Here is a 144,179-nt window from a genome sequence, read left to right as displayed (position 1 = left end):
CTATGACAGCAAGTCCCAAGGCACTGGTAAACAGGGATGCTTCCTACTGGAGCCCATTGCAAGACCACCCATACATCATATATATGTGAATTTATATAAATGCTTAAAAAATTATATATATATATATATATATATATATATATATATATATACACATACGTATGTATGTATATACACACACACAAAGGTACACTGTCCCTCCCACCAAGAACCCAAGATTGATTTTCACTGATTTGACCCCACTGGGATGTGGCTATCACCAGGATTTAATCTGCCCCCAGCCAAACAAGAAGCCACAGAGGGGTGTTGGAGCAGTTTTACTCAGAATAGCAACATACTTGACGAGGCCAGCACTCTGTCCCTGCGAGACAGCCGAGTCATACTCATTTTGAGCAGCAGCTTTCTCCTTTATTATCCCTGGGTATACTTCACCATCAATGGACCTGTTTGGTTTCCATGAAAATTAATTTATATTAGAAGGAATACACTGGGAAAAGAAAATCAACAGAAGTTTTTTTGTGGCTCTCTGGGCATGAGCAAGGGAGACTGGCTCCAAATCCCTTCCCACCCAGGAGAATGCCAGGAGCCACCAGCACAATGCAACCCTTGTCCTTACAGACACAACCCTTGTCCTTACAGAGTCTTGAGGAGGCTGGAGCAGGAGAAGCACCACCACTGAGCACATCACCCACCCTGTGCAGCAGGTAGCCTGGCCCTGGGCACCTCTTTTCTATTTGGCTGCTTACTACTTAGCCCCAGAGAACATTTTTGCAGAGCTTTGTGCTCTTTCTTTGAGCAGAAAGGTGAACCCCCCCGAGCTGCCTCCTTTACACTACAGGTGAGGACTGGTCCTACATGGAGAAGTTGGTGATGAAGGCTGTCTTGGGTAACTCCACTTCAAAGGTGGCCTCTCGGGACTCATTGGCTCGGTTGACAATTCTGCTAGTGATGACAGTGTGAGCAAATCGTGATGTGACCTTGCAGTCCACGTGGAGGCTGTATATTTCAACAGCATGCTGGGAAAAAAACAAACAAACTGAGACAGGCTGACGCAGGTTTTGCTCTCAGACCATCCTTACCTGGATGATGCTGTTGGAAAAGTCTGATGAAGAAATCAACTGTTAGAAAGCCTGGCTGGAACTGGGGAGGGGATTGTTCTGGACCAGTCTGCTTATTCCCTTCTCTGCAGCCACAGCCACTGTCCCATGCAAAACCTGCAGCTGCAGCTGCATTTTGCTGCTCCACAGAAGCTTCTGTTGAACCTTTTTCTCTCCTTGGGGGTACAGTGAAGCTGCTGCTGCATCACCCCAGTGCATTGCCCAAGATTTTCCTCAGGAAGATCAGAAGCCTCTTTAAGCCTGACCCAGGGAAGGACCCTGGTTTTTGTGTGACTGTTTATTTGCTCTCCCAGCTGTTGGCTTTGCTTCCTGTTTTCCAGCTTGGTATCTTGTGTCCCACAGGATGTTTAGCAGGCTTGAAACCTCACATGGGCCTCCCAAGCACTGGTTACCCCTCACTGTTTACAGGAGCAGAGATATCCTTTGAGCACTCACGTTTCTCCTGGTCTGGTTCTTCCAGGGCCCCTGATGCCCAAAGGAGGAGGGCACCATTCTAGAGCTGCCTGGAGCACCCCAGAGGGTGGCTGAATTGAGAGCTGACTGGAGCACCTGCCTACATGGACACCTCCTTTTGCATTTGGAATGTCTCTCTGAAGGTCTTACCCATGTTCCAGCAGTGACACTAAAAAAGGCTGATCTGGACATTACCAGCCTCTCAAGAGTCCAATAGCTGATTAAAATAAAAAAGCTCAGCAACCAAGCATATCATTGCACTTCTATTTTTATTTTTCCATCCTCCAAGTCTTTTGAATGGCTAATTGTCTTCAGCTATTTTGATAATTAATCTCCTGTACTTTGCTTGCCAATTAAAAGCATCCCTTCTTCTCCATTAGGATACTGGCTGAAATTCAAAACTTGGCTGCCCTACCCTACTCACACCTGCCCATGGCACATTCAGAGCGTGGTTTTGCCAAAAGGAGCACCAAGCCCCAAGCTGTGGCTCACTGGGGAAGTGCAGGCATGTGGTGGCCATTGCTGCCCACTGAGGATCCTTCTAACACAGGAGGAGTTTGTCCTGTGCAAAACTTGCCCAGTGCAGAATCTCCTCTGCTGCCACGTGCCCAAGGGATGCTGCAGGGAGGAGGATCTGCATCTCCTGCACTCGCCCAGCCCAGCAGCATTTTAGGCTGTGGCCAGCACAGACCAGGGCTCAGTGGGATGCAGCATGGGGAGGAGCTTTGCTGTACCCCTGGTGAGAGAAGCAGAGGACCAGCCCCAGGCATGTGCCCAAAGGCAAAGACACTGTTGGCCCATACCCCCCCATCCATGGCTTCCTGCAGTGCTCTTGGCTGCCCCTGAAGCAGCCACAAAGCCTGGCCCTGCCCCCCTACACCTGCCCGCATTTCAGTTCCACTTCACCCTTTTTTTAATAGGCATAATGGACAGAGAAATCTGACTTAAAGCATCCTCTTCCTAATTTTGATGTATTTACAATGCCACCAGTCACCACTGTGATGGTGCAAAACAGTTTGCTCCTCCAGGCAGTGTAAATAACTTTCTACTTCACTCTTTTCCATTCCGTATTTATTATTAAACACTCATCAGAACCCTCCTGGTACTGCATAGACCTTGTCTGGTCCTGTGTCAAGATCCAAACCTCATTCCATAGCCAAAGCAGAGTTACTGATCTCTCAAATTTTATATCCTACATTCTGAAGAAAGAGAATCATCAAACACATCTACAAGTGTCTCCTGTTACATTTGTACAGTAACAGCCCAAACAAGCAACCAAAATGACCTTAAAGGGAGCCAAAGCTCTAAAATCTCAACACAGTCCACCCAAGTCTCCCTGGGAGTGGTTACATAGGAATTACCTGCAATACCTGGCCAGTGACCACGATACCACCACATCAGCAAATGAGATATTGATAATAAAAATAGAGCAAATACCTTCTGATCATTAGTTTCTGCTAGTACTATGAGTGAGGAAAAGACCATCAATGCAAGAAGTGCTCTCTGCTCCATTTTGGAAAAAGCAAATTTTCAAATGAAATCTCTATTTATCTTAATCAGTTAATGAATAACAAGTACTTGGGGATATCATGTAGACTTTGAAGAGACACAGAAATGTAATATTTACCCATTAAACATAGGTAAAACTTGGACTTCGTTAATGCTTATTTTTCCAACAGATCTTTGCTCTTAAACAGTAGAATTTTAGTGTTTCATAACACATAAATTTAAGAAATTTCTACATATTTTTTTAAAAAAATTAGATTTAACTGTGTCACATGAAATCCCTTGGGCAGATGACTTGGTCTGTGCAACAAGCTGCAGGAATCTCTACCATATTCCACAGTAATAATTTGAAAGGGCACATCCTTAACATTATCACAACCACTTCAGAGATTTGGAGATTGCCAGGACAGGCAACATTCACACAAGATATTACAGCTGATGGCTTTCTCAACCTTTGTGCCTCCCTGCCCAGCTGGCCATGATCTTTGGTAGGTAATGCCACTCATTAAAATAATTCATAAATTAACACAAAGATCCTGTGGAAATATAAGCATCCGTGTTTTCTTCATGCCTGTTTTACAAAGTGTCCATGTGGAGAGCAAGTTTCTAGTGGCCTTGGAGTTGCAAGGAGACACTAAAGCAGAGCTCAATAATTTATTACTTACCAGACTACAAGTTCACAACAAAGAATGTGCTAAGCACAGCCTGGTCTTACAAGCCCTATGCTTTAAGTAACTCTTTAAAAAATAAATTTTATTCCTCTCAGGCAGACTGTTTATGCTACTTGCAAATACCATATTCTTTATAGCAGGATATGTAAATATATATATTTTAAAAGACAAAAAATTAAACTGCAATGCATTTGATTAACTTGTACAACTCATGAAATGCTTTAATCCCTTAAAATACACAGGATTAGACACTTAGTGACCTAAGAGCTGCAAGAGCCAAAGCTTTAATTAAGTGGATCTGTCATCAGTTTTCTAATGCCCATGTGTAAAATCACATGGATGTTAAAGAGCTGCTTTTGCTCCACAGATTTAGGCTGCAGTGTCAGCTCTGCCCCTCACATTTTTTAGATGAGGTCCACATTAAAAGACAAGAAGACAAAAAAGATGACCAGTCCTTATTGTGACACTTGGAAGCAGCACAAATAAATGAACATGACAACATCCTGGAAATAGAGGCGTTTGCCAAATCCCACTTTTCTGGCAGATACCTTGCTTGGCTTCCCTGTAGAATCTGTGGGACACAGAGGTTTCTGTGCTTTGTTAAACCAGCACCACCACAGCCAAAACAGGGTCTGAAATGCAGCATCCCCCTGTCCTGCTACCCCACCTGCAAACCTGCAGGTCAGGCCCTTGTAGCAACAACATTTTGTCCCATTTGTCCCTCACCATCATTTCTATAACTATTGAACAATCTCCTTCCAGCTTCCCAACACAGGTAATTAATGAGGGTTTGTTAAACCCAATGCAGAGGCTGTTCCAGTATTATCAGGGCAGGATTTTTTTCCACCATGACTTTTTTCATGCTCTGGAAGTATATGTCTTGGGAAAAGACTTTGACAATGTATCTGTGAGGAACCTGTGCTCCGTGGAGAAATTGTGCCTGCTAAAGCGAGGAGGTGGGGTCTGGCCTGCAAATAATAATCTTTTTAAGTGAAAAAAGCAGGGCAAGGCAATGGGCCAGCAATATCATTAAAGAAGCTTTCCCCTTAAAGCCAAAGGGTTTGCTGCTGCCTCAAGTGAGCTCTCCACAGCCTCTCTGTGATCTGTGTGGGCATTGTCACATTTTATCTGTCACGTGTTTGGGACACAAAATTCAAATGTGATACATTTCATGGTGCACAGAGAACTTTGGCATCACTTTTACCTCTTAATAGTATCTAGTCTGTGTAAAATAGAAGTAACTTCTTTAACAAAGGTGGCATCTGCCTTACCATCCCCAGACGTCCCGCAGGGTGAGTGGGAAGCATGGCAGGTGCCCACAGAGGCTCCTCTCTGTTTATATCCAGCTGAGGGGAAACATTCTGGGGTTTGGGAGAAAACAGGTTTGATGTTTAAGGCAGCAAATTAAGAAGCAAATTGCACTGAAAAAAAAAAAACCAGCTTCCCCTCAGAGTGTGCTGGTGTTGTACAGAGACGCTCGTTGGGTTCTCACCTCCATGGTAAGGCAGGACATGGCAGCTGGGTCTGGCACCCCACTTCCCATTTGATCCAGTGGGACAGGAGGAAAAATCTGAAAAATCCACTGGGGAATGAGTTGAAATCCCCTCCCTCGGTGCTGGGGCACCTGGAGAGCAGGGCCTCTGCCCTGAAAGGGTGTGAAGGGAGAGATGTGGGGGAGAGCTGTGAGGGGAAAGCCATGAGTGGGAAACCATGAGGGGAAGCTGTGAGGGGAGAGCCATAAGCAGGAACTGCAAGGGGACAGCCATGAGGGGAGAGCCATAAGCAGGAACTGCAAGGGGACAGCCATGAGGGGAGAGCCATAAGCAGGAACTGCAAGGGGAGAGCCATGATGGGGAGCCATGAGCGGGAACTGCAAGTGGACAGCCGTGAGGGAAGAGCCACCACCCTGTGCCATGCCGGCACCCTGAGGGCCCTCGCCAAGGGGCTGCTGTAGGCAGCACAGATCTGGGTGAAATCTCCAGGTTTCTGTGCTGTCCCTTCGATCAGCTCCTCCTCGGCTCCCTCTTGGTGAGGGCATGGTGTGAAGAAATTACACTGACAGTGTCATCAGAGTGTTTTTTCCTTGCATTTGACAGACAAAATCATCGCCTGTAGTGCCAAAGTGCCAACAGAATTAATCCGAGCCCAAAGTGAAATGAGTCACCACAGTGTGCCAAGCTGAGTCCAACAACCTTTTTTTATTAAACAATTATAGCAAACACTGTCCAATACATAGAAAGAAAGCATGTAATAAAAATGAACATGGAAATTTTATTCTTTGACATGAGTATATTCCCTACTTAAGGACTTACGGTGGAAATTAGCTACAGTGACTTTAGTGCAAGGAACAGACATTTTGAAAAATGTTACAACAATCATTTTGGTGAGTCATGTCCAGCCCCACTGTCAGCCAAAGACGCTCTTGGCTGGCTCATCCTTCGGTTTCTCAAAGACTGTTTCACCCCCTGTCCGAGCCCGGCTGAATACGGAAGGTGCTGCGGAGCCCATTTGTTCTTAGAAAAGAAAACCAGGAGAGACAATCAGTGAAATACCACCCAAATTCAGGGAGTAAAACTAGTGCTGCTGAAATACATATATACACATTTGATAAATATTTCACTTGTTCATCAGATGAACAGCAGGCTGATGTTCAGAGGTGACCCTTTCACTTGAAAAGGGCAATTAAGTTAATGTTTTACTCTGCTTAATTGCTTCTAATCAAGAAGACTTACCACACTGCCTCATCACTTGGTAGGTTTTGGATTTAATTTCCTGGTTTTTGGCAAGGTTTCCTCTGGCTCCTTTGAGGTCTTCTTCCTTCACTGGAGGACGCTTCTTTTTCACAGGGGCTGGCTAAGAAACAGACCCACACATCAGTATTTTGTGTTCAAAGCACAGGGAACAAAGCTGCCTCCACCCAAAGGCTACAACATACAGAGTTGCTAACACAGTATTTCATCGATTTCAGTTCTGAAATTACATACTCAGCTACTTCAGATCTTCCCATAATCACAATGTCACTGCTCTTCCCAAAATCTGCTACCATTCTTACTGCTCTGAAATTGTCTTTTTATTGTACAGCCTTTGAAAGAGCAATGTACTGCTTAATTAATAAGAAATTCTTAGATTTTCTCTGTCCAGCCCTGCCTGCTTATTCTGCAAGTACTGATTGGTAATTGAAGAACCTGTTCAATATTTGGAAAGGAAAAATCACTTTATTACTAAATTTGGCTTGTCTGTCAATCTACTTACTACTTCTTTGAGAAGCTGGTCAGAGAGATTCCAAATCTGGACTTAAGTTTGAAAAAACACTTGACCCACAGTTAATAAATTTAAGGAACAAAAGTATTTGGGCACTCAACAAGGCTCTCTACTGAGCACATATGAAGCACTGGACTTGGACCCCAAAGAAGGAGTAGGAAACATAATACAGAAACAAATGCAGTGCTGGTGCACTGCAATAGCCAAGTACTAATCTGTTCACAGTTTATTCCACTACAAGGAAATAGGGATAACATTGCTTCATCAGCCTACCCCAACATTTAAATTAGGACTCCACAGTCAGGCACAACCTCACTCTGCAGCAGTCAACACCATAAGCATTTCCTCATAAGTTTATTATCTCATGGACAGATTTTCAATGTCCCACCAGGCAGCCCTTGTGGCAAGATTCAGGGGCACAGGGATATGATTAAGAGGAACAGAAGACCCCCACACTCCAACTCTAAATACACTGAAAGATCAACAAGAAACTTCTCTGACCATCACTACATAACACAGAGCTTCTGATATTTGGGTTCTGGCAGTGGTGGAGCCCACTCAGGCACTTCCAGGCACTGCCTGTGAGGCTAAAAGCAGCTGTGGAGGGAAACAAATCCCTCAAGGGCTACAGATGGCTGGAGCAGCGAGTCCCAGGGAGCTTGCAGAGACAGCGCCTGCATGGCTGGCTCTTGGATGGGTGGGCTGGCTCCACTGGAGCCTTCAGCACATTTTCTGCCTGCTGCAAATTCCTGGGAACGCTCAGAATAGCTCACTGCCAATCCCACTTGCATGTGTTGTGGGAAACAAAACATTTACGAGATCCCTGGGGAAAATTCTCATGAGTAGCTAAAGCCAGTGAGGGGAAAGGGTGTCAGCAAACCCTTCAAAATTCACAACAGCTCCTGCATGGTTGTTCAGCTGGTGAACCAAACATCTCCACAGACATGGAGTCATCTGTCCTTCTGGAATGGCAACTGGCATGTGATGGGAACAGGCCCTCATGCCCATGGCACACTCCACAGGCAGTCAACTTGGAAGGGAAAAAGCCCCTTGCTTTATTAAGAGCAATGTGAAATCTGCAAAAGTCCTTCACCCATTTTTGGTAACAGTTACTGTGAGACTTCTTCCCATCGGGATAAGGGAATTCCTGGGGACAGGGTGAGGAAAAGTGGCTCTTGACATGCACAAAGATACAGCCTGGCTGAGCAGAGCTTTTGAATGTCACCCAGTTATTTTAAAATAAACCATCTCATGCTTTGATTGCAGAGGATTTTCCTGCAGGACAGTTGCTGCGGATTAGTCAGCCCCAGCTGAAGAGCAAAGCTGGTGAGCAGAGAGGTTACGGTGAGCCCTGGCCAGCAGCTGCCACTGTCACAGCCCCACCACTGCTATTGCTGCCAGAATTTCTGAGCAGGGTTTGCCAGGAGCCATTCCTGGCACAGGCAAGCAGCCTGTGCTTTATCTACTACTGTCACAAGCCAGAAAGTGCTACTTTACAAGACATACAATTGGGTTTTAAGTCCTATTTTCTTTGGAGCAAAGAAAATCAGCTGAACTGAGTTACTCTCTACGGCTGAAGAACTGTGCTCTCCTACTTTCTCTGTGCTCCTACTCTCCATCCCACCAATCCTGTAAAACTCTTATGCTGATGAAAGCTCTGCCAGCACATGGAACTTGTGACACAAATATAACATTTACCTGAAACGTCACCATTTCTGAGCTCATTTCAAGAGCACTTTGAAACACTGATTGTTGGGCTATGCATTAAAGACAAACCATTAGTTAAAAAATGAATATAAAAGTGTTCACTTTATACAAAATTTCAGTCTCAAATACCTTATCCTAACAGCTAGAATTTTCAGTCATACTCTTTTCTCCTGCATGTTAATACAATAAGCTTTACACAGTGACATTTCAGCACAGCCACATTTTTGCAAAACAGAATTTCAGAATCACAGTCTGAGAAAGTGTGTTAAAAAGGCAGATTCCTCCATCTGTGAAACATCTCAACACAGAGCAGGGGAAAGGATTTTTCCCTTTCTACACAAATAAAAATATTTAAGGTAAATAGAACATTTTAAATCCAAATTAATTAACCATGTAGAGAGCAGCTGCTTTCCTCCTTCAGAATGAAAGAATCCTAAGAATATACTTGTTGAAGTATTTTAATCACACAAGTCGCAGAGCAGAAAAGCTGAATTCAGTGGTTAACGAGAGGAACTCGCTAATAAGCATTTCCAAGCACAGCATCCACACCAGCAGCAGGTTTGCCAGGAGCTGCTGCGAGGGCTGGCAGCGCACAGATGTCCCCGTACCTGTGACATAACTGCGGCGCTCCCTCGCTGAAATCCCTCCCAGGTCGTTCCCGGCTTTGATTAAATCCAGCCCGTGAGCTCTGCGAGCGCCTGTTGTTTTCCTGGACTTTTATAGAGCATCGGAGTGAAGTCACGGGCCGGGTGGTGTTCCCGAAGCGGCGGCGGGATGATTCAGGCTGTTGCTGTCCGAGGTTTATTCCTGGCGATGACTCGGGCGGGCAGCACGCACCGGGCCGGGCTGACGGGGGCAGGCAGCTGCGGCAGCGGGGAAGCCGGGTCCCTGCGAAAACGCTTCCCGGGCAGTCCGCTGGGCTCTGTTTAGAGCTTTAAAAGGCAAAATGTTGTTATGGACACAAAACTCACTCTGAACCCTCTTGGGGAGGGAGGGAGGGGAAAAAAGAGTGGGCATTGCTTTCCCAGCGTAACAAGATATGTGTTCTCTAAAGATGATACAAACCTGAAGTCCAAAGCATAACTGTGCCTTGAATCACTTCAGCACAGGGATCTTTAACAGGGGAGTGGTTTTGTGTCTTTTGGAGAGCTAATAAAGTAGGGTATGGTTTTACCCTTACAGCTCTCTGACCATGTTCCAGAGGTGGCTCTTACACAACTGAGAGAGTAAAATCACTTTCTACTTCCAGCACAATCAGCAAGTTTAATCATTTCACCCACATCTGTACTGGAACAGCTTACTCAGACATGGATAAACTTGGTGTTCCCCACTGTACTTGCTGACAGCAGTAAAACCTTTCTCAGAACTTTTAATATTTGTTCTCTAAACAATTTTTTAATTAAGTAAAACCCTGCCATCTCTGAGCATGAATTCTATTTTTCATTACGGGGAGAGGTTCAAGTGGAAGATTGTTTCCCTTTTGGTTTTTTATATTAAAACTTTACATCATGCAAAAAAAAATCAGCTTCTCTGACTGCACTCAATACCTACAAAGAACCAAGACTCCAAGCCAGGTGGGTTAATGTGAGAAGGGCGGGCATGGCAGACCTCCAAACACCTTCCACTGTTGTAGTGGTAGAAATCTGCCCTAGCCTTTCCTCAGGCTCTGCCAGTGTTTTTAGGGTAGAGGGAAGCACAAAAGGTCACAAAACATTTGTTTTCACTATGAAAACATGACTGTGGGATCTGTTGGCTATGAACTACTCCCCAGGACTCCCAATGCCCAAACTGCCTTTAAGCTGAACTCTTTCCAGGCCTGAGATCTTCTCCTTTATTGGGGGAATTATTGTAGGCTAAGACACAGTTTGGATGTTACTATTACTTAGGTTGATCTTCTATTTTAAACTCATGTCTTAGTAACCAGAAGAAGCATTTCTGCACAGCAGCAGTGCCCTTAGTAGGCCAACAAAACAGAAGAATAAAGCATTGACCTTAGAAAAAACAGATTTTTTTTTTCTATTGTACAAAGTAACAGTGCTCTACTAAGATGTTTCTCTACAGACCCACAAGCGTCACTATTCTGACTATCTATTATGACAGGAAAATAACATTCGGTGTGTTTAAAGCAAATATTTAGAATTCAAGACACTGAACTATTATTTTCCCTTCAGCTTTCAAAATTGCTTCAGTTAATTGGTACTGCATATTCCTCGCTCAAAAGCAACAGAGTTGTGCTTTCATAGCAATTTAATCTACACAAACAAAATCAAACCACTCATACCTTGCTTGCCATTTGGGGCAGGTGAAGTGCTTAGAGAGGCAGGCAGCACATCCTGGGGTTTCTAGAACATCCACAAAGCTTGGAGAGTTCTGTCCTCTTCAGTTCTATTTCCTAAACCAGCACTCGACAAGGGGCACAACCATTTTCTTGCACAGCTTATGGGCTATTTTTGCTCACAAAGAACCCTACCTAAATCTACAGTTACTTAAACTTTATAGTAAAAATCCTGTTCACCTGGTTGAATCCTGTTCACCTGGTCCTTGAGAGTGTTAAATGGGACATGAATGACAATGGAACAGGATGGCTCATTTATCCAACAGTGGCTATTAAAAATACAAGTTTTAATCTTCCACTGCAATAGGAGTTAGGAAAATTCCTTTGCTGAAGGAATAGTTCCAACTAAAATATGGCAATGACCATAGAGAATTAAGTGAATGTACACACAGCTACCACTGTGCTCTCCAAATCTCACAGAAGATTTGACTTCTCCAGGAAAGTGCTACGAACCTCTCAGGGGACTGACACTTTAGGAAGAGTAAAGATTATACTCTGAATTCCCTGTACAGGTGCAGTGGGTATGAGGCTGCTTGGATGTGGTAGGTAGAAAATATGAAAATAATAGGGAAATGTTATGGAGGAGTTACAGAGACAGGACTGGGTCCCTCCTGTTCAGCTCCAGCCTTAAAAAAACCTTCCTCAGGAAATGGATCTGAGAGGAGCCTGCAAGGATTCTTAAACTTGTAAACAAAATTTGCAGCTTCAGAACAATGGCTCTTCCCGATCAAATGGGACTTGCCATTAAGGTAAATAAATATACTGAAATTAAAATCAACATAACAGGGTGCATAATTAGAGAACAAATAGCAGAATTTGCTTCTCACAAGAGCACGGCATAAATCTTGAAACACAGGCACTTCGAAACAGAGCAAGTATAAAACAAGTGTACAAATCTGTAATAAGTCAGACTTTATTGTAAACCATTATAATGTAATTACATCAGATACCCTTAAAAGTTTAAGGTAACACCACTGATTAAACAATATGGTCCAAACAGAGGGCAGCAGAATACAGCTGTTGGTTTTGTTCACATTAGCTATACTCTGGATGTACTTAGAAACAAACCCCACATTCAGTTTGAGACGGATACCCACACAAGACAAAAACACCTACAAAAGAGTCCCTTTTTTAAAGATACTGCAGTTTTACTTTGTAAAACCATAGTAGTCATTTTCAGTAATTGAACTGGAAACTTCACCTAAAGAAGTTTGCATGCCTATGCTGTAGATGTACTCTGACTTGGTGTGGCTGAATTTATTAGCTTTCACTACTGGTTTCTCCTGTAAAAAGCACAGCAAAGTTGCAAACACGGGTTAGTCAAGCACAGTGGCAGAGATTCCTTGTGATGCTCAGCTCTGAGCAGAGCAGGAGAGCCCAGGCCCCCCTCCCCAGGCTCGGCAGGGATCAGAGCAGACACCTGCCCGAGGGGATCACTTTGCATTGCTCTAATTTGCAACTCAGTTTCTGAGTTTTCCCTGAAGAAAAGCTATAGAACATTTTAGTTAGCAACACTAACAGACAGCATTCACCTACTTAAAGTAAGACAAGGGAACCTGAACATATTGAAGCCAGAACTTGGAAACCACATACTAGACAACACCAGTGTTTTAAGTTTATGCAGATGTGTCACAGGTCAGATACTAGGAACAGTTAATGCATTTAGGTTGACCATTCTTGGTAAATTCCATCTCCACCAATATTTGTGATTCTTCTCTAAGTTATAATATCTTACTTTGGCATTCACTACATAGCTCATTTTCATTAAACTGAATCCTATTTTCTAAACACAGCCTGAATTAAACCTTTGCTACGAGTTGTCCTGAAGTACATTTGCCAGGCAGAAATCTGAGTGACAATCAGAGGATAACACAAACGTCATGTTGCTGTATCACTACTGGATCAACTCTTCATGAAAAGTCCATTTCAGACTGTACTGCCAATGCATTTTAACAAGTGGTAAGACATAGTGAAGCACTAAGCACACACTCCCTGCTCACACATGCAAGCCTGTCAGACAAAAGGACTTGTCCTACTTATAATTACTGCAAGAATTCAAATTTTTACCTTACAGAGAGAAAAACTGCCAATTTTACATTTTCCATCTCTTTCAAAATGATAATAAAGAATGTATAGAAAAAACAGCCAGATTTTGTTATTTAGCTAAAATTCTGAATAAAATTATTGTCTTAGTATAGAAAGTAATTTTTTCTCCTCTGAAGGTTGCTCCTCCTGTTACTACTGTGGTATTTAAAATACTTCTGTGTCTTTGGATCATAGTGCTTTACTACATCACCTTGCTAAGCATATCTAGATCTCACATCAAGTGACATTTAAGCACTTAAGACATGAAAAATCAGGCATTCAGAACCTTTGCTATAACCACCTTCAAAAAACTGCTCCATAGAGCTTCATACTGTTTTGTACTTGGTCAATAAGCTTGAGGTCTGCTCAAAACAAATATTTTTATATGATTAAGGCCATAAGTTTTTACTGACACTTTACACACTAAACATGAGACTAGAATAATTTTGATAATTGAAGTAACTGGAGGAGGGAAAAGGAAGATAAGATGCAAGCTTGCACAGTTCAATTTGTGTGCGCTGCTCAGTTATCTCAGCTGGCGAGGACAGCCATGGCTCTGCACTGGGACACAGCACATGTTCAGTAGCTTTAGTTCACTATCTGAAATAGAACAAATCCTATGCTGAAAAAATAAATGCTGACAATTGTGACAAGAGCCATTCCTAGCTCTTAAATCCCTTTGGAAAAGTGAGCTGTAGGAGACTATTCTGTTGATGAATTCCTTGAAGTACTGTGCTTTTGGAGATCTACGCCCACCCAGTGATCAATAGTAAAGAGAAGATGGAAGTCATACAATCAATAAAAAACCCCAAACCCCCCAAACCAGAGGCAACACTGATTAGGGACATTTCCCCATCCCCACCCCCCATGTCAGAAGAACTCAGGCAAGCTTCTATTGCCATTAGTTTCTAGATTTAATCTAAAGGAAACACCAGTACTGTAACTTATTGCAGTTCTTACGTTTCAGTGCACAGTAACAAAGGTCAGTGGCTCAACTAAAACCTTGGGTTTGGTAAATGTCCCTCTGAGCTGGCTGGACACCCTGAGGTGTCAGAGCATCGCGTCTCCTTGGCAGCCACTGGGAAAAGGGATGCTGGAATAGCCAAAGTAAGCACGGGAGCACACAGTTCAGTATTTACTAAGGCCCAGTTAAGTGGTCTGGATAATAATCACATTAAGACCTAGTAAATCTATAAAAAAATGTAAAAAATCTTAAAAAGTTCTGAGCAGTTTTCCAATGAAACTGGTTTAAGGCTTGGAATTTTTCTGGTGTCCAGATACTACAATAGATTTCCATTCAAGGTCTGTTGTCACCTCTTTGACACATCGCCTTGTCGTGCACAAGGTTTAGCTAAGCAAGGAAAGCTGTCAGAAACAATCATTTAGGAAATATGCAAAGCAAAAGGATATCACTGAAAACATATCTGCTAGGTTTCAGATCAACACGTGCTCTCAGTTATCAGAAGAGACACCGAAAATCCCAGAAATGCTGTGGTAGCAACTGCACTGTACCCCTTGGGGTTGTTTTACTACTGAAGGATAATGAGACTTTATGGAAATTAAATAGGAGAAATTTTGTTGTTGCTGCTAAGCACATTAAGTAGAAGATTGCTTTTCCAACAAAAAACTAGGGACAGAATTTTGTTTGCAATGTTGTAGCACAACTGCTTCAATCAGATCACAGTCCTGTACCACAGCCCCTGTAATAGGAAAAGTATCAGCAATGTTCCATCTCTTTTGGGTCATTTGAGAGGTATGCACAAGAGACTTGCAGAAACAGAAATAATTAGAGTCATCCATAGATACTCATTTCACAAATAACTTATTAGAATGGATTTTTGTTATACACTAAAGTGCACCTTTGTCAAATATGCAAACACCACCTTCTACTGTAAAAGGTATTTTCAAATTAAGTGGTCAAGAGCACACATAGGACTGCATTTTTTAGTGATATTTGGTGACTTCAGCAGTGACAGAGAGCTTTTCCCTTTGCAATCCCTTTGTCTTAAATCAGGAGACAAGGATAAATAAGATTTTCACTACAAATCTTTTGACCTGTTCTGCACAAAAACGGGAACTGTACCCATTTCTCTGATAAAGAGAATCTTTAAATACAACTGTATGAAAATATAACTTAAATATAAAATAGTCAGATAGATTTGAGAAGACTTGGAAAAAAATCTTTGTTCCACCTATTAGTTCCATAGGTACCCGGTAGCAAGTAAACATTTGTACTTAAAAAAATAATGTTAAGTTACAGCTTGTAACCATAAACTATTCTGCTCTAGGAATTATGCTGCAAAAGCCAGTTTTAGTAATAAAACACACTCCTTTAACTTAGGCAACTCTGATGTCTTTTTGAGAACTCCATACACTGTCCCATCAGTAACTGAAAGTGAAAGATTCTGTATCTGTTCTCTCTGATCTTCTCTGACACCTCCCACAGGAATCCTTAGTGACTCCTTCATTTTCCACACATGATGAGGAGACATTCTTGCATAATTGGTCAGTGTGTTTGTAGTGCAACTGAACTGGAAGTCTTCCAACTGCTTTGCCTTCTGTTGGTAGACCTTGCTTCTAAGTCAGTTTGTATGAAAAGGGAGATGCAATTGCAACATTAAACCCCACTGACAGAAGTTTTTGCCATGAAACCTGCAAGTCCACAGGCCAAGGAACGTGTCATACGGGCAGCCCAAAGCGATGCTTCTTCTTCTTGATGGGCTTTAAGTTGGTCAGTCTGCGCAGGTCCTCCTCAGTGTCCGACTCCTCCATCTCATCATCTGCTGAAATAAGGATCTAAAAACAAATTACAGCTTCTGAGCACATGAGCAGTCACACTCCTTCCTTCTGCTTTTAAATTTTGCTTTTTTAAGCTTGCAAAGCACCTCATTAGTTGCTCAGGAAAGAGCTTACAGAACACAGTTAGGATTTATTGCCACACTATCAAACATCATTGCAAATCCTATTGGAAACCTCCAGTAAATTTTGCAGAAGGATAGATGCATATTAATCTCACTACAGACACTAACTCTGAACCCAAAGAGTGATGCCAGAAGAGTGGAGGCAGTTTGAGAGAATATTTAAGAACTTGATCCACACTGGTAACAAGGCAGTCACATTACCTGGCAAACCCCATATAAATAGCACTGTTTTTCACACAGAAAACTTACATCAACTTACTGAAGCTAAACCAACTCGCCTTCAAAGAAACCACCCATCTTTCAGCTGAAGTACAAACTGCTCTCTTAATGTAATTTAGAATAACCTTATGCTAAGGCAGCTATGTAAATAATTCTCGAAAATCAGGTCAGTTGCCTCCACCAGCTCCCTCTCACTTTAAGCTATTAACTTCTCTTTGAATTAGAACTGTCTATTAGTTTTGTATTCCCTGTGAGGTTTTTTTAAGAAACATTTGCAGCAGAGTTCACCTGTGGTATTTACATATATTATTATGTCTTCCTGCCTATCTGCATGGAAATTAACTGCCAGAGTGGTATAACAATGACTTCTTCCTTCACTGGTTTTCAATTGCCAATGCCAGGAGCTACTGCTAGAGGTACACGCTCAGCAAATCAAACCTAAGTTGACAGTGCTACAATGAAATCAGTATCAGGAGCAATGAACTCAATTGCTATTGCATTAATTGCAGTAATTAACTCTACATACTTCTGACTCTGACTCCTCATGTGATGCTGCTCTCCTGTATCGGACTTTACTTCCATTTCTTGAATCTTGTCCTGCTTCCTTTTCTTCAAGTTTAGCTTTTGTCTTCCCTTTCTTCATAAGGAAATTATCTACTACCCAGAACATCAACGCCTGTTGAAAAGAAGGGGAAAGCAACAGTTCAGCTTTCTTCAGAGTAGAAGAAAGGTTCAAATACTGACCAAATCAACCTGACAACAATTCTGAATTGGCCAAAAGTTAAATCTTGTGTAGATACAGTGTCACATATCTTACTACACCTTTCAGGAATACTCTAGAACCCAGCTACTTTATCTCTTTGTGGAAGAGAAGAAAATCAGAAAAGTAGTGACAATTCACAGTGATTGTATATTAACTCTTCACGTAGCAATGCTTTACCAGCAGCTATTACATGCAAGGACACCCACTGTCTCTGGCTCTAATCCCTAAATCCCTGATTGCTGCAAGAGTGTACTTTGGGAAGGATGACTGCACACTTGCCCTTTTCCTCTGCTCCACCACAGGCCAGCTGCAATTAGCTATGGTCAGACACAGGATACTTTGCAGGACGTCTGTCCTGAGACCAACTGCTTCCTGAAGCAATTTCACTGTAATTTTATAATCTCTATGTCAGTCAATCTACTGAAGTCATCAAGCCAAAGGGGTCTATGAGGCATTTCTGCCCCTCTCCTGAACCTGGGTCTTTAGCTCCATATGGATTTCAGCTTTGTAAAATTTACATATCCAGACAATTTACCCATTCTTTAGCAGCCCTTAAATTAACTTAAGCACCAAGGTACAGAGTGTTTTAAGGACTAATGTTAATTAACAAACACATGGCAGAAGGAAATCCAAGTAAACATCTCATGAAGTGAGTTGTACTAACGTTAACAAAGAAGGGAACTATCAGCATGACAATTGCCAGCTCCAGCTGGGGGTTCTCTATGGGATTCAATAAAGCCACCTGTGAAAAGAAAAGGATTGAGTTCAGCTCACAGCAGTACATGCACACAACTGGCTTAGGCAGGGCAACGTCCCTGTACAAGCTAATGTGACAGAAATAACGCAGGTGGACCAAAAAAGGGCAGCTTTGAGCAAAGCAAAGTATTTAGGACAGCTCATAAATTACCACAGATAAGTAAGTGGGGCTGAGAAGAAACTTATCTCTGTCATTTTTGTTTACAGAAGTCTGAGGAGCTGCCTTAGAATGATCTTGAACATTTTAGAGCTGCTCCCACGGAAAATGTTGTAGATCTATCTTTATGACATTTAAACAGAGCAGAGTTTTACAAAATACACAGTAAGGAGAAGAGAGTTCCGAAAGTAGTCCAGGGCATACAATAGAACTAACTGGTTTTAATGGGCAGTAACAGCACCACTTTGAATATCTGGTTACACAGAGTGCATCAAAATAAAGATTAATCCAGTCAGCATCAATGGATTCACTAATCCACCACAAATTTCTAAAAGTCTATAGTTAAAATCTATCAACAAGGTCAGGCAAAGAAAATTCTTTAAAATATTACAAGAATACAAAATAGGTGTAGGCAAAAATTAGAGTTAAGAGAAGAAAGAACCACTTAGTAGTTTTAAGGGTACTTTAGACAAGGAGATAGAATTTAATTTTGGATATTTCAGTTTACAAAAAACCCTGAAAATACAGTATGATATTCCTGGCAATGGATAAAGGTCTCAATAGCAGCATCCCAATTAAATTAAAAGAACACAACACTACCACAGAGTTAATTGACAATGAGTGTAGACAATGATGCTTGAGCCAAACCAATAAACACTGCTGGAAGTCTTCACAGCTTCCACCTAAAGTTCACTTGTCTGTGAAGTGCTGTAAAAACACCAACCTCTTTCCACTGAGGTATAAGCAGCACTATGATGATGACGGTTTTCTCAAATGTCATAATCATTATGTACAGAATACACTGGCCCATCCAAGCACTGCACTGCAGGGGGTCACCTGCAAGAAAGAAGAAAGGTTCAATTATAGGCATAGGTTTGATTTACTTCATAGTAAACATCTTAAAACAGCAGTATTGGAAGAAGCAGCAGGGCAGATAAATCCTCCAGAAGTGCCTTCTCCAATTCCTTCAGTGCTGCTCCTTCCCCTCCCTCTGCCTCACCCCAAGCTTTCAAAAAGTATCAGAAACTGAATCTAACAGGACTTTGTCCCATCCAACAGTACCTGTGACATGCTCACACTGTTTCATAAATCTGATGAAAGCAAGACAGATAAACTTTCATTGTGTTTTTCCTCATATAGTTCATTTTGATCCTCTATCACGACATATTAAGTGTCCTAAAGGGGAAAATTTGAGGGAAACACGGCTGAAGAAAACACATTTCCCTTCAGTCTAGGTAGAACTTAGATTTCCACCATTGTCTCTAGGCTACCTTAAAGATATTTTTCATCTCTATGAAGTTAGTTACCATAAGTAACCAACTGAAGCAACAGGTGCAAGAGTTGCTACGAAAAATTCAACTGAATAAAAAATTAGGACCATATTTTAGTTCCAGTGTGAAAGGGTTTGAAATTCTGCTGCACCTCAAGGGCAGAGTGAGAACCTGAGTGCATGAAGTATCTGCCAGAACAGAAAGAAGACCACAAATATTTGAACAGGAAAGGTTATGCACACAATAAGACTCTTTGAAAGAGGGCAGAGAAAGAAAAAGAAGACAAGAAGGGGGAAAAAAGAGGATTGGTAAGCTTAACAAGCTTTACAGATGAGCTTGAAGCTGCACTTCACCAGAAAACAAAAACAAGCTCTGGAGAGGGGGTGACAGATCTTTAGTCTTTGCAGCAGCCTCTGCAATCTTGTCAAAGGCAGCTCCAAACTCTTAGCCTGGGGATGAATAAATGGGCAGTGGAAAATCAGATGCCTTTATGTGTTTGTAATGCATAATGGAGAGTTGCTGCTTCCTTTTCTGGAACACTCCTGAAAGGCTTTCAGTATTAATACTTCGTAATAGTTTGTGACTTAGGGTTTGCTGCTGAAATGCTACACAGAGAAACTAATAAATCAGACTAGAGTTCAAAACAACAAATACTTCCTAAGGAAGTTTTAGAGGATGAGTTAGTGATCAACAGTCTGAGAAGAAAGCAATTACAATGCTTGAGTTTTACAATTACATACTGCAGTTACAGCTTCTCTTATAAAAACCCAAAGAGTTAGAATTTGGAAAGGCAAAACATCAGTAAGTCAAAGCCAAGAAACTGTGATTCTTCTGAAGATACAGGGCCTGAATTAGGTTTGAGAATTAAATTTTAGCAATTTATTTCTATATGCCACATGTTTATTAGCATTCTCTAGTTTTTCTCACTAACTAGCAGATACTAAAAAATCATCTAGCTTTAGCTACAGTCTTCCTATTGAAATGAAGAGTTTATTCTAATCTCTTTCCAATCTTTATTTAATTCCTAAAAGCAAAGACTGTGAAAACAATTTTGCATCTTTTGCAACTCTCAGGAGATTTTGCACATGCAAAAACTGTGAAACTTCATACTAAAAGTGCTGTGCAGTCTCACCAATGAATGTTTTGTTCCACACTGTTTTTGTGGGGAGTGGTGCTGGTTTCTTTAGGGTTTTACTTTGGTACATGACTGAAATTAGAAGTTGTGTATATTAAATTCTACTTGTGGATTTTTGTGTGCCCTACTGCACCTACAAAATTATCTCACAGCTATAATTACAAGTGGGGACAACAGGGATGCTGCCTACTTTGAATTTAGCAAGGCTTTTGACAGCATCCCAGTAGTATCCTTGAAGAAAGGTGAGAAGATATAGACTGGGTGGGTGAAGATACAATTCTGATATGAAGGGAAAAAAGCTTTCACAGTGAGAGTGGTTAAATCTACTGGAGTAGGTTGTTTAGATAAAGGGGTTCTTAAATCCTAAACCATGGATAAACTAAAAACTGACTGGACCATGCCCTGAACAACCCACTTCAGCTTTGAAATTAATCCTGCTTTGAGCAAGAGGTTGGATTATATGGAGCTCCTTTCTAACCAATTTTGTTTTATGGTTTTATAAGCCATGAAATTCAAGTTAATAACATCACCCAGAAGGTGCTCCAAAGAGCACCTTCAGACATTTGTACATTCAGAGGTTCTGTACACAAACCCAAATTAGAACTTTAATGTTAATGTTGAAGCCATAAAGCTCTAATTTAATTTCTAAAGTCTCTTACAGTCATCTCTTGAATTCTAATATTATACTTGTCATGTATGGAATAATCCAGCAAAGTACTGGAAATCTTGCTAGTGCAAGAAAAGCAAATAAAGAACAAAACTGAAAAAATTTTGAATCCTCTGCAGTGATAACTGTAGTAGGATTTTTGGAAAATGCTGGGCAATGCCAAATTAGTCTATACTTGTATCTGCCACTGCCATCAGCTGCTTTGTAGAAGTATGTTTAGAAACAGTTCTTGTACCCAATATATGTTATTCCTCTACCCTAACTTCCTTCTGTTCTTCAGATCCTGAAAACATTTTCTTAAGAAAATACCAACTCACAGAACTACTCCAAAATAAATTTTAAGTAGTTTTGAAGGCAGTGCTACCTACCCCATATGGCTATAAGTAAGTTGCTCTGCAAGGGGCAAATGAAGAGCTGCAGGAAAATTATGCATCAAATACAATTTCTGAGCTCTACTATGGAGAGGCAAAGCCAAGAAAATAGGCCACAGCACAATTCAGTTGCCAGTGGAGTTTATAATCACCAGGAGGGATTTATCACCTGTTTTCTACTTGCAGCAGCTAAAGCAGCTCAGGACAAGAAGGGAAGGAGAATGCAGGAAACATTCTTTTCAGTACAGATCATGACTGCTTTTCTCCTCTTTACACACTCAAATATATTAACTGATCCTGCACTTCTATTAAAATCCAACTGCTGAAGTAATGAATCTGAAAATATAAAACCATAGATATGAAGACAAATCTAATAAAATTAAAAATTCTGATGTAAAAAGCCCTCGAAGGAGTGTCATGGCCCTTTGTCCATAAATCAGACTGCAGTGCTGTTTTGCTGTACTAACAGCCACCATTTATATGCTGATATTTTGGTATCCATTCCTTCCTTGGGGCATTTATACTTAAAAACTCCTCCAAATAAAGAAGACACTTTTAAAACCAGCAGGACACTGCTATTTTTGTGACAGCTTCAAGTAATGAATCACCAGGGATCAAGTAATAGAGCTAAGAAGGGAAATGAGCTCACAGTGAGAACTAACTTGAGACAAATTATTATTTAGGCTCTAGAAACACAAACATCACTCAGTCACAAGAAGAGACTCGTCTGAGGGTGGAAGGAGGGCTCCTTTTTGTTTTCCCACATTTACAAACAAACTGAAATCACACTGATCTCCAAGCTGAGGACTTGACTTTACTAGTCTAGATAAAATGCTCCAAGTCTCTGATACTTTTCAGTGAACCATGGGGTGGAGCAGAGAGGAGATGTGTGGAGAAGAGAAGGTTCCAGGTTATTGCAGCATTTCGGTACCTGAGGGGGCTCCACGAGAGCTGGAGAAGGACTGTGGAAAAGGTTGTGGAGCAAGAGAGGGAGGAATGGCTGCCCACTGCCAGAGGGCAGGGGTGGATAGGATATTGGGAAGGAATTGTTCCCTTGGGAGGGTGGTGAGCCTGGCACAGGGTGCCCAGAGAAGCTGTGGCTGCCCCTGGATCCCTGAAAGTGTCTAAGGCCAGGCTGCACAGGGCTTGGAGCAGCCTGGGGTAAGGGGAAGGTGTCCCTGCCCATGGCAGGGGGTGGAATGAGATGGGCTTTGAGTTCTCTTCCAAACAAAACACTCTGTGATTCTGTACTACACATCCATATTTAACTTGAAAATCTCAAGTTCTAAACACACTTGCAACCCCACAGAACTGCATTTTAGTCCCCTCTTCTACCCTACTTTGGGTCAAACTGAAAAAAAATAAATAAACTGGTGATAGGGGGGTTTTCACTTCAGGAGCACCAGGGACATGTAAAGAAGATGACAGCAAATTTGTCCTTTTAGATGCGATTTCTTACAGAGGGCCTAACCTTACTGCACCTATTTAGTTTTAGCCAAAACTAATAACTTTCCATCTGCTCTCCAATTCTCTTTAGACCAGAAGCCTCTCCCACATGATTAATGGAAATGCAGATTTGCAATATGCTTTAAAAGACTCCTGACAATAGCTTTATTAAAAACCTAACACACTAAGGGCAGGACAGCACATTAATAAAGATACAGAAAAGAAAGTTAGTGACTAATAAAATGATCTGATACTAGAGAGAACAACTAACAAAAGAAGGTTTATGTAATTTCATACATCACTTAAACACGCATACACAGGAGAATAACCAATAAACAGGTTCAGGTGTTTCAGATCTCCTAATTCAAAATGACAATACTGGAGCAGCCACAGACCACCTCCAAAGCACTACACAAGTTCATTTGTTGATTTTAAGAGCTTAATTACTGCAGTCAGAAATTCCTCATAACTAAAATAGACCTGGGTTCATTTTGAAAGTCAGTAAGAAATAGAGAAATATCAGGGGAGTGAATATACTCCCCACATTTCCCCATTCACAGGCTGCTTACTGTTGAAAAATCATGAGAATAGGTAAGGACAACAGATTACACACACACAAAAAAAATCAAAATGTTAATAGAAAGAAATAAAATCTAATATCTGATATGATTACAAATACCTACCTATAACTCTACTAGCTATATATTTTTTTTTCCTCTAAGAGAAAACTCAAGTTTTATATGGGCTGAAAGATGCTCAAACATCTTTAAAAGGCTTCAAGCCAAACCAACAGTCAGGAAATGGAGCTCTGGGTAAGAGCTCTCACCTCGTTCCTTGCCCCTTTGCCTTCCCTGGGCATTGGTGCTTGCCTAATCCCTTAGAGACTAGTCTGGGACTAATCTGGAGGAACCATTTACTTTTTTTACATCTAGTGAATTTTTGATGGCTTAGCTGTCTTGGTCAATTCCCTGAAGAGTCAGATATGCACCAGTCCAAGGAAAAGAGTGGAAATACTGAACTGTGGCATGTGGGATAAAAGCAGACATGCAGTGTTGTGGCAGTGCTGATTTAAACAGCTTAAGTGGCCATAAACTGTACCCTAGAAGATACACATTAAATCTCTATAAATCAAACATGCCCTAATGGTATAGGCAGTTATTTCTCCTAAGTTGCTTGTTATCATATCTAAACCTCTGACATTAAAGAGAATAGCAATTAATATTATTTGATTGCAAACTTCTCAAGCTTTTAAAGTGCTCCAATTTCACAAGGCCTGTAGTTATTTTTACTTCTGTTAGCTACTGAGGACAATTAAAGACAAAGAAATCTACAAAACCAAAATCCTCCCAGTAACAATTATAAAACTGCTGTGAAAGCTCCTATTTTTTTAGGCAAACATTTTTAACTTTCTTAAACTTTTCTCTCCCTAAACCACTGGGGTGGCTGTTTTTCTCTCTGATGAAGAGCCACAGCTCTCTTATGAGGAAACCTCTCCTCCCATTTCTGTCTCAAGGAGCTGCAAATGTGATTTCTAGCATGTAGAGAAAACTTTAATTTTCAGCAATCTGGGAATAACAGACCAAACAGAATTAAATGCTGATGTTAAGAATGTGTGATACTCAACTGTGGCTGCAAATCCACAACTTCTGCATATCAGAGGACTTTTGAGTAATGGAAAACAAGCTCTGCAACTTCACCTGGAAGTGATTTCAAAGTCTGTCCCTCATGCATGTTGCACCAGTGATACAGGCCCTCCATGCACAAACTCCAGAGCTCCAGTGATGATTACTTGAGGAGCAGCACAGACCATCTTGCCATTCCCTTCTCTGAAAGGATGTGGCTGCTTAGAGAGGGCTGGCAGAACTCTTAATCTGTATCTTCAGACAGTGGCATGTGGTTCAGTGAAAGCTTTAGTAGGAAATAGCCTTCCAGCAATAATTTTTTTAGAAGTGTTTCAGAGTAAATTTATTATGCTGGTATTTTTTCCATGAGATTAGCCAATATCATCATTTGTTGAATCACTCCTTAAAAAAATAAATATTCAAGCAGTTGTTCCAAACTCAGTAAATGCTCAGAGACTTGTTGGGCTTTCTAAAGCACAGGGTGAATACTTAGATACTGAACTTAAAAGAATCTTCATGACAAGTGAAATACTGAAATGACTGTACAATGATTTTAGGATGAGTTAACCACTTGCTGAAATACTCTGGGATTCTACCCTGAGAATCACCTCAGTGCCAGATCAGAACATTTACCATATTCCCCAAAGCGAAGGGACTCCCACTGCTGCCACTCCACGATGCTGCTGACAGCACGGATCCCGATGTAGATCAGCAGCATTCCTAAGGTGGCATCCAGCAAGAAGTTGATAAGGTACCTGAAAGGAAGAACAGAAAAGAATAAGTCAGGGTCCATTTTCTACAGGTTCAGGGTATTTTAACACCGTGATAGATAAAAGATCTGTAAGTATGTTGAGAAGCCAGAATATTGAGAACAATCATTTACCCACTTGTGTAATTACACTGAGCGCCTAAAATTTAAATAGTTCTAGCATTCTCAATATTTTTTTCTGTCCTTAAAAATCCCAAAACTTTCTAAAATTAGTTATTTTCTAATAATTGTTCACCAAACTGAGTTGCAACTAACGCTGCATTAGTCAGAAGCCGAGTGTCTGCAGAGGAACGTCAGCAATCCCGATTCTGCACGAGTCCTGCCGAGGCCACAAGAGGCTGCTGCAAGCCCGCAGCAGGAAAGCAGCAGCAGGAGCAGCAGGGAAAGCAGCAGCAGCAGGGAGGCAGCAGCAGGAACAGCAGGGAAAGCAGAGCTGCCAGCGCCTCTTCCACTGCCAGAGAGGGCTCCCTGCTCCCAGGGATGCCCGGGATTCCCCACAACACCCAGATTCCCAAGCACCCCGGCATGTGTCTTTAACCTGCCCACAGGAGCTGCTGTGCTGCTGTGCCAGGCAAGTCTGGACCCACTTTTAAACGTAGGGATATTTTCCCTAAGATAGATTTTGGTTAGTACTAGGTGATATTTTTTTTCTGCTATCGAGAACCTGCACCCTTGTCTGAGAATTTATCCAGCTCCACACTGTAATTTTGGTTATCCTCAGAGCACTGAATAATCTCACTCTCTTACTGGTTTTGTGTCACGTTACATTTAGATTAAAAGTGGGATTTGAAAATAAAAATATGTAGATGCAGGAGAGAATGCACATGTCTGTAAACCCTTTATTTTGCCTAGCTAAATGCTTTGTGTTATTTTTAGTAATCGAAGTTATTTTTAATCTAAAATACTGTAATACACTATTGTGCCCTAGCTTTAAATGCTGACAATTTCTGACATGCTTTTGTTACCTCACTTGAATATATACTTTGAGTAATAAAAATTGAATGAAAATAATTTGCACCTGCCGATTTTTAAACCTATCAGAAAATTCTTAAATCTATAAGCAAGGAAAATCCTACAATGATGCCTGGTGTTGTTGAAACTGTCATAATTATAACTCAAATTTTACAGTTAATGTGCTAAAATTAATGCATTTTGCCTAACAGAATGCTTTGTGGTGGGCAGAGAAAAGCAGTGTTCTTGCACATTTCTACTCTGTAGGAGCACAGAAGGAACCAAGGAGGAATAAGGAATATAAAACTGGCTTGTGCAGCAACACAAGCATGTTCATTGAGCTGTGTCTCTCCTTTGTTTACCCAAGAACAAGTGAGCAGATGCCATCGAAAGGAACTGGACTGGTTCTAAAAAGCAAATTACTGTGCTTTTAAAAGTCATTTCACAGCTTTCATTACTAGCAATGTGGAAGCCACTTTGAGCATGAGTCTTCTCAAGAACAAACCCAAACAATTATCATTTGCTTCAGGAGCTCCTGTAAAGAGCCTGTCGGGGTCTTAGTCATAAAATCTTCAGGTTTAATACACTACAGAGAAATGCTTATCTAGTTAGTCACACTGCTCCAAGCGTGACATTGCAGAATTAATTTCTGTACTAACTGCCTGGCTACCAAGCAAGATTTCCCATTTTTAACAAAATGAAAATAATACTGCAGCAGGCAATGTAGTTTAAGAAACAAATACAAACACAAATTATTTTTGCTAAATAACCCTGAAAGCAACCTCACTTTGCATTACAGCCTTGCTTTACTACAGTGAACACAACTGGATATTCATTTCCTTTGGTCCCAGCACCTTCAGTAAACAAACCTGAACTGCAATGTGCATCCCAAGTCCCCATTCATTCACTGAACAGGGACAAGTAGCAAGGCTTTGCCCTCTAGGTTTAAAATAGCTACACACAGTCCAGCCTCCTGCCAGACATGAACTTAGACAGAAGATTCCTGACCCTTGATTAACTAAGTTTAAACCATAGGCTTTTTAAAGTGACTGATTTTTACCATGAAATCTGTCTTCTCAGCTTTATCTTGCCTTACTATCCACATACACCAACTCAGCCACAGAACTTCCATAAAGGCATTTCCTTATTCCAAAATAAAACACTCACAGTGAACAGGGGTCTTCTTCTGTAAGGTCTGATAAATAGACATTTGCGAAGTGGATGAACAACATCCCTATGGCTTGCTTGGAAGTATCTAAAAACCTGTGTGAAGTAAAAACAATTTTTAAGACACACAAAACTGTTTGCAACACAACCAGACATTGCGAATTTATGCTAATTAAAACTCCATCTCCATTACTATGGAGAACATCAGAATGACAAAAGTATCATGGTATTTAGCTTTTATTTAACAATGTTCCATTTAAAATTCTGCCTCTATTTTTTCTAGCAATAACCCAAATCATACTATCTTGAAACCTACCACTGTAAATGTAAAGTCTACGGCTATCCTCTTGGTATCATATGCATTATCCAAGAGCTAATCCTGACTAACTCTAGCTAAGTCTTTAATAACCTCCTGGAAACAATGAGTATCCCAGCCCTGATAGGTATTTTGGACCTTTTCTTTTTCTGCATTTTTAGCAAGCTTATGGCACAGACAAAAATAAAATTCTCATCATGTGTTTGTGGGTGAACAACTTGATAGTGACTAATGAGCCCTGTATCTACAGTATCTCATTTAAAAGCCAGCATATTTTTCACCTGAAAGCATGAAGTGGTTTCACTGAATTTTATCTACAGTGCAGAGCTTAGAACACACTGCAAAAGAATTCCAACCTTGACAATATTATCTCCAAAGCAGATGATAAAGTCAGAGAGAAAAGAGTTTGTTACTCAAGGGGAAAATATAAACCCCCACTTAGACAGTGATTCAATAATGACTCCAGCCCTTACCATTCTTTTTTCATCATCCTTTGCACAAAACCAAAACTTTCAGTGGATGTTTCATTAAATGTAAAACATAAAAATCATAGTAAGTATTCTGCAGGCAAGACTGTGTTCTTTGTACTATACAGAAAAACAACCATTTTGCCTGTTGTTTGCATGTCTATAAAGATCTAAACACCCCAACAGATCCAAATGACATTTTATGCCTGAATTCATCTACCCTCCCTGATAAATGTCTTGAACTTCAATCTCTTCATTCACTGCATGACACAGAGCTGAGTGTTGGAGATGAGGCAGGAAGCCAGTGAGTTTCATATCTAATCAGTACACTATGCTATAAATAACAATACTTGAGTCCCAGAACAAGATTCTTTGCTTAAAAATTAAGGCCTATCAGTGCACTTGTCAGAATTTCAGGCTGAGGTAGACTGTAGTATACAAAGATTTAGTACTTCTTTTTTCAATAAAATAAAGACCAGTGTTAGTTTTGAGAAGCAGCATTGTATGAGAGGAATTTAAACCACTGAAGGCTTGAACAAGTGGAATAGCAGCCTAACATTTACACCAGTCTCAAAACTTGCTTCAAATTCAGTAACTTTTAAAATGTAGTAAACACAAATACACTTTTTATACCTTGTATTTTTTATGGTTGATGTATTTTTTATCATCCTCCATTTTATACATAGTAGGGTACCAACAAAACATAGTATTTATTTGAGCCCAGCTGAGATCTTCTAAGTTTATATAAGTCTCTGATGTTCAGATGCATCTTAGGGCTACTCTAAGTTTCTGTCTTTAGGAAGAAGCACAAATGGAAGCTTTATGCCTAAATACACATCTCTACAGATTCTTAGAATTGTTCAGTAAGAAATTACTACCCAGAAAACACACAGAAGGTAACCTGACTCGTGTATTTTGGTAACTTTTTTGGTTCCTCATTGACAGTTACCAATTTCTTGTCATCACTTTTCTTTATTTTAATCATCGTATACTAACATAATCCCTACAATTTCTACAACATGCAATCAGAAAAGAAGTTAAGAATAAAGTATGCAGAAACTTACCATATCCTCCAGGGACGTCTTTCATGCTTTGGTTCTCTGAAGCGTTTTACTAGGGAGAAAAAAAAAAATATAATTGAAGACAATCAGAAGCTTCCAAAGCAACAAAAATATAGAAAAGTGAAAGCAAATAGTCTTGCAGGAATGTGACATCTTTGATGAAATGGATTTTTCCCTACTGCACTTCACCATATCAAACTCCAAGGATACATTTTCAAAGGAACTCCCTTCTATCACCTCTAAGTTCCTAGAGCTCCATTCTCTGACTGCCAATATCCCTCACATGAAACAAGAATCCACATCTGACCACATTCCATTGGCCTGAGCTTTTATGACTGCCCATCCAGAAAATTTAATTTTCAACAATAAAGCAGGTATTAGAAAGAACTGTTTCTTTTCCTCACTGGAGACCCAAACCCAAATTGGAAAGTATTCTCATAACTTCGTCCATAACAGCAGAATAAAATCAAGTGAATCAGTAGTAGGACAACTACATTCTCTGACATCTCTACTTTGTTGGCAAACTGAATTACAGAATGAAAGGTCAGATTTTTTTTTTTAGTCTGATAATCCCTTCACAGAAAGGTAGACAATTGTTACTGTACTGGCAACAAACTAACAAACAAAACACTATTAAAATTAATGAAAATTATACACAAAGGCAAAAACGTAGGTAAGTTAGTCTATTGCAGTTTCATTGCAGTTTATTATACAACTGTTTGGGCATCTGTCAGAAAGCTCCTCTCATACCCTGCCCAGCTACTTCCAACCCATCCCAGGTCCATGTGGAAGGATCTAGATGACTCCTGAAGAACAAGTGTGGGAAAACAGAGGGACAAAGGCACAAAAGCAGTTCCTGATGTGCAAACAGTGACTGCTCCATATATTTGCTCTGTCTGGTCTGCAGTTTGTCCCATCTCCTTAGGAAATTCAATTTCTAACTCCTTCTAGGCAAGAAAACCTGTTTTCCTGCTGGGAGCACACACCTCAGCCCTGCCATGGGTCAGAGATGGGGCAGGGGCTGTGGCAGCCTCACCTCTGTCAGATCTGGCCTCATATCCTAACACAGATTTATTCTTTGTTACAGTTGCAAGATACTAAATTCTTACACATCCCAAAGAACACAAACACAACAAGGTAATGTAAAACCTTTCCACTAAGAATGGGGGTTACATAAAGGTTTTACTTTGTGCCCAAATTCCAGGACCACTCACCAGTTCCTTCAACATAAGTTCCTTCAACAAATTGTAGAGATTCCGATTCAAGAGACACAAACCATAGCAGGTATAGCCAGGCAAAATACATACAGGTGTTTTAATCTGCTTCTTCTGGTATTAGTTATGAATTTCAGTTTAACTTAGGATGCTCTGTGTACATCATGCTTGCCCAGCTTACCAGCCTTTAAATCACATTCTGGTTTCTGAACCAATCATAACTTTTCCACAGGTAAGGCAATTTTCCCCAAAGTCAACTGTCCTCATAAAACAATTAAATAAATCACCTGCAAGGTGGAGGGGCAGCACTTACAGGGAACACTGAGCTGCCAACCTGCCATCTCCCTGTCTATCACTGCTTCTGACAGCAGAGAGAAGCTGTTTCACCCCTATGAAAAACTAAAAAGTGACAAGACAAAAAGATTGTACATTCACACCAAAGATAAAGTTGTAATAGCAACATTTGCCAGCAGTTTTCCCTGTGAACAGCATGACATAAATATAAAACTTCTGTTAAAAATGAGCAACACTCAGCCAAGTTAACCAGTTTGTTATTTATGACAAGTCCTCCCCAGTCACACTATGGATTACTTTAATTAGTGGCACTTCTGTGTAACAACAGGAAGCCACAAACCATCACAAAACAAATGCAAAAAACAGAAAATTCAAATTACTGTGGAGTTGGTGCAAGGTGCTTTTCTGCAGACAAAATGGCAATAAACTGCTAGGGTGTGCATGTTTTGGGCAGGGGTGAATGCCAAGCTTCGGCTTTTGTCTGTTATGCTATGAAGTTGTATAATGCCCCTGGATTCATTAATTTCTTTTAAAAATTCACAAAAATTCATTTTGGAAGAGGATATTCAAAAGCAATTCCACTAACAGCATTTCAAATTTTATCTGTACTAAGAAACAGCCTTGATAAAGTCTGTTTTTCTCTGTCCAGTTCTAAAACCACTACATTTCATTTGAGTTAACATTATACAGGACAGCAAGCTTGGAAAGCTGTTTTTGAGAATGTACTGACTGGCTGAACACACCACAAAAACGCATGCCATTAAATGAGTAAAGTCTTTAGCAGGTTCAACCTGATGAATATGTACCTGTACACTTGAAAGCCTGGTAGGTCCATATGAAAGTGCTGTTTGCCCAGCCCAGCTCCTTGCAGCAGTGTCTGTGAGCATCAGGTGTTTTTGACAGATGCAGACACTGCCAACTATTTCTCAACATAGCCCTGATGCAGAATTTGAGCCTTCCCAGTAGCTAAACTGAGCAAAACCCCAACAGGCTGTAGACGACCACACTGGTAAGCTCAGGGTTCTCAGCATGCTCACTAGCAATACAATAATTTTGGAACCAAAAGTCAGCACACGCTTCTTACAGAATCTCTATTGGCACTTTCTAAGCACCTATCAAATTGGGGAGGGGAAAGTAATTTCTCCCGTTGTGCTCCCCCAGAAGCCGTCAGGATTGCTGCTCTCAGCCCCAGCCCCAGTTTCTCTTGGCAGTCTGAGCACAGGCTGGGGCTGGTGCAGTGTCAGCTGACAGATGGATCTCAATCTGCCGGCCCTGCCTGCGAGGACGCGGCGCTGCTCCATATGCTCCAGCTCGGAGTGCCGCGCTCGCACCGGCAGCCATCCACCACACTTAATATTAATTAACTAATAACGTGCAGAATCTCATGCTGAATTATAAATGGAGAAAGAAGCGCTACTTGTTTACATATTCAGTGCCAGAATTTTTCAGGAAAGGAAATAAAAGCACTTCTGCCAACAAGCATGTGAGCTGCCAGATGGACAGATAATAGATAAGCATATAAGACACAGTATTGCCAATGCAAAATTCAAGTTCATTGAATTGTCTTCCCACTTCATTGAAATTCTAGGGATAATTAATGCCACAGTACTGTGGAAGGGTTTCTAACACTTACTTTAATGTGGGAGTTTTGCAATCAGAATTTCAGAGGACTCATAGGGAAAAATAACGGCCAGAAGAGAGACAAGAAATGAAATAAAACCTCTCCAGGTTGTCAATATGCAAAGCAACACTTGAAATCCTGCCTTTCTCTCTCTCCTTCATCTCCTCAAGAAGTCCCACAGGAACTATTTTGCTGATGTGAAGTAACTTCAATATGGATTCAACAACTCCAAGTTTCTGGATGGTTGCTTTTGTAGCAGCACAAACCTGGCTCATCTTACACCTTTGAAATGTTTCTATGTATCATGCACTACTGCATTTCTTAGATGCAGCTTCTGGCAGTTCTCAGTAAGAATCTTTCTGATCAAACGTTTCTCTAGCTCATTAATTTGAAATTTAAAAAAAAGTAAAATCAACATGTCCAATGACCTCTGCAGCTGCACTATGACAACACTGCTCTTCTGAGGAGAGAGTTGGGGATTTCACCTGTGTTTCCAGCGCTTCTCAAAACTTTTTCAAAGATGGGTCATACACAAAGCATGTGACTGAATGTTTCATTTTATAAACCTCCTATATATTTCTGCCATCAGACCTCAGCAGAGCAACAGCTGAGCTGGCAAAAGAGAAAAGAAGGAAAGGTTGGTACACCACATTCACATTTCCTCACATCCATGGGCAGTTTCAGCTGGGGCAGAATTGGACTCTTCTTACAAGTGCACGGGAAACAGTCACAAGTTGGAGCCAGGAAAATTCCAGGGTTAAAGAAGTAAAAATTTCCAGTGAGGGCAATTAAATTCTGAAACAAGTTGCCCAACGAACATGCAGTAACTGCAGTCTGACAGACCTTGAGAATTACCCTGGACAATGCTCCAAGCAAGGGGACATGGGCTGGCCCTGCTCTGGGCAGGAGGTGGAAGCAGGAGTCCCTTCCAAAACATTGGTATGTGAGTCCAGAAGTCATTTTCCTGTGATCTGACACTTAAAAAGTTCCAAGATTTGAACCAATTGTCAAAGGACTAAAGTATGGCTAACTGAAAATCACACATAGATATGTGGAGGGACAGGATCTCACACTGAGAAATCTGCTGCAGTGTGAGCTTCCCAAATAACATGTTTGCAACCAGACAGATCCTCCAACATAGCCCTCACAGTGCAAAACTGCTGGGCTCTGCAGGCTACTTTGGTATTGATTCACACAATTTCCAGCATTCCTGACAAGTATTACAAGTTTCCTGTACAAGGCTGTTTGCTCACTGTGTGTGGAGTAACAGCTGAAGTTACACCAAGCAGTAGCACCCGAGCTTGGAATGCAGATTTTCAGATGACCACTCTCAAAGAATGGCACTATTTCCAGAACATTTGGTTATCAGACCATATGCCTCACAAATTTGAACCTACACTTTCTAACCTTGTAAAAAAACTTGTAAAGTCAACTACATACACAGGCCAGATTTTTATTTTTTAAAATTCTGTTTGGGAAGACTTTAAAAAAACACTGTTCTACTTGTTAGTATCAACACTTTTCCCACAACAGTGGGAACCATGTCTGTTCTGAACAAGCATATGCACACTAGTAAGTCCTGAAAATTTACATGACTATGGAATAACAACTACCAATGAATTTCATGTTATTTGTGATCTTTATTATTAATTTGCACTTACCTCCTTTTACTGTTAAAGCAAAGCCTTTAAGAGGCTTGTATTGCCATTTCACTTGATCCCTTTCCCATTATTTTCTTGGTAGCAGCACAGTGAGAATAAATAATCACATGAGATTACATAAAAGATTTCCCCAAAACAGAATTTTTCTTTTTAGAATTAATTGTGAAAGAAACAACATGTCCAATGAGAATAGGCTACAATGATGCCTTACAAAGGATACATAGGTCTGTAAACCATGTATCACTCAATTACCAAAAGCTTTTGTGACACTCTGAGCTGAGCATCTCCCGATACTTAGAGTTAAGAAAAAAAAAAAAAAAAAAAGGAATTCTGTCTGCATCTGTTTTAAAAAGAGGCAATAAATGTGATTACAAAAAAGCACTACAGAACCAGTGTTTTTGGTGTGCTGCTCATTTCTCCAGCCCCAAAATGCAATTCAATTTTTGCCCTATTGCAAATTCTTCCTTCTATTCCTATGCCCCATTAGCTACATGCTCAAATGCAGGACACTCTGAAAGCCTGCTGCTTATTTCCCTGCATAACAGCCCCACAATTCTACATAATATTTTTGCTTAAGGACACAGACTTCTCCACACTTGAGACACCCATGATACTAAAGCAGAAATTATATTGGACCAGAACTGAATTCCAGTGATATTGCTGCATTGGAGAAGCAGGAACCATGGCTACTTCATGATGAAAAAAGTTATGGAATAACTCACTCATGGGGAAAATTTTGTTCTAGTTAGTATTAGATTGACATACTACAAAGTGCATGAGGCCCCAGCTTTGCTGTCTGGCAAAAAGAATTTTAAAAACTTCTGTAAGAGAGAAAACAGCATTAGCATGCACGTACCCAATCCCTTTCTTAATTCCACTGTGCCCTTGGCCTTAATGATTCTGTAGTGTAATTAAGAACTGGTCCATTAAAGAAGGTCACCCAGGGAGAAACTTTCTAGAAAGCTGGACACAATAAAGTTTAATGAGCCAGGCAGTTGGTTATTCAGGGACACGTCACACTAAAGATGCAGGGCCTGGACAGCCACGAGGTACCTGCAAACCACAGATCTTATCCCAGACTCTGTTCCACTGGTAGCATGATAACCTTGTGGTTAAGGCAGCAAAACCTTTGTGGGCCTGACTGGAACTTTTGTCAGAGCAGAGAACAAGGGGCTCTGTTTTACTGCAAAGTTAGACATCAGTGCCAAGCATCCACCAAGCCCAGCTATCTCATGACCTGGACTCCTTTGTCTCAACACAGATGACATGAGATGACTGAAAACAGGTGCCAGCACTGGATTTCACATTGTTTATCAAATGGGCAGAAGTGCTTGCTAGATAAAAGCTGGTGAAATACAGTAATTGAAAATTACCTGTGTAAAAGCATTTACTTCCTACCTGCTTCCACAGCCAGCTAAAAACCTACCTGTAAGTTTTGTTCCTTCAAAGGTTTAGTGAGAGCTAAAACTTTACAGTCACTCTGCAAGGAATGGTTATCACAAAGTAAAGCTCCCCTTCATAGTGCAGGGGAGCAGAGGACAAATCATTATCAGGAAAAGAACCCCAAATACTGCTGTCTGGGCTTTGGAATAAATCAGATGATTCTGCAGCTTCAGGAAAGGCAGTTGAATGCATTATATGAAGCTAGTGAGTTTCTTATGCCTAACATGTATGCACTTCAGGCTCCAAATTTTTTTCCTAAATCCTTAGCTTGTATAGACTGGCTGTGGGAGACACAAATAAATCATATTACCTGAATACAACTCAGCCTAAGACAATTTCAGCAAGACTAATCCCATGCATCCTGGTAGCACATGACTGTGTGGCTCTGACAGATGCATTAACTTGGCTGTCAATAAAGGAAACAAATAACATCTTAGCAAAGCCAGCAGCCCAGACACACCACATCAATAGCCATTGTCATGGAGCTTTTTTCCTTTTTCTTAAAGGTAAAGCTTACTTTTAAAACAACTAAACTAACTTAGCAGAAGGAGAATTGCACACATCTTCTCACTTTTGATTACTAACCTATTTGTCTCCCCAGAGAGAGAAGCACTTTAGAAATCATAAAATGCATCTACAACACACTCTGTAAACAGAAGCATCCAGCCCTCAGCTCCCAAAAGCCATGGCAATACTAAAAATAAAGGGCTGCAAGTAACTGCTTTAAGAACTCTAAGGTAAACAGCACAAGTACTTTAGGAAATATTTATCCAAATAATAAAGTTAAAAGCCACAATTCAGTCTTAAGAGACAGGCATTTGTTATCTTTGCATTTAGCATACACAGCACTGCTGGGTCAAGGCGTGCTCTGTTTGAAAGTCCTAATAAATCACTTTCCCAGCACTTTCAGAGAGAGATGCATTTGCTATTCTGTTTCTTCAACAGATATGAGATGGTTAAAGCAAAGCAAATCTTAGCTTCCAGGGAAAATGCTTGTGAGATTGGTGTTGGGAAGTTGATACAGATCCCTCCTGCAAATACTCTTATATTGTGAACCAGGTATCATTAAACAACTACCAAATGAAAAAGCAAGGTTTCTAGAAAACCAGCTGTGCCATTCCTGTCATGCTATGCAAGCACCCAGTGAAGACTGAAGAATACAGTCTACTGTGTTCAAGTGGATTATTTTCTCTGCTAGAAATCAGAACCATTTGGGAAACATGAATTATTTAGTACGAGACAAATAGAATCAATCCATATTAATGTGCACTAAGCAGCAATTTACGATTCACAACACCATTTTCACGTACAGCATTCACAAGATCACTCAATAATACATGAAGCTTTCTGAACGTTATTAGTATGACAACAGGTATCAATGAACTTTAAGTCATTCAAGCTGCTTGTTTTAAATCAGCTCTTGGGAACAGGCAGAACTGCCAAAGCACAGCTCCAAACTCAATCAGCATTCATTAAAATATTGAGCAAGGCAGAAACTGTAACAGTTTTAAAAGCAGAAAGCAAACCTGAAATGTAAGTTCAGATACAAAAAAGATGCAAAAGGAAAACTGTAAAAACTTTGTAAAAAATGATAAAACAGCAAATGTGTTAAATCAAGAAGGCCAAAAGTAGATGTAAACTGTATGTTCAGAGACCATTTAAATTCTGAAGAGCTTTGCTTACCAGATTCAGTCTTTCTAGGCTGGAACTATCAGAGCATTGAATTGCAAGACAGACATTTCATACAACACCAACTGTTGTAAAAATAACAAAAGATACACAACCTACTTTCATATATTTTCTTTACACATGATCAAATATCATAAAAGGAGAGTCAGAGCCAATTATGTAGACTTCTTTGATATAATGTAACTAACAACTAGGTATACACTAAATAAATAAAATTTATGAAATTAGGATGAAATCATGTAACAATTTCCACCTGCAAAAGGCTTCGTACTCTTTTGCAACACCAAAACTTAATGCCAGCACTGAAAACATAGTGCCATAAGTAACTCAAGGTTTTAAGATTAGATGGAGGAGGGTGGGACTTCCTCCACCATAATTTTAAAGCTCCTTAGACTATTTCATCTTCTAACATTACAATTACCTTCCAAAGAAAGCATTTAAGTCCTATGTATATAAAATAACGTAGGCTGGTAGTCACACCACCTGCCTCAAAGCAAGGAAGATGTGCTGGAAAATACTGAATAGCAGCTTCTCCAGTATCAGGAAGGAAGTAAAGGCAATTATGCTAAAATGGAATTAAAATTTTAGAGTATAGTATCTCCAGAAATGATTAGAGACAGAGGATATATGCTGGTAGTTGTGAATAGTTGCTTGTAATTTAAAAGTCATTTTTGTTCCATGGAAAAATTCTGTATTTTTGAGAAACAGAAAAAAAATATCACAGTGAAAAAAGAAAAAGCAAGCAAAGGTTGTTTCTGTAAGTGAAGAACTCTCTCAAGGGGACTGCCTAGACTGTCCAAAATTGCTGTGGTGAACCTTATTTGTATTTACTTCCATTGCTTCATCCTTTTCACAGTGTCAGTGGAGCAATGGCGAAACCTCTCAAACAGAAGCAGCACCCAAAAAACTCCTTGTCACAAATCCTGAGCACCCTGCAGCTCCCAGACCAGCTGCTCCCGAGCTTGTTACTGTCCCAGCAGCAGAGAAAACAGGAACTGTGGCACAGCTCTCCTCTCCTCTCTGGCAAGCCAACATATATTGATCACCATGAGAGGAGGAACGCTTGGTCTTAGAACCTGGGGTAGCCAAAAATGTGACAGAAGACAAAATGACCCAAACCATACCAAAACATATTGAATTGCTTCGATGAAAAAACAATGTTTGCTTATTATTTAGGAAAAAAGTTGCAACATTTAGAGGAAAAAACATTATAAAACCCAGGAAAAAAACAAGTTTAGTAACTTCCTTGACACGGCTTTTCCCTGCTGTAGCTCTGCATGTCTGTAAAATAACTCCCACTTGGAACTATGAATCTGAACCTTGAACAGTGAGCTATGAGGAATCTGAACTGTACATCCATTTTAGCTCATTTTCATTCTCAACCTTCCTTACATATGACAACAAATGTATGAGGTTATGACAACAAATATATATAAAATGTGTGATTCAGGGTATGTGGCAGAAAAACAGGTCTTCTGTACCATGACCATCACTGTGAATAGGTTTAGTTATCCCTGACTAAACCCTAAAACCTCATGCTCACACCACACCACCTGCAAAAGCAGACCCATACAAGCTCTGAGCTTATACTCAGTCTGCCAGAGATTTAACAAACTGAGTTGCACAGGGAATAAATTTTGCTGAGATCAAGAAATCTTTGAGAATGTAAAACATTTCTTACCAGCAGGCATGAGAAAGCAGACCTGATTTTTCACTTCATCAACAAAATCCACACAGATAAGACCTTGTTAAATACCACTTTAAGAATGCAAACTTCATTAACCATGAAATTAATATCACCACAGAATGCATAACTGCACCCTGTGTGTCTGTACAAATCAGCTCCTTACAGATTTAATTATAAAACACCAGTCAGAAGACATTCAGTATGCACTTTAGAGTTAAACACCAGTCTAGCTAACAGTCCAGAAGTTCATCCTAATTAAACACAGCTTCAGAGTTCCTGGATAATTTATCATTTTAATAGTTTACAAATGTCAACATAACTTATCCTTTTTCCTAAACATTTCACAATGTGAATGACGTGTGTAATTATACTTAGAACAATCTTATTATGGGGCCTACAACTACATCCAGCCATCAGCTGAGTAATAAGAAAATACAACACTTTCTGAGCCAGCAAGACAAAGTAGTGCATCAGACCTAATGAAGAGAGACCGAGAGATTGCAGATAATTTGTCTATATTGCTGCCTTATTTTCCTTGTCTTAACTTTTACTGGCATAGTGTTTCAAGGATAGTCCGTGACACTAAAATATTAATCACCTGATATGATCAGGACATAAGGACCAATAAAGTGCTGTTACAATCTATGGCAACTAAGAATTGTACATCTTGAAAGCAGCTTTAATAAAAAAACGGGTTATTTCCTTCACTTAAAAAGGATCAGTTCCCAACCTTATTATTACATGCTTTTTTACAGCATGAAATTTGTCAGCAAGATGTGCCTTTTTCTGGACAGTTCACCATGGACAGAATTTATTCCACACAGATGCTCCATATGTTAAAGAGTAATACAATATTAGCATGGCAAAAGGAAGTCATTTACTTTGCTAATTCAGCTAGGGTTTTTTTCTGCTACAGTTCATACATAGTGCATCTCTCCTATTTGTCTCAAACTTTTCTGCTACAGCTCGTAGTGCATCTCTCCTATTTGTCTCAAACACAGCTCAGGATGTCACAGAGGCACTGAAGGGCTGATGATTTATTTAAAACAAACAAGCAGCAGCAATGTTACATGGCTGCAAGCGATACCTCACCATCTGGGGAGAAGGAAACACTGGATCATTGTAAGGCACAATTTACTTACCCCTGACCAAAGTGACCTCACAGGGCTTTTCCAAGTCCTGCAGCTACAAGCAGACACTTAACCTACACAACAACAGCTACCGCAGTGCGCTGTGATAGCGCTCGTCACTAATTGCCATGGAATGGGCCCGAAGGAGGACGAGAGCGACACACATTTCTGCTTCCATCAGCCCATCCCGTTTGCTGCCTGGCCCGCAGCCAGGCGGGAGGGAGCGGCCGCAGCCCCGGCTGCCCGGCCCGGCCGCTGACCCGGCCCCGGAGCTCTCCAGGGTCCTGCCCCCACCCCGCCGCCCAGGCCCGCTGCTCTCCCCGGGGAGCTTTTGGCGCTTCCCCCGTTTGCAAAACGCCCTCCCAAACCTCGCCTTGCAGCACAGCTCAAGAGCACATCTCACAAGTGTTCCTTTGCCTGCAGAGGGTTCAGCCCCGCCGCAGCGCTCCTCAAACATTGCAATGCCCGTTCTGCATTTACCGGCGAGCCGCCAGGAGCTCGCACCTGTGAGCTCGAGGAGAACGAACAAAGCGCGTTCTGCAGGGTGCCTGCGGTGTGCAAGCACAATGCTGGCCGTGTTTTCACACCCAGGAAAGCTCCCATTTGTGATCTGACACTTTTGTACGAGACAAGTCTTAATACAAAAAGGACCCTGCTGAGGGGTCCTCAGGAATTCATGAACTGAATCACTCAGAGCAAATACATTCGAGGATGCAGTAGTAGCAAGTTAGAATAATATAAAATCTTTTCAAGAAATGCTTTCATTAATAAAGCTAGCAGGGCACTGCCCTGCATCTCAGGAAATGCCATGCATAATAAACTAGTTGCTGTTACTCAGAGGTCTGTATTCCACTGCTATCAAATTTTTGTATTTTCTAAGCCTGCTCAAGCCGACAGAAAATTGCTATAGAAAAAAAGCCTAAATCATATGGTTCAGACCTTTTATATCTAATAGCTTATTTTGTGCCTTTTTTGTTAAAGGCAACTGGAATTACCTTTAATTCTTTCTCCCTAGAACATATTGCCATACAATTACTCCTTTACCTCCATGTAAATATGAAATAATTCCTCTGAAAAGCACATTTTTGCTAAGGCATTTCAAACTCTACTAAATTTCCTACTAAGGTAGCTTATTATGTGAAAAAGCATTCCTTCTCCTTGGACAGCTTTTTAAGTGGGAAAACTTTGCTGTAAAGATCACTGGCACTAAGGATGTAGTTTTAAAGGTATGTCCTTTAATGTAAGCAAAGAGAGCACCTTACAATACATACAGTATCTTTTATTGGAATGGTTTCTTTTTGTTTCATCTGTGACTCAACAGCACACCCACCTACTCAGTTATTCACTGCACCTGAACTCAATCATCCCACTTTTGTAAACCCTTCTCAGCCTGAGTACAGACACAAACTGTAACAAGCCATAAAAAGGGAATAGATTCCCACACTCCGGTCTCCTTTACAGTGTATTTGTATTTTCCTCACAGACAGACACAAACCTTCTACCTGCAGAGAACCAACTGACTCCTCTATTTCAATAATTCATCATACAATTCACATCTGATTTCTCAGCCATTCCTAAGCAGCCCAAAACAAACACTGCCACACCCTGATAAGGTACCAATCTTCTGGCAAACAAGCTTAGTAAATAAACTACTATAAACAGTTTGTTAGGCAGGGTAAGGGGATGGGCAGTGGGGTTTTGCCCATGTCTTTCCCAGGTCTGGGTAATAAAAATGGAGTTATTTACACCTACATCTAATGTCACACATGTATGAGAATATTGTGCTATCGTCCCTCTCTTATCATTCACTACCAATGAAAGCCCAGCCACTGAATGCTCAGAAGGTGCTTGTAATTACAGACAGAATACATGCTATTATACTAAAGTATTTAAAACCTGCTTTGTGGCATCAGGAAATAAACACAAATATTGCACCAAGGAACCTCAAACACCTAAGGAGCAAAGCTATCATTTAAAATTAAGATGCTGTGAAATAAGATACAAACATAATAGCAGCAAACTTTGAAAAAATATTATTTTTGGCTTAGTGACCTGTAGCATGCATTTCTTCCATCAAGGGAAACTCATTAAGACTTCCTGTTATGAAATGGCTTGGCTTAAATAAACCAGGGTGGAAAAACAAATCCATATGTAAGGCAGGAGGGACAAGAACAAAAGCAAGCAATACACTTAAAACCATCAGGCTTCCAGGTTTGAGAGTTAGTGGCCAGAGTCCAAGAGGCTGCCAGTCCACGCAGACTTGCCAAAATGAGGTGTTTTTTCATCAGTTAGTTCCCTTGGATAGGGAATGAGAGCCTGTGCTCAGGAGAGACCCAACAGAAGTTGTCACACCCAACTTCAGTTCAGCTTTTCCAGTACTGGAACCTCTGTAGCATCTGGGTGAAACTGTTTCACACATCTTCAGCCTCACAGCTGAGCAGTGAAATTAATTCACAGTAATTAAACACAATACAGGTCGGCTCTGATAGTATTAAGTAAATTCACTACTGGCTCAGACATCAGTAAAGGACCACCCTGCACATGCTTCACATCAAGAACAGCAGGGAACAATTTGGAATCAGGAGCAGATTAGTGCGGCCTTAACTGACAACAATAAAAACCACATGCAAACTTTGACTCTTTTAAAGGGACATAGATGACCACTAGAAGCACCTTCCACAAGAAAAAGGTTAGGAGTTGTGACCCTAAGTTATATTTGAATCTGGAAAAACCTAGAACAAAGTCATTAATTTAAACGGTAAGGTGGGGTGAGTGGGTAAAACTGATCATCATTCCCTGGGTGTCAGAACAGGGAGTCAAGAGCTACAGGGAAAAGGAAACCTAGGAATTAAAGTCAAATGAACATTTTGTCAGCTGAAAGTGAGAAATTCACTATTCCTGTCACTTCTTGGTTGTGCCCATTCAGTAGAGAGGGAAAACATAAGGTAGGCTGATAATGTGCCTGGAGTGAAAACCTTTCCTACCAGCATCAGAAGACAGACACAGCAGGGCAGCTCCCACACTCTCCCTGGCAGAGAGCCACATTTTCCACAAACTAAAAACCTGATACTTAACACATTTTAGCCCTTCAAATACGAAGTTTGAATGATGTCACTGGCAGGCCAGCTGACAGCACAGCTTTACAGCAACTGAACAGGGGCATGAACACAAAGGTGGCACATTGGAGTGTCAGATCTCATATAATTTTGCTTTCAGAACAGTCATTCAGTTCTTTGTAGATGAACATCCAGCAGTGAGGCACAGAAAAGGTCCTTCTCTTACAGCTTAGGTTTAAAATATTTTCTTTTTTCCACTGAATGCAAGCATGGTAAAATTTATCTAGAAAAGGACACATCTGGGTCAGCCTTTGATTTAGCCACTTACCAAAATTTCTTACTCTTTACATGTCAAATTGAATATTTTTCAAAGAAAGACAGTTTCTGTGCATAAAGAGCAATTGTGCCATGTATCTCTGGTGCCATTCCTTTAATTTCTTTTACTACAGAGGGTTCAGTACCATTAATCACAACTGAAGTATTAGAACATCTCCTTCTAGTGCTTCCTTACAAAAAAAGAAACAAAAGAAGACAAGTGACTTCCTCCTTATTAAATTTAAATACCAGACAGTCATGGGTAAGGCAAGAGCTGGAGAAATGATTCAGCTGCACACAGAGAATTACTGCTGTTCCAACGGGGCCTGACTGCAGTCACAAATCTCAAGCAGCCTCTGCCTACTTGTTTCTCCCTCTGTGCCAGAGCCTCTCTTGTGCCAGACAGCTATGGGACCAGACTACTCCAGGTTAATTGCAATCCAGTTCTGTGATGCAGCTCCAGCAGCTCTGACACCAGCTGTGCAGGTGCCCAGATGTTTGCTGAGGTCATGCTCTCCCTCCATTCTCAGCCACAAGTTCCTGCTTTTCTGTCACATCTTACCTGTCACAGAAAGTCCTATTTGCTGAGGAAACCTTAAAGGGCTTGGAACAACACACTAGGTGTTCTGCATATGACATAAAAAGGTGTCCCGAGGTGACTTTATGATGCTAGTGAATAGAAACATTCCAAAAAAGCTACCAGACAGAATTTTTGTACAAAACAGCCCCTAACAGAGAGAGAAAGCTGCTTTTGTAGCACTGTAACAGGCCCATGTGGTGTCACCAACTTCTCTTCCTGCTCAGGGAGAGGCACAAAATACTGTGGAAGAGAACATAGCTGGTAAAGCTGGGGCAAACAAACCTGTGCATATGTTTTTGAATATATGCACTTGTAAGAATGATACGCTGCTATGTTTTTGCTCTAGTCTGTTTTGGACACAGACTCCTTTCTCACTAGTACACTGGCTGCATTCCACTCCCTTCTGCCACAACTGCATCAACAGTCTCCTCCCAGTTCATGGTTTAACAGTACCTAACCCAAGTCAGAAAGTGCAGCCAACAACGTTTTCATTTTTCTACTCCCTACTTTTTATATTAGCTTTTTCTTGACATCACTTAGTGCAGTGATACCATAATATGCATAAAAACACTATTTCCAGAAATAAAAGTACCATCCTGACAACTAACATCTGTAGTTCTTCATCTTTTGATGTCCAATCCATAAAAATTACCTATTTGTATCCCTTAAATCTAACACCAACACTGTGCACTCATCACCTTCTTACACAGAGGTACTTCTGTTTGGAAACTGCTAAAACTTCTAATTATGAGGCTGCTGTCACTGACCAAATGCTACACTGCTGATTACTGCTGCCTTTCAGCCACAGGATGACAGCTACACACATAACTTTTAGGAGAGCAATGTAATTGTTAATAGCAACTAAGACACCAAGGCATGCAAATATAATTGTTAGCAAACGTCTGAGTTAATAATAGTATGACAGCAGCATGAAAAGGCATCAGCGCAATTCTAATGTAAACAGGATCTCAGTCTTTAGATCAAACTGTCAAACATGTCCCCGATGTTCTCTTTTTCCTCTCCCACCTTTTGCTACCAGCAAGGTCACAGTCAGCTGAGTAATGACACTGGGCTTCTTTTCCACTCCTCCACCCAAAGGATACTAACTAGACCACGGGATAGAGATAAACCCACCAGAATTGTTTCATGTTGTTGTGACTCCCTCACCACAGGGCTGGAGCCACCAAAGACCCTCCTTGCCTTTCCACCACAATCAAAGAGCAGCGGTGAGTGCTGCCCATCAGCTGAGCCCTGCCAGCGGCCACACTGCTCCAGCTCCCAGGAATGGCCCTCCAAGGAAGCGAGGCACGATCGAAACAAGTGTGACTTTGCTGCTGGTGACACGACAGGGTAGGTGCACCTGCAGTAAACCTGCTCAGCCAAACCCGTGACTTGTGTACATCCCAAACCCGAGCGGCTCCGCACACTCCACCTCCTCCTGCTGGCACAATTCCAGGCAGAACACACACCCACCCGATAAATTCCACCAGCACGGCTACGAGCGCTAGGAAGGCAAGTTTGTGAACGCCAAAGGACATGAGCCACCGCCTCTGAGGCCTCCCCGCACGGCCGCGCTCCAGCTCACCCGGCACCCACAAAGCGCCGCCGGCGGCTGCGCCCCCCGAGCCCGCCGCGGCCCTCCCGAGCCCGGCCCGGCCGGGAGCCGGCACAGCCCGGCCGGGAGCCGGCACAGCCCGGCCGGGAGCCGGCACAGCCCGGCCGGGAGCCCGGCACAGCCCGGCACAGCCCGGCCGGGAGCCGGCACAGCCCGGCCGGGAGCCCGGCACAGCCCGGCACAGCCCGGCCGGGAGCCCGGCACAGCCCGGCCGGGAGCCCGGCACAGCCCGGCCGGGAGCCCGGCACAGCCCGGCCCTTCCCGGGACGGCCTCGGGGCAGCGCGGCCGCGGTCCCGCTACCGAGCCCGACCCGCCCGCCCGCTCCCCGCCAGGCCGGAGGCCGCGGCCCCGCCACTCACGCATGAGGGTGCTGAAGGCCACGACGCCCAGGAGCCCCTGCAGGAAGATGCCGAATCTGTCCATGAGGGCGCCGTTCTCGCAGCCGCGGTCCCCGGGCCCCGGCGCCCCGTTGGGCCGCGGGGTGCCGGCGCTGAGGCCGAGGCTGCCGTTGGGCGGCGGCGCCCCCATGGCGAGGCCCGGCCGGCGCCCTCAGCGGCGCATGGCGGCCGTGCCCGCCCCGCTCCGCCCCGCTCCGCCCCGCTCCGCCCCGCTCCGCCCCGGCCCGCCCCGGCCCGCCCCGCTCCGCCCCGCTCCGCCCCGCTCCGCCCCGGCCCGCCCGCCGCGTCACCGCGCCGCCCCGCGGCCCGCCCGGCGCTCCGCCCGTGACACGGACCGCGGCTCCCCGGGCCCCGCGCTCGGGCAGAGCCGGCTGAGGAGCCCGCAGAGGACTGCCCGGTGCTGCGGGCAGCTGCCAAACGCCGTCTGGCTCCAGCAGCCCCACACCGGCTCCAGCAGCCCCACACCGGCTCCAGCAGCCTCACACCGGCTCCAGCAGCCCCACACCGGCTCCAGCATCCACACACCGACTCCAGCATCCACACACCGGCTCCAGCAGCCCCACACCGGCTCCAGCAGCCCCACACCGGCTCCAGCAGCCTCACACCGGCTCCAGCATCCACACACCGGCTCCAGCAGCCTCACACCGGCTCCAGCAGCCCCACACCGGCTCCAGCAGCCCCACACCGGCTCCAGCAGCCCCACACCGGCTCCAGCAGCCTCACACCGACTCCGGCAGCCCACCCTCCTTTTCGAGACCGCACCACAGCCCCGAGGAATCCCCGGCTAAGGACCACAGCACCGAAGGCTTTGCTCAGCCCAGACCGCACAGGGTCAGGCAAGGCTGCTATCATCCTCGCAAAAGGAAAGTATGACCTGGGTTCTTTAGCAAAAATGTTTCATCCTTTGTAAAAGGCAACCCCTAGCCCAATGGATTAAACAAAACATGTCGGTACTTTCATTTGGAAAACTGTGAAACTGGACCTGTTGGCCAGTGAGCCTCGACTGACCCCATTGTGCTGTACCCCTCTTCAATCCTCACAAACCAGAACTGCATTGAGTTTAGGCTCTTATTTTTAGTGTGGGATCAACCCACACTAAAAATAAGTCATTGTTCCATTGTATTACTTTCTTACACAATTTCTTTAATTTCTCTAAACAATTTAAAATCCCTCTCTAAATATGAATTCGCTTATAAATATGACCCAGAAAGCACATGTTTAAGTCTATCAGAAAGCAAAGGCAAGCACATGAATTAATAGTTCTTTAAATAACATTTGTTGTGTCTGCATTGCAAACCTATGTACGTGACTGTCCTTCCTAGCAGGCGATACCAAACAGTATTGGCACATGACAGTGATTTTTTTGATTTTTAGGCTGTGTCATAAATGTCTGGAAGTTGCAGGTAGAAAAAAATGCTCTCAGCTCTCTGAACTAGAAAGCACACAGCCAAAATGCTCTGTCCAGTGCCTCTGGCCCCAGGTCAAGACTCTTCTGTTCTGAGCTGCCAAAAGGAAGATCTCAGGAAAGCAAATAGTTACCTAACAGAAAAGACAAGGACCAAAGCAGGTTGCTTTTTCTCCCCCTTGCATACAAGCACAGCATTTGCAACCCAGGCTTGACCTATTTGCTTGTGGCCCAGGGTGGTTTTTTAGCTTTCACAGCTGCTGCTGAACATTAGACATCCCACACATGTACCTGACCTTAACCCCAATACTGGTTAAAGATTTACCTAATGCTATTTACACATAAAACCTGTGTTTCAGACATGAATCTGGAAACATAACTCAAAGGGTTTATGCCTCGTGTTACTTCCATGCTTTAAACCAGATCATTCCCCCAAAATGCCTCTTCAAGGGTTTAATCTCATCATGACTCCTATAAGCCCTTCTGAAACCTGTGGCAGACAAACCACTGCCTCCTGCTATGTACTATTCACAAGCCTTCAGATTTCTCTCAAGCAGACAGTGCTCTGTGAAGGCAAGTAGAAGATTTATGTTAAATCCTACATATTTATAGAGGTCTAAAGACAGTGTTAAGCAAATCAGTTTCATCCCACTCCTATGCATTTTCTGCACCCAATATAAAATCAGCTCAAGGTAACTGAAGTGCAGCCAAGAAACAAGTGCTGAATACAATCTGTTGGAATGCCAAGTAAGGAGACAAGAACTTTGCAAGGCAAAGTCTTCTGAAATATCTCATGTTATTCGGAGGAAGCAAAGCCTGTTTTAAAATTTCAGCTTGCTGGGGTAGCACTAACCTTTACGAAACCATCCAGGAGCTGCAGCACCTGCAAGGTTTGCAGTGGATTGTATCAAGCAGCTTTCAAGGTTCAAAGAAGCCTTGATAAAGAGGACTCCTGCAGCTGAGGGAACTGAATAAACCCAATCAAGCTCTTCAACATGAAGCTGCTCCAAGTGGTATTTACATGGCTTACATTTACCTTTTATGCAAGCAATGGAACATGCCAGATAATTTTCCACAGTTTTCCAAGATGGAAAATTCCTCATGGTCAGCAACAATATTTATGATATTAAAACTAAAGCCAACAGTAACAGTTTAAGTATCTTTTTTAATTTTCTTACAACCACTTAAAACTGTCATATAACACAAACTTTTGTACACTATTTACAGACAAAACAAGTAAAATATCCATCCAAAATATTTTTTTAAAAAATCGTCTGATTAAATTGTTACACCTGCTCAAACAATGGTGGGACTTCATAGGCATATTTTCTGTGCATGTTTCTCTTCCATGTAGTACTTCAGTCTCACTGCATATATATTTTTTCTTTTAAAAGATAAAGAAAGGTAAAACAAGCAGAAGGGACACAACACAATATGCATTTAAATCTTTGTTTAAGAACAAGCAGCTAATTAAAAAAGGCAAAATACAGGAAAAGTGCATCAGTTCCAATGAGTTAGTATAAGAAAGAGGCCCACAGGTGTGGAGCTGGCACCCTTTTGGGTAGAGATTCCTAGAAGACCTCTGATTGTCTATAGAGATTATTTTAAATTTATTTTAAACAGAAAATACAAAAAAAAATTAAAAAGGAGAGGAGAAACATGACACCTCCAGATGTTTTGTTTGTTTTGCCATGAGGTTTCTTGGAAACTGGTGCTCAACAACTTTCAGAGTGGGTGAGAATTCCTTTGTGCCCAGAGCTCAGTATTGACCCTGTGCCACAAGCTGTCCCCAAGCTCCAGGGCTGCTCCCCCTGGTCAGGGGTGCCATTGTTTGTGCTAAGTCACTCAGACCCACTGCCCTGGGACATTGTCAGCACAAGATCTGCTCACTTCCATGGCTTACAGCTGAGCCAAACACTGCTGGCTGGGCACCTGAACAGAGCAACTTTGTTTTCTCATCGAAAGTCCACTTGTCTGGTGCATTTCAGAAAAGATACCATGCTGAGGAAGCTACAAATGACCATGGAGACAAAGTGTCACTAACTTTAACTCATTTTCGTTGTGTTTCATACAGATAGGTGTTTTGGTTTTACAACAATAAAAGAGGCTTGTTGTCTCTGGTGTTCCCAAGTCCCATTGCAATCCTTCACCCAAAAGGCTGCCTTTGAAAACAAGGCTACATGCATGTTTGGGGAAGGGCAGCAGCACTCTGAAACAAGGGGTCAGCACACAATCCCTTGGGAGGGGAGCCTTCATCCTACATCTGAAGTCTCCTGACCGAGCCTATGTCTTTGTGCTTAGTTACTTTCAGGTAATCTGAGCTCACAGTAGGCAGTAACCAGGCTGACACTTTGTGACAGGACTGGTTAAGGAGTAGCTTTGTACAGGATCATATTTTTGGCTTTCTGGTAAGGCTACTTCATCTAGTAACAACAGATTTGGTCCAAAGGTATCCAGTCTCCAACTCAAGCTCATTAGTTTTGAAGCCTATTCCATTACATTCAAAAATCTCACAAGCCACTGGGCTTTCTGCTAAGGAAGTACCAAGGCTTGTACTTCATACAGAAGAATGGAGTGCTCAGTCCAATCGACTGCAAATATATTTACACTTCTGTGGACCTAGCAGCTAAATACTCCTTCCCTCCTTTAAAGCATCAATGGAATAAAGAACAAACACTAGCAAATCCTAAAACAACAACAAAATACTGCTAAAAGTTGTGACAGATTATTTAATCTTTAAAACTGCTCCCAAACTCCGTATGTACTGTTTCCATTAACCCCAGGAGAGACTGCAAACACTCCTAGAGTTCTATACAATACAGAAATTAATCTGTCTTTTATTTCATTCCTCAAAGAGGAACTTTCAGAAATGTTTAGAGATAGGAAAAAAGTAGTCTTCATTCACCAAGATCAGTGCTGTACCTCTCCTCTCCTGGAAGGACTGCTTTCAGTTTAGGATGGACTGCAAGCTGCTTGTGCTTTGGGAATAATTCTATCACATTAAGCCTCCATGGCATTTTTGGAGGTCAAATACTTCTCTGTTACAGAATCCTTGAGTTGGTGCAGAAAGCACACAACAGTGACCCAACAAAATCCTCCTGCCTAACAAGGCTAAGCTTAGCACAGTCAAAGTGGCACCATCAGGTTTCTAAAGCTACAATGTGCAAACCCAAGACTGCACAATGTGTATGAAAACAAGAGAAGCAAGAACACAAACCCTCAGTGGGTCAAGCCAATGGTAAACTCCTGTTACCAGCCACATTAACAGTACACAAGGCTCAGTGTTCATTTTCTTGTACTGGAGACCTTTGTGGGACATCAGTGCCTTTCTCCTGGACTCCAGCTTTGTTGTACTGTGGTGAATTATGTGCTAGAGGACAGCACAAACCCCTGAACCCTAAATTATTGCAGCCCCAGTGATTTCTGATGGTGGAACACTGCTGTCACCCAAATCCAAGATTCAGCCACCAGCTACACAAAATCCAGTTCTGAAGAAACAGAGTGACTAAAGCAGCATATGAGCTCATTTCAAGTCATAGTGGAGTAAGATGAACAAGTGCAGTTGTGTCATCTGCCACACATAGAGAAAGAGGAACTTGAAACAGAGTCAAGTAGAAACACCATCCATCAAGGTAAAGCCCCAATTATCCCTTTTATATCCAGCAATAAAACAGAGTGCATTTTTTTTCCAGGAAACAGAGTGTACAGTACCCGTGTGCAGCATAAAAACATTTAACAAATAATGAAAAGATCCCTTTTGAAAATCTCAACAAAAATAGATCCCATTGGGACCAGACTGTCAGTGCCTCCCAAAACAAGGCAGAATAATCCACCCTACAAAACATGCCAAAGGTGACCAGTAAGTATCCCACTAATGGCTGAAACTGCTGACTGCTTTATTTACTGAGAAAAGGAAGTATGACAATTGTATTAAAAACCCCAGGCACCTGTTAACAGGTCCACTAAATGGCACATTCAGCTCTGCTCTCTCCTGACAACTACTTAAAAAGACATCTATCTATAGGAAAAGGTGGAAACAACATCTCTTGGCTATGCAGGTCAATCCTGCCAGGCATCAGGACAACAGAACTCTGGCTATGCTACTGCACTGACCCAAAAAGCATCATCTTTCAGCCCAGAAGTTCTCCACTGGTCAAATTTCTCAAGACAAGATACTGGCAGCAAAGCAGCAATGTTTCTTTAGAAATTTTTTCAAGCCTAATGGCTTATTAGTTTGTCCTAAGGGACTGAGTACAAACAAATGATCTAAGCATAATATGAAGAGCCAAAACATCCATTTATTGGCCACATATCCAGTGTAAGGAGGAAAAAGGGACACTTTGATTTCAATTTAATTGTGTCTTTACACTCTGGTTACAATGTGGGAGAAAAATTGTCCTAGCTGCACACTGCCCTCCATCAGGAATATTCAGCTAATAAATAATCTGACATTTACATTTTGATTCTGACATGAAAAAAAAAGTCTGATTTTAATAATTGTGTAACTAGTACTGCCTTGACTAGACAGTTACCCTAAGGGGCAAAATCAACCACCCCCAGTCACTGAGCTCTGCTTAGTCCCAGCAGTTTTCACTGGAGGCAGCTCCCCTTCAACACCAAAGTGGCAGGTAAAGTCACAGGCTGTGCCAACTCAGCTCTCAGCCCACAGACCACATCTTTGCTAAACCCTGCAGCTCACAGCTTTGGAATGGCCAATCACACTGGGCCTTAAGGGACACTCCAGTCATTCCATTTGACCAGAGTAATCCCTGTTCATCAGAACCCAATAACTGCATCTTTCCTAAACTCATTCCTGCAGCAAGCACCTTCCTAACTCATACATTTGTAGTTCAGGGGCTTCCTGCAGAGGTGGATTTGAATAGGACATAAAGGAGCAGAGCTGCACACATCCAGCTCCTGCCTGTGCTCCTCCAAAGACTCTGAGAACAGGCAGAGTGAATGAATGCAAGCCGGCTGAAACTCAACACTTATTTGATGCAGATCTTGAGCCTGATGTGAGTTTCCCCACACCTTAATGGAAAGTAAAGTAAGCCCTGTTACTCCAAGTCTAAAGCACTGGCCTACAGCAAGTGGCTGATTGGGTTTTATTACCATGGAAAATTAAAATCAGCAGTTCATCCTACTGTGAGTCTACTGATGGAACTAAGATGTCCCACTGTCCCTTTTCCTTTTTTGTAATAAAAGCACATAAATCCCTTTGTGCCAACCCACCAAATTTTCATCAAGTCTGATCCTGAGCATCTGCAGATAGTTAAAAATACAAAGTCAAGCTTGTAGGAGTTTCCAGAATGCAAACACTGGCAGAGCTATGTTGCAGTCCTCTATTAATTGCAGTTTCCTCAGTGTATTCTCTAAATAGATGTTCAGGTAGCAAAGCAAAAGTCTGCTGACAGGCTCTAAGTACATGGTCCAATTGTTTGCTAGAAGAAAAAGGAAATAACTTCATACAATAAAAAAAAAAATCTGACAACTCAAATATAGAAAATGCAGAGGCACTTTCTCTTTCCTTCCTTATGTCCTACAGCCTGCCTGTAAGAGAAGTGCAAAATAATTCAGTTTTCTGACATATGAAACAAGGAAACATCCAGGTTATGCCTACAGAAGTTTCAGCTAAAGCTTTGGAACAGAAGCTGACATTGGTTTGCACTCTGGACATGCCCACAGAAGTCAGACTGCTGTGCAGCCACAGACCATGTGTCCAGAACGAGCAGTTCCCTCCCTTTTTAGTTAATCACTTCTACTGTTCAGGCTACAGAGGTAGTAAAAACAAAAGCAAAACTAACAACAGTGAAACAAACAAACAAAAAAAAAACAACAAAAAAAAAAAACACTTCAAAAGGAACCACACTCTTGCTATACTGTACATTCAGAACCCTGTGGCCACATTGTTGTCCTAACAATGAACAAACTCATTAAAAATCTCAACATTAACACACGAATGTGCAAAGAACACATTCCAAAGTCAGTGCTGTGGTAAAGCAAGTGTTCATCCACAGGGAGGGCAGGGGATTCTGTGAAACATCAGGAACAGAAAGGTTATTTCTGGCAGCCTACATGCGAACGTAAACAGGATCTGTTTCTCCTTTTAAAGTTCTGTGCCAACAGAACTATTGAAATGTCATTTCCCACAAGAGGAGACTTTTCTGTCATCATTAAAAAATACATTAAAAAAAGGGAACCATAGAGCAAGAGACTATTGTGTTCCCGAGCTGGCAGCTGGTAGAGTAGCCCCTGTGTTTGCATTGGCATTTTGCTCCAGATGTTGCCTTCCTTCTGTTGAAATAGAAAAAATTGAGGCTGACACACACTTTTAGGTCACCAGGGCCTCAGTTTAAGTTCATTTGGCTTTACTTGCTAGAGAGGAAGGAGCATGTTTTTGTAGTTGTGCTTAAAAGGTCCACTTCAACTTGGCTGCTCCTCAGTTTGCAAACTGCTGGTAGAAGGCAAGTTTGACCCTCTCAATGTGATGGCAGAGTTTAATAGCTGGTCCAAGCTTCAAGTCCATGCACTCCTGAACAGTGGGCAGGGTCAGCAGCAGCAGTGCCTGGCCATCGATTTCCTGTCAGAAGACAAAAATTCCATAGTGACTTTGTTGTTATTCTTCCTGCTCCTTCAGCTTTGACTTGCTGTAATTTCAGATTTGTGATTGTTTGCGAATTAGATGTTTCTTTCATGTTCTCCCAGGCAGCTTAAAAATCTCTCTCACATACAGCAAATTAACTCCTTTCTTAAAATGCCAGCTCAAATCCACTGAGGCACAGACTCATAAGAGATACTATTGTAAAAAATACAACCCAACAATAGAAACCAGGGAATGTTATGCAGAAAGTAATTTTAACCAACCACTGAATCTTTGTGTAGAAATAAAGGTTCCACAAGGTGAAGTCTATCTGGAACATCCCCCACCACACACCACTCTAACCATTAGTTCTAATAGTACAGTTTTAATAGACACTGGTTTTAGGCAAATTTTAACCAAGATGCAAATAAAATGTTGACTCTTGTCATGGTGCTTTGTTGTAAGCATTATTGTTAGTTTTAGGATTCAGATACTCTGCAGACCAAAATACCCTTCCCCCAGTAGTGAGAAATCTGAAAATTCTGGTCATTCCCTGAACTCTCCTCTCAAACTGCTGCAGGTTGCACAAGTATTTGTTTCCTCATAACATGATTTCCTGACTCCTTAGGGTACAAAAAGCCAAGTGATAGATTCAACATTCAACAGACAGAAAATGATACCTGATCAAGGAAAATCCTTGCCAGCGGAGCACAGTCAGTGGATTTGAGGAATCGTACCACATCAGCCACGCTCCATTCCAGAGGGTTGCTGTCCAGCTGCAGCTTTTCAGCAACTTCCATCTTTATGTCCTAGACAAGTCAAAAGAATTCCCAAAATATCACATATGCTTAGTCTTTATTACAGTCCTATGACTCAACCACAACAAACATCACAGATTTTAATTATTCTGTAGAGTTTTCAGAACACCCTTGACAAGGAAAGAGAGAACACACCTATTGTAGTTAATACCCCCAAGATTTTGGTGCTTGCTCAGCAGGGAGCAAGCCAGGGCAGAAAGTGACATCCCACGTTACCTTTGGCGAAGGAGGTTTATTTTCATCATCAGAAAAGGAGAAGGTCCTGAGCTTCCTCTTCCGCTTGTCTCGGTCCTGAGCCAGGGAATGCGACAGTTCACTCTGGGTGGGAGATGATGATAGGGATTTCTTCTCTGACACCTCTGATTCTTCAAGCAGCTCATCTTGGTGCTCCGAGGTGCTGTCCTCAGTCAGAGACTCCTCATCCACCTCATCCTGGTCATCCTCCTCTTCTGCCCCGCTGCCCTGAAGAGTTAGGAAAAAAGAAAAAAGGCAGCTGTAACCCCGAAGGTACAAGGACCTAACGTTTGCTGTTTCAAATGAAGCAGGCAAAGGTCACATCCCAGATCTGTGAGCACTGCTGGCAGTGTCCTACCTGGGGAGATCCAGCTGGAGTGTTATCCACAGACGTAGAAGAACGTTTTTTCTTATGAACAAAGAAATGTTTTCGTCTCTTCCGTCTTTTATTTGGTTTCTTCATGGCTACTTCCAGGTTGCTGTGGCCACCCGGGGGCCGACCTATCCGCTTGTTTTTCCGCTTTCCATAATAGTGTGCTACCAGGACAGAAGAAAGGAGCACAGTGCTGAAACACACCTTCAGTGTCACTAGTTATGCTTGCCCCTCATCAGGACTGGAAAATCAGTAGGACACTTCCCAATAGGAATCCCAGTTCTGCAAAACTTCAAAATCAGTATGTCTGTATTTTCCACTTCAATTTGGTTTAAGGGAAAATAGTTACTCATCAATTTTGTTCGCCCTATAAAGTTTCACTCCCTCCATTTCTGGGAAGCCCTCAAACGATCCTATTTTATACCAAAATTATCAAGAATTTGGTTCAATTTAATGGTGATTTTTATGATGATTTTTAGTTTTTAAACATGGCCTCAATGCACTGTTTGCTCTCACACTGTCAAATGGTTAAAGCCAGTCTACAAAAACCCTAAAAACTAAGTAAAGAGCTTGAAGGTGTTACATTTTTTTCCTCACCACAAATTGACAAAATCAATTATAATGCCAGTTAAATTACAACATTAGTCAGTTCTTGTCCCAGAAGTTGTTTTAAAAACAAAGTTTTGAGCACACAACAGAAGTTAAGCCATGGTTCTACCACTTAATTCAGAATTATTTTTTTCTCCCCTACACACTGGAACATGATTATTTTGTAGGCCTCTCTTATGTAGAGCTTGAGCTGCTCCTTCTGGAGTCAAAGCCAAAAGAAACTAAAAGATAACACTCCAAATTCCACCTTGGTGTGGATCAGGGAACTACTCACTGTATTTTGTCTTGGTCAGGACAGAGCAGTTCTCTGAACACTTATCCAGAACCATCTGAGGACCAAAGAGGTTTGGACAACATTCCAGCTTGATGCAGGTTTTCCTGCAGAAATCTGCCACCCGATCTGCCGTCCTCACAACCTCCACGGTCGCACGGTAGCTCTTGCCTTTGTATCTAGCATTGAAAATAAGACCATAATTAGGAATCTTCTAATTACCAGGATAAAAGGACTTCCTTGAAAGGTGCACAAAAATAGTGAGATCAAACTGAGAAAAAATATGAGCAATGATGAACTTTATGGACTGCCAAGTCCAGGAAACAAGGGGCTCCTGCCTCTTATGTCAGATCCCCAGATAAAGAAAATCCATCACAGAGGTGGCTGCAGTATCAAACACAGCAACACTGTGCTATCAGCAACTAGAAAACACCATCTGAGGGGACTGCCCCACAGTTCAGACATTTTGTTTTCTTTGTTCACAGATGGTTTGCTCTATCTTTGCTTTTATGGGACTGCAGAAATGCCCACTCGGACATGGACAGCTCAATTTGGTTCCTCAAATCAAGGCTGAGAGCACGCACTGAGCTCATTCAGGTAAGAGCAGACAGCTTTTGGTGAGACTTTCTGTGCTCATGCTATGGAGGCAAGGGGACCACTGCCACATTTCCAATCAGCTTTTGTCCAACTGCTGAACAATTCCCTGTGACAGTCATTTGCATAACTCCACATACTGCTCCTGTTTGATTTAAATGAAGAAATTACTCCTTTTTGTTCACCAACAGTGCCATTACACTGAAAGAGCTGCACTGTGCACTATCTGCCAGAACTGCTCAGCATTTCTGCTTTGTCCTCCCAGCACAGCTACGAGCATGTGCTGATAACTACCAGAGATGTTTCAGGCCTGCAAGTACCTAGTTAATACCTTGTAAAAACCAGCTGTATCATCATAGTCCAGATACCCCTGCTGTCACTACTGTGGCAAAATAAAGTAAACAGGAACTTCAACAAGACTAAACAAATATTTTTTTCTGTATTCCTCAGCTACACCTTCTATTTACACTAACCTTTGTCATCTTCCTATTGCCCAGTTCAGACCAGTCCTCCAATATATGGAAAGATGTCTTTTTATACATGAAACTGATGCAACAAAAGAATTACTGACACATTCAAAATTATGTAGGGAAGTGTGCAGTGGCACATTGGGAAAAATCTAATCTCTAATATGCAAACACAGTGACCTAATTAACAAAACCATCCCTAGACTATAAAGGAATATCTGGACCTATCAAATATATGCAAATATGTTCAGTGCTCTTTTCCTAGCTGCAAAAGTAATCTTGCAAAGAAGCTTCAACCCAAAAAGCTCAGCAGGAAAACTGGGAATACTTTAGGGTAGACTGCTGTAGAATTACATCTATGTCAGGCCATTTCAAAGCTTCTAACTTTATTTCTGAAGAATCTTCTTCCACTAAAAGATTTGTGTGGAAATGCCTGAGAAGCTTCCCAAGTAGTACATGTTTTTGCTTTAAAACACTGACAATTATCTTCAGAAGAATGAAATAATCTTAAACCTCACCCACCGGTCTGTCAGTACAATGTTGTACCAGTGCCACACCAGTCTCTAGCTGCTCACATACCTGTAGCAGAGTATACTGCCTAATTATGGAGCATTAAAATCACATGCACTCCACCAGAACTCATAAAGAAATTTATAAAGAATTCAACACTTAATGGCTGTTGGCATCTTGATATGTTCTAAGTGATTTTTCCTTCCCTGAAACGTAAGCTAAAGCACAGCCTGCAGAGAACAGCTACTGGGACTGATGAGCCAGGGAACAGGGGAAGAATTTACTTGGCTTTTAGGGTCTCTCCATGGCCATGCCAGGCAGCCTCTTCATCCAGCTGCAGCTCTCGCAGGACACGGCTGGGTTTGTAGGCGGCGTTGATCAATAAAGTGAGAACCTACAGTGCGGGAGGGAAGAGCAGAAAACATGTGTAAGTTATTTGTACAATAAATCTGTTTTAAAGTGTCAGGGCAGAATAGGAAATTACTCCTATTCACTCCTAACTAGCATCAAAGCACTCATTCACAGCAGGATTACAGACACCTCCTGACAGTGCCAAAACGAACACTGAGACCAGCCGACACTTTGGGCCTTCCCAGCCCTCAGAATTTGTCTGCAGAGTCACGAGTGTATCCAGCAATTTCCAAGTCATTGCCCTTGAATTACACATCACTAAACTAATGCCTGGGGCTAAGAACTCCCAAACTTGCATAACCTTGGCTAAATCCGAGCGATTATCTTAAAGATTGTACATCATGTGAAGATGTGCCAAAAAGCACTGCAGGATTTTGCTGCCTGCTAACCTACTGCTAACAACAAAACCATAGTGCAGAATCCTAAACTCTCATCTGTTTTGCTTCCAAGAACCAAGATAAGGTCTGTATTTTAATAAAATGATAATTTTTTGAGTACTGTAAAGTAACTTGGAAGTTGTGAATAACCTGAAGCTAGTGGGGGATAGTACGAAGTGTGCACTGTAATTGTACTTTTAATTCTATGTGCTTATTCCAAATCATTCCCAACTGGGTGCATAACAACCTTGACATTACAAATTTGCAGTTTTATTGCTACTAATGCAACAGTCCAGAAATCAAAGGAAAGTATGAAATATAATGCAAGCACCAAACTCTCTCTAGGATTCCTACAGTAAGACTCACAACTGAAATGAATACAACTGAGCATACTGGCTGAACTTTCAGCACCACTCAGCACCTGCACATCAGCAGGATTTGTGCACACTTTCTGCTTTCAGGCAATGAAGTAGAATAAACCTTCAAGATTAAATGAAGCTGCCACAGAATCTCACATTTGCTCTTTTGCCGTTCTTACAATAAAGTACTCAAACAGGCAGGAGGGAGAGGGTACTTTTCTGCATGCCAAAATGGACTTTCTTCAATAGTCTGCTTGATTCTTGACAACCAGACTCTTGTTTTGCAGCATATCTGCAGAAAGTCTTTCTTAAGGTCTCTCCCAGTTAAGATACTTGGAGGGAAAGTAAAAATGCCAGGTATGTTGAGCCAATTCTTAAATATAAAGTGATCATTTAATGACAGCTCAAGTGTGCATATCCAGTTAGTTATGTCTTGGGAAATTTCCAGCCTCTCAGGTCAGATAATAACCACCTCATGATCTTTTTTGAAATTTAAGAAAAATAATTATTACATTAAAGTATCTGTAAATTTGCTGTGAAACACACCTTCTGGAGAAGAAGCTCTCTGGCATTAAAGAATGGCCTCCTCCTCCCCCAGTTACATAAAGAAGCCAAACTATAATTTCACCTGATCTATGCAAATTATATCTAACTTAAAAAGCAGACATAACTATTTTCATTTCCCAATTACTGAATGTAGTTTGCCATTTTGACTAAGCAAATCTGTATTTCGTCTGTTTTACCATCAACAGTGCAAACCATAAAGGAATTTTGGGATTATCTCCAGCTAAATTCTGTTAATTAAAATGGAAACATTTATTACAGCTATAAAAAGATATTAACTCATTTGATTGTGGTAATTACAGGTTATACTGCTTTAACAGAAAATAAAATTTAGCAGTAGAAGGCTGAGTGTTATTTAGATAAATGAGAGGCTTTTACTCTTATCAGCCATTCATAAAACCATTCATGATTTATACTTTATTATATGCAAAAAGACACACTTTTACTTATCATCAGCTTAAATTTCTGAATTACCATCTGTAACTTGAGAGATACTCTGGTGTTTAAGATACACTGCTTTTTGCAGTGTGTCCATCCAGCTCACCTCCTTCAGCACCAGAACACAGTTCCCAGGTCCCACGGACTGGGGGAGCTCTGCAATCCTGCCTTTGTTCAGGTAAGGCCCTGAGAAGCACCGGTGGTTGAAGTAGATCTTTGGGCAGCAGTACTTGCCATTAATTACCACTGAGAAGTGAGAAATGGGAAAACAAACAATTAAATCACAGGCTGCAAATGCCCCAGGAAAGAATCTCGCAGTACGAAACAGTTTATCTGCTGGAAAAAAAAGGAGGGGAAAAAGGCTTGAGTGACAGGGATTTGAGGTAGTTTCTGTGTCACGTTTGCAATGGCAACATTAGTTATTCCACGTTGTCAAAACACTTTTCATACTTCACACCCGTGCTTGCAAATTGTCAAGCTGCAGTAAATAAAGATGGTCATGTATCAGAAAAGAAACATTCCCTCCTGGCTAGTCTGCTGCCTCATGGTATCATTCCAGTAAAAACAACAAAGACAAAGACAATCCCAGCTTTTTGGTAGCAGAAGCAGCTCCTACACAGCAATTACAGATATATTTTCCAGTAAATTTTCTCTCCCCCAAGCTTCTGCTACCAGAGAATCTGGCAGTTATTCTCCACTGTTTAGCTCAAACTGAAGAATCACATTCTTTTGCATTTTTAGTTTCATTTCCTTTGATTAACAAACAAAAAATGCAGCAACTGATAAACTGACCTTTGATGAAGTGATATCAAGCTCTCTGAATCTATTTAATGGTTCAGCATTGCTCAACATTCAAGTATTAATATATATTGCAATACATTTATGTACAAAACCAATATTGTTTTACCCAGCAGCATTGTAGTTTTTCTTGACTGAGCAACACTACCACTTAAAGACCTTAAATTCAGCAGTTGAAAACTGGCAGATAAATAAATGAAGTCAAATTTACATTATGACTCTATTAAAAGCCAATTAAAATTATAAACAAGGACACATAATTTTTGTCTTGCTTTCAGTGAAGCTTCAGATGTGCACTTCACTGTACAGAAAACAGCAGAGGAGGAGGCACTGTGTTGCCAAATGGATGGATCTGTATGACTTCCACCAGCAGATGTACTTATTCATCACATTCCTTCTTGCAACAGTTGAGAAAATTATTAGATTTTGCCATCTGGCACACAAAGCAGTTTGCTGTTTGAATTGGTTCTGTCACCATGATGAAGTTAACAAAAAAACCAGAGAGATCTGCTTCCCAAAGCAAGAATCCAACAATTCTGAGCACAGATACAGCACACCTGCTTCTCCCACATTATCAAACTGAACAGGTGACAATAGAAGGTGACCTGCATGGTCACAGTACATATTCAGTTTCACACATCCTCTGCTGGAGGTGTAATGTTCTGGCATAAGAATCTGATTTCCAGGCTTAATGCATGTATGAAATGCAGAACACAAGTAACTGCAAGTTTTTGTTTGTTTCATTAATTTTTGAAGTTCAACAAATCATCAAGGGATGAAAATCTCCAAACCCTTTCCTCCTCTTCCCTCCCCTAACAGGACTGAGCAGGTGAACTCTCACAGGATATTGCCTTTGTTAGTCTGGCCTCTGTGATCAATACCTGAGTCAGAAGAGTTCAGTTCCTGGTTCTTTAGTCCATCATGAACTGTCCTTGAAGATAAAATTCTGAAATTGAAAGAAGGAGGTTGGGGAAACAGATAGTCATGACAGTCACCTCTCTGTTACTAAAACACCTTAACACGTATTTTCCTCAGCTCCAGCCTTATTAACCTGCTTTTTATACCTCCCCTGTTTCACAATAACATGCAGAAACTACCAAATTCCATTTGGAAAGGACTTCTGTCCTGCTACAGCGAGCAGCAATCCTTCCTTGCTTGAAGTCCATGGGCCACCACGGTGACAGACACCTCCCAAAGCTACCACAGGAGTTTATGTCCCCTGGCTCTTTTAACTTCACATTTCCCAGCACAAGGCAGTGTAGCCTCACCTTTATGCATTCTGAAAAAGCTAGGTTTTAAACAAAATGCAACCAAAATTACTCCAGTACCCTGGTAAGGATCCCAACTGCAAAACATGGGGGAACAGTCTGCTCAGTATTTTAGGAGCAATGCAAACACTGGCAGGGCTACTGACAGCTCTGGTGTTTGTAAAGCTGTAAGAGTCAATAAAGCCAACTGTGAGCATTCCATGGAGCATTTCTGAGCAGGCTCACAAGACTGAGTTCCACATGCATGACACAGAGTTTCTAGACTAATTGTAGATATTAGAAGAACTCTTCTTTTTGCCTGCTTTGGGCTAAATTTCATCTGGGAAGGAACAATTACAAAAAACCAAATTCCAGGCTTTCTATCTCCTCCTACTGTAGTGCAAGTGTTCTTTTTGAACATCGGCACAATCTATCAGCATAAACACAAATGGACTGTGGAATCTCTCAACCCTCAGTACAGCACTTTTGAAAATCTACATCTTCCCTAACAGCATATTTTACAATTGAAAAATAAAGAGAAAAAACTCAACAAAAAATAAGAGCAAATAACCTGTTACTTACTGTTTCTCTGGTTGAACTACTGCAATTTTTTTCTGCTTGTTTACTGAAAGAAAAAAAGAGCAAAATATGAAAGACAAATAAATGAAGCATCTAGAACAAACTGGATTCATTTCTTGAAGTTATACAGCAAAAGGAATCTATGTTCCCATCACTGCAGTGTCAGACAACTGACCCAGCTGCATGAGAGGTACACTGGCCCAAGTAATTTGAAGAGAATCAGAAGGTTTATTCCAACTTGTCTTAAAAATTCTTTAAATCAAGCATGCATATGCCCAGTTTTCTGTGAACTCTAACCTTCTGTGCCTCTTTATTTGCATCAGAGCCCCATAACCACCTGTACTCCCAGTCAAAAAAGGAATGACATGCTTTCTTTTGCAGCACCCAAAGGTAATATGCTCTTCAGCCCAATGTGCCACTTTACTGGCACGGTAACTTCAGCACTTTAACTCTGAAGTGGGATGAAATCAGCTGGTTAGGAACACCAGTGACTTAAGCCAATTGCTATGCAGGAAAACACTATTCTAATCAAGTCAGTCATTTAGGTGATGGGTCCACTTGCTTATTCTGGCTTTCACAACCAGGCAGTAAAATAAAACAAGGTAATGCAACATTATGCCTCTTCAGCAATTTCAGGCTTTGACCCCAACAAAGTTCTGAATTTTTTTTTTTTTCAAATAATCTTTTACCTAATTAGGATCCCCCCTTCTTCCTCATCTCTCCTTGGCAGTGCAAGCAGATTAATTTCTCTTGTTTTGACTTGCAGAAAATGACAGCTCATTTCAATCTAAAAATTTTCTTATCTTACTTAATGAACACTGAAGAAATTCTTCAGTTTCTCCAACCCCGATTAAACTTTAACAAACATGTCTCACTAACCAGTTGAGAGAAAACACCGCCTTACTCTACCTACTAATGTAGTTAAAAAAGTAGGGTTTACTCTTCAGCACTTTATCATTAAGGATCATCACCACCTGACCCGCTGAGAAAATCAATCCCCTTTATTTTGACTCCAAATATGCACACAATCCACCCTATTTTGTTGTGGAATTAACTTTGCACAAGTGCATATTTAAAATCAGTATCAGGGTCAGACACGTGGCAAGAACAGCTCAGACAGAAGTAAATGCAGAGCAAGGGGGATGCTCACACACAGGCAGGACTTCTTTGTTATGGTCAATGGATTGTCCCCACAGCGTGCAGGGGCCTCAAGCCAACACTGAGGGGTTTGAAGTTGTACGGCTTCCAACCGGCCCCAACAGCCAGGGGAACAGTTGTGCAACACACAGATCCTCTGTGCATGATGAATGTCTCCAAACTCAGCGATGCCAGCAGTAATTCTGCAGTAATTTGCTGTGGCAGGTCTCACCAGCTCTAAGCCAACATTGCAAACAGAAGAGAACTGGTACCTATTGCTTTGCGAGGAGGCCTGAGCTGATATCCATTCGTCTCACACCAACCCACTGGAAATATATTCATGGATTCCACACTCACTATACACTCAGGGACGGGTTTCTTGGAGCCTGTTCAGTTTCGAAAAGGAAAAATTGAAACAAGTCATAAACCCCCTAATTTGGTTAACATTTACTGCACGTTTGTTAGTGAAGCTGCTTTGATTTATGGTGTATCTGGAACACAATAACAATCATTTATTTATCCCCTTTTACTGACCAGATTCTTTCCTGACCTCATTTACTTCCTCCTAAAGGCTGGAGATGGGAATTTTCTTTCCGCAGTTTAGCAGAGATGCACAGTGCATAGTAAGTGCATGCTGATGTACTTCCAATCAAGAAATGGGATTATAATGGAGAACAGCTGACACAGGCTTATTCTATCTTAATGAAGAAACTTTCCTTCCCAGGTCTGGCCAAGGCTTGCTCAGAATGCAAGTCACTCATCTGTGAAACTGTCACAAGGCCCCTGCTTTCCACAAGGCCCCGCTCAGCACTTTGCACAGCGCATGAGCCCAGCACTGACACTGCAATGCACAAATGCCATCTTTGGCTCAAATAAGCAGTTCCAGCCAAGGCAAACTCGAAACAGACAATGCAAGTGGGTTTTGACTATGATTTCATTGAGGAAACAGCGCAGCTGCCATATTCCACACATAGTGAGTTTTCTTCTCAAGTCTGGGGGATGGCTCTACAAGCAAGTGTAGTGATGGGCAAGCACTCCTCTCTTCCCCCAAAAGAGCTTACCCTCCAGCTGAAGCCAGAGGTATGAATCTCTTAACTTGGTGACCGTAGCAATGCAAACTTCTTCAGGATCAACTGGGTTCACAGCCTCCAGTTTCATGTTCTCTTTGAATCCATGGTCAGAAGTCAACTAGGAAAAAGCCAGAACACATCAGTAAGACACCAGCTGTGTATCCAGGATAGGATATGAATATCCATGAACAGCAGCAACACAAAACCCTCAGTGCCTGCATAACACAGAAAGATACTCAACACTGGCAGAGGAGATTTCAGATATTAGCACACTGTAAACAAGTAAGATATATCAGGAACTACAACAAATTTAAGTTAAAGAAGGCTCTACAGACAGACCTAGCAAAGAATGTATCTGTCCTCAAAAAATAAGGATGCTCAGGCTCACTGAAAAGATTGAGTGTATTCTCAGCAATCAGAAATTCTCTGCTGCTTGCCACCTGAGTGATAAGTCTGACAAATAGTCTGACCAGGTTCTCTATTCTATCATGTTAACTTGAAAATCCACTTTACGTATGCAAATAACATTCCTGCCTCATCTGAGTTCTGGCAGGCAGAATAGGAAGCTTTCTTTTAATTTTACGTTTTTTGGCTAAGAAGGGTCATACTTGATTCACCAGTATGGTTTGCATTTATATAAAAAAAAATCCCTAAAACATAAGAATAGGTATTTATCTGTCTCTGGAGCTCTTGAATTAAAGATAAGAAGTACCAGCCAGCCAGAGGACTCTTCTTCCCAGAGCCACTCTGCAATGTAATTACAGGATCAATACATCATGAATTCTGGAACTAGCCTACAGTGATCAACTCTTCTCAGAAAAGGGATAATAAATTCAGTGACCTGTTCTAAGATGCCACTGTTTACAAGAGAGAACAAGGGCAACAAGAATTCATAGCCAGCAACACTCTCTTCAAAAGCTGGTAATTATTCATTCTAATTTCTCCCCCTAAGCACTGCAATAGCCCAAGTATGGTAAATGGAACTGGAAGGCAGGTGTTAATAATATCCTTTCCTGCTTTGACAAGGTATTGTGCTTTGGGGGACAGCAATACTATCACTGAACCAACAAAGCCCAAAATCTTGCACGTCCTTCAGGCACTGGTTAATGTAAAATGATTATTTGGTAATAATCTAAGATGACTTTGTATTGATTAATACAATTGAAATAATTTTTCAATCTGAAAGGATGGAAGATTGAAAGAGTACCCTCACTAAATGAAAATAAGGTCTATTAAAAGGCCCTGTTTCCACAGTTACAGGAGTGCCAATGATTGATGCTGTTCTATGTCTCTTCCACGGACTCTTACACATCTCAATTTCACAACACAAACATTTACTTTCAGTCTGCTTTATCACAACTGAAACATTTGGTCCACTGCTTCCCTATCTAGGAAGCTGGCATGCAGCTACTTCAGTGCACTCTCATTTATACTCTCTTATCTCTTCTGCTTCCTGAATTATCACAGGTAAGGTGCTAAGGTGCTCAAATGTGTCCAGAGGAGGGCAACAAAGCTGGTGAAAGGGCTGGAAGGAATGCCCTGCGAGGAACAGCTCAGGACTCTGGGTTTGTCCAGTTTGGAGAAAAGGAGGATGAGGAGTGACCTCACTGCTCCCTGCAGCTCCCCGAGGAGGGGATGTGGAGAGGGGAGTGCTGATCCCCGGGGACAGGATGTGTGGGAATGGTTCTGAGCCGTGTCAGGGCAGGTTCAGACTGGACACCAGGCAGCACCTCTTTCCTGAGAGGGTGGTCAAACACTGCAACAGGCTTCCCAGAGAGGGGCTCAAAGCTCCACTCCTGACAGTGTTTGGACAACACCCTGAACAATGTTTTAATTTTTGCTTAGCCCAGAAGAGGGTCAGGCATTGGATGGGATAATTGATCATTGCAAGTCCTTTCCAGCTCAAGTATTCTATTCTACTTGGAAAGGCAATTAAAGTAAGAAACAAAAAAAGTTTTTCTCCCTGGAATCAGGGGTGTCACTGAGGCAGCAGAGGAAATTTTCCTGCAGGAGAGCCTTACCAAAGGGAAGCAGCTCTGGGGAGCTGCCTCGGCACCGCATTGTTTGAGGTAGTCAGCCCAGTCAAAGTCCTGCCCAGGGTAACCTAGGACAGCAAAGAGCCAAGGGTTAGAGCTTTGCAGCCAAGACTCATTTCAAACCCACCTGACACACAGAGACTGAGATCTGCTTGGGTCACTCAGGTTTGTGAGCTGACTTAGGGCTTCAGGGAGCCATGTGAGGTCAGACCACTCCAACCTCAATCATCAATCTGCCAAGCAGACAAGGGCAGCAACTGAAACTTGGGAAAGCAGTTTCATCCCTAACAGTTTCACCCATCTTAAACAGTTTCACAGAGTACAGATGAAATTCAGGAAAAATTTCTGCAACTGCTGTTGTGTCAGCTCTGAAATTATTTTTTTAAAACAGAGCACTCAAAACGTGCACAATATCAACATGCTGTTCTCTCAAAGATATGTTAAATACTAAGTCATTAAAGGGAGCAGAAAGATGTGCCAAGAGCCTCATCAAGTCTGATAACAGCTGTAGATCTGCACACGTCTGAAGGGAAGTGTCTTAACAAGGACTCCATCAGGAGACAGAGAATCTTTCCAAGAAAAATTATATTCTTCTTGGGGGAAATACTTGGCTTGTGATCTAAAAAAAGCAAGTAACTGAAGGGAATGGGGCCCAAAAGTGTGCTGCCAGTCAGTTTGAGGCTGGCAGTAAATTAGCAAGGACACAAGTGCTGCAGTTATTCCACTCCCCTTAAAGGAACACCTGTGACAACAGTTTAAGAAATCAAACAAAATTTTTAATCCAGTGTAAGAATATAGTATTAACATGACAATCTAAAATTGTAGGGAGCCAAAGTTTCCCCCTGAGCCTCCTTTTCTCCAGGCACCCTCTGCTCCTCACAGGACTCGGGATCCAGACCCTTTTCCAGCTCTATTCCCTTCCCTGGACATGCTCCAGTTCCTCAATGTCTGTCTTGATGTGAGAGGCCCAAAACTGAAGCCAGGGTTTGAGGAGTGACCTCACCAGTCCAACCTAACTTATTCTGTGACTCTTCTCCTCAGAAAGGGCTGAACCACAGAAAGACTTAATGATTCATTTTCTCAGTTTTACCAGTGCCAGTAGGGCTCTCGAGACCTCACACAGTTCAGAATGTCCACCATGTCCAGGGGAGGGAGAACAGAAACTTAAAATCTTTGTCAGCTCCAGTCACATGCCTATAGTGTGAGATTTCACTTTTCAAATGCAAAATTCTAGGAAATGCTGGTCAGGCAGAGCCATTTTTCACACTTTATCCAAGAAAAGCCAGGAGACAAACATCCTACAGTCTCTGCTCCTCTGATGTAAGGAGCAGCTAAAACAAAACATTCTGAATTGTGAGGTGGCAAGTAAGAGAGCAGAAGATGAGGTTTTACAGTACCATGGACATTTCTAGTTTGAGGAAATGAATAAATATTTCAGCAGTGCAGGAACACTACGCTATTCCCTTATGTCCTGAAGCAATGTTTCAACAATCTGCAACAGTGCCTGATAGGCCATTGGTAAAAAAAAATAGTTCATTAACTTCTCAGTGATAAGATAGCCTAAAAATGTTATAAAATATTGGATAACAATGTTCCATTCTGACCAGAAGCAAAAATCCAATGCAAAGACTACAGGCTTCTGATACCATGTTAATTAAAGTCTGAAATCAACATTTCTTTCAGGCCTGGAACACTCACTGCATCCATTCCAGCGTTCAGGTTGTTATGCATGACATCCTGAGCCTCCCTCATCCTCCCAAACCCACGCTCGTGCTTGGGAAACCTCAGCTCCCCTAACTCAAACCTCCTGATCTGCAGGGCTGGATCTTTCCTGCACTGCTTTGTGCCATTGCTTTGGCCAGGTGCTGAGCAGGGGAGAGCAGGAGGAGCCATACCTGGGGGTGGGCTGAGGTGCAGCCCGTTCTTCAGGCTCCACTGCACCGGGAAGATGCCGGCGCTGTTGACGTGACAAACGTAGCGCTGGCTGCTCGCGCGCTCGGCTCTCAAGTCATCCATTTCTATCAGGAAATATTTGTCATTGTACACCTGCAGTCAGCCAAAAGAGAACCACGGGCTCTTGTGAGATGCATGTTCTGATAACTTTATTAAACAGTAGCATTGACTGATGGAAACTCTTTACCTTGAAATACTGGGAGCATTATGAAAAAATAAAATTAAAAGAATCTTTGGGATTCATAAACTAGCGGACTCATCTGCATTATCCAGAAACTTAGCGAATATAAATAATAAAACTTAATGTCTGAGCACTTAAAAGATAAGGGAACCTAGTGCTTTAGGGAATTTTCTCATGAAAAATGCACAGAAATTACCATCTGTGGTCTTCCCACTATTCTATAACAAACTGCTTATTTCAACAAGGCTGAACTGCATCCCAGGATGGACTGTCACAAATAATACCACTACTCTCCTGAAGAAAATCAAAGCAGGACAAGCAAATAGCAAAAAAAGTAACCCCTGATCATGTTGGAGAGTTTTCATTTCAACTTTCAAACCCCTCATTTGGAAATCAGGCCATCTAAATGTCATGTGTACACAGTAATGACATAACCTTCACAAAATCAAAACCCCAAAAAACTATCTCCAGGTGGATATTCAGATTGTGAGGGTATCTACCCAATTTTAAAAATCTGGCTTTAACAATTGTCATAATTTGATCTTTTGAGCTTGTATCTTTATAGAATGTTTCCCCTCCATTGAAATCCAATGGCTTCACCACCAGCAGCTGTTTCTGTCCCCTGAGGGAGACAAAACACTTTACTTGGAAACTAACACAAGATTTTAAGATAACCAGTTAATGAGAATTCCCTGAGCACTTAAGAACAGAAGCAGCAGTAGAACTGAATCTCAGCAGGACTGGTTTAAGAACTCTGGTACCTTGAGAACTGTAGCAGGAGAGATAACAAAGGGAGCCATTGGGTCCACAGCTTCCAGCTTCATGCCTTCAGAGAACGAGTGCACTCCAATCACAGGTTTATCCTGGAAAATGATGTGTTGCTCTAATTACCTGCCCTCCTTCATCAAAAAAGAGATGTACCTCATATAAATCGACTGAAGAGGATGAGTTTTTATGGAGTTTTTATCAGCTCATCCCAAGAAATCAACATGTCCCAGTACCAGCAACTTCTCTAAATGAAAAGGCCGACAATGCCCCCTGAGACTGACAGTTTTTGATGAGATGTAGGAAATTTGAGTCTCTGTAATTTCCTCCTCTGCCATTCTCCACACAGAAGCAAGATTTGGTAATACCGAGTGGTCTAGTAAGTCAATAGAAATAAATATTTGACGTTTTTCCCTGTAACCTTTAGCACTCCTCATGAACTAAATGAGAACTATACAGGCCTCCATTTGCAGGCTAACAGAAACCTGCGGAACAGGGCTCCTGCTCCAGAATTATTCATATCTCTGTACATGACCCAACAAATTCAAGAGCAACAGCACCTCTACTTCTACTTATGGGTCCAAACAAAGCTGAGAAAAATGGACTAAGAACCTGAAGGACTAAAACATGTGAATCATGACAACTAATGGCTCACGTAACTGTGATGGGTGCATTGTCTAACTTACCGAGAATTGATACCAGTATGATTATTTTTCCTTATAATTACATTTCTAAACCAGAGAGAGAAAGGGAATACATTTAAAAACCCAACAAAACAAAACAAGGGAAGAATTTTGAGTGACTGACTTCCCCGAATCATTGCTCAGGAGTATAGCATTTCTATGGTATCATCCACAGAATTAAACTACCTTAAAAAGATCTGTAGGAACAGTGGACTCCTCCTCCTCCTCTTTCACCTTCTTCAGGATCTCTTGCCAATCTGCTTCACTCCTCAAGGACCTAATGGCTTGAGGAAAAAGAGAGGGAAAGAGTGAGTGGTCATTTTTTTTCTTCTTTTCTCTCAGAACACATAGCAATAGAGTTTGATTTGTGCCCCTCCAAACTGCCAAATTCTTTATCCCAAGGTTTCCCTTCATCAGGAAACATGTTACATCACTCTCCAGCTCACAAGCCATCCCTTCCTTACTTCTTTCCTTTGTCCACACAGGAGGAAAGTTTTGACAGGCAAAAGCATTTAGAACACGTGGGTGAAAAGTCTTGTAGGATTATTTGTGCCTTTGCCTGTATTTTATTAGGTACAGGACTTGTCAGATCCCATGGATTATGTGACCACCACATGCACCCAGAAGGACAATTCAGAGCACTAAAGCAGCAGCCTCTACCCTCTGATCACCACGTACAAAAGCTGTGTTTTCAAGTACCTAAAGGTGGTTGCAGGCTGTACCCATGCTGAGCTGCCCAACCCACTTGGTGAAGGAAAGGGTCCAAATAGAAGAGCCACTGGTCAAACTTGTCCAAATCCTCCAGGCCTTCATATCGCAACTTGAGCCTCCCACCAACATTTTCTACCACGTTGACGATCCAGGCCTCCAGGGAATCCCGGATGTTTTGCAGTTCCAGTCGGGAGCCGGGTGCGATGAGATCCAATGGATTTTTTCCTCTGTGAAGCTACAAAAAGAATACAACTTATTCTGTACAACAGAACAAAACAAATGCCATACTTCCACCTCCTTACACACATTCTGTCTGCATAAATAAAGTATGAACACAGGGGCACAGAAATCCATGTCCCTTCCTAACACAAGTCAGAAGTGACAATGCTCAGAATTGCTGGTGTTGGTGTCAGAGCTTCTGCACTGCCTGTAGATACAGTCACACATTTCACTGAAGTCCTCATTATCATTTTCAGAGACATTATCATTTATACATTCCAGGTTTGAAGGAAACATGAATAACCTCTTTCTAAAACTGAGTCATCCAGCATACAAAGATGACTAGACAGAAACATACAGACAGAACTGTTAGCTGTAATGAAGGTGTCACAGGCATTTTCCAAAAACCATTATGTTCTGTACTTTAAAACCAGACACTGATATAAGGTGCAGATATTGTTTTAAGTGCAGAGCAGGGGATAAAAAATTTGGTTCTTCACTAGCAAAAGATGTAATTAAGTGAAACAATAATGTGACCATTAGTAGAAGAATTCCAAAACAAAACAATTCAAAGTGAAAGGAGTCAATTGAGAAACGAGACAACATGAAAGCCAGATAAATAAAGCATTATTTTCTTAGAGCTGTATGGAGGAGGAAGAGAATAGGAAGAAGACTGAAACCTTAGGGAGTTGAAAAAGGTCTTTCTTTTGCCAGGATTAATGAACAAACCAAACCTGCAGCAACAGATATGTTTCAGGACAACACCATAAAAATTAAATACTGTAAATAGGAAACACTAGAGAGTGGAACTCTAGGGTCAACAGCATATTACAATGCCCCCTGAACTTAAAAAGGGAATTGAACTGACAATTCAAATAAGGTCCCTTTAATGATGAAGGGCAAAGCCAAACCCCACTATGCAGCCCCTTGCAGCACTTACCCCTTCCAGCAGGTTAGCAGGGGCACTGCAGGCCCCCTTGAGCACCCTCTGAAGGAACTCCTCCTGGTCAGGTATCTTGTCCTTGATACCTAAGCAAACAGTGAAAGAGAAAGACTATGATTTTTCCTGCCAGATAAAGATTATTCAGACACAAGATGTTACCACAATCTTGTGTTGCCTAATTCAAGAGCATCTACCACACACTGGTAACAACTGAAAACAAAGAAACAACAACAACAATAACAACAAACTTCAAGAAAATGTCAAAGCAGTGGATTTTGTGGTGATGATTAAGATAACCACAAGCCTCTGTCATGGGATTTCAGGAAAACACAGCAGATAACCTCAGTTTGTTCCCTCAGCAACAGCACCTGCACACCACAGCAGCTACACAGGCTGCCTGCCCGGCTGACACAGGACAAGAGCACCTCGGTGTGTCCCCTGTGTGTCACAGAGCTGGTACCTTCAGGCACTTTGAGAATCTTCTTGTTCTGCTGGCACCAGCCGATGGGGTGCAGGTCGGCAGTCAGGATGTCACACCAGAAGTCGGCCTTGCGGTCCTCGCCGTAGCCGTCGTAGCGCAGCAGCAGCAGCTGCCCGCACGTGGTGATGATGGTGGCAACCCAGTAGGTGTTCTGGTCAGACTTGACAGCCACTTCCAGCTTCATGCCAGGGGCAAAACCGTTCTGCAAACTTGTATCCACCTGAAGAGGAAGAAGATCATCACATCCAAGCACCTCTCAGAAAGTTTGCTGAATAACAGAGGGAACAATTTAGACAAGTTCATTAGCAAAAAAATTCAAGCCAAATGCCACCCAGTCTCTTCAGAGAAACAGTTTTATCACATTATGGGACCCAAACTGGAATGCACATAGAATCATCATCCATGACTCTTATTTGCATTTAAGAGTATCTTTTCAAGCTTAAAGCAAGACTGTGTCATTAATTTTCTGCCCTGGACAATACCTTCCCCCATCACTGAAAGGCTTTCCCATTCAGCTGGGCTGGCAACCTGAGCAAAACTAAAGGTCAAATTCAACACCACAACTTTGACTTGTTAAATAGTGTCACTCAAGGTCTTTGGACAAAAAGCCCATTGAAAGTTCATAAGCTTGCCTTAGGTAACAGTATCTGTCTCTTCCACCATGTTCATCTAAGAAGTCACAAACCTGCACAAAGTGCAGAATAAGGATTTTTAACCTCTCTATGCAAGAACCTCAATAATTCTGTATGCAGCACTATTACATAAACTGCATGGAACATAATCAGTCTGTATTCTTCATGCTTTGACAACAATAAAGCACCAGACATTGGGAGTGTTCTGTTTTTATGTTGGTGTGCTGTGTGCAGGTGACAACCTGCACAGGACTGAGACACTGAAATAGGAGACTTAAAAGAGAAGGCAACACCTTAAGTTTCTCATACTCCTAACTTGTCCTAACTCAAGCAATCCCAAAAGAGCAGATGGACCCTGTTTTGCTCTTGCTATAGAATGTTCTGATCTATGCTTAATTCTAAGACCTCAGTCCTAATTAAAACTCTGACATGTCAATTCCCCATTCTCAGTTGACTGTAACTCATGTTTTCTTTTTTGTTTAAGATGTCCCAAGCTCTACTTCCTCTATTAACCTACTACAAGAAAGGCCTTCAGTAGGATGCAGATGGAGCAGATATTTTCTGGGGTATTTATTCCCAGTTCTGTGCTGACAGTTCAGTAACTGCCATGGCTATTATAGTCTCATCAGTCAGCACATACTGGTTTGCTAAAAATAAAACTAAGAGAACTACACCAGAAAGAAAAGCATATGCCTGAGCTAACTGTTCATATCCTTTGGGTTAATACCCTTCATTTAGAGAAATCTCCTCTTAAAAACCTAGTCAGCAGGACCCAATACCTGCAGGCATTTTGAAGTGGTATTATAGAGGGCGTCTCTTTAAAGAGACAGTTGTCTTGCTGAAGAGATATTCCCAAAAACTTCATGTTCTGATTCCTGAGAGAAAAGCCTCGACCTCAACACAGCATTTGAAGAACTGGGGAATCTGTGCTGCTTCCTAGAGCCGATCTTTCAACAGAGGCTCAGGCAGGGAGAGCAGGTGTCAGCAAAGCCAGGAGCAGCAGGAGGAGCTCCCCGCAGGCCGTGCCTTTCCCGGAGCTGCCCGCGCCCTCTCCCGGCAGCGCCGCCGGGCCGGGCCGGGGAATCCCAGCAAACTCCTCCAGAGCCTCCCGGCTCAGCCTGGCCAGGATGGGCACCCTCCAGAGCATCTCCCCTTGGAGCAGCAGGCCCGAGAGTGCAGCTGAGCTGTGACTCCAGCCCCCGTGTCCCCTTCCCATCAGGAGCTGTCCCCAGGTTGCCCCGCGGCACAAGCCAGAACCAGGGATGCAGCTCAGTTCAGGGGGAGATAATGATAAGGAATAGACAAAAAGGATTAAGAGCAGGAAAGAACACACTGCAATAAATGTATTCAGATGATGCTGAACACCAACTTGTTTTTCATGGTCACACATGTGGTTGTAAAGGGTAGAAGGGAATTGAAAAAGAGCATTTGGTTCTACAGGAAGTGTATTTAGACTTGGAGGGGGATAACAACACTGGCATTCATTACAGCTCCAGGTTTTTGGTAAGTTCCTTTTCCTGCTATATTTTATGCCAAACAGTCATTTTGATCTTGATATTGTTTAATTTTTAAAATGCTAAGAAATTAAACATTAGAACACAATCTGAGAAGTAGCTTAAATTCTCCAATGCATCTTACTCATAGCAAGGCAAAACGTTCAGAATTAATATAAGCATACAAATATAGAAAGTCACCTCTCCTATAAGCTTTGCTAACACAGGCTGTGTAATCATGGATTACATTTCCTTAACCTGACCATGTATTCTCCTACAACATGAATTAGGTATTTCTCACCCACAACTCACAATGGGAGGGAGCTCACTACTCCAGTATTTAAAAAGAACCAAACTAAAACCATACAGCTCCATTTAAAAATACATTTATATTAATTATTTTATCATATGTGTTCATTTGCTCTTGTATTAATACTATCCTTCAGCTCAGAATTTTCCACTCTTTTTTGAGAGTAAAGCATGCTAGCTTTCCTGATGGTGGATTATAAAAATATGTCGTTCCTAAAATCAAGAAACTGGGACCATGGATTTAAGCTGGAGGGAATACAATCAGCAGCACAGCCACACCAGTGCCTGCCTGCTCTCCACTGACAAGCACTCACCTGATGTACCCTGGAATCACACTAAGCTCGTCTCAGTGCTGGCACAAAGACAGGCTGTCACTCTCCACTGGGAGGCAGTGAGGCTCTCTACTCCACCTTTTCCAACACATTATCTTCCAAAGGACCACAGAAACCCCCAGCATGTGACTTGCACTCCTGCACTTCAATTAACAGCAAGACTATGACATAAATTTTCTCCTCCCTCTGCCTGTCAATTCAGCATCAGCAATAAAGAATTTTATGCTAAGCTTATTACAGAGAACATCAACACTGGTCTCTGGACAAATTCTAAGGAGCTCTGGTAGAAAACGCCCAATAGTTCCATTCTGAAGGTGCAGGCATCTATTTCCACACTCACTGATGACCTCCTTGCAGAGGTCCAGGCCCCCCAAGCCCCCAGGGCAGTGGGACAAAGGAGCCGGGCTTTGCCCACACGTCCTCACCAAACCACTCTCCATCACAATGTCACCTCACCAGCAACACTGCATGTGCTCCTCACAGGCAGGGATTAATAACAATACAAAACATGGAGGTTTTTAAAAACCTAATTGTATTTTTATCAACCATGGCCACAGCCAGACCTCAGACTTGACATAGCTGAGCTGGTGCAGGTGCAGTGAGTTTTTCAAAGTGTGTCTTCTGCTAGTTAACAAAATCCAGCTACAACATTAATTCAGTTGGTCACTGCTGTAGAGATGGCATTACAATTAATTATATAGTGTCCAAGCTCTGATAGCAGGCCTCTTTAACAGATCCAGTGTGTTAAACCACACCAGAAGAGACAGACCATTCCCTGTATTACTGCAAAATGCCATTGCTCTGGTTCTATGTGAGCTGCATGGACACCACCACTCTAAGCTGGCTTTAGCTACAGCCTCAGTACACCCAGGAAAAATAAAGCAAGCACAGTCCCCTTCCCTTCAGAAATTAGATACCTGAATTTTCACTTTGAACAAAAAACTTACAATTACATCCCAGTGTTCTAACAGCCTCTGTGAAGGCTGTATTTTCTGTGCATCTTTACTACTAACACAACTGACATATTTTAACAGATTATTTAATAGTCTTCATTTCTCCAGGCTACCCTTGGACTCAAAATGCTTCATGATCAGTCACAGATCTCAGGCTGTATTCCTGCTGATTTAAGTTTCCTCATACTGAAAGTCATGGTGTTGGACCCAAAAGCCTGAGCACCACAGGGTGTCTTCCAAGCAATATGTTACACACAGTCACCAGTCTGGAAAGTGCTTTAATTGTTGGAAGAGAACCAACAGGTTTGGACACCAGCTCTGTACAGCTCACCTTCACTGAGAACAAGAAGGCAGATTTCACATTCAGATCTCCCCCAACGGGACAGTGCTCTCCAGGACTTTACCAGCAAACATTTAAGATGTCCAAGGGCAAAGACAAGGGCTTATCAAGACTTCATCCTATTAATTAAGCCTGTGATCAACAATTATCCTAATCAGTTTTCTAACTACTACAGTCAGGTGTTTGGCAGAGCTGTTATTTTCTCCTTGCCTCCTTGAGATCTGCCATTAAAGCCTTCTTTAATAGCATATTTGAATTCTGCTGTTCAAGAACTATTCTGCCACCAGCTTTTTAAAGCTACTCCTCCATAACAGTTGTCAGGAGCAATCACCAAAAGAAGAAAGAGACTGGATATTTTGAGCTTCTTAAAAAAAAAAAATCAAGCTTATCTTCTGGTGCAGAAAAGACCTTAACTCCTTAGATTTCAGCACTTGTGGGTGGGGGTTACCCTGTGTTACATACAGGAACAAAGACAAGAAATAGTAATAAAAAGGTTAAATTCTGCATTTCTCTATTAAAAACCCATGATTCTAGTTAATCTTCCAAATTTGAGAGCAGTAATTCATTCAAAGAAACCCTAAACACTTAGTATATCAAAGAAACAATTCAGGAGATGCTAAGCACACACATGCTCCCTTACTCACATGTTTAAAAGATCCATGGGGGGCTGCAGTTGCTCCTGTGTCTTCTAGATACTCATCCCAGTTGAATTCCATTTCTTCCACACTGGAACCAGCATCTGGAAGAGAAGCCAAACACTTCTAATTCAGTAGCTTTAGGCTACTACAAACCACAGCAAAACCCACTTTGATTCCAAAAGACCAAGTACACAAGTGTGCAGTAAACACATTTCAAGAAATGGACAACACTACTTGGCCTTTCCTTACTTGTGAACAGCACTTAATTAGCTGGACTTGGTCAGGAAAACAGTGAAATCCTGAGGATTTTGGTTCAGCACAAATTTGCTTACAATTTGTGAGAGGGAAATGTAGGCAGAAGAGTCTGTATTTTTATCAAAAAATATGAGAGACTCAGAACTCCAGGCAAACTGGACTGTTGATGTTTTAAATTAAAAACCACCCAGGAAAGAGCAGTACCACTAAGAGATTTGAAAAGAAAGTCTAAAAAATCTTTTGAAATATGACTCTGCTCTTTTTAAAGTTAGATATTAGGCATTTAGCTGTTCCAAAACACCAAAAGCAAAGAGAGGGATTCAGAGTAGTTCTAAAGAAAACAACTTGAGACCTAACTGAAATAAAGTCTGCTCAACTTGGTCACTTTAAAAGCCCAGCTCATAAGGTGTAACAGCTTCTGTAGACCAAGAAAACCTCATTATGGGATGCATTTAAAGCATAAATGTGCTAAAACCACTCAAACCACAGTTCAAAGCACACTCAGGCTGTTAGGGAAGCAAGCACCTGTAACAAGCCACACTAGAGATTAGTCAAATTTTCAATTATTATTGTCAAGCCTGTACCCCAGCCCTGGTCTCCCTTTCAGTTCTGGCTTGGCCCCTCCCTGCTGCTCTCCTATTCCCATTTTCTCCAACATGTACCCACTTTGCTAGAAAGACACCAAGCCAGCAGAGGGTGGATTTCAGGTCCCTTATTTAGCTGAGCAAGCCACATGACACTTTTCCTGCAGGACACAGTGGGATGGCCAGTGAGGGTCCCAGCCCATGTAAGCAGTGTTTTTAACCTCAACACACGAGGTTCAGGCTCAGCAGCAAAATGGGGAGGCAGTGACAGCACACAAGAGCAGAGCTTTCATTTTCATTTTCAGGCTCGATTCCACCATCTGCCCCATAGTTGTCTGTGAATGAACAACAGAGCTTTTCCCCTCTCAGGACCAGGAAACCTGATGCCTTGTTTATATTTGAAAACAGAGAAATCTCTGTGTATCACAAGCCCAAGGAGAGCTCAGCAAAGGTTACAGGACCACGGGCATTTCCTACACCCGGTGCCTTTCTCACTGATCTTTCCAGCAGCAGTCGTTCAAGTAGGAAACATTACACATAAAAAAATTGAATTAATTACCACCACGTGTCCTTATCAGACCCCTGGACAGGCTAAGAAGCTAAGAAAGCTCTGGGACAATTCCCAGTCCTCCAACAGAAAGGAGCAAATATTTGTCTAAAAGTCTGAGATACATTAAATAGACTAAAAACCTACAAGTCTTGCATTTAATAGTTTAGTTTTACCTTCAGACTGATGGTTAAGCTCATCTTTGACTTTTCATTGTGACTCTAGGAGTTATCAATTCCCAAAACTTAAAAATGTATGTTCAGTTAGCTGTTGTTTGCTGATGACATTATCTATTTTCAAAAAGACTCTTATCTCTCCAGAACCCAACTTTGTCTGTTTTCAACCAACAACAGCTGGTTATTTTGGCCTTTCATAAGCCCCAGAGCTCAAAAGATTCAGAGCTTGAATATCACCATCACTTTTAAGGGACAATTTTTAATTTAATGAAAAAATTATCTGGAGAAATAAATAAGGAATTTTATTTAAAATTTTTTTGAGGGAATAAAAGGTTAAGACACAGACCACAGTTGTTTGCAAATTAGGGTGGAGCCGATCAAAGCTTCGGCTGCAAGCCATTCTAAGAAAAACATTTTCATTGCAAAATGTTGTTAAAATAGGTTAAGATTTCTCAACTCATTTAAATAGCATTTTAGTTTTATATGACCATAAAAACACTGAAGTTCAGAGCTCCAGAATCAAAAGGGAACAAACACCAGCTCTGGTCAGTCAGACCTAGGAGTGAACTCTAACTTTCCTCCCACCCAAAGAAAACCATCTCACCCTTCCAACCAAAAACCCCCGTGCAGCAAGAAGCCCCCAAAGCCGCTTTGTTCTGCGTGGGGTGCCGGGGGGAGCGGGGCGGGGCGGGCCGAGGCTCCGGGGGCAGCGGCTCCCGGGAATGCCGCAGGGAGCCGGGAGCGCCCCGGCCCCGCGCCCGTTATCACCAGATAACTGCCGCAGGGCCGCTTAAGCTCCTTCCATGAGGCACAGGTCACTTCACACACTGAAAGGGTCAATTAGTAACTTCTGTTGCCACTTAATTGCTACAAGGAGCTCCCGGGAACGCCGCTTCCCCCGCCGGCAGCCGCGGTAAAGCCGACCCGCCGCGGCCCCGTGTACCGCGGGCTCTGCCCGGGCCGGGCTCCGCCAGAGCGGCTCGCCTTGCTCTGCGCTGCACAGCGCCCGGCACAGCCCAGAGCTCACTCACAAACCCGTTCTTCACAGGAACAACAAATAAAACCCCCCACTAAAACAAAACAAACCAAACAAACTCAAAAAACCAAAACCACCCTCGCCCCCCGCCAAAAAAAAGCATAAACCCAACAAAAATAACAACGAAACGCAAATCCCTATCCAACACTCATGGCAAATTTAATACTCTGACTATTTTCTTTTAGGGAGTTTCCTTCAGTCAGAGGGATTTTTAAAAACTTCTGCAAAAAGCACGCAGAACTTTTTCTGTTCATTCGTTCACAAAAGCTGAACTCGGCTTGTGTTCACATTTCACCTCTCACTCCAGCACTGAGCACAGAGCTGCGGAATTTTCCTCCCTTCTGGAGGCTGACCCAGCTGAGGTTTGTGCTCAGCCATGGTTTGAACCATCCGTGTGCTGCTTCTGCCAAACCTGCCACAGCACCCCAGGTTATTTAGCACAGCTCCTTCTGGAACAGGAAACGCTCACAGACTAAAGCTCCAAGCAAAAATGCTGTATGAGGATGCACAGTGACAGCAGTAAATTATCTTTTTAATTGTGGCATGTGGTAGGACTACATAAACAAATAAAACCCCCTGAATTAAGTCTCTCTTTTCTGACATCTGAATGCAGAAGCACTCCAAAGGTGCAGCAAAGGACCATCTCTCTGGTGAGGCTTTCAGAGTCAGAATCCAATCACTTTACTGGTTTTATTGGCAGGACAGTGGCAGCAGAGCAGGCCCTGCTTAAATCAAGCCTTTGAACTGTTCTGCTGGAGTTTTTTGAAGACCCCATTGCACAGCTCCATCCTCACAGGTTAGCAGATCCCTGGAGACCCAGGACCAGTTTGATGAAGCCACATTCCTGAGGGGCCACAACTCTGCATTAATCACCCTGACCAGTCTGAGTTCAGAACGTTCAATAAAACCTCACACATTTACAGCAGAGGTTCTTGCTACTGTGAGAAAACTTGCAAATCAGTGTGACAGATCACAACAAGCAAAACCATATATAATGCATTTGATTCCAAAGCATAATTTATTCCTCTTATTTTGCGTGGGTATACATATTTATGCTCTTTCTCCCCATATCCTTAATTGCTACAAGTCCTAAATAAATTCAGATTTCTACTATGTGGAGACTTACTTCTCTGTATTAGACAGCACATCAGCCCAGAGGCAAAGCACAACTTTGGCAAAGGCAGGGGAAGGATCCTGACACAATTCCCATCTCTCTGGCATTGCCATGCAACCAGTTTGAGTCAGAAGAACTTTCAAATCAAGCTAACATTTTCATATGTAAAATCTGAGAAGTGTCCTACAGAGGTTCTGTAGAGAATATTCATCCACTTTGGAGGTGAGAAAATTCTCTGTATAAATATCAGCAGTTTCCCAGGCAGGTGCATCACTTCCCATTTGTCCCTATTTCTACTGGCCTTAGTGGGAACACTCACTCTTTCTGAATTTTATCACAAATTATATCCTGCAGCTCACTGATACATACAGGTAGAGAAAGAATAAGGAATTATACCATTTGGACTGGAGAATGTAGTGAAATATTAAGGAAGTTAGCCCTTTAAAAATATCTGAAATGGAAACAGTCTACACTAGGCTGTTCTCATCTTTGGATTTGAGCTAAATTCTCACTGCAAATAATTTTCATGCATTTTTAATGTGATTGAGTTGAAGACTGTCACACTGGACATTTAAGCACATCACTTGAAGGTCTTGCAGACTTCAGTAAGGCTAACCCAAAGGTTTCTCACCCTGAAATGTAGATATAGTTCAATCTGATTTTAATAACAGTTAATCTTTTTCATCTCCACCAGCTGCGAGGCCATGAATAAATAAAGACAGGTTGGAATTTCAGGAGTTGAGAAAGACTGTGACAAGAATAAAAGTTGTCTTTCCCCCTCACAGCACAAGGGAGCATCACAACCAGCAACCCTGAGCTCTGTCTAGGTTCTCAGAGCCAGAGAGCCTGCATGTAAAACCAGAAAAACAGGAGAATCTGCAAAAACTGCTGCAAATTATTAAGTGGAAGAAAATAACACCAGTCAAAGAATATGAAGGCAATGTTGCAGCAGTGGTTTGGACTGGTGTAACTCAAAAGTGCTTCAGAAAACAATATTAGAGGACACAACAAAACCAATGTGCTTATGCTTACACAGGCATTTGCTGGGAACTATCTCTGAATGCAAGTAAAGCTCTCATCATTTATTGTTTGCTCTTCACAGCCTCCTGTACTCAAACCTGGCACAAAAGGAGCTTCAGGGAAATAGCTGCTGAGTAATTTCAAGCCTGTACCAAACCTTTCCTCAGCTATTCCAAAGTACACAGGGAGAGAGGACTCTGTGACCTGCTATTTTTTGAGGAAGATGGAAAAATGTCAATAAAGGTTTTAAGACCGAGGGACGTGTTATCACAGCCCATGGACACACCACTGCTGACTGTGTAAATAGCTCCTCACTCTTCTTCTCCCTTCCTTACACACTGTGACAGAAGCCTGCAGTTTCCACTAGGCAAGGAAAAAGTATTTGCATGTGCCAGGAGAAATTCTACGTCCACACCCATAATGCCTTTTCTTGACTATTTGAGGATATAACATTGATAACAACTCAACTGACTTGCTGTAATTAGTAATCAAAAAGCATATTTCAGCACCATAAAGCAGATAGCATTCTCCTAAAAAGCACTATAGATTAAAATTATGTTAAACATTTCTTCAGCAACTCTTAGAAAAACTAAATTTCCGTAAAGGTAGAACAATTACCAATAGTAAATTGTCCTATGAGAAGAGCAGCTTGTTGGACAAGTACCAAAGGAAAGTAATACGCAGATAAAATCTTGATCCAATTGTTCACAGTGATAATTACAAGTTAAAATTTGCTTTATATAAAGTGTAATAGATAGGAACCTCCTCAAAGAAAAGGAACAAGCCATGGCAGGCAAGACAGAGCAAATGTATGGTCCCTACTTCCACATTTCCATAACTGCTTCAGAAAGCTGCTAGTATTCCCAGTCATCCCAGACTAATATTCTTGTTGGCCTGGTGTTCCAAGATGATCCAAAACCTGAGCTGATTGTTCATAATACACTAGTCTGCAGGAGGTTAGGTATTGATATCACAAGCCTATCAAAGAGGACACACCAAGGCACTTCAGAAAAACAGGACAGATTACAATGGCAGCAAACAGCTTCAGTTATACGACTTTTCCAACCAGCAGCAAAAGCTTGACAAAATATTAAGAAGAAGATGAAGAAAAGGACAGAGCTAGGTATTAACCACTCTGAAAGATAAATGCCTTAAAATAATAAGTGTTAACACCATAAAGCTTTTCATAAGCCCATCTCATAGTGGTACCACAAAAAGAAAGTCACAGCTTCTTAAAAACACACCAACAAGGTGGGCCAGATTTTGTTTCTTTTTAAGCCAGTGACACAGCTTGCTCTGATACAGAGCAGTAACAAACACAGCCATGACAGCCCCAGAGCCAGAACACAGCCCAGAATCTGAGAAACTGGAGCTTCTGCCCGTGTACAGCACCAGGCACATGCACTGTGGGACGCTCACTGTGCTCATCTTTCTTGCACATTGCTAATATTTTTAGAGAAGCTGGCCAGGGAGCTGGGCTGGACTGTTACCTGCATCATACTGCTGTTCTCCATTCATCTCCACAGGAGCCCAGTGGCTGTTCCAGCAGCAGGAGCAGGGCGGGACGAGGCTGTCACTGGCTGGTGGTCATCAGTCACCTCTTGCCTTCCACAGCAGCCAGGACATTCAAGAAGGGATCCTGGAAAACACCTGAAAGGAACAACTGGTAAGGAACTCTTCATGGCATTTTTAGCTGCTTTTAAGATAGAATCCTAAAGTGGTTTGGGTTGGCAGAGGACTTGAGTACCATCTCCTTCCAACCCCCTGCCATGGGCAGGAGCATCTTGCACAGCCCCAGGCTGCTCAGGTCCCATCCCACCTGGCCATGGGCATTCCAGGGATGGAGCAGCCACAGCTGCTCAGGGAACCCTCACAGGCATTTCTTCCTAATTTCCAACTTACAAACCTATTCCTATTAGCAATTAAATAATTATTTCATTATGAATGCTAGAAAATAAGTAAAAACAGGACTAAAGCAAGCCTGCCAGTTCATTAGCAGTGAATCATAAGTTTTGTTTCTTTACAAAATTCTCCACAAGAGCAAAGCTGTATAGTAAATAAAATTCTAGGTAACATGTTTCTTTAGAAATAAGAGACTTGGACTGACATCTTCATATTAATCAAAGAGTTGAGTGGTCATAAACCCAAGATTATTGGCTTGAAAATTCTTGTAAGAAAAAGGTAATTTCAAAAATCCTTTGCATTCTTGTTGAATGTCTGTGGAGCACCTGTTTTAAGTGAGATACCTGAAATAATAGAGAGGACTAAAAATCAGTTTCTAAAAAACATAGGTTGTGATTCTGAAATGAACACATTTTGAATAACAATGCTTTATAAAAAGGAAGTCCTACACATTTGAAAAGTCTCTGATTTTGAGTTTTGTACAGATATAGTGTCTATGCAGACTACCTGATAACCCTTAGAGATACACAACACTAGTAGCTTCCTTCACACACAAATAAATCAGCAAACTTGAATAGAATAAAATAGCAGAGCTCAGTCATGTAGGAAGTTCAAGTACAATCAAAACTACAGCCAACTCCAAAAATTTTCATTACATGTGAAAAAAAAATTTTTTGAGAGTATCAAGAGTTATCATTAAGAGCTCCTATTGAATGGCAGCTTAATGCCACAAAAATCTACTGTGTAGAAGATACTAATAACTTTTATTCATTAGAGCTTCACAAGAATGTGTCTGGAATGGAACCCAGATGCCAATTTCTGCTACATGCCTCTAACCTGCTCCACTCCAGCTCAGAAAGTCTTTGCTCAGGATGTAACTACAAGGTCACACATTAAATCCCAACCTAGCTCTGCCTCTGTGAGAAAGATACTGAGAAATTAGGCACAGGCTCCACTCTCACTCTCCACTGGTTCCTCACAGTTGTTCCAGGCTCAGAGGACAAAGCAGAGCAGGGTAAGGAAACTCAAGCACATGTCCCCAGACTACCCTCTCCCTACACTGAGCTTCCACCTATTCCATCTTTTATAAAGTGGTGCTGGAAGAGGATGTCACTGGCATGATGCTCAGCACACAGAGAAGAACTACCCAACAAAACTCTTTTTAATCATAATCAAAACATGCTTTGGTAATGGCCTAGCCCAAGTCTTTCAGCTGTCACAGTGCTAAAGTAAAACAAAGGCAATGCTGTGAGCAAAGCATATATTCCACAAGTCTGGGGATATGCTACTGCTTTAGAATAGTGTAGTCCTGGCAAAGTATACTCAGAATTAATTGCAATTAAGCTATTTTCAGTTTATTGGATACAGTTCTCAATTACCTTCTATAATTAAACGATGTGATGCAACTACACTTTTTTTTTATTCATGCAACATGAGAATATTTAGGACACTACCCTCCCGACCAAAAAAACCCAAAACAAATCCACAAAACCAAACCCCAAGCATCAAAGAGGCTGCTGATTTAGAAGATGTCAAACACTGGCAGCTCCTGTTGAAGCCGATTGATATTCTGCCCAAGTCAAGTCGGGTTGTTATTCAGGATTTCATAAGCAGTTGTGCTGTTTTATGTACACAAAATTGAGAACACTTGTAATTAGCACCCACCATGGCTGCTGCTTACAGTCTGGCACCCCAAAGATTATCTTTTGATAAATCTCATGGGAAGTGGAGCACAAGTGCTGCTGGAACAGAGCAGCTTTGGAAATACTTTGGACTCTTCAGTCTCACTTCTGCATTTCAAATCTCCTTTCAGCACATGAAATATTCAGATGTTAGCAACTGGAGGCAGCATTAAAAACAGTTACAGTTCATTAAAGCCAGATGGCTCACTTGAATATGAAAAGAAATCAAACATAAGTTGGCTGTTGAATTAAAGTAAATCAGCTGGTGTCTGAGGCTTAATATCATTTTAAAACAAAGGCACACGAGACAATAGGGACAGAAGCCACCCCTTAGGACAGAGCTCCAGCAAGGATCGGGTTTCAGTGAATTCCTTCATGCCGAGGCATCAGTAAAATCTATTTCAAACCATGTCCAGCACGGGCAGCAGGAAACCTGTCTGAGTATGGGCAGGGCAGGGCTGCTTCAGCACCGAGCTCTGCTCTGAAAATCTGCTGCTGGAGCATCTGAAAATCTGCGGCTGGGGCATCCAAAAATCTGCGGCTGGGGCATCCAAAAATCTGCGGCTGGGGCATCCAAAAATCTGCGGCTGGAGCATCCAAAAATCTGCGGCTGGGGCATCCAAAAATCTGCGGCTGGGGCATCCAAAAATCTGTGGCTGGGGCAGCGAGGATCCCTTCCTTGTGTTCCTCTGGGAGGTGGCAGGAGAGGGCTGAATGTCCTCCTGGTCCCTGTGCCCATTCACACCTTTACCCGGGCTCTTTCCCCTGGACAAACGGCAATTATGGGTTTCCTCGGAGGAGAAATGACACTTCTAAAGACATTTGTAACTAATTTTTCTCTAGGACTGACGGTGGGCCCGATCCTGGCACTGGACGGGAAGGGGCTCCAAACCACAGGGCACAGCTTCAGTTATATGACTTTTCCAACCAGCAGCAAAAGATTGCCAAAGTATTAAGAAGAAGATGAACAAAAGGACAGAGCTAGGTATTAACCACTCTGAAATATAAAGGCCTTAAAATAATAAGTGTTAACACCATAAAGCATTTCATGAACCCATCTCATAGTGGTACCACAGAAAGGAAAGTCACAGCTTCTGGAAAACACAACCAGCAAGGTGGGTTCACAATCCTAATTCCTGATACTGCCAGGCAAAACCTACACTTCATTTGCCTCTGCTTCTATCATTGCTGCAGAAACCAGCAACTCCCACAGCCTCCCAAAAAACCCACCACTCCAAGTGGTTTTTTAGAACCTTTCTCCTAATCTAACACCACTACAGTCAATCATGAATATAGGTCTCAGCTGGCCCTTTTGCTACACAAAGATGAGATGGCGGCTCCAGGGGAAAAGGGGAACATGCTGGAATCAATATTTGTGTGTGACTGGGTACTGGCAGCCACACAGCTTATCAGTGCACGAGCAGAGCTAAGGCAGAATGCAGTTGCATGGGGTCCTCTGCCCTAGGAGATAAGCCAGGCCCAAAACATCAGCCCTGTGGAGAACACATCTGTACCAGCTTGGGGAACAGAGACTCCACCCAGCCTGAGGCTCTGCCAGCTCCTCACTGACACAACAGAGTCAAAAATGGAAAGGACCTTCTTGAATGACAACTTAAGTTGAAGTGTTTTATTTAAAAAAATTAAATTCTTTAGCCCAGAAAGAATCCAATGCAGTAAACTATTCGCGTAGGAGCCAACTTAATTTTAGGTTCAACTTACAATGTGTAGCACTTGATTAATAAACATTTTTGTGAAACACATTCCAGGTATACTGGGGAGTTTCATATCACTCTCAGTTAAGTGTCTTCAGCACAAAACAAGATATATTGTGTAAATTTCTCAACCAGAACCAAAATCAACATTGCTGGAGAAAATTAATTTTCAAGCTATTCAGTGTGAGTTTCATTCACCCTTTTGTAGCAATACAGTTACAGAAATACCCAAACTCCCACTTTGAGGTCAGTACATTTCCTCAAAACAGCCCCATCCTTTTGGGGGGAAATGCCAGAGACCCTGGCTAAGCACTGCTGCCAGCCCCATGGAAGGACACAGCTGGACCTGCCACAGCACATCACCAACCACCTCCATCAGGCACAATGGCAGAGTTCTGCCTCCTTTGAACAAAAGCCTCACCCTTGAAATCAGGGCTGAGAGAGGCAAAGGCAAACAAACATTCAGGAGAGCACCTGGTGTAGGAAATCTTTAACACCTATGAAGGAACCTTTCAAGATTCACAGATCAAGTGTCTGCAGGATCACTGCTGCTGCACTTGGAGGAGCAGCTCACCAAACCCCACAGAGCTGCAGGATGTGAGAGACACCAGCACAGGGGTTTTTAAAGCCACCAAGACTTTGCCCATCTCCTCTCCCCCACCTGAGGGATTTTTAACTCCAGTGACATGCTGCAGGAGCAGGCTGGGCACAAAACCAGCCTCATGGAACACGACTCATGTTTTGTCATTCAACAACCACATCAACTCTCTGTCAGATGGGACATTAAAAATATTTTCTTGGGAAGCAAAGCATTATTGTACACACATCTGTGCCCTTCCCTCTCGCTCCATCCTGCTGACATTCTCCCTGCTGGAGCCCTCGGCAGAGGCCCTACTTCTCCAAGAAAGGGTCTCCAGAGTTCCATACTTCATGCAAATCCTAGTTCTCCAGGCTTTTTAGAGTCAAAATAGGGTTTAAGGCTTTCCTTATAATTTGTCTTCTCTTCTTTAGTCCCTACCAGCTGGAAGCCTGAATAATATTTTAGATATTTTCTAACTTTCAGTTGTATAAACAAAATAAGCATTTCACAAGTCTTCCTAGTACCTGAGCTCCCACAAACAAAAGACAAAATGGAAGACTTCTTACAATGTCCAATTTATGCAGAAATTCCAAATTTTCAAGCTATTTTAATTGCTGTTCTGTGGCAAGAGAAAAAAAGATCAGTTTTGGTTGTCTCTGTAGAAAACACTACTTGTCACAGAAGCCTTAGCTCAGCATTGTTAGCACACTCCAAATCTTTCCAAGACCTGCAAGGCCCAGAAAGCAGACTATGGATAGACGAAATAAAGTCTGATGCCTCTATAACAAAGTAATAAAAATATGACCAATTTCATTAGCCACAGCTGCTGATGGAATTATCCCACCCAATGTGGAGAACAGAAACCTTTGGCTGACTTGCAGTCCTTAAAGCATTATTTTTACACACACAAATGAAACAGGTGGTCTGTGAAAAGTAGCTTATTTACCTGACTCTGTAAGGATTTATCAAAGACAAACCACTGAATCACCTTTTATGCAGGTAGGGCCACCAACAGTTCCTTTAGGTTGTGTTATCTGAACAGCAAAATTCTGCTGATACCATTGAACGTGAAGATTATATATGTATATAAATGCAAATGGAAACTATCACCAGAGTTAGATTCATTATTAAAACTTATTATAATTTCTCTCCCACCTGTGCTGAAATCTCTACTCACAGACCAGTAGCCCTGCCAACCCCCTGCTGCTCCCATTAAATCTGTTTTAGCAGAAGAGAACTCGGGTTCATCCATTCCATTGCAACAGCAATGCTGAGCCTCCTCAAAGGGAAGTGCATTTAAAGAACACACCTTCTGCTCTTACCCTCCCAAAGAAATTCTTGTAAGATGTAAAAGGGGCAAAGAACCTGCTGAGGAGGATGCAGGCCAGGCTGACAGAGCTGTGTGGCTCTGGAACAGCCTCACACCTTCCACATGGCAGTAACCACAGCAAGCACCCTGCAGAGGATGCTAAGCCAGCCTGCTCCACTGCACTGCAATGCAACAAGAAAGGTAGCATTTCTATTCCAAGGGTTTATTCAAAATAAAAGGCCTGTGTTTGTGCCAGCTCCCCTGCACTGACCCATCAAGGTGCACACTAAACCAGCAGACCCCAGGGTTATTTACGGGTTGAGCACTGCTGCCCTCTGTGCACAGACACCTCCAGGACTCAGACAGGTGTCCAAGCACTCCCAGAGCAGCATCCCAGCTGTGCTCCTGGCCCCTCCTCGCCTGCAGCACGCAGGGACAGGTGGCTGTGTCACCAGGACAGGGAGGGGGACACTGCACCAGGGAACCAGAGCCCCTCACGTCAGGTTAAATACAGCAAGTGCTGGCATTACAAATAAACAGGAACCTCGCAGCAGGCTGAAAGGTTACAGCCTGGCAAACCTTTCTACCTTGAAAATGTGGAGATGTCTGTGCAGGTACATTTTATTAGCATAAAAATATTCACTAGAGAAAGGGGTATCTATTTGGTCACAAAATGGGACCAGTGCTCCCACCTTGAACTTGATCTTTCATTTGAGCTACTGTACATCACAGAAAAAAACAACGAACAATAACCCATTTAGCAAAATTTTGCTGATACCATACTTGATGTTTATCTTTTCCACTTAGGTCAGTTTATGTCTGTTTTCCAACCCCAATCCCTGTCTGAAGTTCAGTGGCTTCCAGGATTTGACTCAGAGCCTGGATCTGCCTGACCATCCAGGTACACCATCCACACCTAGAACTGGGAAGCCTGGTTAATGAATCTTGAAACACACAGGTCCAGCTCCACAAATTACAGGATCTGACTTTGCAACCCATGCTGTGCTACCCAGCCACTAAAGCAATTTCCATGGGACTGCAGGTTAAGTCCAGGTGAGAATGTAGCAGTCACAGCTCTATTCCCAGCTAATTTAAATGCCACTGGACAGAGAGAGCATTGACTTGACAGGGCAATAACACACAACAGGGCATCCCAAAAAGTTCCCTTATGTTTGCAAGTGGTTCCAAATAGGAGCTGTTAAATGCAGTTTGCTGCTAACATTTAAGACAGTCAGGAGTTCTGTTTCTTTTTTAAATGCAAAATCTTCATCATTATTCTGCTCTCTTCATCTACTTGCATGGCATGCAGACTACAAGCACGTTGGGGGTTATGGGCCAAATAAAGAAACCACACAGAACAGACTGCTCTGTTTTCATTGTTGATTTTTTAAATACATGTGCTATTGCATGAATATAACTGCCTGAAGTTACAAGCTGGAAAAGAAGATGAAGGAAAAACGTGAAATTCCTGCTGCTCCTGAGTCCCAGACGACAGCCTGGCAGCTTCTTATCCTCCATACAAAGACAAGCAGCATGAACAAGCAAATACTCTACCAGTAAAATGTAGTATGATTCATGGTGAGATAAAACAGAGCACTCAGATGGAAAGAAATTGACTTCTACCTCTGGATCTGAATCCCTAGTGCAGATCAGGGATTCCCTGTATGAAGTCCCATGGGATATAGTGATGGGGAAAGGGATGCTGCCTGTGAGGAAGTGATAGGCAAGAGTTTATCTGCCAGCACAGGAAGGAACCCTTTGCAGTCCCTTTGAGGAGCCTATTCACTATGTGAGAGAAAAATGTTTTAAATCAAAAAGTACCTTCTTTGCACATACATTGAGGCAATTAACAAAGACACAAATTCATCTGTAATTGCCCAAAACATGAGAATTACTGGAGAAATCTCAAAACACCAGGTTTGGAAACCAATTTCAATCTACAAAGGATTGCCAATTCCAATCTACAGACCTGCCACGAGGTTTGATTTGTTCAAACAAGCCTTTGCTGCCGACTCATATTCTGTGCATATGTTATAGGAAAATCTTTGAATAAAATCTGAACAGGACACTCAACTTGACTCAGCACCCAAGTTACATGAAGGGAAAAAAACTCATCAAAATCTCCCAAATCCTTCTTTGAAAATGAACTCCTATTTCAGAGAACCAACTAATGGATGTAATCACTGCAGACAATACAATAATTAAAGGAGAAGACTGATGGGGGAAGGAAGGTATCTTGCAAATAAGACATTTAAGAAAAAATCCATTACATGAAACGCCTTTTGTATTTAAAGCACACTCCTACTTGTTTCCTTCTTTTGTCATGCCATTGAAATGGCACACAATACAGAAAAAAAAGTAATGCATTGCACTCATTTCCCATCCAGAAGCTACACTCTGAAAGGGCAACTCTCCCTTGTGGGCCACCACAACCACAGGACAACTGATATTTGGGTTTAGAAATTGACTTGGTTGTTGAACTTTATATTCCTGTTTTTAAAATATTGGCACTCATACTAGGGCAAAACAAAGGGAGTGGCATTTCATTTAGATTTCTTTGCATACATGGATCATCAGGCCTTCTTCCTTGGACAAATAATCCATTAGTCAAATATCCATTGTCAGTGGCAGGCTGGAGTGCCAATTAAGACAGAAAATCACTTATTTCAAAGTCTGCAATTTTGGTATCATATAATTTCAATGTAAGTAATTTAACCTTAAATAATTTCAGTTTAAAACCCCTTAATCATAGCATCTTTATTTGTTTTTATGCCCATTAATGATATTTGAACATAAGGTCTATACAGACAGATGCAACTGCAAATCAAACTGTCCAAGAAACAGAAAAACTATTTGAACAAGCAGTGGCACTAAATAAACCCCTCTGTGATTGCAAATAAAAGCTGCAGAAGCAAATAGGACACAGTTTAAGCAAAAGCAGTCATCACAACAAATCAAGTTGCATCAAAACAGACTAAGAACTCACGGTTTTCCTTACAAAGAAATTAACTTACTCCTAAATGGCCAGCACAGGGCACTGAACAGGCAAACAAACAGGCAAAGTCTGTGGCTGCAGAAGAGCTCTATGGAAAGTGACATCCGAGGTCATTTTCCCTAACAAGGATGCTGTGTTACCTATTATCAAGAAGATTCACTGGAACGAGGACTCTAAAATGTGACCACCACACCCAGCACACACTGAGCCCACTCTGCAAAGCCACCTCACCATCAGTGCTCAGGCCCTGCTTTCAGAGATGGCGAGAAGCAGCTCTTCATTGCAGATGAAACCCGAATAAATGAGACTACGGATTTTGAAGAGTCAGGTCTCGGCGCCTGCACTGCACAGAAACACCGGCAGCACAGAAATTAAACGGCAGCAGGTCTCACTTCTTCTGTAAGGATATGTTCTCTCCTCCTCCTCCCCAGCAGACCAGATCAACTCAATGCATGTTACCTATACACCGTCCAGGTGTTAATCCTTGCCAGGACTACACTGATTTTCTACTCACAGGCACTCCCCAGTTTGAAAGTCAAAACATGACTATCAGTTATCGCCCTAAAATTGAGGGGAAGCCAAAAACAAAACCACAATTCTACCATGCATGGGCACCTCTGGGGAATGGATCTCAAAGCCTCTGTCCCTCTGCTCGAGTCTCCAAATGTGAATGTAAGAACTTTCTAATTCCATTTTTATTAAATAGACACACTTTCCATCTCAAACACTGAGCAAAAATTATCACCTCACGTCAGAAATCCTAGATGAGGCAAAATTCAACTTCCTAAAAAAGCATACTGAAAGATCCCTCATAAAAATAAGTGCTGAGAGCAGGTTATCCTACATTCTAAGTTCTACCAGTTGTACAAGAAAAAGCCCTCTGCAGTCTGGGTTCAACAGATCTTTACTTGGATCCCCAACCTGTTTCATAGGTCTCCTATGCACTCTTGAACACCTCCTGTGCTGTTAGCAGGAGATGCATTCTGGCCTGAGCTGCTCCTTATCTTCAGAAGATAACGTCACTGATGAGGAAGCCTTGGCTATAATCACCTCGAACCAATCTAATCTCAGCTACTTTAGGACTGATAGGACAAGATTCCCCAGCCCAGGGCAGGATCTATCACTCCCATGTGAGACGTGATAAAACTGCAGAGGAGGTTACATGATTTCCCTGCAGGTGCAGGAAAGCCCATGGCAGGAGCAGGAGCAGCCCGAGGTGTGCCTGTGAGAGATGCTCAAGTGGAGCATCTGGCAGATAATACTGGGGCTTCAGAGTGTAACAGCAAAAATAAGTGTGTTTTCCCTGATGGTGACAAATACGAGTTTACTGACACAGCTCAAATGCTAAAAGCAAAGCCAGTGATACTAAATAACCAGACAGAAATATCTGAATTATTTAGCAGACAGTGCAGAAGCACTAAACAAGCCAAAGCATGATCTGACCAAGAAAAGAACAAGTTAAAAAAAAAACAAAACCTCAACAGCTATTAGTTTCCCACTGGACAGAAGAAACAGCTGACTGCAGGATTAAGACAGCAGCCACAGCAGAGAGGAGGGCGAGACTGCATGGCCAGGGATGGTGACAAGCAGCACTGCTGCTTTTTGATTGCCAAATACTACATTGGCTAAGCTGCAACATGAGATAACATCCTCAGACTTTTTTTTTTCTCTTGGACAATCTTTCTGAAACACTATCCGAAACCCTGAAGTATTCTTTGGCCAGTATCAGAAAGGAATGGAAAATCCACATTTCAGCCACATCTTTTAATAATCCTGTGGAGAAAATCCTGACCAACTGATCACAGCTAATATTTCTTCCTCATTTAACTTCCAAAACTCTGTCTCCTGCAAATGACATTTTATTTATAGCAGTGGTATTTGCTGTATAACTGATTGGGGAAGGCTGTAAATGAGCATCATTGCATATATATGGAAAACAATGATAAAGCAGTCATCAAAAAGCTACAGAACATTTAAATATTCAAATAAGGCAATCTGCATAACCCCCCCCCCCCCGAATTTTAATTTTACAAAACTTATTTCATACCTTTGTGCCATAGATGATGAGTACAAGTTACTTCTTTTCCACAGAAAATTGGCACCTTTCACTTTTAGATGTGTCCAAATGATATTAATTTTAATTCCTGGAGTGAAGGGTAAAGGAGGCTTTGCCATAGGTTATTTTTAAAGTCTAAGTGCTCAAGACAAGAAGGCAAAGGTGAAGCTGCTGATGAGCCCCAAGAAGGTTGTGGCAGTGAACTGCATCGAGGCTCCTCACCTGCCAAGCAAAACAAGATTACAACTTGCAGCTCTCTAAAATGGGAGATTCCAAAATAGGAAGGAGAGAAAACCAGTGCTGTGAGGTGAGGGAGACAGCACAGCAAATCAACCTTTCTAGTGAAGCAAGGACTTCCAAGGGAAAAAGAGGATCATCTTACCCAAACACAATGCTCTTGCAGCCTTGCAGTGCTGAAGTCAGACCATTCATGTACCTTTGCACTTGAGATGCTGCACATGTAACAGGTAGGGGAGATCAGGAGAGTTTCTTATTCAAACCTTACTCTGAAATCTTGAGTGAGGCAGATTTTAAACACTTTTTCTTTCCATGGGATTCAAACATTATTTTACACATGTTCACTCAGTGGTACCAGTTACTTTTTTAGCAATTCTGAGTGTGGAGATTCACTACTGCCTTAGAAACAGCTCTACTCCATCCTTAGTGCTGCTTGGATTATAAAGAGCAAACACCAGAATATTCCTCAGACAACAAGATCTCTTTTAGCACCACTCAATTCCCTGACCACAGACACATTAGGTCATACATATTTAAAGAAGTATCATGCCTTAAAAACTTAAATTTGATAAGAAAAGCCTCAAGAAGGAAAGGGTGTCATGCTCTTCCACCTGGTACACACACAGCTGGGGAGAGGGGGAGCAAGGGAAAGAAAAGGGAAATGAGGGGTTCAGTAAAAGCAATCACAACAATTTTGCCCTCAGGATCAAAGGAACTAAGGGGAGAAGGAAGAGTAAACACTTAGAAAACAGCCAGTTACTTCAGAAACAAAATTTCCTTCTTTAAACATTAACCAACTAGTCCAGAGATTTTCATGAAGAAGTTGGGGACCAAACCTACCAACCCTTCAGCAGAAGACTTGGCAATTTATTTTACTGCTTTCACAAACAAGTGAGCAACAATGAAGAGAGCAAAAATCAAAGTGCTAACAGTAAATGTCCAAATAAGTTCTTGCCTCAACATGTGCTATGAGAACCTTTGAAGTTAAAGAAAGAGAAGGAACCTGAAAGAAGAGGTCAGGCTTTTCTTGAGAATAACAGCTCCTCAGGGCTCAGCCTCAGCATGGAACAAGGAAATGTACCTCAAAGTGTTTGTTTCCAGACTTCACCACTTAGATGTTCTTAAAAGACCTGTGAACATTCTTTGTTACTTGGCTGCAGCTCCACTCATAACATAAGCAAAATAAGGCTGCACTACTCTGAAGAAGGTAATTGCACACCCACTCATTCATCCCTACCCCACACTAAACTTTCCACAGGGACAAACTGCCACAGCAAAGCCAAAGACGAGACCGTGTCTAGGCTAAAACTTTATTTAGAAGATTTATAAACAACCACTACCCCCTTCATCTTCCTGATCAGGCAGAGTATTAAATTCTAACAGCAGAGATGAATGAAGCTTCCAATCTTCAGTTATTTATAAGGCTGTCAGTGTCCCATCACCCTGGCTGTCACACAGTGTGCTTTGCCTCCACAGGATGATGGAGCAGCAGCTCCGTCCCCATGGAGCACAGGAAATATCCAGGCACACAGCAGAAACTATAGAGCTCAAGTAAGAAAATGTTTACTTTCCAGATTCACCTGAACTGCCCCGAGGTCTGGAGCAGGCATTAACTGGCAGCATGCAGCACACGGGTCAGTGACTGTGTTGGTGCTGAGAAGGGATGTGCAGCAGGGGCTCAAGCACCAGCCTGTCCTGCAGCCACGGGGCAGGGCTCACTCAGGTGGCTGCACAGGGCAGCACAGCAGACTGGCACTGCTCTGTGCTCTCACACTGTGGAAATCCCCCCAGGCATCCTGCCAGGAGAAGCCATGGCAAGACAGCTGTTACCTAGAACCTGGCTGATCAATGCAACTGGGCTTTGGAGCTACACAGCAGCTTTCAGTGAGTTATGGAGTGCAACACAGGAGTATGGATCATACTTTCAGGTTACCTGCACTTACAGCAACAGCTGATTTCCTTGAATATCAGTCCCAAATAATGTTTGGGAAGCCTTGAAACCCTTTTCCCCCTTCTAGCTGTTTGCTCTCAATGCTTTCCACCCACCAGAGCATCACCCACTCACTCCAGAGGTTCTGTGCTGTGAACAGAAGAGCAGTGCTCCCACAGCTCTAGAGATCTACACACCACAGTCCTCAAAAATACCAATTCATAACCAGCATGAGGGAATTCAGCCTTGTTATATAAGCTAAATGTTGGTATTTAACAAGCTCCACATATTTGGCCATTGGATGGTTGCACGAATAAAGCTGACCTGTTTTATTTAAATTATATTTTAGTTACCCTAAGGATAAAATTCCATGCTGCACTTTCACTTTTTTTAATCCAAGAACTTGCAGAACTGAGATACTTCTATAAGATCATTAAAGCTGGTTCTGATGAGAGAGCCATTTATGCCCACATTGTCTGAAATAAACACAGCCGTGCAGAGATTCTCATTTACCAGCTAAGCTGTATCACTATGCCATTTCACTATGCATTAAATAAGCTGTCCTCCATAAGCTCAAAAATAATTAAAAAAAACCCACCTTCTCTCAGTCAGAAAAAGAGCCACAGGAAACACAAGTATTCAGTGACAAAAAAAAAAATTAAAAATCAGGATTTCTATATAGACGGTTGCTACCTCTGCTTCTCTGACACCAGCAGTATTGCCAAGGATTTGGAGGGGCCATGTCCATCAGTATTCACCAGCACTTGATTAATTGCTCCTGACCAGTTTTCCACTCAGTGCTGAACATGAGATAACTTTATGTGTCCTGGTATTTGAAGTACACACAGCAGCAACTGGCATTCAGACATGTTAAATAAACTAACTTAACCAGCATGGTTTGCACGTCATTGCATGGATTCTTCCAACACAACAATCCCAGGAAAGAATTCCCCCTCTCTCCAATCCCTTGGGTGGCCAGGAGATGCAGGTATTCCCAGGGAAGCTCCAGCATTACCCTCCTTTATCAGTTAATGGAAGGCCAAGTCCATGGTGAACTTCATGGTTTTAGTCTGCCAGGGAAGTCCACAGGCAGAGTAACAGTTAATGAAATAAGCAACTATTATTGCACTAACACTGAACTTGTATACTTTAGAGAAGACTGAAGCTATTTTACTCAATAGCAGCTGTGTTTACACTATAGCACAGTCTGGTACCTCTGAAACTCAAGTGAACTTATATCCCACAGTAACTGTGCTGGTTCCAAGGGAAAAAAACCTGTTAAGACAGGGAAACATGCTTCAGCTTCTTGTGTCAAATGAAAATCTTTACTTTAGCAGCTGCTTTTAAAGGTACAACTTCATTTATGATAGATCAGGAATACAAACTGAACCCCAAATACAGGGAAAACAATTGTTTCATTTATCCATTTCAGTATGTTTTATTTACTTATAAGTAAAAATTTATCTGAGCTCACCAGATCAAACTTAAAGGTACACAAATACATTTTAATCAACGTGAAAGCCAGTTTACAGTTTAGACTCTGAGCTGCATCCATTAGTCACTGTCAAGAACACAGCACCTGTACTCCAACTTTCTTCAGATGAAAAAAATGTCCATTGTCAAGAGAATTCAGTGTTACTTATTAATGATTTAGGGGAGTAGATATCTTCCTTTCTCCTGTTAGCACCCACTGAACAGAATGGGAAATAAGACTTCTATCTAGAACTACCAAAAGCCTCAGACATCTATCCTGCACCATGAAGTCAGCTGGACTGGATCTGTGAAACTCATTGCTCAGAAAAGGAAATATGTCCTTGCTTTCACCTGAAAACCACTGTTCATGCTACAATGATGATGCCAGATCCATCCCAAGAGTACCACCACAGACCTAAGTCCCCAGGTGGGGAATGCCACCAGCCTTTGAGCATCATCTGTGAGCCTTCTGCTTTGGCTAAGCAGAAAAACCATTTGGCACAGCACTGGCACAGCCACAGCCACCAGTGCTCTGAACCTGCCACCTGGCTCCTGGCACAAACAGCACCAGTTGTTCAACCTTAGAAAATTGACCCTTCAGCCTGGTCATTTCACTCCTTGCTCAGGATAATATAATATCATTTTGTGGGTTTTACTTGGGCAATCAGTCTTTAATTTTAATTGAGGCTTACTCAATTTGCCTGTGGTTTATGGTGCCACATCTGTTTTGGACTAGTGAAAAAAGACTATTTCCCCTGAGCTTAGAGTAACACAGGTAGAACAGATCTAAAGAGCAGCAAACTCTGAGTCCAGAGGTCTCTATTGCCCAGCACATCACATTACCCTGCTGCCTCTAGAGTGCAGCAAGAGGACAGCTGCCTGCTGCTGCAGCTGAGCTCTGGAGAAGGGAATGTGACATTCCAACTTTCCTGCTGTGCCCTGCATCCCTAGCACTCTTCTCTAAAAGCCAGGCAACGAACCCCGATGCACCAGTCAGTTTGTCTACCTAGTCTTGGCTTTCCTCTAAGCCAGCAGAGAAGAGAAAATAACAGAAATTAGAAAGATCTGGAAGTGCTACATCTAAATACAGAGGGATGCAATCCTCCCACCCATACAGGGGAAAACACAGTGAGAAAAATGAGGAAATATGGAGAATTTATGGCTGGTTTTTTCCAGCTACTTCTACTGCTGTAAGGCTGATGAGAAAAGCTTTCCCAAAAGGCCACTGCCTTCCTAACAGGCAGCTGGGGATTAAAGATGCTAAAGCCAAATGCTGCTCAGGAGTTGAAGATAAAATTCAGAACTGCTCTTAAGTTTCCTGCCCTCCTTGCTCCAGAGCCAGTTTGTTATTGTCACCACAAACACGAATCAAACCGAGCAAGTGGTGGCAGTGCCATCCCTGCAGCAGCAGCAGCACTGACCTGTGAGCAGCTTCCACCAAACCCATCCAGGAGCCAGAGCCCAGGAACAGCACTCAGGGGTGACAGCCAGCACTGCCACACAGCTGCTCAGGCAACACACAGTCCTCTCATTCTTTTAATCAAAATTACTAAAAGTGTAATGGGTTCTGCTTTCAGTTGTCACTGAACACAGACAAGGTGGACTAGCTCAGCAGTGCTGTGTGATATTGGGCACGCTCTGGATTTGAGTGAACCCACACGGGCTCTCTGCCTCTGCTCTCAGTCCATCTTCATTTAATGCAAAACCCCAAGATCATTTTTTCATAGCTGATGCATTTATAGTCAGTTCAGACAGAGATCACATCATTAACATCTATTACCACGAATTTGTATCTACCCAAAAGACACATAAATGACAGTATCTTTAGAAAGATCCTGATCTTAAACAGATGCCTATCCCCCCAAAAAAACCCAAAACAATTCTGTTACAGTGATTCTTAGTCATCACTGTAGCACAGCCTATAGTTTGCTATGAAGAAATTGTGGGCAGAGGACACTCAAAACTAGGTTCCACAATTTATGGCAGCACTGATGTTAAAGACAATAATTGCAACAGGAATAAATAAAGTGGGAGTTAAGTTAAATGCCATGAGGGCTTATTAATTTATAATATAACCAAATTAATCTACTATCAGTATCTAAAGAAAAACTACTGAAATCAAGTGCTCTTGGAGAGTTGTTAAGAGGAAATGAGAAATTTGGTTTAGTCTTCACTGCCAATTAACTCTTTTAACAATATGGGATTCCAGGCTCACACTCCAGATCTCCTGTTTTAAACAGCAAAACTGAAAATAACCTCCTACTTTACCAGCATGTGCTTTTTGTTCTGTGATGCACCAAGCTAAAGACTTAATATGGGCGTGCTGTCTGCAGACAGCAAAACAACATCTGGCAGCTTTCCGAGGATCCTGCCTGAAGTGACTCCCCATGCTGCAAAGTGCGCAGGAAATCATCTGCTGGCAGAGCGGGCAATGCCCCAGGTACCATCCAAACCTTCACATCTCTACTTACCCGATGTTCCAACTCCTATTCCAAATTGCTGAACTACTGTATCAGGTGTCCCAAGAGGGGACAGGTGCCTCCCCTTGGTTTGTATTGTACTTGTAGTTCACAACAGCTTCTCCTTGTAACACAAGCAGAGCTGGAGAGCTCAGCCCAGGTGTGCGGGGCACGTGGGACGTGTGTGGTAACACCCGAAGTGATGCTGCTGTACAAACAGCACTGTGCCCTGCAGTGCCAGCCTCTCAGCAAAAAAGAAAAGACATTCCTGCAAAGAGACAGTATTTAGGGTGATTTTTAAAAGGGAATGCTAATAAAGATCAAAGTAATTTTGAAAGCATCTACAGAGCAGACCCCCACAGCCAAAGCTAAACCAGAGAGGTCACTTCTGCCACTGAGTGAAATGAAACCATGCAGAAGGAGTCCCAGTGGCATGACATCATGATGATGCGATGTCACACAGGAAACCAAAATTTAATCAAAACGTGGAGGAATTGCAGATCTCGGGTTGGTCAAAACAACCACATTTCAGCACAGCTTAAAACATGTGGAACATGTCAGCACTTCCTAGAAATCCACTATAGTTATTCACATCACACCTTCCTTATTCAAAATTTCTGCCCAATGTTTCTACATAAGTTCCAGAGAGCACTTACTCCAACAGCAAGCTCAGATTGTCACCTCAGTTATTCAAAAGTATTAAGTTCTAAACCTTAAAATGTTTACTAAATTATTAAAACATATTTATCAACAGCTTTGCCTTAGATATCAGATTAAACAAGACCTAATATCTAGCTTTTCACCTGCTCAGCTGAAATACCTTTCAGCTTTATATACACAATAAAATGACAACATCAGAGCAACAGATGATGTAAATTTATGAAGAGAACCAGACATCATCAAAAGAACAGGAAAATTCATGGTTAAGGAGAAACTGAAATCAGCTAGAGGGGTGACAGAAATTTTGCACAGCACACCAGTTTCCCCACACTCTTAATCAGTCAGGGCCAAGCAGCTGAAAAGGGCACCTGACACATTTAGGTGGCGGGAGCTGCACAGCCCAGGGGATTTGGCAGACATTAAAGCTCACCTAGAAGTGCTCCCCAGTGTGAGCAGCGTCAGGATCTCCCCTGGGCTCTCAGCGCAGGTTGGGAGCTCTGCCTGCTGCTGTGTGAGCTGAGCACAGAGAAGGTCTGCGAGGAAACCTGGCACTAAAACAGCCTGGCAGAGGCAGAGGAAGCCCAGCAGGTCAGGCAGCCCCAGGCTGGCAGCACGGGGCAGCTCAGGATGGGAGGTCAAGAGCCACTGATGGTGAATGTACAATAACACAAAGCGAGGCAGGTACCACAGGGCAGTGACAACAGCCCATGTGCCCCCTGCATCCTTCATCCTGGCCAGAATGGGCTCAACTGACAGCAAAAACAACCCCTTTCTGTTCTAACCAGCAGAGACAAATGGGTTTGCTGCAGTTACATACACAGAGCAATGCCTGAAATGCTGCAATGGCCAAAACCAGGGAGTTTTGTAAATGGTTTTTCTTGTCTGGTCTCTCAAAAAAATGATTGTTATGGAAGGTCTTTGAGCAACAAAGAATAGGCAGGTATCAAAAATGGATCATTACATTTTGTGTGTTACGTGCACATTAAACCAAGGCAACCCCATTCCAGGCTCTCACTCTGGCAGCCTGTTATTTCTGGGACATTCTGTTAACTCCAGTCCTTCCATGCACTGGTACCTCCCCTTCCCTGATCAAGACTCAATCTCTTTCCTCCAGCCACAGTATTCACTGTAACACTCTTTATCTTGTGCCCAAAACCATACTGATAGCATGAACAAGCAAACATGAATTCTCTATTTTCCTCTTGTCACTGTATAATTTTTAAGGGTTTCTTGTATTTGGGTAGATAAAATCTTGTTTCTATTCTAACACAATGTTCTATTTCAGTTCTTAAAACCTGATAGGAAACCCACAAAAAATACAGAAGGCACATTAAACCTCTTATCTGCTGCAACTCTGAACTAATGTTACTGCAAACTTTCTGCTGTTTTCATGACAGGACAAATGGTTTCAGCCTTTTTATTTATATGAAGTCTGCAAAGGCTTTGTCATTCTGCAGGGGAGATTGTCATAAGAGGAGAAAATGGTAGATTAGTAAAGGCTTGAGTTTCCAATGTTAATCTATCTAGCATGATTATAATGCCCACATTGATGAGAAGAGCTTTAGTCTAAGCTCAGTCTACTTTTCAAATAGTTAAATATATACTTTTCAAAAACAGGTAAATATACAATGAAAATTTATCAGCAAACATTAGTTATCGGTACAGCTTCCTACAGAGGACTGTCAAAACGATCTTTTTAGGCTTACAACAATTTATAAAACTGATTATTGTGATAAAAATCAGGCTATGAGCAGCCACATATGAAGTCTTATTGATCAATACAAGGGAGTAACAATACAGAGACGTTTAAATAAAGTTCAAGTTAAAAGAATCTTGCTACAAGTTCTTGGTTTACAGTTGATTAATTATTGAAAGACACAGGATAACAAATCATAAGGATCAACTCTTTATTAGCATATCTGCAGCAGAGTTAAAGCTATGCCTTTGCAGCTTACATTTTTTTTTTTTTAAATTTCAAAATCACCCTTCCTCAGGTTTTTCAGGGGGAGGAATTAATGCTAGGTTCACTTTCTATTAACTTCCACTTGCTTCCCTTGCTTCCTTTTGAAGCAAACTTTAGGCAATGAAGAAAGAAAAATATCCCACAAATTTGGGGATTCTCGTAACTTTGTATTTGTAGCATGGAAATGATTCACCCTGTTGGCAGAGAAGGTATTTTATGACCAAGTCAGCAAAGGCAGCCCTCATCTGCAAGAGCATCTACAGCCTGCAAACACACAGGAATGCCTCATGCATCTCCTTGTGCATGGCTTGTGATGAATAAGAAAACAAAACTACTGCTGAAAGCAAGTGCTGGCAGATGTGTATCCCCAGCACTGCAGTGACAATAATAATCAGACTTCAGAATTAACAACCACCCATCAAAACTTGGGAAGAGACAAACGTGTGAAAGGTATGACAAGTGTGGGTGACTTATTATAAAAAAATGAAGCAAAAATACCCTGCTGGTATAAAAGTGGTAGTGGTAAAAAAGGCAAATTCCTGCTGTGGGGGAAGAGAGCCACCTGTGGGCATGTACAACTGCCCTGTATTTAATCTGTTCTGTAAATCATTCTCTGCACTTCTTTGGCATCTACAGCAGGTGAAAACTGCTGAGTCCTGTAACTCTTTCTGTGAGGAAGCATCAGAAACATCTAGAATATATCCACTCAACATGACAGTATGCTATAGCAACTCTAAGAACAATCCACAAAGATTTTCAACATTCACAGCAAACTACATAAGAGCTGCTTAAACCAGAAAAGTTTGTTACATATTTTATTTTTAGAAGTCTCTACCTTTCCCTTGATGTGGTTTTCTACTGATGCTCAAACTCCTCCCCAAGATATTTCATGAAATACTTGAAAGTATTTACAGTTACAGTAAGTGTACATACAGTCTCCAAGTCCCAAACATCTACACTGCAGTTGCATCATTAATTCAATCCATCCCAAAAGTGGGTTTAGACACCATCAACACCTTCCCTGCAATCCCAGCTCCATTCCCCAGCACAACACCAGCCCACTGCCAGCAGCTAATTACCAAACCTGTCATAGATGAGGCTCCTCAAAGGACCACAGCCACTTAAAGGCATTTAAAAGCTGCTGTGAAACTTTTAATGCAAGACACGTTTGGCAAAGGCCAGTTTCAGACTGAAGCCCAGAACTTCTCAGTCTGACCCAGCTGCCAGGAAACTCATCCTGAAGGAAGGATCCGAGTCACACACAGTGTTTCAATTCATGAAAAGCTCTGTGAACATGTTTAGGTTCCTCCATTTCTATCCCCCAGCAGATCAGGAGGGAACAAGCAAGCTCATCTCTTGCAGAAACAGGTTTTCCACTGACTTTCTCTGGAAGGATTGTGGGCTTTTTTATAGATTCAAAATGCAAATGCACTGGTTGTAACCTGAATTCAGGAACCTGTTCTCTGAGCAGTGATTACACACTTGCTCTCTCCAGCTGAAAGGCATAGCTGCTTTTAGTTTCTGATTGCATATCTTCTAATTATTAGTTTTATCAAAGGAACTGAATTGATGGCACAAGCTATTTTTACAGAAGCAGACAAACAGGACATAAGGTATTCCAGGTAAAAGATGAATAGAGGCAAGAATGTTTTTTGACTAAGAAACCTCATGACATCAGTTTATTCAAGCAATTTTTCTTTAGGCTTGCACACAACATTTAGGCAGAGAACAAGACATGCACTTCAACTGCTATAAGAAATGGATACTTTATTTACAATAATTCTAAATATCTTCTTAATGGAGAAATTTTTTGCACAAAATAATTTATGAAATAATACCACTAGTATTTTATCAAGTTATCAGCCTAAAGTATTAAATAATCCAAAGAATTTGTAATCCTTATTTCTAGAGTACTGGGAAAGATGAGTTTTTGAATGGTATTAAGAGCAGAAGAACATTCAAAAGACATTCTGAAATCTCTCACTGTCAAGTTCGTGTCCAGCCCTCATCTCTATACTCATCCTCATTTTTCTTTTGCCAGTTCCCTCCCACATTTCCTTCCTCACAGCTTCTTCCTCTCCATCAAATCAGGCATCATCCCTGCTTGTGAAATCAAACCAGCTGCAGTTCTGAAGGAATGAGGTGTGAAGATGGACAGCCTGTCACCTTCAATCACTCATGAACACCTACGGGCTCTCCTTTCTGACCCAGCTGCAGAGCAGGTTTGTGTGTGCCAGACCTCACCCTGCTATAGACACAATCACAGTATTTCTACCATAAAAGCCAGTCTTGATAAAGAAATGCTTTAACTCCAGCCAGGGATTGCCTCACTACCGAGAGGATAGGTGGTCTAACCCAACTCCTGCCATTAGCATACGACCAAGCTGCTAATGAGCAGAGGAACAGCAGATGTGTATTTATTACAGCACCCACTAGCACAAAACTCAGAGAAGTTTCTCCAGTTCTCAGACTAATGGGGACCTCGGGCTGTACATCCTATTCAAGGTTTTAGGCACTGCTGTGGATCACTTCACTCTGAAAATCCAGGTCCAAACTGCTGAACTTTGGGAATCAAGTGCTGGATAGGATGTGAGAAGGGACAACGAGCTGTCCCCATGCTGCCTCTGCTTCCTCCTGCTGCCTGCAGCACTCGGGCTGACAGGACAACTGCTGCTAGCGTGAGAAAAAAGGAGAAGCAGCACTTCATTTCAGCCCTTCTTATTTCTTTTTGTCAAAGAAAGATGAGCAAGCAGTGAAGGAAAACTCTCCAGCAAACTGCCTTCAGTAGAATGCTCGTGTGAAATCACACCAACAGACGTCATCCTTTTCACATCCTCTCCAAAGTGTTTCCCCCAGGAAACGAAATCAATAATCTTAAGCAATAGCAACTGCACACACAAAGCAGGCTGCTTTAAATATAACATGAAAAAGTACTGTTCATGTTGTTTTTAGGATTATGTGTTTTAATTGCGCCCCTTCACTCTCCTTGCTTTGTAATTGAATTTTCTTTTATCTTTAGAAGGCTAACTTTATTCATAAGAGGCTGTGGATGGCAGAGTTCAATCCTTTCACTGTAGAGTCCCAAGGTCTCCCACTACTTTCCAAGACTTTATTCACATTTTGTTTTAAAAGGGTTCCAGTGCAGATTAGCAAATGGGTTTTTAATGGAAATGCATGCATGTCTAGAGGAGGTGCATTATAAGGATAACATACAAAAATTTCCCTTTTTATCTGAAGGTAACCCAGAAATATCAATGACCCAAGTTCCATCACAAATCTCTTAGAAGAAATCTGCTCAACCAGCAGATATTTACAAGACACACAATTCTGTGTAAAATTACAGATCTGGGTACCATAAGGTATTTTTCATTCGACCTGTGAGATCCAACAAATCTCACAAAGACAAGCTGCCTTGAATACACTGCCATTGTGTCAGCAATCCGTGCTCCTGGCTGCCTGATGCCCCGACACGACTTCTTGTGTGTGAAAAGAAAATCCCTCTCCAGCTATCATTACTGACCGAGCAGAACCCAGCCACTATTTCAGTTCCACTGCCAGCACATCTCTCAACATTATGTCCAAGCAGAAATAACAAGAAGCTGAAAGCACAGAAATATGGTTCCTTCTCACAGCCTGGATTACTTCATACACTTTAGGTGTTAAAGCAGTACCCGAGCCTTTCAACTGAAGTAAGTGAAGTTTCATAACAGGCTGAGAAAACATCTCAGAGTAACGAGGCTTTAAATGTAGCACTTTAACTGCAGAAAACTGAGAAAAACACACACTAGGCTGGCTATAATGGCAGTATAGGTCTTCCTGGATTGATTAATTCCAAGAGACTTCAGGCATCAACATAAATAATCATCATAAATCCCCTCATACAATCTTGGAACATCTCCATCCAAACATGATCTTCAAACCCTCTGATGGGGAGCCAAACAGGCATCTATTCTCTCTGCAGCTCCTGAGCTGTGCCTGCATTATCCACTGAAACCATCCATGCACTGTCCATGCTGTCTTCACTTGCTAAAGCTCCCTTTGAGTCATTCACTGCTCCTTGCACATGCAAACTGTGATGGCAGAACACAGCTTTCCCTTGGATCCTTCCCCCTAAAGAGAATTACTGATTATTATGAGCTGTGCTAAACCATGGCATTCTCTCTCTCTAGACAATGCCAAAAAAATATGGCCTTGCCTTTTTTTATTGCTCATTAACTGATGTGCTCCCTTCTCATTACTCCCTTTGAAAAGTACTGAAAGCTTAAAAAGAAAAGAGAAAAAAAATAATAAGAAAAGAAAGACAACAGCTTTTAACTACACATTTTGAATCACAAGAACATTAACAGGCCTACAGGCCTAAGAACAGTTAAAGCATAGGGTTTTAGTAAAGAGCTCACAGTAAGGGATGATGCTCTTATTACCCCAACATCAGCAATGGTAAAATTACAAGAAAATCTGTTCTTATTTTAAGATTTTTTTTTTCTTCATGTCTGTTCATACAGAGAGAAAAACAAGATTTGAGCCTAAGGGCTCAAAAGACAGAGTGCAACTGAAAAAGATTTCTCTATTTTTAGGAGTACAATTTCAAAGCTTGATCCTGACAACACTGGAACATTTACACTGTCATAAAAAGTGTTTTCAAATTAATACTTTTTTCCCCCCCCACTGAATTATTTTTGCAGCCCTTTCCCTGCAAAGTTCAATATGTATTTTTTCAGACATCACTGTGCTGTCATATGCAACCTTGTTTCATTAATACATACAAAAGAGAGATAATACTCTTCTATTCAAGTTCCACTTCAACTTTTGAATCATTAGTTGTGAACATTAAAACAGAATTTTAATACTGTAGCAGGATGCAATAACAACAGTGCCTCAGAAAAACCAAAGGACACCTTTGTCCCGAAAACGCTTCCTTAAGAAGTTATTTTATGAAGCCTCCTGCATTTTCTTCACCCATGTCAATATTCTACATCTCAGTGTAGCCCATGGAAGTTCTTCAGAGCTAAACCCACTAGCAATACCTGCATGTATTATAATCACATGCTTCTGCTGTGACATTCAATTTAAAGTATACTCTTGATTAAATGGAAAAGAAAACCGTTCGTCTGGTTGTGTTTAAAAAACACATCTCTGCTGACAGCCCAAGTCTGTTTTGATTTGCTCCCTATAGAAATGGAGCTGCTAGAAAACATTAAGTGGCAAGTGCAGCACTGGATGTAAATGACACCATCTCCACTTAAGCGCTGCCCTCAGCAGCAGCCGGAAATTGCACAGCCCAGCACTGCCACAATCGCTCCAGGAGCAACAGGGATGTAAAAAAATGAATTATCAGATCTCTATGCAAAGCAAGAACATCAATTGAGTGAAGAACTGGCCTAGAAAAATACTCCTTAAAAGCTTTCCAAAGCTGAGGTCAACATCTCTGCAACATCTTAACTTTAATTCTCGGCAAGGTACTTTGTTAGCCTTTATGGTTATAAAAAGGGTCTACTAAACACAAAAGATTAAAAGCTCATTCCCTGATATGAGGGCTGGGCACACCCAGAAGAAGTGAATGGCCACAAAATGAACAGAAAACTGCTGAGGTACAGACAAAGAGTGAATGGATTTTTCTAAAGTGTGACAGAAAAACACACATTAACAGCAAAATGAAATCACTTTTCTTAGTTCAACAATCTCCAACATACTTATTGCCTTATAGCAAAGTAAATAATGTGGAATATAAACCCTTTGGATTGTGCCATATTCCCATCCCATAGGGATTAAATGTAAGATGCATTTTCCCCTGTGCCCATCACACAGCTGTGGCCAAAAGGAGACTGATTTGCTCTTGTTCTTCCAGACCAGGGATGCTCATTTTGTCCTTTTCCAAACTGAAGCACCCACTGATCTATTCACACCACAGAAAGTAGGCTTGGTGTCTGGGAATGCATATCTGAATTACCAGCATTACAAAAGCTTCACAACCTGGGAACATCAGAATAATATTTTTTAGATGTTGAAAATACCAGTGTTAAACTCTATACCGTATGTGCACAGCAGATCTAGTCAAAGATCACTAAATGGTAACACTTCATTAAATTAAGGTAATTTATCAACCAATTTGTCAAGAAGTAAGAGTTTTAGAAAGCAGATGACACAATCTGGGCATTAAGGTCAAACCCAAGTCCAGTGATCACCTCAGGTTAGAGGGTGCTTTCATGCAATGAGACTTGAAATATTGTGGAACTTCTTCTAGTAAACCTCATACTTAAGTACGATTAAGGCTGATTATAAAGACACAAAATAATGATAGAAAAGCTATTGTTCACAATACCAGGAGGACTAATGACTGTACTATGTCCTGCTTTTCAAGGGAAGCACACAAACATTAGAGTGCAAAGTTTTAAGACAATACAGAACCATTCAAGAGATAAAAAATAAATGCTGTTTTCTAAGAACTGCAGAAGGATAATAGCAGAAGAAATTAAAGGCAAGATAATAAGACACAGAAAAAGAAATAACCTCACCTATACAATGGGATCTAAATTAGCTACTTCAACTCGGAATTTTGAAACTGCTACAACTAATTCAATTGGAACATCAATTTCATACTCATTAAGAGCCCCAAGGAATGGAGAAGAAAACAACAAACACTGTACTACAATTCTAGAAATCCAGAGCCCCTTGGGATGGCCTGTAGTGCTAGTGTCAAACAGCCATGGAAATACTAAAAGATGCACCAAAAAAAGGTAAGAAAGAGCATGAGAGGGTTGAAATACTTCTATACTAATAGGAATGGATGTACAGTTTTATAGCAGCCAGAAAGAGCATCCCTGTCCAGCACTGCACACACAAGCTCCAGATAGGCTCCAGCACCTTCTGCACAACACACGAGGTTTCCTTCTTTGAGCTGAACAGCGCAACGATGGGAGAGCACGAGAGGCGCACAAAGTCAAAACCAGGATTGAAAAGAACTGTAAGGAAAGCTTATTCCCTATTTCTCCTACCACAAGAACCAGAAAACACAGACTGAGCACCTTTTGACATGCTGCAGGCCCATAAGCAGCTGTGGATTCACCAGGGACCGAAGTGGCGGAGAGCAGCTCCAAGCCCGGCTCCGGCGGCACAGAGCGCGCCGAGCTCTGCTTCACTGCCCTTCTCCTCGTCTCAGGAGATTGCTGAGTGGGACACGGGACTGGGGGGCTGATCTGACACGTTATGGCAATTTTTATGATCATCTCAATTCCAGCCAGCCTTGAAGCCACTCTTACTCCAGCAATGCAAAGAAATTTCTCAGCCACACCCAAGAGCCACTGCAGTGGAATTTTGTTCCAAATCTCACTGCTAAGGTAGAATTTTACACACTGAAGTGGATTTTGCCATGCTGTTTGTCAGATGCATTAAGGTAAGGCAGATAATGAAGAAATCATACACCATTAGCCTTTGAAACCCAAAAAACACTGCTTCATTCAGGGACTTGTCCAGCCTGACCACTGTAACCCAGCTTTCTAAAACCACACCTCTTCAGAAGCATCAATGCTGCTATTTTTCAGTAATTGATAGAAAGTTATTTTATTCTGCAATATTATCTACACTCACATTTGCATGTAATAATGATCAAGACTAACAAAGTGTATTTTGATATCATTATCTACATCACAGCACAAAAGAAAAGCATTTATATAAATCGCCTTAAATAAAATCATACTAAACTATGCAATACTGCTATTTCTCAAGAACCTAAAAATAGTTCCCAGTAAGATGCAACCACTGTTTGGAAACAAAATATAAATGCGAAAGATTAAATCTGACTATTGAAATAAAAACTTAGATTTACTATGAAAAGAGAATTTCAGCACTTCTTATTGGATAATCATAAGAATGATAATTTTTGTCAAGTTGCTTTTAGATAGAAATTGAAGTTCAATTAGAAATAATACTGCACTTTAATTGGGTAATGAGTATTCTAACCTTAAAAGCATATACAGAGAAGGCAGAAACAAATAAACAATATTCTGGTATTCATTAAGTAAGAACATAGAGTTAAACCAAGGAACATTAACATCAGTTTAAAATTGTTTAGCTTTTATTGTCACTTTGCCCTTCCAGTTGTTACTATGCTGTCTTTTTTTTTTTTTTTTGTATGAAGACCAGAGGAAGAAACAACCTTCCCTGATTCTTCAGTTTGCATACATTATCCATTTCTTACATAAGATGAACCAGTAAAAAAATCAAAACCAGACAAAGCAGCTGTTGGATATACTCCCTCTACACTTGCAGCAAGGCTAGAATTATCTAGAACTGGCTTATTATCAAAACAAACTGGACTCATGTGCTTCAACCAAACCACTTCCCTAAATATATTTGTTTTCATTAAGGGGAGTGACAAAATACATGTTTAAATGTGCTAAGGAATTAGTTCAAAATGTCAGATTTGCCTGCAAGAAAAAGGGGAATTCAAAATTAGGCTCCTTCTCCCTCCCCAAAATCTATTTTAAAAGTTTAACAAAAGCTTACGATATAAAATAATCACATGAAAAAGAAGACTTTTGCTCATGGCCACTGGACTAAAAAGCCTCACAGCTAAATTGATTGGATTTAGTTTTGCAAAAAGAGGAGAAAAAGCTCCCTGGGAGAGGGAAAGATTTCCCTATGCCCGTGCCTATGGTCACATCCATTTAAAAGGAGTTGATTAGCTCGGTTCAATTGGCCAATTAGTGCTATATCTGTAACACTTGTGACTGATCCTGTGCTTGCATTATTTCTTAGGGCCATTAGTTTAACCCTCATGGTAACACTTTAAAGAGCAATGAGCAGAGTTAATCCTGGAAGGAATCACTGCCTCCTTCAATAATTTCTTTTTTAGGCTGTGCATTCTGTGAGTTTTGCTGGCCCAACTGCAAGGAAGCATCTCCATGTTCTCCCCCTGCCTGTCTGCCTGGCATTCCCTACCCGGACATTTCTTTAGGAACCTCATGACAGGCCCTCTAATTTACTTAAAAATACAATTTGAACAAATCTGCGCTTAACAATTAATGGAGGCACGTTTGGAACGCGACATCAGGAAAAAATAAACACTGATATATATGCGAGGGAAAGCCTATGTCTATAATACATACCCCTAGCATTTTTCCATACTGCTGTGAAACATCACTGCTTTTTCAGCACCACGTCCTCGTTCAAAGTTACTGGGCACTAAAGTCAGCATTGGCCTCCTTTCAAAAGTTGCTTTGACACCAAAGATACTCTCAAAAACCCACTGTGGTTTCAGACAAAGCTTTACAGTATAATGGACAGTTTCACAGTCCTTAGATTTCAAATTTTTTAAAACTTTTTTATGATTTCAAAACAAATAAGTCTTTTTTTAAACCAGAGGCCATGGCTACCTGTACAGAGAGCAAAGCGCATGCTTGAGCTGCAAACGTGCACATTACTACAGCTCCCGAGGAGGTGGGGAATCCTAAATGGATTTCATTCAGTCAGGCAACAAAAAGAAAAAATATACCATATAATAAAAAAAAAAATTGTACATTTGTATGTATTTTCCCAGGTCAAGAGATCACAAAAAGGATAAGAAATGCCAGAGCATCACTTGCTCCAGCACAGAGAGGTGAGACACACACAGGACTCACAGAACCATTTGTAATAAATGTGCACCAGCATCAGAGGGGAAGAGTCTTCACTTCCTGACTTGATTGGTTTCTTCTGGAAACAATGACAAATCTGAAGGTGCTAATTATGGCTTTCTGTCACCCATTGCCACGAGAAATAGTGACTACAACCTCTAAATACATCAAGACAGTGTTCATCTTCTCCAATCCACTTGATATCTACCTCAGGATTACTGCTGCAGTCCCTCACATCCTTGAAAAGGATTAAGTGACAAACAGCAAAATCTTGCAGGGTTCCCCACCACCACCATTATTTTCAACCAATGACCCAATTCTGCAAGACAGCACCTCTTGAGATATGCTGAGAGCCCTCAACTCCAATCAGCCAAAATGGGAGAGGAGGTCACTCAGCCCTGCATCATTTACTCTTAAAGAAAAAATAATCCAAGATGCATCTCTTCTCTCACTGATCAGTACTCTCAGAGAATCTCAAAGCTGGTTTAATAGCTGCATCATTTTTAGATAACATCACATTCCACTAATCTCCTTCTCAACTCATCTGTTTGAAGAAAGAGATCATTTCTGTAGTGAACAGAAGTGTCCTCAAGTGTAACAGCAAATAAACCGGTGTAAATGAAGTGCCAGGGCAATATAAACAATGACCTTGAAAACCAGAAAACTGCTGCTCAGGATGACTCTAGGGACAATAATCACATTTTAAATGTCCACATAATCTGAACAAATTGCTGAGATTACCTCTGTAGCTACATCTCACCTGCACTATAGGTAAAAGCATCTGCAACCTGTCCATGTTCCATATCCCAATGGGTGGAAAAAACCAAAACAAAATATATGGCTCCCACCAACTTTAAGTGAAGAGAAAACTCTTACTTGTACATTATTTACCACAAGGAATCCATGCAGCAAAAAGCTTGTGTCACTTAAGGATGCTCTGTCTTATAAAACAACTCTTGAAAGAGCAGAAATCCCAGTACCAGAGCGAGGCATTACAAAAGAGATGGTTGTGCTACTGCAAACCTCACTGAAGCCCTTCCTACTTCAGGTTTTAACATTCTGCTTACCTGGTTATCCTAGCAAACAAGGCTCATTAGATCAACGTGGAATACCTGCATGTATGCAGTTTTTTGTCTCTCCTCTCAGGACTCTTCCCCAAACCAAGCCAACAAAACATGACTGAGGGTCTGGGATTTTCTGTGACACCAAGAGCCAACAAATGTTGTACTCGGATGGTTGTTTTCTCAGGGAAAATAAATCTGAATATCACTGTCTCCATTGAAAGATGAATGAAGACATCCCAGACAATCCACAAGACATAAAGGAAGGGAAAAAGAGGAGGGGCAGACAGATGAAGAAAGAGACCTGGGCACCTGGGCTTCCTCGGTTGTTTGGCACCCAGGCCTTCTTTATTTGCACAGCTCCCAGCTGAACACTCCACAGTGGTATCTGTGAGTGACAATCCAACACTCCCAAACCAAACAAAGCAGAGAAGTACCCTGAAGACTTATGGCTTTCCATTTTCAAAGGTTATTAAAGAATTCCCCTACCACTCAGGAACCACCATGCAGCTTTGCATTAGTTAAAATTCACTAATTTCCCAGAGATGTGGAGAGTCACCTGGAGAGTCCCAACTGATAGGCACAATATCTTGTTCCAGCCTAAGTTCACACCCTCCTTTCTCACAGGGGAACATTTAAACTATTCAAACATGTAATTCCCCTAAGAGATGCCCTATTAAGAATGCAGAGAAAAATTCATGTTGTAATGCTTTAATTCTACAGACCAGCCTTTACTAGGAATACTTAAAAAAAACATAATTTCACCCATAAATAGGGGCAAAACAATGATAATAATTGTTACTATGATTATGATTATGATTATTATTACTGCTATCATTACTATTGCTACTATTATTACGACCACCACCAATCCAAAAAGATAGTCAGCAAAGTCTGGGAAAAAAGGAGGAAAAATCAACACAGATACAAAATGAACAGAAAATGTGTGTCTCACATGCACGAAATCTAACTTAAAAAATGTATTTATATTCTGTACCCTGGGAACCAAAACTATTTTAAAATCTAAAGAGCACTAATTAGCATCTCAATGCTTCTTTCATAGGTTTTATCAATATAAAGAAAACTTCTCACAGTGGAAAGAATTATGTATTAAAGTCAGAAAAATATATAATTACAATAAAATATCATTGCACTGGTGTCATGGCTTTAAAAATCATAAGATGGTAATATAAATTTAAGACAAAAATTTACTCTTATTTTTGACTTTTTCTGCACTTCAAGAAAGGGAACTGCTAAATGTCACATTCAGGACATTTTCAGGATCTCGCACACTGACAGAGTGTTTGCCTTCAGCACCATTTCAACAAGCATTTGAATCAAAACAAAAGAAAAAAATCAAATCCTTCCCCCTTATTCTATCCCTTGACTTTTCAAGTAAGAAAGTAATCCTGAGAGGGATTACATGGGGGAGAACCCCCATGACCTTAAAAGCTTTAAATAACACCCACTTCAGGTTTGAATATATGACCTAAAACTTGACAGCCACTTCCCAAAAGCAGAAGGAAAGGAGCACAAAGTCCAGTCCACTACCAGCAGCAACACTGATGCTCCAAGAGACCAAAACAAAGATGATACATGAAATCTTCTAATCATCAAGCAAGATTAGTACAATGAACAACACAAAAGAAAGCTGCTATAGGTCCAGATTTGTAACTTGCACAGGCTACACTGTTTCAAGTCAATGACCAATCCATAAAACACAGAATTGCACACTTAAAAAGTCAAGAAACCAAATCCCAAGACAATTCTGTAGCATTAAGGCTGCCATGTCATTATAGGAACAATGGATGTAATGCAAGCCCTGCGGTTTTAGACACTGGAAACTCTCTTCCCAAAGTGCCCCTTGCTAAGCACCTCCAGGTTTAATTTTCCCATGCCCTTAAAGGACACTGTAGTGGATTTAACATGAATCATTTCACTGTCAGCGTGGTCGTGCAATTAAGTTGCCACGTGCCTCAAGTGCATCACTTGTAGGACAATTACTTAAGTCAAGCCAGCACCAAATGACTGTATTGATGTCTGCATCACTGCATGATGATCATGCCACGGCCAAACTTCACAACTGGAAGCACAGCAATGATGTTAAGGTGAATTCCAAATACGGTAGATTCAAAAGGCAACCACAACGCAAAGGTTGTGGTCTACAGCTGTCACTGGTCTGCCATGAAATGACAAAAAAAATCCCCTGAAAAGTGTTGCCAAAACATGCCATGGCACATGTTGTCTTTGCAGTACTCATTAACATCTTCCTCATGAGGCAGTGAAAGGGCTCCCAGAATATAAAGATCACACCATGCAAACTCTATCAGTCATTAACATGTCAGCTTACACTTAATCCACCTTTTCCACCCAGCAATTGCTTAGGAGATTTGCCTGGTTTAAGAATCAGATAAGATAACTCGATGCCGGCAAATTAATAGTACAGGGAGAAAAAAACCAGCAAAGGAAAACCCATAAAGATCAATAACGACAGAGATCTGCCACTGTTTCCCTGCCCTCTGCCTTGCACTGCTGCCTCCCGTGAGAAGGAGCGTGTCAGCTCTAGCGTGACAGGATCCTGAGGTGTCCCAGGGTAAGTGCCTGCCACAGACACACCAAACAACGGCAAAGACACTCGCCCAACACTCCCGTGCCATCTCCTAACTGTGAGGCATTGAAAAAGGCAACGAGAGCAGTTTTATTTGGTTGTCCATCTTGTCCATAAGCACCTTCCCAACACAGGTTCTGGGAAGAACCACATTTCAGTCTCATCCCTCAATCACGGCAACAAGTCATGAACCAAACGCAAAAGAGGAAGTGGCTGTATCAAAGGCAGGAAGGCCACTAAGTCTTCTCCCTAGAGATGATATTTTAGATAGACAGATACTTTTAAACTTTTTTTTTTAAATTGTAAAATCCATGTCAGTACCACCCACCACACAATAAACCTAGGCTTTCAGTTAATTGATCTATTTTTATCTTCATATTGATTTACTTAGTCCTAACAGTTGGCTATTTTGAAACAGTAATCACAGACCACAGCCAGACCAGGAATCCATCCTGCTGCATGCTGTAGATGCTACAAGTTACAGCCCCGCTCCTGAAGGAGCAAGACTCCTTGACATTAACAACTCCTCTTACAAATCAGATGTTTCTGACCAGTTCACACGCATGGCAAACCTTATGTAGGTTGCAACAGTGGTATTTCTGAAGTTACAAGGTGGATTATCATGTTTTGGTGGTGCACCTTATATTCTGCCTCACGGAACTGTTCGCTATGGTAACCTCCTGGGCTACAGACAGGAGCCAGCTCCCATGAAGGAAGGAAGGTACAGCAAAGAAGCAGCAAGTTAGGCCTTTTCTTCTCCTGCAAAACCCCTTCCACCAGAATTCTGCTGTCAGTGTGTGAAACTGACAGACACGAGGGTTACCACGTACAACCTTTTTATAATGGCAACAAGTTTCTCCAAAGCAGATATAATTGTTTTGCTAAAGCACGCATGTGACTGTGAAACAGACATCACTGGCCTATTTCTCAACAAATAAGGGCCTCGCAGAACTGCAATAGCGAACGTAGTTACAAATTCACAATTAACTGCCCGCGCTGTTTTTCTTCTCCTTTCATTATTTCCACTGTGTAGGGGGTGGGGGGCGGGCTGGGAGCAAGTTTGCAAAAGCCACAGACGGAAAACTTGCTCAGTCCTTCCGATGCGGGCATTCCGCCCTCCCGCTTCCAGCCGGCGCTGCCCGGGCGGGAGCCCTCCCGCAGCCGCTGCCCGGCGCCGCTCCCTCCCCGGCCCGAAGTTGGCGTCCCGGGGCATCCCCGGCGGCCGGCCGGGCAGTGTCACCGGCGCCCGATTTACGACTTCAGGTGCAGGAGCGGCGGGCAGCGCAGACCGACTCCCCGAGAGACAAAGGCTGCGCGTCGCTCGCCGGAGCGCCGCCGGGCGCGGAGCCGCCGGAGGTGCGGAGCGGCGGCGGCGGGCGCGGCGCGCACACAATGCCCGGCCCCGCGGCAGCGCAGGCCCCGCAGCGCGGGCGGCGGCGCTGCGGGAGAGCCGGCGGCGCGGCCGCGGAGGCGGCGCCCGCCCCTCTCCCCCCACACCCACCCACCCAGCCCGACCGGGAGGCGAGAGCCGCTCGCTGACGGGCCACTTGACGGGGACCGACGCCAGCCGCTGCCCCGGGCGGGACGCGCGCCGCGCCGAGCGGAGCGCGGCCGCGCCCGGCGGGGGTGCGGAGCGGAGCGGCGCGGGGTTTAAAGGTCCCCTTCCACCGCCATTTTGAGGGGGAGGGGGGCGAGCGAGAGGCGCTCGGTGGGCTCGGCCCCCCGCGGGCGCGGGCAGGGACCGGCCCCGCCGGGGCGGCGGCGCGGCGCGCACAAAGTTCCCGCGGGGGCCGGGCGCGTCCCGGGGCGGGCGCGGGGCCGGCCGGGAGGGCAACTTCGGCCGAGCGCGCCGCGGGACGCCGCGGGCCCCTGGCGGGAGCGCGCAGAGTTGCGCGCGGGCAGTTGCGCGGCGGCGCCCGGCCAGCCCCGCGCATCGCTCCTCGGCGCGGCCGAAGGCGCGTCCCCCCCGCGCTGCCGCTGCCGCCTCCCCTCCGCGCTCCGCCTGCCTCTTCCCTCCTCCTCCTCCTCCTGCCTCGCCGCCTTTTTCCCGCATCCAAACTTCGTGAGCCCGGAAAAACCCTCCGGGCCCCGCGCCCCGCCGGCAAAACGCCCCCAACAGCTGCGCCCCGGGCCGCTCCGCCCGCGCGCGGGCGCCGCCGCCGCCCGCCTCACCTGCGGGGAGTTTTTCCAGCCCTGCGCCGCTGCCGGGGCTCGGGCTCCCCGGCGCTCCGCTCACTGCCTCATTCCAATATGGCACGGCCCGCCAGAGCGCATGCGCCCGCCGCCCGCCCGCCTGCCTCCCCCCTCCCGCCCCTCCGCCCTCCCCTCCCCTCACGGCTTTTCGGGCGCTCCGGCTCCCTCCTGCCGCGGGCGCGCCGAGCCCGCCGCCGCCCGCCCGGCCCCGCGGGGCCCGGCCCCGACCCCGCCCCCGCCGCGCTGCCCCGGGCTGCTGCCCCCGGACACCTGCTCCCGCCGCGCCGGGGGCAGCGCGGGCTCGGCCGCCGGTAACGGGACGCGCCGCCGCCGCGACTCTGCCGGGGCGGGGCGGGCGTCCACGCCCTGCCCGGGCGCCGCGAGAAGGGACACGGCCCGGCGGGCGGGCGGTCGGTGCCTGCCGCGGGATGCGCGGTCCCGACTCCATCGCCCCCGCCCCGGCGAGGATTTAGCCCCCTTTCCCCTCGGAGTGAACCGGCACCGTCGGCCGGGGCGCGGGGACCGGCGGTGCCCCCCCCGCGGGGCCGCGCAGCCGGCGGGGCCGCGCCAGCGCCGCAGTTGGCGGGGAGCGGGCGGGCGGCACCGGCCGTGTCGTCCCCCCCACCCAGGGCGGAGACCGGCGCCCCGCGCACTCGCCGCCGCTGCCCGCGGCGCAGCGAAGCGAAAGAAAAAGGAAGCGGGTTGTGCAACACCGCGCTCCTGCCCGTGCGGCGGGGACGGAGGGGCGGAAAGGGAGAGCCCCCCGCCCCGATCCTCACAGCCTTTCCGCACCGAGGCGGCGGCCGACAACGAGCCCGCCGGTCGGCGGGGGACAGCGGGAGCAGAGCGCGAAAAGCTTTTGCGCTCCCCGGGAGCGCATCCGCCCGCCGCCGGCGGCGGCCGGAGACGGCGGCGGGAGCGCTGCGGCCGCGCTCCGCTCCGCTCGCCGCCGGGAGGGACGCGCTCCCGGGCCGCGGGCTCTCGGCCGGCTCGCCCAGCCCGCGGGCACCGGGGCTTGTCCGTGCGTACGTGCCCTCGCGTGGTGCTGGACACCAGTTGCTACCGACCCGAAATGAATGTTCGAGGCGAAGAGCAGGCGGGTGGAATGAGCTTTATGGTTTGTCTCTGGAGCGAAGAAGTGCCAACAAATAAAGAGAGCGGCAGTGCCGGAACGGCGGGGAGGAAGAACGAATGGAACCATGAACTTGCTCATTACGCATCCAGCGGGCAGATCGCTCGCACCGCTCGGCGCGCCGCGGCACCGCGGAGACGCGCCGGGCTCCCATTACTCCTCAGCGATGCGCTGCGATGCCAGGCAGGACGGAGCCGGCCACGCAGCTCCTCTCGCGGGAGAGATGCTGTTCTCCACGAGGATAAGAAACCTCCGTTTCTCACTGGCTTCAAGTAAAAAGGCGAAGACGTTTCCCGTGGCGCTCGGGAAGGAGCACGGCGCGCCCGCCGCCCGGGACAGCGGGGCCCGCGCCCGGCAGGAGCCGCCCCGGGGCTCGCGGCGCTGCCCAAGGACGGCCCCCGCGGGGCTGGAGCGCTTCTTGCCCGCGGTTCCGTTTCCCGGAGCGCCGGCCCGCCCGCTCCCGCTGCCGTTCCCGCCGAGGGGCGGGCGAGGCCCGGGCCCTCCGCTAGAGGGGGGTCTCGCCATGCCGATCCGCAGGCCGCCGAGCGCTCCCGGCCCGGCACGGCGCAATTAACAATTCAAACGAAACCGCTGCCGCACCGCCTAATTGAGCCCCAGCAGACACCGCCCGCATAACCGAGCGCCGCTCCAGGCAGCCCCGGGCCAGCCCCCGTGAGTCCTCCGGAACATCTCCGCGGCCACCGCCAGGCACGGCAGCCACTCCTCCCCTAAGCACAGCCGCTCAGAAACCGAGGACTTGTTCTGCAAAAGCCCCAAACTGGTGTGCAGACAGGAAGAAAACCTCGAAAGTCAGGTATCACAAACTTCACAGGCTGACAAGAGGAAGAAGCACGCCCTTCCAGACTGCTCGGCGGTCCTGGAAATAAGTCTTTGGTATGCACAACTGCATAGAGAAAGAAACGTGACACAACAGTCTGATCCGTGAAACATCTAAACGATCTTCTAGGTCCAGTTAATCGTCAGTCACAGAAGGACAGCTGTTTACAGAACCTTCGCCTGGTCAGCTCCGTGATATTTTGTGTCATCTGTGGTGATTGGGAGGTTAAAAAGGCACGGAAAGGAAGTGGAATTTTGGTGGACCTTCTGGAATGTTAGCAAACTCCTGAAACACGGGGCTAACACCCTGCAAATACACATTTCATCACACGGGGATTAAATCTCCTTATATTCTCTTTGCAGGAATGGCAATTTGTGAGAAACCCAACACCATTTTATTGTCCAGTTTGGAGGATGAGCTAACTAAGCTGCCATCAGACAGCCAAGGTGTCTTACTTTTATCTTCAAGGCTTCTCTAGCATCCACTTTTCTGAAACTAGAAACTTTCTAATTTCCAGTGTAAATGTATTCACTACCAATTTATATCCATTAGGTCTTTACCATTTTGTCCTTTGAATTAAATAACTTTGCTTCTCTGATACTTACCTAAAATGTCCCTATAAATAGCAATTAGATCATCCATTCTCAGTCTTTCTGCTTTGCTTTTAATCTTCTCTCCAAATAGGTTTTCCACTCCTCCGGCGTCCTTTTATGCCTTCTACCCTGTGTGCAGTGTTCTAAACAAGGTCTTAACAACTGCCTTGTACCACGATATTAATATCTCACCTCTTCTGAAAATACCTCACTCAATGCATCCCAGAATACATTAGCATTTTTAAGACCACATTACAGTGGCATCATAGTTATCCTACAACCAATAACGTACCTGGTTTCCTCCTCTTGTAATCTCACATTTGATGAACCTCTGAGCTCACTCACAGTTATTCTAATTAATCTTTAAGTGCATGACTTCTTGTTATTACATTCCAACCCATTTCTGGTACTCCAGGCAATAGATCAATTGTGCTAGAGCAGTTTAAGAGTCTATGCCTTAAAAATATACATCTTGTCCTATTTTTAAGATTTAACATTAAGCCTGCTCAGAGTTTTCTCTTTTTCCAACAGCTCATTCTGCAACCTGTCCACTCTTTTGGCCACATCAGGAAGGTGGCAAATGTTGTCCCTGTAAAGCAGCCTGCTCCTGGGCTTCTCTGAAACATCCTGATTCCAGACTACCCACAAATTCCTCAGTATGTCCCATTTCTTCAACCAAACATATCCCTGGCAACACATAAATCTCCAAGAACCACAATGGTTCACCTGTTTCCCTATGTCCTCTCACTGTTTTGGCACTCGTTTCTGTTTTGATGCAGACTGTGGTAGGCCATTTCTTTTACAAAACTAAACCAGAATGCTTCATGCAAAATAAGACACATGCCTTTTAGGAACCTCCTGATCATTAAAAACTACTTTTCCTTGTTTATGTTAAGTGATTAATGAGAAATTCCAAATTTTCCCTAAAGTGATCCAGTAAGTCACACATATTGTTAGCATCACACCACCTTTTCCTTCAGTTGTTCTCTCGTGTTAGGGAAAACCTGTTTTGAAGCTGAAGTGTTCAAGCTGTGTGAACAGCATTAGATAATCAGTACCCAGGTTCAAGTGCCAGCCAGTTTCTCTGAGCAGGGCTTTCTGCTCCTTTCAGTGAAACATTCAGTTTGCCTTTGTTTTGCTACATTAATTAGCACCACACTCCTATAGACTGCAAGTGCCAAGAAGTCCCTCTGAACTTTTTTTTGTGCACAAGACAGCAGGCTCAAGCTGTACATCCCTGCACTGAGAACGGGACTGGTGTGGGTTTGCAGTTCTGTGCCTGACTCAAATGAAACTCATGGAACAGAGCATTCCCCTTCAGTGAAGTGGAGATAATTAATTTACAGGAACACTGTGTCTGTGGGAGCAAAACTCAGAGAAGAATGCTTTGAGTTACAGATGTATTCACTCAAATTAGTTACAGGTTGGTTAAAATCTTTTGTCCCTACCTATAGGGTAGATTTGGTTGAGTAAAAGCTGTGAGATGTATGAAGAGCATGTATTTGTCTTACTGGAATTACTATTTGCATCTTATATAGGGAATCCAAGAGTGCTTCTGAAATCCTTGGACCCCTTGTGACCTTCACCTGCAATCCAGCTCATTAATGGGGCAGAAGTTGGTATTTTGGAGGAAACAAGGCCCTCACAAGAGCTGCAGGGCAAACCAGCAGTGCCCAGGATGCCCAAAGCTGAGCTGAGACTCAGCCCAGTCAGTCTGACTCTCCACAGAGAGCTGGGCACAGTGGCTTGAACTCACAAATTTTCCATATAGCTACAGGGACTTCCTCAGCAAATGCTGTTGATCTTTAGCTGTTAGCTTTGAACTCCATGTCTTCTTCCAAAATGTACACAATTCTACTGCAGTGTTAAAGAACATTTGCCAAGGGCTCTTTAACCTTCAATGCTCTCCACAGCTTGTACTTCTGGGACAATAACCAGAGACGTGCACTGAAGTATTTGCAGTTGCCATTTCTGTGGCCAGTGGATCAGACTAACTCTAACCCAAAGGACTAACTCTAACCTCCTGTGGGGGACTGAGTGACATCCCTGGACTTCTGCTTTGCTCTTCCTGTTTTCAGACTTTGGTTGGCCTAGAAATGATGGCAGTTTTAGTGCTGGTGAAAGCCTCAGCTGGCAGCAAAGCATTTGTAGATTGGTCTCTGCAGCACAGGACACCCATCTTCTACCTTCTCTCTGTTCAGCTTCTGAGATCTCTTTTATATTTGACTGATTTTTTCACCTGCATTTTTGCTTCTTTCTCATTTCTCCTGACTGCTGTACATCCTATTTTATTATTTCCTATTAGTGTCTATTGTACCTCACTTGGTTGGTTAGGTTCATTTTACCTTTCAGATTAAGTCTCAAAACTATAAAAAGAATAAATTCATGGAAGAAACCTGATATTTAGCAGCCATGGTGCTGTTCATTTTACATATGTAATTTTCCCTTGCCCTTTGTTCAGTCTTTTTAGACTTAGCTTTTCAGAGAGTTTTAATTTCTATTTGTGCAAGAGCTCCCTATATATGAGGTCCAGAATTAGCTGTGTTCCCCAGGCTCATGTCAATAATTAAGATATTAGGATATTTTCCATACTATGAAAATCCTAATGATTTTTAAATATTTAACACAGCTGAAGACTTTGCATGTGTAAGGCACATCACACAGGTCACAACAGAGGGAAAAACTACTCAGGCTAAAGCCTGGGAGAGATGAGGAGAGAAACTATGAGTAATCTTGCAGTTTTCCTAAATTATAGGCAGATGTGCGTGATGCCCTTTCCCCAGCTCACTGTGTACCAAATAGGAAATTACTGCTAACTCTGAAGATCTGTGATACCCAATAAAAATACAAGAAGCTCTATTCCTCCCTAATCTAGTTCCTTCCAGTCCTCACTTTCTTATTTTTGGTAAAAAAAGACCTTTCCCTAGGTCTCTGTGCGTCTCCTGTTGCCTCTGGAAGCTGTGTGAGATGGCACAAGAGAAACACCCCACCCCATAAGAAACAGAGAAACAGTCCCAAAGACAGCCTAACAATGACCTAACAAAAAACCATCACCCAGCTCTGAAGGTAAAGCTGGACTGGGAACACTTCTGTTACTGCTTAAATACATTTCTTTTTTCCCCTGGCATCAAAGAGGACGAGAAAGTTCCAGAGGAGAGAAAGGAATTTTCTGTCACCTTCTTCTAGTACAATTTTTGTAGTAGGCACCTGTATAACTGTCATAGAGGACTGAAATACTGTTTGTGCTTGTGGCAGGCAGAACACATGAAGATTTAGGCACCACTTGCTTTTTCATGTCCCCATGGTTTTATATCTCTGCAGTGTGGGCTGTCCCTGTGTGCCCATTACTGCGATAGAACTAAAGTGGGCTGCAAAACAAGGACAGCCAGGCCCAGGAAATTCAGAATATAAATGAAGCAGAGGGAAAGGAAGTGTGGTCACACAGCTGGGAAAAGCTGAGTATAGGAATACTCCATAAAGAAGATACTGTGAGAATATTCACCTTTAGAGAAAAACAAAGCTCCTCTGTTGACATGATATTAACTGTGCTCTTTTATGGTTCTCCTGTTAACATTTCTACCCACTTCCCAGCTTCTCATACAATTAAAATTAACCTCTGTACAGGATTATTTACATCAACATCCACTGCTGAAGTACCCTGGACCGCAGTCAGGCCACACCCTTCCCACTGTTAACTTTCAAATACTGCCCATATTGTCAATATTTCACTGTATTGCACTGTGATACCACCAACTGCTTAGCAAGTGTTTGCAGGAAGAGAAACAGGGAATGTTTTGGCGGGAGTTTAAAGTGATATAGATTGAAGACAGAGGCAGACAACACGATTTTTAGTGATAGAATTTAGATACCACAAGGAGATTGTGCAAAAACAGTATTATAATTTGCCTGAGCACAAAACCCCAATTTACTGCTTTCAATTTAGAGGCAAAGTGATTTTTTCTCCCCAGATTAAAAACGTTTATGTAGTTTTGGAAAATCCTGATCAGCCCAAGCACAGAAAACCATATTAGGAAGACCTATTATAAACAGCAGTAAAGCAGCCCATCTTGTTTCATTATGCAAGCCAAATGAAACACAGAAATTAAGCCAAGAGCGGGAAAACAACTAAGACTTAAAACTGTGTTGGGAATACTCCAAAGACTCATTAACAGATGAAAAAGTATGATTATCTTATTAGGAGTACTACCACCCATACAGAAGCCCTGATCAAAACAATAATTAAACCACCAATAACAATCTCCCTGCATCATTAAATACTTTTGTACAAATAAATTATCTCTGCCAGCCAGAAACATCAAATGGAGACAATTTACCTCAACCAGTTAATAAGTCCAAATATTCAGAAAGCCTCTTGCATTCTTACCTGGGAATGTGCTATCATTCTTCTTCTTCCAAAAAAAAGCTTTTAAATAAATGATTTTGACAGCATTCCTATACATTTTTGTGTTTACTCCACCACGGATAAATCAATGAACCATGTGGCTTGAGATAACAACCTGTCCCTTTGCCAGTGGTGAAAACTGATTCTCTTCCAACTAGCACATGCAGCTGGGCAGGAATATTTATTTCTGAGCAAAGTAAATGGACACTCAAGTGCAACTGTTGATATGCAGAATCTGGCAACAAATCAATACTGACTTTAAATACCCAATTTATACCATTACTTTTTAATACCCATGAATCTTGTTAAAATCCCATAGCATGATGTCCTGAAGTGACACAGCCTGCTTAATTTCTTTTGGTTTGTGGGTTTATCGAATTTGAGGCTTTAAGAATCCTGTTATTGGTGAGTGTCAGATTCAGGCTTTTCTCTTTTATTGGCTTTCTCTGAAATATCTCTGGAGCTCTTATATCTTCAATTTGATTTTTTTCCCTGTGTCTGAGAAGGGTGCAGGACTGAATTTGGCAGGTGTGTATTACTGCCTTGACCTTACAGAGGCAACCACCACTGATATCTGGGGTTTTAGGGGAAGATACACTGCCTTTATTTATGCTCCTTTAAGAATCTAAAGAAGTGTAAATAGTTTAGACATTTTTCTATATAATTCAAAACTGCATTCTTGTATTACATATATAGCAGTGCTCATGTACGTGTACCATGTTGTGGTATAATTATCAAAAATCCAAGATCAGGATGAATAAAATTGCCTAGATTTCCTAGGTCAGACTCAAAATTTGGACAAATATGATGCAGAAACCAGGAGCTGAGATTCCTATAAAGCAAAAACCAACCTTTCAGATGCACTGCCAAGATTGGGTCAGGGCTAGGAGTTATCAGCAATGCAGCACTTGTGGGGAGCTTCAGCCACTCCTGCCCATGCTGGACCTGCTCTGGGGAAAGCAGAGTGGTGTAAAATCAGGGATGTGTTACTCTGGAAGCTTTTACTATCAGAAAGCTCAAGAGAGTGTAAAATTACTGTTTTGAAATAGATTGTGTCCAAGAAGCCTTGTGTTACCATGAAGGCTTAATCTGTATTTTTAGGAGCACCCCACGAGACAAGCTCAGCCTATTCATGGAAGTGAGGAGACAGGAAAACTCACTGGAAGAACAGAAGAGAAAGAGAACTTTGTTTTCTGGTGTGTGCTAGACTCTACATAATTTTTTACTAACTACTGTTTTAGCCTTGATTTGTGAATATGTTAAGTGGCTGAACAGGTTTACATGTTTATTCATTTTCTCCCTTAATTTAAGAGGAAGTTGTACAACAAATCTAGCTGACTGCCCTAGGGAAAATCCAGGCTGTGTCCCACAAGAGATGCAGTGATCAGCACAGCCACGAGCTGATTGCACCTGGGTTCCTTAGGAAATTCTACCCAATTTTTGGAGCACTTGTAACGTGCACAATACAGTGACAGTCAGACCTCTTGCTCATTGGTGTAACACAATTATTGCTGCGCTGTCAGAAAACAGCCCAGTCCCTGGGAGTGTTAGTGAGCACTTAACTATTTTGGGGCTTATTTTGTGTCATCTTTAAGGAACTATCTCTGAGGAGAAGGCAAAAAACCAGAAGGACTGGGCTGATCCATTCTAACAAACCCAATATTCCTAAATCATGCTCTTTAGTTTCCCAAATTAACTTACCTCACAGTTTCCCCTTTGTGCCTAAAAAGATTTATTGTTTTTATTCAACCTGAAAATCTGCTGGCATTAGATATATTAGGATACCCACAGGTGGTTCTTTTGTCATCCTATCACTGCAGTGGGAAGATAGCAAAATAAATCAATAAAAACAATGTCTTGGCTGATGCTTGGGGAAACCAATCTGTGGTTGAATATATAGCTCAGCAGCAGACTGCCCTGTGTACAGGCAGAGGTACCTTGGCTTCCCCTCACTGGAGATCTCAAATAAGGATTCTGGGTTTTATTTAGCGTTTTCCAACCACTCAAGTTTCTAATTCTGTGTCCTCTTTAAAATAACAATGTCTTATCTTTTTTTGTTTCAGGTATACACCAAAGTGAGGGTTATTTTGTCACAAGGTCAGTTTTCTTTCTTTGATTTGAGCACTGTTGCAGCAGGAGCCTGATATAAAGCTGGTTTTCAGTTGCATCTATCCAAGGCTTGTTTTCAAAGACTATATGCAAATCATGCCAGTGCTGCCTTCTGCACTTCCTCAATTTTATTTTCTATTGAAACTGAATGTGAAGAGCTGCAGTCTATTTAGAACACCATGGCTCTTGCAGCAAAATATCCAAAGCTATTTCCAAAAGTGGAATTTCTTAGAATCAGTGTATTTTCTTCTTCTTATAATATAAATGAGTATGAGCATCCTGAACCTTTTGTTTTCCTCCCAGGTCTGAGAAGATGTGAGGAGAAGCAGAGTGGGTATGGAAAGAAAAGCAGTTGATTAGTAAATCCATTTAAGGATTTAATCCTTTGTTAAGGAAGCAGCATCGAGTCTGCTGGAGTGAAGTGAAATGTAACAGAAACAAGTGGCAATTTACTCTAGAGCTGCCTTCTCCTAATTACTTTCCCCTGGGGATGTAGTGGACATCAGCAGGCACAGGAGCTCCTGCAGGGAACAACCTCTGGCTGAACTCGTGCCCGAGACCCCCCAGCTCCAGGGCACACAGGGTGAGGGGTGAGGCACTGCCCACCCTGGACAAAACCATGGCACGTGCCCTGCACAGGCACTTGTGCTTGTTGCCCTGACCTATGGGGGTCTTCTGGAATCCAGATTAGCATGGGGAGCGTGGCTCAGAACTCCAGCTAAGCCAGGAAGGAATGCAGCAATGCCTGTCAGGATCTGTGCCCTCAGAACAGTGCTTTGTCCTGCTTTTGCCACGGATTTCATACTTGAAGCCACAGATAACTGAAAATATAAAGACATAACTGAAACCATTTAACAAGCAAAGCCATTGAAGGGCCTCTACTGGGCAGCACAACTTTAGTTTTCTGGTGTCCTGTTAAGGGAAGACTGGCACCGTGTTCTTTGCAGATCTGGGTGATGAATTCCTCTTTTTTAGCTTGAATACAGTGTGCAAGTGCAGATCCAAAAAGTGAAATACAGAAGGGACAAACAAGGGCTGTTTCCTTAAAGGCTCCCATGTCTACTATACAGAATATTTCTTACCTTGTCAATCAAATACAGGAGGTATTCAGTGGAGGTAAGCACACAATAGAAACAGGCCTCCTGTTTTCCAGAGCTTTTAGGTTTGAATTCCCCTTCCTGCAGAGCCAGGTGTCCCATGTTTCTGCTGCAGGAGTGAAGCTCTGTGCCTCTCTGTCAAGGAAAGCATTTGTTAATTGCTTCCAAAAAATCCTGGAGTGAATAAACATTTAACTAAATAGCTAAAACATGCATAAGGTGTCATATGCAATTTTCAGCACCCTCAGCTGCAGCACAAGATGCTCCTGTAGCAAGAACAGCCATGCCAGATGTTAGGTAGGAACCAGCTTGTTTCCATTGTGCTCGGGTGGTTTTGACTCAGTGATAATTGTGCAGAGCCCTTGCTGAGGCAGAAAAAGCCTCCCTCAGCATATCTGAGACTCCTCCAGCATCAGTCTTTGTACTTTGCATCCAGCCTGAATGGCCAGAAAGCCTTGCAGTGATTCAGGAGCCAAGACTTGGTCACCTCATTTATGAGAAACAGAGCCAATGCCATTATTTGCATTGGGTGATTTGCAATTACTGTTGTGAAGCAGGGAAATTTTTTTTTTTTTTTTTTTTTTTTTTTTTTTTTTTTTTTTTTTTTTTTTTTTTTGTGAACATTCACTACTTGCTGCAGCAAGAAATAGTGTGAGGGGCTGATCACCAAAATGATCCAGTCAAGAGTTCGATTTGCTCCTTTATGTCCCCGTGCGCTCCGATTCCCAGGGTGTTTTGGGTTCTTTTGGTTCAAGAACTGGACAGCAGAGGGTGCCAAACCCCCAGAGGGAGCGCGCCCAGCCCCGGAGCTCCCGGGCAAACCCGGACCCGCTGGAAGCGCTGCCCCAGCATCCCCGGGGCTCCCGGGCATCCCCGGACCCGCTGGAAGCGCTGCCCCAGCCCCGGAGCTCCCGGGCATCCCCGGACCCGCTGGAAGCTCTGCCCCAGCATCCCCGGAGCTCCCGGGCATCCCCGGACCCGCTGGAAGCGCTGCCCCAGCATCCCCGGACCCGCTGGAAGCGCTGCCCCAGCATCCCCGGACCCGCTGGAAGCGCTGCCCCAGCCCCGGACAGGCTCCCCCTGGCCGGGAGCAGCGCTGCGGGCTTTGGCCTGTGTCCGCGCTCCCAGCCCCGTTCCTAACCTCCTTCCCTGCCCATCAATCCAGCCTCTTGCGAGCCAAGTTGTTTTCTGTCTGATGTGCAATCGGCGCTCGGTGTTATCTCAGGAATCTGAAGCCAGTTTTGTTATCAGGAAGCTGCAGGGACGACTCACTAAATTAAAAGCAAGCACTTGATCACAGAGAGCCGAGCACAAACACTCCCCACCTTTAACACGTGCTAGAAATACGACACAGCCATCGAGGAACTAAATCATTTTAACTTGACATGGTTCATGCACAGCTTTTTACTTTGGACAAGGAAACATGAGATTAAAACATCAGCAGCTCTGAAATCCCATGCTCATCCTACAGTGAATTATGAAATGAAGTGGCGTTACATTAGCAGGCATTTCTTCCTGTTCTAGTAAAAGATAAGCATTCTACATTTTCTGCAAACACTGCTCATGGGAATGAGATGGAAATTGGTCCTTGAGTAGTAACTAGTTACAATAGCTTCTAAACAAGCCTAAAAATTATTCTGATTGTATTTAGGAGCCAAATCCCAAAGCCTCTCTTGTATTCAGATTGTTCTTCGCTGGAGACAAAAATTGCTCTACTTTGTCCAGGCAACATTTCTTTTTTACTTTCTTGCCAGTCCCTGTCCTGAGGATGAGCACTGTCAGATGGCCAATTTTACTGCTCACATACCTGATACACATCACTGGCCCATTATTTCTACACAGGAACAGAATCCATCATTCCTAACTCAAAACTGTGCAGATAACAATTGATAATTTGTAAACAGTTATTCGCTTTGAATGAGTTATGTAGGCTCTGTTTACTTAATCCAGCTATTTGTCAACTTTATCAGTCACTTATCAACAGAAGCAGAAAGCAGGGCACACATAACCCATTCATCATCCCTCCTGTTGCTGCAACACACACAATATATATTGCACATGCCACAGCACCGGTGAAATAGCTCACAACACTACACTGCCAACACAACTCAGTATAAAAGTTACTTTCACAATGCCAAAAACTTGTGGGATGCTTCAGAGAGGGGTGACATTCCCACTCAGCCCCAACACTTGGGCCTGAAACACAAAGTGATGGCACAAGTGTGGCAGGATGGGGGGGTCTCAGCTGGATTGGGAACACCCAACACTCTGCAGCAATGTAGGAGAATATTTTATAAATGTGGAAAAGAGCAGAAGACTCAGCTTGAGAGGCCCTGTGGTTCCTCAGGGTACGAGGATGTACAATATTTAATTGTACTACACAAAGGTTTGTACCAACAAAGCACCCCACAGGACTCAGTTACCCCTGTCCCCTCTTCCCTACCTCACACTTCACCCTGTGCATTTATTTTTACCTCTGAAATATCCCCCCTTGTCCTCCCTGTCAGGGCCTGGCCTGGCTTCATCCAGCCCAGGTGCTTCTGTCACAGCTTCAATCAAAACAAAATTGTTGTGAGCCTTTCATAAAAAGACTTAGGGGGAAACCAAGGTTAGAACAGCCCCAGCTTGCCCTTGCCCAGCAGTAAATATCTCACCAAAAAAGTGAACTAACACTTCACACCACCAGCCTTATGCAAACCCAGGGCACTGGGCTCAGCACACAAACAGTAAAACACCAGGAACGAGGCACTGGAGCCCTGTAACCTTTTAAATGAAGTCTGGCAGGGGGATGGAGATTTAGAAGAGCTTTGAAAAAATAAGCCCATTCTCCTAGGAGTTTACAGGGAAGGGAGAAAGCTGTTGTAAGGATTTCAGATGTAATATGGCATGAAAACATTTATGCTTAGAAAAAACCCTCAATAGCACATTTTAAAAAGTTATAACTTTGTAGTTCTCACAAATTTACTGTTATGATATTTGCTCCTTATTCCCCACCAAGATGTTCCTTTGTTTCACTTGGGGAGAAATGTTGTGTGGGTTACTACTGTGACTGGCAATTTCTTTTCCAAGGGAAATCTTCTCCTGTTTTTCAATCCAAGAATCCACATGACCCTTTTAAGATGAAAAAAAAAAATAAAGCTTACAAATAATTCAATAATGTCTTCAATAATGTCTTCAAATCTAGATAAATCATTTAAAAATGAGCTGGTTATGGCTCATTTTTCACTAGTAGCCCCACACTGAGTTAGGAAAAGGGGAGGGTCTTGCAAATCTCCCTGGGATTTGTGACTCCTAGTAACCCTACTTTGAGTAGCCAGAACCTCCTAAAAAAGAAATTTCCAGGACACTGCCAAAGGGATTGTGGAACAATGTTAAAAATCAGTTAATGTGACCATGCAGTCACTGATCCTTAGCTGAGTTCAGACACTTGTGAATTCTGCAGTGTAGATGAGCCCTTTGGAGAGCTTCATACATTAAGAGAATCCATTACTTTTTTGCTGATTTATTTTATAATGGCTCATTTACATGCACTAAGAAACGGTATTTTTATACTAGCTAGAAAGGCACAGATTGCCTCTCTGCAGTCATACAGGTTTTCAATTTTAGACAAGATCTTTAAAAAATTGACAGTATTATGAACTTCCAAGAGGCTTTTCAAAGTCGCTTAGGTTTTTAAAATCTATTACGGTTATTTCTTCTGTCATATTCCAAAGGTTTATATTTTTGGACTCATGGTATTAACAAATCCTGTTATAGATGTTGAGCAATATGAAAAATAGGGCACTAATATTTTAAAGTCTCTAAAACATTTCTCAAATTGACTGTAAAATGTGGCATTTCTATAATACACGATTGTTTGGCAGGATATAAAAACTTACTGGTTCTCATTTGGGTGATTTGCATAACTTGTTCGTGACATCATTTGTAAATATTATGCCCATCCCAAGCTGCCAATGTTAAAAGAGTAAGATTGCTTTTGCCAAAGCATGTCATAATATAGATGAGGAAAAAACCCTTCCTGTCTAAAAAGAAGGAAGTTATACAAAGTGAGTTAAAATTTTATACTGCATTAATCTCAGAAATCACTTTTCATGTCTGTTAGAGTGCATAAAAGTGGAAAAAAAATTCCTTTCACTGTGCAAAGTGGTTCCACAAGTGTTGGACAAGCCAAGGAGCAGTGGCTGCTCCCAAGGAGGTGCTGCTGAGGGCAGGGTTCATTCAGCACCCTGAGAGCCTTTGCCTGTGCAAAGAGCCTGGGCTGGGCTCAGGACGTGGTTCTGGCTGCCCAGGCTCACTGAGGGGAGCACAGATGAACAATTCTGTTTCAGGCAGACAGATGACAATTCAGTTTGCCCACTGACCTGTGCTGACTCCTCAGCACTAACAAAACCAAACCACTGCAACAAATCTATTCCACCCATAAAGACTCAATACAGAGGGAAAGCTCATTTCACTTAGCAAGACAGGGCAACTTCCATACAATCATTTTAGAGCTTGATTTCATATTCATGACTGTTCTAGAAGGTGGCAATTTTGACTGATGTTACAGAGTTGCCTGTGCTTGCTTAGGAAAGGCCTTTGAGAGATGCTGTATTTCTTGTGGATGAAGGCTGGGGGAATGATGCTGTCTGTCTTTGGAGGCTCTGTCACAGTCACCAAGCAGATGGATTTCTGGAAAGCACATGCATTTGTTTGCTTGCCTTCACAACCAAGAATATGTCATTGTGCTGTTTCATGACCACCCTGATAAAGAGCTCAGATGAATATTTTTTGACTCTGAAGTTATTTAGCTGGAAGGAAGAAGAGTAACTGGGATGGAGAGGGTTACCATGTCTGCTTCTCAGAGTTTCAGACTCACTGTTGGCATTCTTGTGCTAATTTCTATGCAATTAGTTGAAGTGGCTGTTGTAAACTTTAAGGTAACACACCAGGCCCTAAGAGATGGTGACATCTGTAGGTGTGAAGGTACCACTGTAGCAAGGCACCATTTCCAGATAATCTGTAGTTGAGCTCTGAAGTTACCATTGTGCTGCTGAGCAGGGATGGTAATACACTGTCAGTCCCACTAAACCTGACAGTTGCCCTAACTAAAGTGTTTGTCTCCCCCACAATGGCCACAACACAGCAAATATCTCAAAAAGATGCTCTGGCTTCTGAAATCAGTGAAATTTAATGGCTTGCTTTGCATACTGCTTTCCCCCACACTTTGCATTTTTCTACTTCCTAAATTTAACAAACTACCAATAAATGACTTTTTTCAATCAGACCTTAAAGCAGGAAAAAGAGATTGTAAGCCAGGAGCCAAGGCAAAGGAATCCCCAGGGAAAGCACTTGGTGTTATTTCCTGTCGTTAATCTTTGCCTGCCAGGTTGAATTTGGGAAAAGAGATAGAAAAGAAAGTTTGAATTTGTCTTTATCATGAAAGATGAAAAACAAGAGTAGGTCACTAATTACATCTCTAAGGTGATACATACTCTGTTGCTTTATATAGAGATGCCAGTAATAACCTCAGGTACAGAACACTTTAGAAGATACAGCAAATGAAAAGTGTTATAGATTGTGTCTTCCCATCTCAGCTGCAAGAAGATTCAAACACATTTCAAGCTCTTAAAGCCACAGTGTTTTGCCAAAGTGAGATTGGAAATGCTTCTAAAAACATAATGCTTGGTAGACCTTTCTTATTTGCTACACAGCAAGATTAACTCAGGTAATGAATTTATACTGATGAGTGGAGTTCAAGGTTGGGGATTTTTGAAAGCAATCTCACCATCTCGGCAATAAAGCTTGGAAGTACGTAAAAAAAAAATCTACTTTTTAAATAAGTGTTCTAATCAATAATGCTACACTGGAGTGTAGAAGGTGCAATTAACTTTTCAACCTGGTTCTTGGAGCTCTATATGGCTGATTTTTAGGTCAAGCAAAGCTTTTCTTTAAAAGCTGTGGAAAAATGAGGCTTGGTTTGTGAGAGTGAAATAAGGCAAGATAAGGATTTGTATTTTAGAATTTGCTCTGAATCCAAGTTCCTGCTCTGCTGAACTTAAAGAGGAAATTGAAGCCAAGACTTTCACCTTAAATACCAGCAGCTGGTTATTCAGGAGGTTGATCCATCTCTCTAGGTTTAATCAGAATCAGATTCACACAATTATTCTTAAAAGTCCTCCCACAAACTCGTTGCTCTGATGAGCCCATATTCTTAATGAAAAAGCAGGGTATAAAAATGCTTCTGAATACTGTTTCTCTAGATTATACAAATAAAGTTACTTCATGATCCCTACTTAATTACTGCTATACATGCAGGTCAGCAGTGGGTAGGAGACTCACAGAACAGAATTAAAACAAGATGAGGGAATGAGCAGATAAAGAATGGCTCTGTTGAGGGAATTGGAATTAAACCAAGCAGCAGAAAAGCATGGAAGCAGCTGTGCTCACCTGAAGGCTTCTCCTTCAGACTTTGAGCCCCAGTTGATCAGTCTTTCATCAAGCTTGGGAATGGGAGCCAGCAGCAGAAAGGAAAACCAACCTGAACCTTCTCCAGCAGCTCAGGAGGGTGCAGCTTTCAGGAGAGTCCTGAAACTTGTCACAGAGCCTCTGGAAAGAAAGACCTAAAGTGACAGCACTGACAGCAAAGCTTCTGCATGGAGCTGCAGAGCCTGAGCTTGGACCACAACAAAATGCCAAGATTATTCACAGGGCTTGGCTGAAAACACAGCAAGACAAAAGAGAGTAAATCAAACTGAAGCTGTTGGTGACCTGGACTGGCTGACAGCACACAGCATTACCTAGTAAACAATTCCATGCCACAGAAATGAAGGGTCGATATTCACTAAAACTTTAAAAAGTCTAGAGCTCATAGGAGTTAGCAGGCATTGCAGTGGAATACAGACATATCCTAAAAAACACCCCAAACACCACTCTCCAGGCAGTTTCTTCCCAGCAAAACTTACCCTAAAGAGGCAGCTGGGAACAGATCCACCCCCAGAGCTCAGGTGCCCCGTTTGCTGGGGGCTGCCCCTGTAACTCAGTGTCCATGACAAGAACAAGGTGGAACGAGTGATGAGATGATTTGGCTCCAGCACAGACCCACAATCCTGTGGCTGAGGGAATTTAAAGCACCTTGAGCTATTCCCAAGGATCCAGTGGAGACCTTTTGTTTGTCTAAATCTCCCTCTGCAGCCAGGCTTAGGTAGAAAGGCAGCAGCTGGAAATCAATAGCTGGGACCAGCAGCAGGAGGAAGATAAACATAAATTGCAACTGTAGAAAGATAGTGACGTGCATGTGTTAATCCTCCTCCAGTATATAAATCCAGGAGCTATTACAATTATCATGCTGAGCAAGGAAAACTAAAAAATCTAATGGCAGAAGCAGCCTGAGAATCTGCTACATGCTCCAATGAGATTTTTTAAGGAGTCACTCACTTTCATTTCATTCTTTCTGAACACAGAATAGTTTCTGGTTATTTAAAGTTCACTGGACAGAATAGAACCTTAAATTAAGGGAGGAGAAGGGAGTGCAGCATCACAGCCAATGCCCTCCCATCTTAAATCAGCTGTAAACACTTTTTGCAATGCTCCTCAGTGCTCACTAACCTTTGGGCTGACTGAGGGACCCCATAAATGGGTGAGTTGTGCTGTGGCTGAAAGGAGAGGGATTAATTCTTCGAGCAGGACAGGGGCTCCCTGCAGGTCTGTCATGACAGAGCACCTCAAAGCCCTGGGCACAACAGTCTGTTGAAGAACAAGACAAATAGATTTTTCTTTTAATAAAAATTTCCTTCTTACCATCAAAAGAGTTTGAAACATCAAAAGAAACTATAAAAATGTGAAAACCAGGCTAGAAGGTCTGATTTCAATCCATCAATAATTGCTACCCTGACAGTTACAACGTTACAGGTTGTATTTTTATTATATTTGATTTTTCTATTCTTAAAGGACTGACCAGAAAATAAACCTTGACATAGCCAAAATTGGATGGTACTAATGAAGCACCCAAGAGGACACCACGCTGCTCCTCTGTGTGAGCAGCAAATGATTGGTAATTAAAAAGCTGTCAGTGGGGGGGTGCCTGATGTATTTTTATTAACTTTTTTGTCTGTTGCATACATGCTCCTGAGTGACCGGCTAAGGTAGGTTAGGTGGCATTTGAAGCTGGATTTCCTGAGGTGAAAACCAAATAACTTGCCAGGGCACAGCACTACAAGTGCTTTGATCTTCTCGTTTTCTCGTGGTGGGGCCACAATTAATTTCTGGTCTGGAAGGGCTGAGTGACATTTCCAGGCAGCACAGACACCTGCTTTAGAGCAGGGATTTCTTTCTGCTCCCAGAAAGTGCAATACACAGCTCAGCTAATATCAGAGAAATAAGGTCTATGGAAAAGGTTGCAGCTGCTTAGTGGTCTCAAGATTTTTTTTTTTCCTTTGATAGCAGAGAATGAATGTACTTGGTACAAAAAGGGTTTGGTTTGGGGATTTTCTCAAGTGTTGTGCAGTACAAATAAGTTTTACAGATAAATGCCATAATATTTTACACTGAAATCCAGAGATTAACTGAGCCCAGCCCATAGGATGCACAGTTAAGGAGTGAATATTTAAAACAAAATCTTTTATTTCCATTTTGTTTTATTACTGCTTAGCAGAAGGCATAGAATGATCCAAGAGAACAAAATGGGCACACACTGTTTTAAAGACTTTAAGCTGTTAAGCAACCTGATTTGAAGGGAAGATTGCAGAAGACAGGCTGCCTTTTAAAGGAAAACACAAAATATTAACACAGTAGCAAGTAAGAAGAGATTTAGATGATTTGCCAAATATTCTTAACATGAATCCCAGAAGGGCCTAGGTTGGAAGCACCTTTTAAGACCCTCTAGTTCTGATCCCCAGCATGAGCAGAGACATCCTTCACTAGACCAGGTTGCTGAAACAACAGCTCTTGTTGCACTCAAAGTCAATACCACTTGATGAACAAGGACTTGTAAACCCTCCAGGAACAGGACCAGAAACACAGGCAGGGGTGACACACCTCAGGAATGCCTGAGCACTGTGGCAAGTTCTGGTGGGCTTTGTTAGAAATGTCAAAGGGAATATTCAGCTCATAGTCCTTGACACAAATGCTCTACTGACATCCTGATTTTCCAACAAAAATAGAAAGCCACAAAGTACCTTAAATTCAGGTTTTGTCAGCACTTCTCCCAGGACTGCCAAATGAGGCTTGTTCTTTATCATGAGATGGGACCCAGCTCCCATCTGTGTGACTGTTTTAATGGACTGAAGGGGTGTTTTTGCCCAGGTCCTGCTGCTGTGGCATCACTGGAGAGTGGCTGACTCTGTGAAGGATCACCCTCGAGGAGTGGGCAGCTCTTTGGGAAGTCCTTAATAGACAAATCATTGCACTGTGCCACTTAAAAATCTAATATTCAACTAGTAAGCTGCCACATTTTCAACAAGTCCTTGGAGAAATGCAGAAATCCCATGAAAACTGCAGCCTTATCACTCCTTGAAAATTTTCTGATGTGTGGGAGTGCAGAGGGCATGCCTTATACTGAAAATAAGATCAGACATTTTCTTTGCCTGACAGCCAAGTGCTTAATGGGATTCTAATTTAATCAGAGTACAGAACAGAGCAGATGTAACATTGATCAATTATAACAGGGATCAACAGGCAGTAGTGGGGGTAGGACTTGGAGAGTGACAATTGCAGGGTTACTGCAAGTGTCTAGGAAGGACTTTGCACACAGCTGTGGATCAGTCCCACAGCAGAACAAATGGAAGCACACCTGGATTTTAAAACTGCTCTGAGTGTTCTTCTGTCCAGCCCTACCTGAACAGTCACATCATTTCTCAAAGGAGGCTGAATTCTTTCAAACAGGACCATAAGTGCACCTACATTTTTTAAAGCAGACTAAGCTGAAAACACATAGCAAAGGGAAAATGTGAGACTAGAACTCATCCAAAACCTTATTTTTTTGCTTCCCAGCTACTCTTTTCTCACTGAACATGAGTTACTCCTGCTTGTAAGGCTTGGATGTGTGGACATTCCCTTTATGCACCCCTGAAAGCAGCCCAAGATGTTCCATAAGAGTTGCTCTACACCTTCCACCACGTAAACCCTCTCCTGGAACTGATGCCTCAGGCAGGCAAGTAGGATAAACTGGAAGAAGATCCTTGCCACCACTGGGCCTCCTTGCCACATGAGGTTGTAAATGCAAGAATAAAGGGATACACAACTTCCTGGGCAGATTAATGGCAGAAAAGTTCTTCAAAACAGGCACAACAACAGGTTTAGGAATTATGATGCAGAGGACTGCAGACTGAGAGGGTATTTGGGGTAGGATCACTGCATGCTTGCCCTGTCTCTGTGCTGTTCACAGCATTTGCTGCAGGCCAGAGACAGTTTATTGGAGTAAAATGGAGTATTTTCCTAACTTGATGGCTTATTATTTTCTGCAGTGATGGTAAATGTCCCTGTCCACAGTAAACATGTGGATGTGTTTTCCTTGCAGTGATGATTAGCTGACTCAGCTGCATCAATTAACCTCCCAGGCAGCAAAGACAAGCTGAGTGCTGTGTGGGTACCTGAGAGGTTCAGTGCTGCTGGCTGCTCAGGGAGGTCTAGTTGTTAAACTTTAGCAAGGCATCCTTAATATATGTAAATAGGCTTTTTACAATGAGTAATGTTGCCAAATTTTCCAGATTGCTAGCACTGTCCTCCATTAAACTTGGAGGACAAATTCACAAATACATTATTAGGGGAGGCAGCAGTAATGTTAGTGAGTCTGGTGATGTTCTTAATCTTGGAAAACAAAGAAGGAATATTCTTGCTTCTTAGCAAGGTCAATGTTATATATTGTCAAACTGCTAGAAACAGTCCATGGTATTGTTTCAGCAGATTTAGTCACAATACACAAAATTAAGTAACTCCCCAAAGAACACTATCATAAAGGCTAAAAGAAAATATTCCTGACAATAAACCTGAAGCTATGTTACTTACAGGATAATGCAAGTGATCCAAGTCAAAATTTCTCTCAAAATAAATCATTAAGTATGAAATATTGCAAAGACACACAAAGACCTACCAAGAAAAAAAGAAAACATTAAAATTGCCACATTGCTAATGAAATTTATTCTAAGCTGGAGACAAAATCTTCAACCATCTTAAACATGTGCTTCAACCATCTTAAATGTGTGTCACTTCACAGGGCAGAGTTAAATTTCTTTCAATGCTAGAATTATGTATCTGAGAAGCCATATTTTTTGGTCTCTTCCCTTCAATTTCTAGTTGGTGAAAGGCAAAAACGTAGAAGAAACTTGTCTGTGGCAGTGTGGATATTTGAATGGATGAAGCACTTTTAGTCAGTAATGTGTGAAGAAAGCAGTTCTATAAAATTAAAGCTATGAGGATTAGCCAAAACAGATTTTGAATCTTCTTTCAACACTCCATCTATCTTTCTTAATCTATTTCATATTTTATTCATGATTTGAATTCAACCACAATACTTACCTAAATTGGAATGTTGCTAACAGACCTTTTAAAAATCCTCATGAACTCTTTTTCAAGCTGGCATCAAGGAACATATTATTGAAAAACAGCTATTCTGTAATCCTTGGGAAAGCTATTTAATAACTGCAATAACACACTGAAATGTAATAACACACCCTATTGGTCTGATTATCAGCAGACAAACACACTCCTTGTGTTTGTGCCAGGCATAATGCACACACTGCAAGGAACTTGGTCTGAGTGCTCTTTGTGACCATGTTACCTCACAGGCTGTAATGGAACAAGTCTCCTCCAATGATTGCCAAAATGACCTCCCTCTGGAACCTTTTATGAGTAGCACCAACAGGACAACCTTGTATGAGCACCAGAACTGTCCCATTCAGGATACCTTTCACTTCAAATAAGTGCTGGCCAACAAACTGCCTAAAATTCAAGCTGGGCGACATCGTGGTAGAGGATTGAATTTCTGTTTTTAGGATCTCTCATGCAGTAGTTAGGTAGGCAAAGTATTGTGGGATGGCAGAGCTGGAGGACCACCAAAGCCCACAGTGCAGGAGAGCCCACTAGAAATGACAGGCAGGTAACTCATTGATGCTGCAGCATCCTGCAGTCCTGCTCTCTACAGACAGCTGGGGAAAGACAAAGCCTTCAAGATCTTTCTGATACAAATACTTAATGGAGAGGAAATTTACACTGAGTGTGAGCAAAAACTTTTACCTGATAAGTCAAAAGTCTGGTCTACCCATATTCTTAACCCCACTGAGCAGGGGATGCCAGGGGTGGGCTGGTCCCAAGGAAGGAGTTTGGCAGAGTCCTCAAAGCAGAGAGCTGCGTCAGCACAGAGTGGTGGGCTTTGCTTTTACAGCTACCAGTAAAGACAGAAATATTTGTATTCTGGCAGATTGTGCCAGCTCAGTGCTCAGGGACCATCCAGATATTGGGATGTACCAGGAAAGGACAGGGACATCCACAACATATCTGAGTCTTGACAGCCACGAGCTGCTCTGGTCACCCCCCTCTCAGGAAGGATTTACTGGAAGTGGAGAACACATGGAGATGGGCAATAATCACAGTTATGGAATGGCTTCTGCTCGCTAAATGACTTCAAATAATTGAACTAGGACTGCTAATGAGGGGAGAATATGACTGCAGGGGGTTTGGTCACCCAGTGCACAGCTCAGCTGTGGAACCTCTTGCTGAGCTGTTGCAGAGGCTAAATTGAATATGAGCTCAAACACAACTAGGCAAATTAATAGAAAAAACGTCACTAGGCAAATAAAGACACTGATATAATCTCTGACTCAGGAAAGCAGAGCTGCCGCTACTTGGGCACAGGGAGAGTATTTCCACTGGTTCTGCATCCCTGTAATCCTCTCTGTGGACCCTGCTGTCAGTCTCCAGTTGTGACAGGTACTGGTCTGGATGGGCTTTGTGTTACCTATTCTGTCTGGTTTTATGTTCTCCCTGCAGCCTTTATGCATAAAGCTCTACAGTCACCTGCTGAAAAATGCCTTTACTCAATTGCTTTACACCTGAGGAGTGGCAGAAACCCCAACCACCAGGGAGGAAACTTCCCCCAGGCCCCTCAGCTGTACGTCAAAATGCTGATCCCCTTCCCTGCTCAAAAACCTGACAGCCCAGAGCCACAGCAGGGGCAGGCTGGTGTGTGCACCCAAATTGCCCAGAGGAGCCCAGCAGTGCCTGCTGCACCTGCTGGAGCCCAGCATTCCAGCCCTGACAGAGAGCAGCACGTCAGCCCAGCAGAGGGGAGTGAGGATCAGGCAGCTGCAGCACACGGGCTGCTCTTCTGAATCTCTCCTACTAATTTGTACAGCAAACCTGCAATTTCTGTGGTAGCCATGGAAACTGAGGTACTGGAGCACATGTGTGAACGCTGTTGCCACCACTGAGCGTGCATCACATCACTCAGCTCTGCTCGACAGCAGGGGCAAGCAGGATACCTGAGCAAGCCCAGCTGGGCTCTGGGCTGCACCAGCCCAAACAGGCACCAGAGCACAGCAGCTCTTCTGCCAGGACCAGGGTGGAGAACACCCACTGGAAGTGTCGAGGAAGACAACCCTGTCCACTCCAGAAGAAAAGAAAAATGAAGAATGGCAGGGAAGAAAAGCTGGAAAGAAAGTGAGCTGTACAAAAAAAGATAAAAATTTGCCTCGTTTTGTCTCCCTTCACATTACTGGTAATCTCAACACCCCTAAATGTTTGGATAGTTGGTTTCTCAGTCAGTGAACTACAGAAGTCAACGGAGTCATCTTACCTGGAATGACAAGCAAAAAATATGCCTCTGCCAATCAATTTTCTTGTGAAAGAAGCTTCTAGAAGCTGGTGAAGGACCCTCACTCAATGTGCAGCATAAGACTGCAAAGAGCTGCAAACTGGGGAGGCCCATCCTGTAAAATAAAAAAAAAAAACCCCATAATATTATTTCCTTCAGGCAAGTTCTCTGTAGATCACTCTGTAGACCTTTTGCTTAACCACTGTTATATAGGCCAGTGTTATAATTCTGCCCAGACTCATCAGGTGTGTTGGTTTGAGTGGGATGTGCTGCTTAGAATTTTAAATTTGCGCAGATGAGGTCAGTCTGGCCAAAGGGATTTGAGGCAGACCTCAAAATGGAGATGGTGACTTCTCAGGGTGGTGTATACCAAGGAACTTGAGCTGTGCAGTCTGGACAAGAATTTCAACAGGGAACAAACACTGACAACCCTTCAAACAAGCTGGAGTAAAGCAAAAAAGCCCTCAACTTGTGTTGCTTAAATACTCAGGCTGTGTACAGGTACGTGACAAAGGGGCTTAAAAATAGGGCAAAGCACAAAAGGCTCCTTATAATTTCCAGCAGTTGCTTGACTTGTACCTGTAGGCAAGCTGACAAAAAGGTGTCTGACAGAGGGTGATGCAGCCTGAAATGCTGCTGGTTGAGCAGAGGGGCGAGCAGGGAGCCAGCTCCAGGGTCAGCCCAGCACAGCTCAGCACTCCACCCCCAGCCTGCAGCACCTGCTCTCAAACACAGCAATTAAGATTTCTAACATGAAGAGGTACTTAACATTCATCAGGTGGAAGCTGAACACAGTGGTGGGGATGCCATGTCCTTGGCAGGGAACTCCTGCATCCTAACTCCTAATTAGGGACCCCTGAGTTCTCCCTTTTAATAGGCACAAGCCTTGTTACCTACTTAAATCCTAAAGATCAAAACATAAGAAAGAAACTGCTACGTGCTCAGTTTTCATTTCTACCTTGCAAAAGGAAAGATCTCTGCCACCACTGCCTGTAAAATCTAAATCCTGGAGTCTGGATGTGATATTTTCTCAAGCAGTGTCACTTCCATCTGTATCTGTTCTCTAGCCAGGATGTATCTATTTATTAACTGTACCTACACCTGGGTGTGAGGTGAGGACACAGCAGAATGGGTTCCATTTCATGGGTTTCTTTGTACTTTGGGATCCCTAACTAGTTCACAGATACCTTACAGGGTATCAGCCTCACCAGTTGCCTGGTATCTGCAGCTTAAGAGTACAGACACTAATTTGGGATGTCAGATTTGCAGACACAACAACAGCTCTGTGGCTGGATGTCTCCAGCCCAGCCTGGAGTGTTGGCTCCTGAAGGGGCCTGAGTGGGGATTAATTTCACAGCCTTACAGAAGTGGTAAACTTCTGTATCCCACCAGGAGAGGAGGATGGATTACATGCATGAAATATCACAGTATTTCATATGGGATCCTCTAAGTCACAACAGACTCCTCCAAACAACTTTATTTCTGCCAACACTAAGATTCCTAAACAATGTGCAATTTCAGAATTAAGCCAAGACTTAAGTTTATAAAAACAACTGAAATGTTACTTAAGTTCCAAATTCTGTTCACTTTACTTTTACCTTTCTTCCTCTCAAAACTAATTTAGCTGAACTTTTCTGTCCCTGAGTACAC

General features: G+C 42.6%; 4 protein-coding genes and 1 long non-coding RNA gene across 9 annotated transcripts in view; all 5 read right to left on the bottom strand.

Moving 5' to 3' along the window:
• The window catches only part of LOC110472371 (inter-alpha-trypsin inhibitor heavy chain 4), a 17,253-nt gene extending 14,130 nt beyond the window's left edge, over positions 1 to 3,123 (bottom strand). For all 5 annotated transcript variants that reach the window (XM_021534010.3, XM_077786082.1, XM_021534027.3 and 2 more), the window contains exons 1-3: positions 3,009 to 3,123; positions 856 to 1,016; positions 339 to 443 (exon numbers count right to left, since the gene is read on the bottom strand). In XM_021534010.3, coding sequence (XP_021389685.2) covers positions 339 to 443; positions 856 to 1,016; positions 3,009 to 3,083 — 341 coding nt within the window. In that variant the 5' untranslated portion in view covers positions 3,084 to 3,123. The remainder of the gene's footprint in view (positions 1 to 338; positions 444 to 855; positions 1,017 to 3,008) is intronic.
• Positions 3,124 to 5,927: 2,804 nt separating this feature from the next.
• Positions 5,928 to 9,833, bottom strand: MUSTN1 (musculoskeletal, embryonic nuclear protein 1). The gene is made up of 3 exons (XM_031505927.1): positions 9,325 to 9,833; positions 6,481 to 6,601; positions 5,928 to 6,261 (listed from the first exon to the last, which is right to left on the bottom strand). The coding sequence occupies exons 1-3, from the start codon at positions 9,331 to 9,333 to the stop codon at positions 6,155 to 6,157; spliced, it is 237 nt and encodes a 78-aa protein (XP_031361787.1). The 5' UTR covers positions 9,334 to 9,833; the 3' UTR covers positions 5,928 to 6,154.
• Positions 9,834 to 11,946: 2,113 nt separating this feature from the next.
• On the bottom strand, positions 11,947 to 46,029 carry STIMATE (STIM activating enhancer). The gene is made up of 8 exons (XM_031505926.2): positions 45,861 to 46,029; positions 29,199 to 29,247; positions 27,352 to 27,447; positions 25,098 to 25,219; positions 18,677 to 18,789; positions 17,704 to 17,781; positions 16,803 to 16,952; positions 11,947 to 15,932 (listed from the first exon to the last, which is right to left on the bottom strand). Exons 1-8 carry the CDS (start codon positions 46,027 to 46,029, stop codon positions 15,816 to 15,818), a joined length of 894 nt encoding a protein of 297 aa, XP_031361786.1. The 3' UTR covers positions 11,947 to 15,815.
• Positions 46,030 to 48,449: 2,420 nt separating this feature from the next.
• On the bottom strand, positions 48,450 to 118,640 carry SFMBT1 (Scm like with four mbt domains 1). Its single transcript, XM_021534057.3, has 21 exons — positions 118,552 to 118,640; positions 83,632 to 83,791; positions 77,416 to 77,510; positions 72,692 to 72,932; positions 72,229 to 72,317; positions 71,058 to 71,304; positions 70,545 to 70,642; positions 69,672 to 69,773; positions 68,672 to 68,822; positions 66,762 to 66,844; positions 64,732 to 64,858; positions 63,943 to 64,056; positions 62,537 to 62,579; positions 61,589 to 61,653; positions 60,016 to 60,155; positions 58,045 to 58,154; positions 56,193 to 56,368; positions 55,295 to 55,473; positions 54,919 to 55,164; positions 54,565 to 54,693; positions 48,450 to 53,884 (listed from the first exon to the last, which is right to left on the bottom strand). The coding sequence occupies exons 2-21, from the start codon at positions 83,657 to 83,659 to the stop codon at positions 53,744 to 53,746; spliced, it is 2,604 nt and encodes an 867-aa protein (XP_021389732.1). The 5' UTR covers positions 83,660 to 83,791; positions 118,552 to 118,640; the 3' UTR covers positions 48,450 to 53,743.
• On the bottom strand, positions 94,382 to 100,512 carry LOC144246980 (uncharacterized). The gene is made up of 3 exons (XR_013340696.1): positions 100,489 to 100,512; positions 94,760 to 94,829; positions 94,382 to 94,599 (listed from the first exon to the last, which is right to left on the bottom strand). It is a non-coding gene; the product is annotated as an uncharacterized LOC144246980 (long non-coding RNA).
• Positions 118,641 to 144,179: the final 25,539 nt, after the last annotated feature.

Source organism: Lonchura striata, chromosome 12, assembly GCF_046129695.1.
Source record: "Lonchura striata isolate bLonStr1 chromosome 12, bLonStr1.mat, whole genome shotgun sequence".
NCBI classification, from domain to species: Eukaryota; Metazoa; Chordata; class Aves; order Passeriformes; family Estrildidae; genus Lonchura; species Lonchura striata.
Note: the sequence above shows the minus strand (reverse complement) of the source record. Positions and strands in the feature narration are given on the sequence as shown.

Coding starts and splice junctions, on each gene's coding strand:
- MUSTN1 (XM_031505927.1), bottom strand. Junction 6,262..6,480: donor CCAAGTGATGAGGCAGTGTG/GTAAGTCTTCTT, acceptor TTCTTTTCTAAG/AACAAATGGGCTCCGCAGCA.
- STIMATE (XM_031505926.2), bottom strand. CDS start 46,029: ATGGGGGCGCCGCCGCCCAACGGCAGCCTCGGCCTCAGCGCCGGCACC. Junction 27,448..29,198: donor AGACGTCCCTGGAGGATATG/GTAAGTTTCTGC, acceptor TACTTCACACAG/GTTTTTAGATACTTCCAAGC. Junction 15,933..16,802: donor ATGAGGAGTCAGAGTCAGAA/GTATGTAGAGTT, acceptor ATTTGTTTTTAG/ATCCTTATTTCAGCAGATGA.
- SFMBT1 (XM_021534057.3), bottom strand. CDS start 83,659: ATGAATGGAGAACAGCAGTATGATGCAG. Junction 72,933..77,415: donor CCCATGGATCTTTTAAACAT/GTGAGTAAGGGA, acceptor CTTCCTCTTCAG/GTGGATACAAGTTTGCAGAA. Junction 55,165..55,294: donor CTCCAGCTGGATCTCCCCAG/GTAGGACACTGC, acceptor CTAACTCTTCAG/GGCAGCGGGGCAGAAGAGGA.